This window comes from Elgaria multicarinata, chromosome 11 (assembly GCF_023053635.1).
Source record: "Elgaria multicarinata webbii isolate HBS135686 ecotype San Diego chromosome 11, rElgMul1.1.pri, whole genome shotgun sequence".
Lineage (NCBI taxonomy): Eukaryota > Metazoa > Chordata > Lepidosauria > Squamata > Anguidae > Elgaria > Elgaria multicarinata.
Window position 1 is genome coordinate 16,471,867 of NC_086181.1, and position 112,194 is coordinate 16,584,060.

A 112,194-nucleotide genomic window follows, 5' to 3' on the forward strand; every position below is an offset into this window, starting at 1 on the left:
GCAGAAATAGTTGAACAGAGTTGTCACTTGAAAGGCAGGATAATTCAGCCTCCCTTACTTATTTTTTAAATTTACTCTTTCAGATTATGTACTTGTTTTATTGTTTTAGATTTGTTAATGTTCTTTTGTTAAGTTGTTGTTGTTTTAAAATGTTATTCACACACACACAAAAAGCAGAAGGGAAACACCAAAGCATCACAGAAAGCAAAAAAGAGAACATATTCTCAAAAGTGCCAATGAAAAACTCTTATACTGAACCCAACACATTTCAAAACCAAGAGCACCTTCATCAGGGTAAATCTACAAAAAAAATCACCTTTATTTTAGCAAATAAGAGGGCATACAAGTGCTAAAAATAATTAATTAATTTTACAGGGTTATTGGATGACCATTGTTTTTCTTCTTAGCTTGGGAACAAATCTGAAAGGAACAACCAAAGTTACTCTTCACTGAAGTAGAATTGCAGATATGCAGAAGTGAAGTACGTTACTGCTGAAGTGAGCGACTGCTGCCTGAAAAGGCAGGTGCAAAAACCCGCACTAGAAAAGATAATCAAGGGTAGGAGTATGCAGGAAAGAGCTGCTTCAGTCCTTAGTGGCTCCCACTGAGCTTTATGAGACAAAATAAATGCAAAATCTGTTCCTGATTTTTATGGGAAAGAATTAGCCCCCAACCCAATAGAGACCCAGGAGATATGTTTTTATTGTCTACCTTATGGAAATTAATGCCAGATAGTCTCCTTTGGAGAAAGGCGATGCACTTGGGAATTGCTGGGCAGCTCAGCTCTTATTGATAAGAATGCCTTGGAGAAGGAGGGTAGGCAATATATAGACAAATTCCCTTCTTCTGGTCCTTCCTGAAGGCAGCTCCTAGGCTGCAGGGGAAGTTGAAAATGCGTTAGTGACATGCACAAAAAGCAACAGCAGCAATGTTTGCCCATAAGAACAAAATCCAAAATCCACAGAAGGGCAGTACTGTCATTATGACCAACCAAAATGCCACAAAATAGTAACCAAGTCTTGGGGTTCTACAGAACTCTTAATCAAGCAGGATGTTATGCAAAAGGGGTGAAGGAGCTGGCTTAGTGTTAAATCCATACAGCTACATTGGTCATAGTCTAAAGATGGTGTATAGGAAGAGGTGATAGACTTGTCAGATTAGACTCTCCTAAGGGATATGCAGTTTCAGGTTGCCCCATAGGTTGCTCTAACATAGAGACACATACCACAGCTGATTCCCCATTTTTGAGAATATTAAATCCAACCACTACTCAGATCTGCTTTCAGCATTTCTCCTAATGCCCAAACATAGAACTGCCTTCAGGAGAGAGGAAAGAGGAGAAGGGGAAGGAGGGCCATGTCAAGGGTTGAGGGGGCATCTGGCAAAAAAAGTGTCCCCTGCTATATCGGCATCTCTCGACTCCCTGCACCGGGAGGAGGAGCAGTACTATGATCTGCACTGGCCACACAGCAACACTATACTAGGGCACTGTGGGCAATTAAAATGGCAGGGTTCTTGCATTCCCAGTCACCCAGTGGTGGTGGTGGGCACGGCTGCAATCAGTGGAGGGCCCTGGCAGGATGTAGAGGCCCCAGCAGCTGCATGTGGCTACAATAAAGTGTCCCTTTCCTCCTTATCAAGGTGTCAAGAAACACTCACTTTTGCATGGAGGCGGGGCTGGGTGGAGAAGACCCTTCTTCCATCCTCAAGCAATAGATTCACTCGGAAGCAGGTGCATAGAGAAAGGGGCTTGGCCAAGCCTGCTTCTCCATTTGGATAATGAGAGACCTTGAGAGGATGGGCAAGAAGCTGGGCATTGCAAGCGGTTGAGTGGGGCTGATGAAAGGACTGGAGCACTCCATCATTCTCTCCCCCATCAAACATAAACAAGCCATAAGCTAACAAATACCTAAGATAGCAGCGTTTAGTGGGTCCAACTGTCCCATTTATTTTAACTTTTCTGGGAATTATACAGCAAAGAAGCCCTCTCTACAGGAAGGTGAAGCTCCCACACTTCCACCAGCCACTCCAAGCATCCATCCAACACACAGTTACAAAACCCCAGCCAGAAAGTTTCATGTCCCTCTGGTCCAAAGCCAAGAACGTAGTAGCACTGCCGGCCCCACTCCTCCCATCATCCCTTGCCTCACCTACCCGACTCATTCTTAGAGTTCATGTTGTCCTTGGTAGGTGGCTGCTCGATGAACGATCAGGAAGTGGGAGAAGGCAGCTGTTTGTGGAGCTAGGCCTATGGCGACGTTCGCGTAGGGAGCGAGGGCTGACTGCGGAGATGGTCAGATGCCGTTCTGCCAACGCTGCTGGGGCATCCCTTGTGGCAAAAGGAGCAAGTCCTTCTATGGAATCCTAGGGCAACAAGACAAACAACAACACATCAGTAAAACTCTCCCCTTACATGAGCAGCCAGCTGGCCATGATCAAGGTGTTCCGAAAAAGGACAGGACTATGAAGATCACAGAGGGTCAGCCCACTACAATAGCCAATTGCCGTCCAGAACATCAGGTTTGAAAGCTCTGAGAAAAAAGTTGGGGTTGTCCCACCTCCAAAGCTCTTCTCACTGCTCTCTTCACACTCCTCTTTCCCCTGCAGGCACTGTAATCACACTGTCTGATAGGGCTCCTCCATCACACCCCATTTGTCCGAAGGACAACCAGTTGATTAATCATTTGGATATATACTACATGTATATGACATAGCTAGAGCAAGCGTGGGAAACCTTTGGCCCTACAGGTATTTTGGTCTACAACTTTCATCATTCCTCTCCATTGGCTATGCTGCTAGGGCTGCTGGGACTTTAGGGCAAAGCATCTGGAGGGTCACACATTGGCTACCCCTAGCCATATGTTTGAGCTCTCTGCTACAGGTTCACTAATCAGGAAAGGCCAGTCCCTAGGGCAATGAGTGAACCCATGGCAGAAAATTCTTATCACATGCAGAGCAGAGAGTTCAAGAAAGTCAGCCAAGCCACAGACACTAGGGTCAGATCACACACCTGTATATGGTCAAGAGATTATATAGAAAACATTTATCCACACATGGCCCAACAGAGACAGGAAACATACAGTGATGTACAGAAACTTTCACTCTCTCAGTTTCTAACATGATCATTGCACTGACCATTGAGATATCCAAATGAAAGTTTAGTATGCCATGTTCAAGAGCTATTCCATATTTCAGGTTCAAATACCAACCCAACTCTTACACCCATTTGCAGTGAGAAATGCAAAATTCAGCCGAATGTAGAAGACTGAGACATCAAAAGGAAAACTGGCGTCCACATTTAGGACAAACATTCACTGTGTTGATCTCTTTACCAAGGAGGAAAAATAAAACAAATGATTCAATGTGGTATTTATGTTTAGGATGGGAGCATTGTGGTGAAATATGAATGTGATGCATCTTTTATCAGTTTAGTCTGATATACCAGCAGCGATCCTATCCAGACGAAGATAGCCTTGCTACAGTTATCCATACTAATCCACCTGTTTAGATTACTGCAATGCATGCCTTTGAAAATGGTCCAGAAACTTCAACTGGTCCAAAACAGGATGGAAAATTTGTCAGCTGGTACTGGCTGTTCTAATCATATCACGCCTGTGTTTTTTCAACTATGCTAGCTGCCCATCCATTTCTGAGCCCAATTCAAAATGCTAGTTTTAACCTGTAAAATCCTGCACAGCTTGGGACCAGGCTATTACCTACCCAGACCCTAAAATCACCTTCAGAGCCCCTTCTAAGGGCACCTGTGCAAAGTGAAGTTTGGCAGGTGGCTACAAGAGAAAGGACCTTTTTAGTGCTGGTGCACCGATTGTTGAATGCCCTCCTCAAAGAGGTTTGCCTGGTGCCTACACGGCGGTCCTAAAGACTGTAGACCTTTTAATTCTCTCAGGCATTTTAAGAGTTTTTAAAAGCTATTTTAATATTGTTTTAAGACCTTTCAAGTTCAACACTGTTTGCGATTATTGTTTTAATGTTGCTGGCTGGTTTTTATGAAATCTTCCATTTACTGTGTATTGTAGTGTGTGTATGGGAGGGGGGGTTAACTTACTTAATGATTAGATTTTAGTGCTTTATGATTTAAAGTTTTGTAAACTGTCCAGAGGACTGTACTGAGTAAGTGGTATCAAAGTTTTGAAAATAAAAAACATAAATAATTTAAAAAAAATCTTATTTCTCTTTCAAAAATCTAACATGTCAGATAAAGGTTGCCCCTCTGCAGAAATATATATTGCCCCTTCTGCTTGTTGCACCCCCTAATATATTTTTCTAGGGCCACTAACGATTCAACCTCTGCACCAGATTTCCAAGGGAAGAGGAAAAATGAAAATATATTATAATGCAATGTCTCCCTTGGAAACTGAAATTGGGGCAGGGGGAAGTATATTAGAGTACATGTTTAGGACATAATGCTACATTTCATGTTCAAACACAAACTCAACTCTCTTACACATTTTTGAGAGGGTCAGGAGCAAGTGAAGCCTCTTGAATGCTGTGATTTACCGGTCCAGATATTTTGTCAATAGAAGTTTTATCTTTACCTAATCGCTAACAAAAGTGGAACCTTTGATTTAACCCAGCCTTCCTCAACCTGGGGCGCTCCAGATGTGTTGGACTGCATCTCCCAGAATGCCCCAGCCAGCTGGCTGGGGCATTCTAGGAGTTGTAGTCCAACACATCTGGAGCGCCCCAGATTGAGGAAGGCTGATTTAACCCAACCCTTTGGCATTCCATTTGTTGGTATGCTCATAACATGAAATCTATTACTGAACACTCAGATGTTGGGAAGGAAATTTAATGGACACAATTCTACACTTTAAGTTTGAAGCCCAGCTTGGCTCCCCCCACTTGGTTTCAAAGGGAAAGAGTAAAGGTGCAAAATGCATTGTAAAGTGTTATCAGCTCTGAAGGCTGATACAGCGCAATCAAAGTTCATGAGCACATTTCAAGACAGGCAGTATTTTCGATCCAAACCCCCACTCAGCTTCCACGCTTGTTTATAAAACGGTTTAAAAAACACAGAAATATGTTCAACATAATTGAACATAATTAAAATGAAATCAGTAAGTTCATTGCATATCTTTGTTTCTCAAGTAGGCCAGGAAAGATGTAAGTAACAGTATAATGCAGACTTTTGTAAGGCGGGGAATAGTAGAATTGGAGGAACAAAGGTCACTAGCAGGGAGGTATCAGTAAATAAGTGCATAAAGATAGAATGGAGGCAAGGCTGTAGAAAGCTTTAAAGCTAAGGATAGGTGTTTTGTGCTGTACACAGACTAGGATGGGGAGTCATGATAGGAATTTGAGATGGGGGCCACATATGCAGATTTGAGCAGATTTTTTAGAAGGGATGAAGAGGCCAGTACTGCCTTGAGCAGAATCATCCAAATCGTCTGGTTTTGAGAAATGAAATAAAGCACCCACACACATTCCTGCTAGGACTGGAGAGTAGCTGAAATCCTTATCAGCCAAGTGGAGGAGAAAGTAGCTGCTATTTTTTTCTTACGCTGGCTGCGTTCAGGCAACACGATAGTCAATGGAGGGGTAATAATCAACTCAACAGTTGTTTATCTAGGGGGTACTCCCCACACAACATGGAAATAATGATGTGGATTAGGATCAGCATTCAGTTAACTATTAGTGCGTGCTGAGTTGACACACTCCTCTCCCACCCTCTCTCCCCGTCAGTCCTCCTGCTAGTATCCCATCAGCCATTGCTGCCGAAAATCTATCCTGCCAGCTGGACGAGTGTGGCAGCCACCGCTTTGACAGCTCTTGCCTTGCGAATCTGCGGCTGACTAAATAACCAACGGCACCCTCACCGCAACATGATAACAGCGTTGGTTATTTCGGCCAAATAATAAATTGTTGGTTAATAAACTCCCCACATACAACACGATAACCCACGGTGGGTTAAATAACCAACCATCGACTATTTAAACCACCATTGGTTATCATGTTGTCCGAACGCAGTCACTGTGTTCTCCCTTACGTATTGTTCCAGAGGCTATTATTTATCAATCAATCAATCAATAAATAATAAATATCAAGCGTGCACTGGTGGAACATGCCATCTCTGCCATTCCATTCCATTTAGCCTTTGTCTAGTTAATGAAGGTCCAGCTCTGAGAATTTGCAGCTGCCACCTCTGTCTTCAGCACATTTTCCCAAATGCAGATCATCAGTACCCAAACCTGGGTGTCTTCCCCCACCCACCCCATGAACCAGAGGTTCAAAGTATAACAAGAAAAAGCTGAAGAGAATCAGCTTGCAGAAACCAATGTGGGAAGGGTCCAAAGGTATCATAAAGCCAAAGCTTTGCATCTTGTCAATAGGGTGAATAATGATGTTATCAATAGATGTAGGGTAATTGAGGGCAGGAAGCCTTGTGAAGGAAGATAAGCACTACAATCAATACATCAAAGCTATTTAGTCTTTGCCATAATCAAAACTGGACATACGCTAAGTCTGAGGTGGCAATTAAGTAAAAATAGCAGGCAGGCAGGCACTGCATGAATGAATGGAAGTTAGGGATATATGCTTTACTATCATCAGCATACAGGAGGAACTGAAAGCCATAAGACTTGATGAGGTCACCTAGTGACAACATATAAAGAATAGCAGTGGACTAGGAATTACACCTTGAGGAACCATGCAAGTCTAGCTATCCCTGGAAGCTATAAACCCATGTCTGAGTTGTACCACTTCGGATTGCACATAGAAAGCTAGCATGTCAGGGAGAAACATTCAAGACTATCCTGCTTTCCAACATGCTCATTTTCCAAGATCAGGGAAAGGTTTTGTACAGACAGACATTAAATCGTGTGGAACCCACACCTGCAGTCTGAAGTGGTACAGCTCAGACATGGCTCTGCCATCTCAATGTGGACTAACAATGAGGAAAGGTTTCCTAACCTGAAAAGATAAATCAACAACTTGACAGGAAGGATTAAAGGAGGTTTTTTGGTTTCTTTTTAAGAATGAGAGATGTTTGAATATGGGAAAGGAACTGGAGAAGAGGGACAAGCTGTTGATGTGTCCTATTTATGGGCTTCCCACAAGCACTCTGGTGAACCACTCTGGTTGGCCGCTCTGTGAACGGAATGCTAGACTAGACGAACTCTTGATCTGATTCAGCAGGGCTCTTTTTTACATTCTTATGTGGTAGGTCAATAACAGGGAAGATGACAACCAGCTTTAGGAGGCAATAGAATCAATAAGGCATAGATGAAGTTAACAGGGTGACCATCCCTTCAGGGGACACTGCGGAAGGGAAGGATCGTGGAAGTAGAGAAGAGCAGATTATATCGTACCTCAGAAATTAAGGAGCTAAGCATTTCCTGCATTGCATTTAAACAGAAGTGGCTTTTACAGAGCTATCTTGCCTCTAGTTCTTCCAAGTTCTGGTTCCTAAAACAAGCAGTCAGGATCTGCTCCTGTTAGCAACGGCAGAGGCCTTTTCCATTTTGGCCAGGCAAAGAAGAGGTGTGCATTGTTGTAGACATGGGCTTTGGAGTTGCTGCATGCAATGAAAAGCACTGGAGAGGCAAAGGAAAGCTCTGGCTTCCCTACCCATAAACCACGGGCTACCACTTTCCTTCAACACTAGGATAAATATAAAATCAGGCCTGAAGGTGAGCTTGGTTTTGCACACTGATGTGAATTCTGATGGGTTCTTCTTGGGGCTCAAAACTTAAAGAATTCCACATCACGCCAGCTATGCAAAGAATCCACCCTAATTGAGCAGTTCTCATTCTTGCATATACCACGTTAAGCACTTTATAATCAGCAAAAAGATAACAAGGGTGATATAATATATGGAGTGGCTCTTCACACCTCTGATCCTCAAAATCTCTACATGCATGCATTTCAACAAGGGTGTATGTTAGGCCAGTACTCTTGTGTTTGGGAATCCAGGCCAAACACCTGCAAAGGGGTGAGAAGTGATTAATGCCTTCCTTGACTGTTATCATCTTCTTAACCACTTTCTGCTGTGGAGCAATGCATGTTGAGAACCTCAGCTAGGGGAAGGGGCCTGGGGACAGAAGAGGGTTGCAGAGGGAAGTGGCAAGTTGAGTCAGGGTTAAGTGCTTCCCCTCCCCGCTTCTTTGCTGCAAAATGGTGGTTTGTAGCTGTTCAGTAGCAACCTAGATTCCAGACATTTGGTGAGAGGATGGAGCCCTTTTTCTCAACCGTTTCCTGCTCTGCTCAGTCTTCCTCTTCCCAAAGCAGGGAGGGACCATAGCATGGCAGTAGAGCATGCCCTTTGCAATCCTTGGGTCTGATAGCAGGTGACAGGAAAGACTGGAGACCTTGGACAATCACTGCCAATCAGAGAAGATATCATTGGTCTAGATCAGAAGGTGTTGAAACTCTTTCAGCCCAAGGACCAAATTACAATTCAGAAAAGCTTGGGGGGGCGGCATGTATTCTAGTGGTGGCCAAGGCCAAAGGAATGTGACCAAAATACCAGCATTTTTTAGCTTAAAGTTCTTACTCACAGTAACTATTGAGTGGTATAGAAGTGTAGTAAATAAATACAACAAAGCTTTAGGAAATCCATTTCAACCTTTTAGAATGGGGAAAAACAGCACAAAAGCTGGGAAACCACTAAATCATCAGTGGCTGGGGAAAGGGGGCATGGCCTTCTGGAGGACCCCTGAGAACTCGATTGGGATCCCAGATGGGCTGGATTTGCCCTCTGGGCCTGAGGTTCTATACCCCTGGGCTAGATGGTGAATAATCTGCCTTGATGTAAGACAGTTTCTTGCATTCCATAAAACAGCCTTTAATTGGGAAAAGGAGAACTACCATGCTACTATTACATGTATTTCCATGTATTTCCATGTAATGTGCAGCTTGGCTCTGAGGTACTCTCCAGCAGCCACCTAATGACGAATTTAGCTGGAGAGAATATAGCAGTTGTTTCTTTTTCCATAGGAATTTACAGTTTCATAGCTTAGCTCTGATTTATGTTCTTCCTGGAGGGAACACTGGGATTTATACCTCACTTCTTGCTTTCACCAATTCAAATGGAGTTGGGACTCTGGGCTCCAAATTTAATCTCAGATTTCTCTGTTGGGAGTAACAGAATTGCATCATGATCTGTTACGATCCATATCCCATCCAGTTGGTGGGTTTTCTGGAACATTTAACAATTAGCATAGTCACAGTGCCAGGGTGTGTAGTGTTGGTGTGGGTATTCCCAATTACAATTGCTCTGCATTGAACTGTGTGATGGTTTCAAGTAAGCTGCTGGCCTGATTTGTTGGTGCTTGTTTGGCAGAATAGAGACCACACATGTTTACCAATGACCACCATGTCTGTTGATCTGGGAAGAAAGCACATAGTCCTCAGAAAGGCTCCTGCCACAACTGCCCAAGTGGCTCTGAGCTCAGCCCGATGCCAAAAACACAACCTCACCCTTCCCTTTACTCAAGGAGCAAGGCCTTGATACTGGCAACTGACTAGCTCTCATAAAGAAACAAGATCTGTGGATTCCTTCCAGATAAATGGATTGGAGATGTATTAGTGCTACAATTAAAGTGATAACGGTAACAGTCAGTTACCCTCACTCATTCTTTCTCCTAGCACATGTACATAAAGCATAACTGATCAATGGGTATATCATTTTCCAGAAATCAAGGAAGCAGCAAACTATGGTTAATGCTCATGCTGCATTCTTTTATCTTTACACTGCCATTTTCACAGAAATATCATGATCAATTAACAATATATCCAGGTTTCTTTTAATTGACATCTTCATTTCAGATCTTCTAATAAAAGCGGTCTTAAACACTGCCTTAGAGAAACAAGAACAGAACGTTTGAACCTATGCACCAAGCGGGTCTTAAATCAGACAATTTGGCTGGCAGAAGTGCATGGATTTAATTATTGTTTTTAGTTAGTAGTGTGTTACACCTCATACTAAAATATATACCTCACCCGTACCCCAAACATCAGGAAAAAAGGAAAGGAGAATGCCTTGTAGCTCCTCAAAAGAGAAGGAGCAGATAATATGGGAATAGTTCATAGTTCAGAAGTAGAGCACACACTTTTCACGTAGAATGTTCTAGGTTTGATCCCTGACATCTCCAGATAGGACTGAGAAAGACCCTGTCTGAAATCCTGAACAGCTGCGGCCAATAAGCCAATAGACAATGCTGAGTTAGATGACCTAATGGTCTGGCTTTGTATAAGGCAGATTTCTCAGTTCCAGTTTTGGTTATCCTGCAGTGAAGCAAAAGCACTCTACATTTGTTCAGAGACACTCTATTATTTCCAAAGTTCAATGCTGAAATCTGAACTTATCAAACAGTTTCTGGGGATAAGTACCAGTAATGCGAAGATCAGCTTTCATTGGGATATATGCCTCCTGGCCAAATCAAGACACCCCTCAAATCTGGATTGAGAGTGTCAGGGAAGAGAGTTTTAGGTAAGAGTTCACATCTCTCCTAGTAACCATGCACACCTCTGTAGGCAAGAGTACTTGCTTCCGAACACTGGGTTCTTGTGTTTTGGCCGTTCTCAACCTCATCTTTGCCAACTATAAGGATTAGACATGTATTCTTTTGCGGAGGTAGGGGGACAGTGGACAACGAAGAGGAGATTCTAACAAGAGGCTAAGATCACAGGACTATGGGATCACAGACATGGAAAAAAACAAAATACCATACAGTTTAAGTCTCAAAGCGCTTCACACATTGTCTCAGTAATCCTGTTCAACGGCTTTGTAACAGCCAGTATTGTTTTCTCTGTATTACAGATGGCCGGCGGGGTGGGGGGATGGGGAGAAGTGGTTAAAAAATAGTGATTTGCCTAAGGTTACCCAGCGATCGGGTATTTCCTGCGCAACAGCACATACACTTAATTACTACACAAAAGACAAAGCAAGTTAAACACACAAAACTGCAACAGAAACACACTAATGTAATCTAGACCACTGTGTGCCACACAGAACAAGCAAATGCACTGGATCAAAGGAGCTCTGGACACCTCAAGCAAGAAGGCAAGCGACTTATTAGAGTAGAAAATCAAGAAGACCCACACAACCCACAAAGTCAGGTTGCAATTGCACCATTAAAACCAGATTCCAAGTGAGGTAGTCCAGAGGTAGAGACAGCCTGCACAGAACTGAGGTAAGTCTCATTCATCCATCTGTTACGTTGTGCAGGCAACTTACGCCTGTCAGTGCCATACTAAACAAAACAGCCCTAATACCTGAAAGAACCACATGGGATGAAGCCAAATAGGAATTTGGCCTTAGGAATTAAATCCAGCTTGGTCTTTCTCAACATGAAAACCCCAGTGCTACTTCCTGCACACACACATTTTTTATAATGAGTTTCAAGAAGTAGCCAGAATATGCATGGATGGAAAACAACTATATCAGCGTAAGCATGATGTTAAATAGAGTTCAGAAAATAATATGCAAAACTGTCTTCAGAACTTTTTAATCGCATGGATCTGAAGACCATGCGATTAAAGGGTGGATTCCTGCATTGAGCAGGGGGTTGGACTCGATGGCCTTGTAGGCCCCTTCCAAATCTGCTATTCTATGATTCTATGACCATGTGACTGAAGCTTGCAAATGTCACTTTTGAAAGGTTAAGGAGAGTCCAGCTGCTTCTAAGGGCAGTCATTCATGCAGACTCCAGAGTCATTTTAAGATGCTTTTCCATAGTATGATACCCAGCTCACACGTAAGGAGGGCAATGACTAGAAGTGCATCTTTGAACAATAAACTGATCAAAAGGTCTGCGCTTGTTGACTGCCCCGAAATTCAGCAGTCCAGAATTGTGGATGCTCCTTCAGTTTATGCAGCTCCATACCCCCACCCAAAATTCTGCTTGTACTGCATATACCATCAGAGAGTGAGAATCAGCTTTCCATACATTTCTTCAGTTTCAGTCAGGAAACATGCAGACTTTCTGGAACTAGCTTCCATTAAAAACAAAAAACATGTTCAAGCATTTTTGGAATGAAGCCATCATAAAACTAGCATGCACCTAACCATTAAAAAGTTACCTGGATCCTTGTCAAAACTGAAGGAATCATCAGCTACATTATCCATGCAAAACATGTCCATTTCCATTCCAGGTAGGTAAGTTGTAGGCTATCTGACCCCATTCTGTTATCATCACTTAGTACAAAATACAGGTATTATATACCTGCAAACTTGATCATGCATCTGATCAAATGGACTCTAATCCACCAAAAACTATGCCCAAAAAACTCTTAATCTTTAAGGTACCACAAGACTCTGTTTTGCTGCAGCAGTCTAACCTAGCTCCCTTCCTAGAAGCTGCCTGTACCCCATTCATCAAGTTCCACTGACTGACAGTGTACTTTCCAGAGAATGCTGCAGATGAAACCAGAGCCCAGATTCCATATTCTAGAGAAGCTTCGTCAAGATGATGTCAAGTAAGGAAAAACTCATTGTTAAAAACAGTAAATGCTACTATGGAGATCTTTGTCTCGTTCTTTGCCCAAATCCCCCCCCCCACACACACTTTCTCTCATTCTCACATCTCTCCTGCCTAACATTTCTAGCATGCTATAAGCAGAAATCTGTGCGTCAATAAGCATTTTTTTTCTTTGCACGTTCAGTCTCCACACCACAAAATCCTTTTAGTTCCCATAAGTAGCAGAGAAATGGCAGCGAAAAATACCCTATCCCCCCCTCAATAGAGAGTGGTTGTGGTTTAAGATAATAAATGAGTATGCCACAAGATTTAGCGAGGGGGGCTTGAAGGGGGGGTGTTACAGTTGCTTTGGCAACCAAACATACAGTCTTGGGGTAGAATTCCCCACTCACACACAGAGCAACATGAGGAGCAGGGTGTTGAAACCTGGGGGGGGGGGGGAAGCATTGGGAAAATGCATACGGCTGGGGAAGGAGGGAGAAGATTACGTAAAGAAACGTTCCCCTCAAGAAGGGAAATACTGAAATGATTATACACGATCAACAAACACACACACACACCATTCATCTGTGCTCTGAATGAGGACGACTCTGGAGTGGGCTTTGCTTTCCACCCCCTGCTCTGGCACCGGGGCTGAGAAGTTCGGCTTTGAGGCTTCTCGCCCGATGCTGCTGCGGGCTGGCCTCGCTCACCCCCACATAGAGGAGCCACAGTTTTCAATGACAGAGCGGAGGCGGCGGGAGGAGTGGCCAGCCGTGCAACACCCCAACTCCACCCTGGACCGGGTGCCACACGCATTTGGCATGGCTGCCCTGCCAGCGGGCCGTTAGCCCTTCCGCCTCACGCTCTCTCTCACACACACACACACAAATACCACCAGCCTTTTTATGCCCGGGCGCTTCCCGTCGGGCTCAGCTGCCTTCCCTCAGGCAAAACTTTCGCGCGCCTGGAGAGCAGCCCTTCGAGCCGCGGCTCCTCGCACCGCCAAGCCCGGCGCCTGCCCCAAGATTGCAGCGCTGCTCCGTGCAGCGTCTCTCTCGCGCCTGCTTCCCCGCTTGCTCCGCTGCAGCTCCACAGAGCCGTCCTTCGGCCAGCGCCCGTCAAACCGACAAGCCGGCACAGGGGAAGACGACGACGACGAAGGAAAAACGGCTTGCACCAGGACGACCACCTTCAGCCATCCCGGTCCTTTTTTTATTTTAATTTATTTTTTTACCTGCCAGAAGATCGGGAAAAATGGCGCGTTCCTGCTGCTGCTTTTCTTGCAGATGTTCGTGCAGGATGGAAAGCTTGCAATTTATTGGGCCCGGCTTGTCCCAGATGTCTCTCTTCTTCTTCCTCCCCACCACCACCAAGGGGGAAAACAAGGAAAACTATAACCGGCTGTCCCTGCCACGGCAGCCCTTCATAACCACAACCACCTCCTCCTTTTCCTCTTCTCCTCCATCTTTGCAGCTGGTTTTGCTCGCCCGCCGCCGCCACCAAACACTAACAACAACATTCAGTGACGTCATTGGCCGTCACGTGACGGGCCCCTTGCTCTATAAATAGGCCTGCTCCCTCTCTCGCTTGGTCGGTGAGGGGGTATGGCTGGAGGAGGAGGAAGGAGGAGGGCGGGGGGACGCGTCCTGGCTGGTGTTAAAGGGCCCGCCGGAAACTAACTCGCTAAAACACACACACAAACGGAACGAGAAGTTTTCTCCTTGTGCTGCATGCATCCTGGGAATACCAACTCTATCCTCCAACATTTGTCGAATGAGAAAGGGAGAGAGAGGGACATTTACTTTATTCTGTGATTTTATTTAAAGTCTATTTCTAGGCTGCCTTGTTTAAAATAGATATTTCTGGTAGAAGCCCTCCCAAGGTGCTTACAACAAAACAATTCAAATAAAAAGAGCAAACACTCCAAAAAGTATTTTTTTAAAAAATCCCACTACAACCCAGAACAGTCCCATTCCAGGCTGCTAACAAGAATAAGGCCAAGATTAAAATAAAAAACTTAAAACAATCATAAAACCAAATAGATTAAATGAACAATTAAATATAACAATAAAAGAAATGAACTCCATGTTGTTGTTTATTCGTTCAGTCGTTTCCAACTCTTTGTGACTTCATGGACCAGTCCACACCAGAGCTTTCTGTAGGCTGTCGCCACCCCTAGCTCCCCCAAGGTCAAGTCCTGCTTTCAGAATAAGGATTACTTCAAGTGACCCCCTCCTCCCTATTTGTCAGAGCCTCAGGGGTCCTGAGAAAATGGAGGCATTCATACACTCCCATTTAAAAAACATCCTCAATGTGCAGAGCAGAGCACTGGGGGAAATTTTAATTGGCTGGTAGCTCAAAGGAGTAATGTGACCATATGAAAAGGAGAACAGGGCAGGATCTACACTACTGCTTTAAAACAGTTTATAATGATTTTGACAACTGTTGGAGCCCAGGACGCTCTCCATATACAGTTTTCAAACCATTATCAAAGTGTTATGTTCTTCTTGGTGAGATCTGGCCCAGGGCTCCTGTATCTTTAACAGTTGTGTAGAAAAGGGAATTTCAGCAGGTGTTATTTGTATGCATGCAGCACCTGGTAAAATCCCCTCTTCATCACAACAATTCAAGCTGCAGGAGCTATCCTAGAGTGACTAGAACAACAGAGGTAGGGGCCTCCTTTTCATATGGTTACCCTACCCAGGAGCCCACTTCTGATCAGTGGTGTGCACAGGGCAGAAGTGCACAAGAATGAGCAAGACAGGGCGGGGTCAAAGGCAGCAGGTCTAGCTTACCGCATTTTGAAGAAAGTGAAGTAATACATATTACCAGAGCCGGCTCTGCCATTAGACAGAGTGAAGCAGCCACCTCAGGTAACAGTTGCTGGGGGGCAGCAAGTGGTGGTGAGGTGTTGGAGCTGTATGTGCTACACAGCCTGCCCTGCACTCCCTAAACCAGCATGCTTTCCTCAGGTATGCTGTCCCATCACCAGTGTTGAGCTACGAATCAGTTGCCAGGTTGGCTTCAAAATGCACCATACTCCAACTTATTATACAAGGGAAAATTGAAGGGGAAAGATCAGTGGGAAGAAGATGAACATAAAAGCTAAAGAACTTGAGAGAATGGAATAGCTGTAGTTCTATACAATTATTTAGAGCAGTGGCATCAAAAACAAAAATAGATCTAATGATAGCTAATCTCCAATAGAAGAAGGCACAAGAAGAAGAAGAAGAAGAAGAAGAAGAAGAAGAAGAAGAAGAAGAAGAAGAAGAAGAAGAAGAAGAAGAAGAAGAAGATTTTCCTTTGCCTCAGGCAGCAAAATGTCTTGGACCAGCACTGTACATTACTGTCTAAAAACAGGATGCAGTAATACCACGAACCCCACAGTCTAAATTGCCGAGCTGCTACACCACTGCCATAAAGGTGCTCAGGGCTGGTGTTCCTGTCTTTGGTCAAGGTTCCCAGATTCCAACATCAGCCCTGCCATTACTACAAGTTCCTGAAGGCTTTTACCCTGCCTCCTGTGCATTCCTGTACTCTGGTATATCAAGAATTTCAGAGACTTAAATGCCCAGATAGTGTTTATGTTTTCCTACTCTGTTTTTATCTAAAAGAACAATTGTTCTTCAATGACCTTACCTAGTCATTGTAGAAGGTTGTGACAGCAATATGCGAGTAGGGCCACACAGAGTAGTACTGTCCATGGCCACATGTGCTGAGTGGGCCTTCCCCTGATGTCCAAACATACACAGCTTGAACGTTCACAGAGAGAATGAACGTTCTTCATTCACACAACTGCACCCACAAAGGTTTCCATGCAACCGCGTTCCAGGTCACATGGAAGCATCCACACATAAGCTGTGCATATGAAACCTCTCTGCAGATACTCACATTGTGTTTTAGTGTGGACACTACAGAGAGAGCCTACTCAGTGCATGTGATGGTGGGGGCAGAGCTACTCAGAATGGTCCTACTTACACATTGCTGTAACCACTTTCTATAATGACTGAACAGGGCTAATGTCAACAATATCAACAATCACATCCACAGGGTGTCAAACGATAGCAGTATAGTGCCTTGGTGTTCATGTACATGACGAGACATATTTTCTAACACCCCCAACTCAAGAGATTCAAGTCTGGAAAGCTCTAAAGAGGGAGGTGAGCCCTGAAAAATGACAACTTTAAGCATTTCACCATAACATAATTTAAACAAGGTGTTGTTGGAGCAAAAAATGAAGACAGTAATGTGTCAGGAACTGGTCCAAGAAAAATAGGGACAGTTGGATCATATGGGATGCTTGCAGTTATATTGTATTTAAATGCAAAAGAGGGGAAAGCCCAGAGTTGTAGAAGCTATTATTAATTCAACAACATTCATTTACTTAGAAAGTTATGTAGCCAAATGCTAACAGTCCCTTCCCTCAAGGAGCTTGCAATCTAAAACAACAAGGAAAACAAGAGAGGACAGAAAGGAAAAAATTGTGCACATCTGTGTGGGTTCAACATTAACAGGAGGTGGTAAACCAATAGGAATGGTCTAAGAGCTTTTCATGTATCGCATTTTACAGCCCACAAACTGGTTTTAAAAAAAGTGCAGTGAGCTAAAATACTTGAAGTCTGCAACCCTACTTCATTCAAAAGGACTTGACCAAAGTGGGATATTTCTGTATAAACATGCATAGGATCAGATTGTAAAGCAGCTTTGGCCAGAAGATTATCTAAATTTCCAAAAACAACTACAGAGCCAACCAAGACATCCTTGCAAAACATAATCTTTAGAACATACCGTACTCCAGCTAAACCATTTACTGGTCAAAAGAGCTACTGCAGATGCAATCAAGATAAATAAGTAATCATGATCACTTAAAACACAGGCTGTCCAAATGTTAGATCCCTGTTTTCAGGTACACATTTTGAAAGTAAAACAACAACACACAACTTATACTGTTGTTATATACTTTGAATGGTTTTAATTTTTGTGAACCGCCCAGAGAGCTTTGACTACTGGGCGGTATAGAAATGCAATAATAAATAAATAAATAAATAAACTGTATTAACACTATTCTAAAGTCAGCAGTGATCAGCACAGGGGTGTGGATAAATGTGTATCGGTATGTTTTACAACTACATGAGTGTGGGTGTGTGGGAGAAAGAGTCTTAACTAAAGGGAAAACTAAATACAACCATTGGGCATGAAACAACTAGGCAATTGTAAGTCATCACAAATGAGCTGATTAATAAACCCTCTGTAGACATGTACATGCCTAATACACAATGATGTCTAAAGAATAGAAAGATCACTGCAAAACTACAGAGCACTGCACAACTACAAAGGTTTACTCACTACGCCTGAAAAAAAGGACAATGTACAGATGTAATGCAAGATGAACTGTGAACTGTATCAAGGGTTACAAAAGGAAAATTTGATAAGGTTGCTGTGTCTTCTGTTTGTCTTGTTCTGTTTAGGAAATCAAGGAAAATATAGGAGGGGAAAATGTAAATAATGAACATGCACACACAAATATTTAAAGGTCTGCTTCCAAATTCACAGGTATGCGCCCAGTTCTGTCCTGTTGTTTTTTTCCATGCATATTGCAAGGAACCTCAGCTGTCCAAGCACATGTGCACTACTAACAACTGACACTTGCCTTATGTGTATTTTGCCAATTAGATATGGGCTTTGTTTGTGCTCAAATTCACTGTGAATTGGCCTCAAGTGGAGATTCAAAACTTGGGATTCTCACAACCTTAAGACCCAAACGCCAGTGGTCAATGCACCCTTCTGCTCTGTTACATAAGAACAGGGTTTAGTTTGAGTGGATCCTGCCTTAGAAATGGATTAAGGCAGAATAAAGATAAAATAAAAAAGAAGCAGGGAACAAGTGAAACAGGCAGGGAATACCATTTTTTAATTGAGACCATGGTTCCCATTTATCTCCTGTGTGGAATTCCTACAAGTTCCTGATCACCTTCCAATCAAATATAGATGCATATATTTTTTTCCTATCATTCAGATACTCATCCAAACTCACACAGGAAATAGTGATCTTCTCCTTAGCGTCTTTTACATTAATAGTCCCACAAGCTTACCCACAATATATATATTAAGAATGGTAATATATTTTCCCCTTCTTAAATGATCTTGCTGTATTGTTATGTGTATTCTTCCTTATTCTTGGTTGTATTTTTAACATTATTTCAAAATAAAATTTCATGCAAAAGAAATAAAAGAAAATGGACAGAATGTCCAAGTCCATACTGAGTTCATCCATTCACCACTGAGCAACAGCTTATGATGGTCACTGCACTGACTTGCATATATGGCTTTGCAGGATGCTTTAAAAGTCAACACTTCATTAATCACTTTCTGAGAACACAATTTTGCATCTCCACTTGCAATAGAATGTGATAGAATGGACTGCATGATTCAGAACAGTTGTGTGTGTGTGTGTGTGCATGCACATAACACTTTTTTAAAAAATTAAATTTTAAAATGTTTTAAAAAATAGAAAACACACTAAAATTCATTTTTTAAAGTTAAAAAACAACACATTAAAATTCATTGCAAATAAAAATAACTTGCACACTAGGAAAAGGGTTGGGCTGGAAGAATCTTTCTTCCTGATATGTTAGAGTTCTTCTTGCAAAGAGATTATTATAAGGGGACCATTAAAAATGTGAATTTACCACCACCACCTGCAACCTGAAGTGGCACAGTCCGCTCTAGTACCCAGTTCTGCTGCATAGGTAGACTGGGCCTAGAGGTTGAGCGGGAGAAGGAGATGCGCTATGGCTGCTCCCTTCTAGGAACACTGTAAGGTCCGCATTTTCCAGTAACCCCCACTGTGGGAGGGGGCGATAGAGAGTGGGTTTCAATAGCATGGAGAAGACTGGTGTACTGCTGACTGGGGTTAGCTTGCCCCATGGAGGTATCTACCACATGGCAGCAGTTTCCAATGGCAGCACCGGGGGCGGGAGAATGGGGGAGAAGGAGACAAAGCATTTATGAGGAGCAAGTTTGCCTCCCCCATCCTTTTGGTGCCACACATAGCTCATTCATTTACTATCATATTTGTATTTTACTGACAACAAGGATGACTCAACCCCCCCTCTCTAGAAGCTTGGGCATGTAGATAACACATCTAGGTGTCCAGAAAGGCAATTCTGGACTAGATGTTAAGGAGGAGGTGCATGTTTATTTGGAAATAAACAGTGTGGAAGAGTGGGGAAAGATGTTGTCACTGAGCTCACCACTCACCAAGTAACCACCTTATGCACCCGCATCCCCATGACTTGATTGCAGCCATACCTTCCAAAGTATCAATTCAAGCAACTTACCCACAATGCATCAGGAATCCTTAGAAGGTTCCTTTCTTAGCACCTGGTGGCAAAGTTCAGCAGAAATCCAATATCCTTTTCTTTGCCCAACTCACCTTTGATTTAATATAATAAAGTATGGCACAACTAAGGAGTGAAAAAAGCCAAGGAGAGCTGGTAAACAGGGGGTGCAGTGCAATTCTCTATAGAAGACATTCCTAGTCAAATTCTTCCGAGGCATCCCCAAAGGCTCTGAATTTGGGGTAAGTATCACTATGGTTCTCTATGGCAAGAGTGGACAACCTGCAAGGAGTGGACAACTCAAAACCTCCCTGCCCAAGTGGTTAAGGCAGTGGTCCCCTTCCAGCCCAGTCTATCTTCATTCATTCAGTAGACATATATCCCACTTTTTGACTAGAGTCCTCAAAGTGGCTAACAATATTTATAAAACACAACAGATACAACAAGTACATGCTAAAAAATACAAAAAAGCTGAACACAACCAGCACCAATTGAGCAGGACCCAGCATCTGATGTCCATTAATCTTGTGTGGGCCCATTCTAACTGGAGCAGAACTAGAAGTTCTCTTTGCCTGCTTCTGTCTCCCTCACTCCCTAACAGGAAGAGAAGACCCTAGGGCAGGGATTGGGAACTGGTGGCCCTCCAGATGTTACAGGCCTATGACTCCCATCATCCCTGTCCATTGGCCATGCTGGCTGAGGTTCATGGAATGTTGAGTCCAGCAACATCTGGAAGGCCACCGCTTCCTCACCCAGGGTGTAGACAAGAAAGACCAGGCTGGTAAAGGCCTCAGAGGAGCTTGCTCCTACTGGGTGAGGGTTGCCAACTCGTTCATGTCAGCTTGGAGACAGCAGGGCTGACCTGGACTTGAGAGCTGAATGGACACATAATATTCACACAGCACCTGCTATGCACAATGAAAACTATATCCAAGGCGGTCCCTAGCTGTTGTATAGGGGAGCAGAACCTTGGGTCTGGGAGCCAATTCCATCCCACTCAGGGTTCTCCAGATGGCCATGTCCTTTACCCCAAACCATAATTGTTTGTGGGTTTCCCAACTTTTGTGCATTTCCCCCACCCCCATTCTAAAAAGTTGAAATCCCTCTATTAAGGCTTAGTTACTAGCAGTAAGAGCTTTAAGCCACAATATGCCGGTACTTTGGCCTCACCACTTTGCCTTCAGCCCTGCAAAATTGAATTTGGCCCTTTGGCTGAAAAAGGTCCTACATCCCTGCTGTGGTAGGTAGGACAGTAGAAAATGATGATTTGGAAGCCATACATCACCTTTCATTACAACAAACAGCAAGGGTAAGTTTGGCAGAGTGCTATTCAAGTGCTCATTGGCCAACATATCCCACCCTTCATCTCTGTTTTAAAGTTTTCCACTCTACGTTAAACCACAGTGTTCATGTCCTTTTGAGGAGCTGGTGGACATTAGCTGCCTTGCACAGAGCGATGTCTGCTTTGCCTAACCATATAGGTAGCTTGCTCGTCATCACCTCAGTCATTTGCTGTGAACAGAAACTGCCTTTGCTTTTTGCATGAATCCACAGACCTTGTCCGTGGTGGCGAGTCAAGTGGCAAACGGGTTACCTGCATGCCCACTTCTCTTTAAGAAGAGATGAGGCCTCCTGACCTGGGCTGTGAAAAGCAGTGTTGAAGACCACCCCTGGCTATGTGCAGAGTACATTGCTCGCACCACTAAGTAACCACAAGTATCGCACACAGAAGTGTGCACGCACATGGAAGCAGCACTTTCCACATATAGCTTCTAGGTAGGTTCCAGTGCTTCAAGTTCATGGTTGAGAAGAGGATTTCGGGCGAGGGCTTTCAGGTTATGTGACTTCCAGGGTGATCCCCGGTACCTTTCATTTCAGAAATTTGTTCAGTTGTTTAAGCACTAGTCCATGTTCACTCCACAGTGTTCTCCTAATACAAAACAACACCATTGCAGTCAACCCTTCTCTTTGCCAGGGTCTTTGCAAATGAAACCCAAAGAAGTTGAAGTGACTATCACCTGGAACAGGGCTCTCCTCCCCTTTTTGTATTGTTTTGTTCTCCCACTCTTCCTCCAAAGAGTTCAGGGCAGGATAAATATCTCTCCCCATCCCCATTTTATCCTTACAACAATGCTGAGAGGGAGATTAGGCTAAGACAGTGAACAGATGAAAAGTCACCCAGTGAGGTTCATGTCTGAGTGGAGATTTAAAACCAGGTCCCCCCAGTCCTGGTCAGACACTCTAACCACATCTCATGCCATTTCCTAGTTTCAGCGAGGGAGAATTCACTCTGACAAAACCCATGACCTCCCTTCCCATCCTTAATTAAGGGAAAAGGCGTCTCAATCTCATCCCTTATCTATTTGCTCTCCTCTCTCCCTTCTAAATATACACACAATTTGCTACAAGAGGCACCACCTTCTGAAACAGTTGTATGAGTAATAGTTCTTCAAAAGTAGAAAGGTAGGGGTGTGTGAGCATGCATTACTATACTATACCTCTAGTAATCCCCACCCCAATGCTACTTTGAACTATGGAAAAGGATAACTGCCTGACATGATTCACCCCTACTCTCCAACATCTGTCCACTCTGGTCCTTCTTCATAGAGAAAGGACTATCCATGAATTAACTCTGGAATGAAACCAAGGATCATTTCCAGTAATAAAGCAAATTAAGCAAAAAAGAAACAAAAAGAGTTCATTTGTGCTTAAACTTACATCTTTTCTTTCTTAGGTTGTTCTTATAAATGGTTCTTTTTCAAAACTTAACTTCTATTGCCCTGCGTTTGATAAGAATTTAATAATATCCCCCCCATTTAACTAAACTAATACATAACAAACAACTTCTACATTTTCTTTAAAAGACCTCTGTGAAACAATTCTTTATTCAATTTTACTTTCTACATCTAGTGACAAAATAGTTTGAACCCCACATAGGATTGCCATTTCTGCTGTAAAGTACCATAAATGATAGTTATATAAAAATTACTAAATTCAAATGTCTTTTCAGAGTGCAGGGTTTTGCATTCAGAAAGAACCTGTGCATTTGCATGCTCTGACAAATAGGTTTTAGCACATGCCATTTTAAAGAGCAGCTTAATGTTATTGCATCAGAGATATCTGCAGATAAAAGCATCATCAAGAAAATACATTAAGAAAGAAATTTAACCCTCAAGTTTCTTCCCATTAAATCCACTGCAGAAAGTGTCCATTATACACAAATGATCAAATGCCATCTGGATGAGCATTTATAAAATGCAGCAATTCCTAAAGACTGCAAAGTGGGAGAAGTTCCGGTTCCCAGTTTCCCCAGCACACACAAACTCCTTAGTAAATAACTTTAAGCAGATACAAAAAGATATACTCCTCTAGAAATTCTTCTACTTTGCTGGGGGAATAATTCCAGAGTTATTTTAGACTCTAGCTCCTTGTTAATGGTTATATAGTCAGCAGCCACAGAAACAGATAGAGAAAGATGATTTAAGTAAGGGAACACATTGAAATTTAGAGAAAGCTGCTAAGAACACATAGGCATTTGTCTGAAGAAGAAAAGAAATCCAACATATGCACCTACCCAGAACCAGCAAACACCATCTACATGGGGAAAGGGATACAGCAAACCTATACGCATAAACCAAGTACACACAAGCCCGCTGTGTGGGGAATAATTAGAGGACTTTCAGCAATGGGGTGATACATGAGGAACCACATGTCTGATCCAACAGAGATCTTCATGCATCAGCCTATACACACACACACACACACACACACACACACACACACACAAATGCACTGAAAATTTTATGTCAGGGCAACCTAACAGATAGGGTTTACATTGTTTTAAACTAGCATTATTATTATTATTATTATTATTATTATTATTATTATTATTATTATTAATCCATCAGCACGCAAACTCATTTGCATCTGCCATTTTTCCAATTGCTTGCTTATACATCTACATCCTCCTCCTCCTCCATATGTTTGCAAGTTCAGATCCTGTGAAGATTTAACAGAAACACTTATCTGTATGCAGGCTTACCATAGCCTTTGCAATTAGTAGCCCATAGATTGATTTCCAATCCATTTGCCCCAAATTACTCAGCAGCCCCTTGTCCCAGAATAATACTAGACTAAGTGGTTTAAAGAACTCTATGTTTTTAAATAACACTGGCTTAGCACCCTTCTGTTGCAAAAACGGTGAATAAAACTTCCCACCCTCCAAGCTTCAAGTAATTTAAAACCTAAATTATCTAGAGCATATGTATTTTGTGTTTGGTTTTTTGTTTGTCTGTTGTTGTTTTATGTCTAGCTATGCTGGTTGCACGAATCATGAAAGGAGAGAGATTCGTACTGTGCAGGTTTGGTGGCAGCGGCGGTTTTAATTTTTTGGCCAATGTAATTATTTTATCCACATTCCCAAAATAGAATCAAAGTGCTTATGCATTGCTGGCACGTTCTAAGACGTTATATAATTTTTAAAAACAAACAAACCAGAAGTTAAAAGATGCCAAGGAGTATTGCAAATTTCTACAATACTAACCAAAGCAAGCGAGGGGGGACGGGGGGACGGGGACCGATCCAACAACATAGAAGACAATTGCAAAGCTCTCTCTATACATATCTGCATGTTACATAAAACCAGAACATAGATGCAACCTTGAAAATATTTATTAACAGTCCCATTGACCAAAGGGGACTGAAATGGTTTCAGGATTGCAGCCCACCTATTGGGAGTGCCTATGCAAAGAATCTGTCTCTCGATGCTGGCTGAAGTATAATTTTGGTGCTCATGAGATCATTTTTGAAGCATTCCAATGCATGCATAAATGTGAAAGAGTTATATCAGAACTGATTACCCCTGTAACCTTTCCAGGAACATTTCCTTGGTGTTCTAACAACCTTACCACAGGTACACATGCAAAGAAACACTTCAAACCTAATCCCGTGAGCAACAAAGGTTAGTGTCAAAAGTAGTTATTAATGGGCAATGATTAAGGTCAGGAATATAATTAGTTCATTGTAGACAGCAAATCGCAATTCTGTGGTTGGCACCAAGGAAGGTTTCTTGCAACTTGGTTTTTCACATGGCTTTCACTTTGATTTGTTTCATTTTCATTTGCTTCTTCTCAAGTTTCTTCTGTTCACGCCTCAAAGCAGCCTCCTGTTGGAAAGAGGACAAGTTGTGTGTGATTATCGGATACTGTGTTTGTTTACAGAGCAAAACAAAGACACCAAGGAAATTAAGTTAGCTGTACAGACTAATGGCTCTTCCAGATAATCATTTTGTTGTGCAACAAATATGCAATTGTTACTTCATTGTTGTGGGTGTTCCAAACATCTCTCCCTCCACTACTGTTCTTGTTGCAGGGAAAAATTACATGGCTGCTAGTGAATTTCTGGTTTTGTAGATAGGAAAGCATTCTCCATTGGGCTCGATCCCACTACCTGGGATCAGGAAAGAAGGGCTAAACCATAACTTCCTAAGGAAGTGGGACTTCCCACTGAACCTCCAGGTTGGCTGAAAGTTACAAATAGGACTACCTTGTAATTAGTAAAACACTGCAACAACCAATCAGATAATATGACTAGGTAACCCATGTGACAGCTGAAGTTGTAGGAGTGTGAGTTGCAAAAAACAGTTAACAAAAGCAAACTGAGAACTGAATTCTCTTGACCTTGGAAGGGGTTTGGCACAATGTCCTCCTCTCTACAAAACAACAACAACCCTACCATGTAAGAATATCCTTTTCTTAGACAAGAAATACCCAGATTTCCAAGGCAGCCATTCAATAGTGATGCCCACGACAGTTTCTCAAACATCAGAATGGACCCACGCAGGGTCGGTGCTACCATAGAGGCCACTCAGGCAGCCGCCTAGAGTGCCAAGGTAAGGGGGGCACTGAACGCCGCACCTGGAAGCCGCTCTCCCACAGTGACTCTGAGAGGGCAGCTTCCAGGTATGCCGTTCCAAAGCCGCCCGCCTGCCCCAGCGTCTTGGCTTCGCTTCGGCTGGGCGTCCACACAGCCGAAGCGAAGCCACACCTGCCCCCCCACTCCAGCGTCCTGGCTTTGCTTCGGTTGGGTGGGCGCCCAGCTGAAGCGAAGCCAGGACACTGGGGTGGGGTGGGTGGGCGGGCGGCTTCCGGCCAGGTGCACCGTTCCGAAGCCACCCCACCCCCACTCCAGCGTCCTGGCTTCGCTTCGGCTGGGCAGGCGAGATGGCACCCTGCGCCTAGGTACGCTGGGGTGGGGGTGGGGGTGGGTGAAAGCAGCTCAACTGCCTAGGGCGCAAAATAGTCTGGCACCGGCCCTGGACCCACGGGCCCAAAATGGCTCGGGATCTCTGCCCTAGTGCCCTAACACACTGAGCTCATTTCAAAAGGTTACTTTACCTCGAGACGGCGCTGCTTCTCTGGATCTTCCTCATTCATGATCCTCTCTTTCTCTGCCCGTTTCTTCTCTTCCCGGCGGGACTGAGCAGCCTCTTGTCTTTGCACATGAGTCAATTTCAGAAAATTCTCCTCTACCCGTGCCCTATTCTTATCTGCTTTTTGTTTGCCCTTTGTCCCGAGGCAAGGAGAGATGCAAGGAAGTCAGAGTTAGTAAGGGTAAATGTTTCGTACAGTGCTGCAAATGAGCTAAACACAGAGATAAAATCTTTGAATATCGTGTGCGGCAAAACTTGGACTTGAACTGGTCCCAAACTGGCTGGATTACTGTAATGCACCAGTCTACTCTAACATGCTCATGTGAGCTGCCCCTGCATGACTTTGAAAGTGTCAGCAGGTTTAGTGCACAATGGCTCCCTTCTGCCTAACAAGATTAGGAGACTCACAGGCCATGACTACCATACTCCAATTTCCAAGCACTGGAAGTGGTCTTCTGTGGTCTTCCAGGCACAAATCATGATCCTGGTTGAGTTTCTAAACCTATATGTGGCTTAAATGCTGAACATCTAAAAACTGCAATCTCACTTGCCTCCTTGCCTACATCATGTCTTGTTGCAAATAATGCTAGTTATCCAAGAGCACTCTCTTGGATATGCCACAGTTTGCACAGAGCAGGCGAGGTGGTGTCTGTGAGAAAAGGGGACATAGTACAGAATTGCCATGGATTTTTAGAACAGCCCTTTAATATGAGGAACGCTTACTTCTCTATTCAGACGGAACTTCTTTGCTTTGTCAATGGAGTAAATAACCATGTTCATCAGAGGCAGCAGAGCTTCCATGTCTTTGGGGGACGTGTTGCCTGATCCAGGCACTGTAAAGCAAAATTACACTTTCCTCAGATTAAGGGACACGAAGGCTGAAATCCTAAACCTACTAAGCACCGCTGAACTCAATGAGACTTACACCTGTATAGGCTTGTGCTGTTAAAGACGATAGCTGAATGAAGTTTTTCTGTGACACTCAACTTTTGGGACAGAAATTTTAATTGGCATTTAATAGTAACCCTGTCACTTGATAAAGGAAATCTTTAAACTGAACATACGAATTTTAACTAATTAATTGATAAAATTTCTATCCCAGGGGGAAAAAAAAAGCACATACTACTTCTTTATTTTTAGATGGTGCAAATGCATGTTGTTGCAGGCACCATGTCAGAAACGCATTCCCTCCTGTGTGAGAAAAGGAGGAGGACTGCCTCTTTAAAAATGTGCTTAACATCTACAGCTTTTAAAAGTCTATATGTTTAAAAATCTACTTCCTGAATAATAAGGAAATCCATATGAAAAACTTTTGATTAATCTAACCAACGAATAGAGCACTACAGCTCTAAATAATAACAAGCCAGAAACACATCACGGGCTAACCTGAGATAGATAAAAACATCAGAGTTCATGCAATGGTTCTCTAAGACCACATCTGCATGATTAAATTCACCATGGTTTGTTGAATCATTATGTGTGAACACAGAACTATGGATTAACTATGGGTTATTAGCCATGAACAACCCATGAAGAGAACCAGTGGATTTGATTTGCGCATAATGACAAGCCATGGTTTAATTAACCTTGGTTTGTTGAATCATGGGTTATCTTTAGTGGTAGTTTCACCATAGTCTTTACACACCTGATTTTCCTGCACCATTCTATAATGATAGCAACTTTGGATTTTTCCAATATTTAACAATCAACATTCATCCCCCTGCTGAGAGGTTCTCTAAGCACAACCTATCAGAAGGCAGTGTGCAGCTTTTCTATCTTCTCTTTCCTAACAGATTTTCTGCATTAAAAGAAAAGACAGAAGAAACAGTGGGAAAATATGAGAGGGCTATGAGAGGAAGACAATGAACTTTGGACCCCCTATAAAATTCCGTGAATGAGGCAAGGCAGCGGCACAATAAAAGCCTCATCTGGAAGCATCCCCCACCTTATCTTTCTTGCTTTATCTGCATTTGTTTGCAAGGGCAAAAATATGAGTGTGATTCTGGGAACTGCACAATCGCAACCCACCCACCCACCCCCGGATGACAATGACAATTTGGAGAAAAACTACTACTGAAAAGAGAACAAATTCTTACCCAAAAGGTATTAACAAGTTACACTCTAGTTGTAGGACAGGCTCTCATGTGGAGGATTTTACATCCCCAAGAAAAGCTGTTTGTAATCAGGAACACACACTTACCATTAAAAGTAAACAATAGTGTCTTTTTAGTTTCAGGCAGTTTCAAAGGCTGACCCTCTCTAGCAGGGAACAAAAAGACGCATTGGTAGAAGGATATTAAAAATGCAACAAATCATGATAACGATAACAGTATTTAGGTAGCATGACAAACTATCACATGACAGGCTCCTATTTTGGGTTAATTTGCATGTGTTCTATAGAAAAGGTCAGCTTGCAGTATTTTAAACTCTTGCAGAAACTTCCTGAAAATGTTTAGAGTGCTCTGGGAGAACATTCCAGCAGGATGTTTGTAAAAATACTTCCCACAATAAACTCCACTGTAAAAGCTGGTGTGAGAAATCTGATCTGCCAAATATGATCCCTTGCCTCCACTGCAAAGTGTTGAGGCTTCCAGAAGGAACCATCCTCCTATATGTCCCCACGTTGTACAAAGAGCAATAGGGATTACTTGAGCTGCCCTGTACCAGCAATAGGGGACCTGTCACAGCAATCTGCTCCTTCCACTAAGGGAGTGTGGGGTGGTGGTGTAGGGGAAGCTGTGACAGATCCTTACCACTGCCTTGCTGCAACACAGACCATTTAGCACAGGGCTGTTTAAAGCATGATGGCATCTGGGCAATTACTACCGTAAGACAACATTTCTGTCCATCCTTCTTCCAGCAGTCTGGACAGGCAGCAGCAGTACAACTAGCAACTGTTGGATCATAACTGCTGCAGCAGGACTTGAAATAGTTGCTAGAGGGGCAAAGACATTGTGCTTTTATGGGATACCTTTATGTAAATATATTAAACACTCAAAAAGGGGGAAGGCAGTAGTATAAGAAAGGAAGGGAGGCAGGTGGCTACCAGGAGGAGAGCCTTCTCTGCTGTGGCACCCCGGCTGTGGAATGAGCTCCCTAAGGAGGTTCGCTTGGCACCTACGTTATATGCTTTTAGACGCCAGGTGAAGACCTTTTGATTCTCCCAGCATTTTAACAGTCTATAAATAAATTTTAACTTGGTGTTTTAAATTTGTAATTTTGCATTGCTGCTGTTTTGATCTGGTTGAGCTTTTATATTGTATTTTATAGTAGGGTTTTATACTGTTGTTTTATACTTTGAATGTTTTTAATTTTTGTGAACCGCCCAGAGAGCTCCGGCTATTGGGCGGTATAGAAATGTAATAAATAAATAAATAAATAAAATATACGAAATGCCCAAGGCACGCAACTACGCGATATACATATAGTGATAGACAGTAGTAATAAACCTTATTTATTTACAAATATATAATTGGTGCATAACACCTGCACTGTCATCATTGGCCAATGATGACAGTGCAGGTGTTATGCACCAATTATATATTTGTATATTTGTAAATAAATAAGGTTTATTACTACTGTCTATCACTATATGTATATTGCGTAGTTGCGTGCCTTGGGCACTTTGTACATATTAGATATATTAAACACTCCCACTCCACATGTTGTAGAGTGAGTTCTGGTGCTGAAAAAAATCCAAAGCCAAACACTGTCATAAACTAAAAATCAGGGGTACCCAACCTGGTGCCCTCCAGATGTTTTGCTCATAAGCTCAGCCAGCATGGCCAATGGTCAGGAATTATGGAAGCTGTAACCCAAATCATCTGGAGAGCACCACGTTTCCTATGCCTAAACTAAATAAACAATGTGACCTGCATCGTTGGAATTCCCAGGTCATGGCCATCATGAACAGAGGGACAGCATACTATAGACACCTCACTCTTTTCTTTGGATAAAAAGGGAATTTGCCCACTATTTCTCCCTCCTCCTCCTCCTATTTCCCCTTCAGAAACTTCAGTGCAACATTAATTTGGAAGCGTAATTATTTCTTGTGCCATACTCACTCTTGCATAAGTTTTGGACCAGAAAACTGGTCCGAGAAATGGACGGACTCAATCTTGTCAGCATAATGTGTGAGGAAATGGATCATCTGTAAGGGGAAAAGAGGGTTAGGGTCCTGAGGGGGTCGTAATTTCTTATGAAGTTGTATACACCAGCTGAAGAGGCTAGAAGCTATTCCCTCCTGTCACATTAATTGTATGATAAATGACATGATAAATATGACAAGAGTAGCCCTTCAACAATCAGGTTGAAGGTCCAGCATTTGGTTACCAGCAATGGCCAACCAGATACCTCAGGGCTCCTTGCAAGGACGTCATGAGGGAAGCATGGATCTTGCCTCCACGAATATGTCTAGCCCTTTAAAAAAAAAAGGACCAATGCTGTTGGCCACCAGTGGCACTGAACTCCATGAACCAATTAATAAAACCTCCAAGGTATGTCAACACTCTCTCTCTCTATAGATGGGGCAGGGCGCTAGAGAGACAACACCCATGATTCAATGTCATTATCATTCAAAAAGCAAGACACTATAAAAAAAAAAAAAAAAGCAAGATGGTGAAGATAAACCAGAGGTGATGACTATCTCAATCCTGTTCTGCTCATGAGCTTCCCTCAGAACATTTGGCTGGCTACCAATTCAAGAGTGTGCTAGGCTAGATAGACTTTTCACCTGACCTAAAATGCCACATCTTGAGTTTTATTTGATGAGCATTATTGTTGAGTAATGTGAAATCCCAGGTCTCCTTACTTAAAGTCCGCTGTTTAAAATGCCAAGTTACTAGCAATTATTTATAATTATTATTATTATTATTATTATTATTATTATTATTATTATTATTATTTATTTATTTATTTATATAGCACCATCAATGCACATGGTGCTGTACAGATAACACAGTAAATAGCAAGACCCTGCCGCATAGGCTTACAATCTAATATTTCAGTGTGAAATGGGTTTATGATTCTTCTTTGTCACAATAAAGCAAGGCACACTGGATTGAGAGCTACCCCATTTGCTCAGAATGAAAGGATAGGATTTGGGCTGACCCATGTCTAAAACTCTTATCCACTGTACCACATCGACCCTCAAATTAACAAGAACGGCAAGATGTCAATTTTATTTCACCCAGCACCGTTAGTGTGCCTCCAAAGCTGAATGTCTTATTTTTCAGAGATGTCATTTAAAGTAACACAAAACACACACACAAGTGACAAGACCATTCCAAGAGGCAGCATTACAAAAGGAACCTCAGAAGGCAAAGGAAAGTTTAGATATTTGGGTGCCCTCTTCATACAGCCCTAGCTACTATATAGAAGATTGTGCACTAGTTACAATGTGAATGTTCTTACCAATTGCTTTACTTACTTTGGTATCCATCATTCCCTCTGTGACCTCACCCATCTCAGATAGGATAGCCAATGACTCGGGGAGCCCATACTTCGCCCCAGTCTTGGGTTTATCGCTGCAGAACTCACTCTATCGAAAGGAAATGGAGACATTACAAGTGTGCCCGGTGTATCTGTTGCTACTTACTTAAACAGGTCCCACTCAATCTAATCAAAAACAGGTTCTCAAGAGCTGGAATTAATGCCCTGCTCAAAGTGAAAGACTGCAATAATAATAATAATAATAATAATAATAATAATAATAATAATAATTTTATTTTTTCCCCGCCTCTCCGTTTGGATCGAGGCGGGGAACAACAGTAAGTATAAATACATAAAATTGATTAAAAACATAGTACATATTATTAAAACATCCTAAAACATCCTAAAATTCTACTGGGTAGGCCTGCCGGAAGAGATCAGACTTAATAGATTTCTTAAATGCTAAAAGACTTTTAAGTTGACGAGTCTCCTCTGGCAGGCCACTCCACAGTCTGGGAGCAGCAGAAGAGAAGGCCCTCTGGGTAATACTTGTCAGCCTAATTTTGGCTAACTGAAGTAGATTCTTCCCAGAGGAACTGAGTGTGCAGGGCAGATTGTACAGGAGAAGGCGATCCCACAGGTAGCCTGGACCCAAACCATGTAGGGCTTTAAAGGTATGGATCCCAGTGGACTTTTTGTGACGCTGACTGTACAACCAGATGTCTGCTGTCTCTGGCATTGGAATTTTTGATAAGTAGTTGTGCTATATTCACTTTACACCACCTTACCATAATTTCAAACCACCAACATCATACAGAGGCAAGTGGCTTATAACCTGCTCATCATCATGATGTTTGTATTATATTATTATTATTATTTATTTGCAATTGTAACAAAAACAAAAAGGAGAAAGAGGAAAACAAAGAAACTAACATAGCAGTGGAAAACCTGATCTTGCCTGAACAAACCCTTCTCAGCCACAAAATCCAGCTTTAGTGGGAAAGAGAGAGCATGTACACCAATTTCATTTTGACTTAAATTAGGTATTTTTATGTTAATATCCCGGAAGCTTCAGGGTAGCTGATCGCATTTTAAGGCACAAGTACAATATTTAGGTAAACTACAGAAACAAATATGTTTCAAATCATGTTATTATTCTCCCAGACTTTCCAACAATTGTTAAAAATCAACCCCATCTCTGGTTTCCTCCAGATGGGGAGCTCCTAGCCCTCCAATCAAGAAACACTGACCCAATTCACATGGAACAGCAACCCATGGGTTGTTTAAACGATGGATTGTTGGGGATGGATGCCAGAGAACCAGTGTGCCGTCTCCTGCACGCTGGTTGCTTCCACTTTCAATTAACAACCAGTAGTTTGTTGTTGGGTTAATTCTGAGTTGTTTAACTTCTGGCTTCGAATATCATAATAACAAACCAGAAATGGGGTGTTGTTGTATTAATTGAAAGCAGTCACGATGTTCACACTGGTGGCAGATTGCTCACTCTCACTAGATATTGGTAATTCCTTGCTTAAACATCCTGTCAGGGATAGAAAGCAGGGTCGTAGGGGCTTGTAGTTTAACTAAGATTTAATTAGAAGTAGTCTGGAAGGCTTTGGGCCTCATCGGCCTTTGGAATATTACAATCTGTGTGAATTGATCTCCATCAGTGTTCTCAGAGCAAAGTGCGGGAGTGCCTCTGTTCCCCGCAAGCCACCTGCTTGCCTCGGCCTTGGCAGAGAAACTGCCTGTGAGAAATTGATAAAGAAAGGGAAGCCGTTTGCAGAAGTGTCGCTGAGATTGAAGCATCATCTTGATGGGCTGAGCAGTGCCACCCTGACTGGACAATGGCATTGCTTAAAGGCCAAAGCCCCTGTCTGCCAAGTGGTCTGGAAGAAGCCTACACCTCCCTTTTTAAGCTGGTGCAAAGGCGATGAGCCTTGGCTAGGAACATCTGCTCTGCATTCCCGGAAAACCTCCCTGTTTGGATCCATCATCGTCTGAGACTCTGGGAGCACTCTGCACATGCTCTCTCCTAAGTGGAACTTTAGATTACTAAGAACTTGCCATGAAAAGTACTGTGAAGCTTTTCATAGTCTTGAACTCTCGTTTGTTGTGGATCATGCGTCTACATTTGTCAGCTCAGTGCACCGGCAGAGTGGGCTGGCACATTGACTGTTGGACCTCTTCTCTCCTCTGCCTGGACTCATGTGGCGAGGAGTTGGCCGTGCTAAAGGTGTGGCACGGAACTTCTCACATTTGAGGGTTTACCTTCCCTGTGATCTTGTTGAAGCCTTGACCATGTTTTCTTTGAGATACCAACGTATGATCCGAGGTTCGACTAGCTCTTTTTGAGTAGTTTGTTTGGCCTTTCAAGAATTTGATTGCCTGAGGGATCATGTCAGGAATCACCCCCCTCCCTTGTCTGGGTTTGGAACCCATGTATGGATTTGAGTTTGCCTTGTGTTCAGAACCGGGGAAATGGCAACAGGGAAACCACGCTGATGGGGATCTTGTCATGGTAGTAGTGATTTTCTTTTGACTGTTCTGGAATTTCTTGGAGCCTATAGCTACTGACCATCAGCTATATGATTTCTAAAGTGTGCAACCATTAAGCTTTCCCATGGGATTTCCTGAAATAAAGAAATCTCACAGATTTGGGTGTCCTCCTGTGTCAGTTTGCCAGAATGTATGCTGGCCTGAGGGACCGGGAGACCCGACACATCCCAGGAATTGCAGCATGACATGTGAATTGGGTCACTGTGCGACTACTACATCTTTTCCTCCTTAATATATTTTTTGGGGTCGGTGGTGGTGGGAAGTTAGAAGAAGCTGTGGGAAAACAGAAGAGGGCTAAAAAGGGAAGACAACATTGTGACTGCTCCCTCTCCACAGACTGTAAAATTCCATGAATGAGGCAGGACAATTGCGTAATAAAAGCCTCTACTGGAAATGTACTCTATATTCCTCCACCCTCCCCATCCAGAGGGATGATGTCTGAACCAACTCAAACACTCAGTTTAAATTTCCCCTTATGGGAGAAATTCTCAATTCATACATCAAAATGGAATGAAACATAAACCGCTAGTGCCAGTGCATCCCTCCCTCTGCACCAAAGCAAGCAAAGGAAAAACTAGCCTAACTTGCCAAACTTCATCCAAACCTCCCTCACAACTAGCACAGATGGAAAATATACTTGGCACATGCAACCTGAAGGCAATTAAAATGACAACGTTCTCAGTATTCTTTTACTGAACATTTCTTAAAAACACCTGCTTTACAGCATAGCCGACTCCTTTAAAAATTGCAATTTGCTGAATGCATTTTGTCATCAGGAGCTCTCTACGTATTGGAAATATTTATGAGGTGGTGTAATGTATGTGTTTTTTATAATTGGTGGAGGGAGCAATCCTATGGGCCCTAGAAAGCTTCTAAGGGGCCGTATAATACTTTGGATTCCCAGCTCCAAAGTATGAGACAGTGCTCTGACCTTGGAGAGGGGAATTGTAGCTCTGTCCCCCTTCCCCTTTGCAACCAGTGCAGAAATAACCTTGCCAGGAACATGACCTTGGAGCAGAGAAGGGGGTGTTCTGGTTGGCAAGGAGAGGAGGAGACTGAAGAAGCCAGGATACGAGCTATCCTATGGCCTCCTCAGCCTCCTTCCCTCCCTCTCCGAAGTGCCCCAACAACCTGGGCAAAAAAGCCCATCTAGTGCAAAATGCAAGGTGGAAGGACAAGGATGCTCTGCATAGAATGTCTGTAAGCCTCCAAGTTTCGAAGCTTATGATCAACACAATAAGAATGCACTCTTAGAAGTTGAATCCTGAAAGGTTTTATAGACACTAGAGGCTTTTTTTGGGGGGGGGGGGAATCCTCTATAGACAACAGACTGAGGTAAGTCTCCAAATACTCATTAAGTATGTATATGGTTTATATTTATGAGAAAAGATTCAATAATGGAGAGGGAATTAAAATGTTTTAATTATAAAGGAGACTATGATTCCTCCCCTTCCTGATTTGAAATGGTGGATTTCAATCCTGGTTTGCAGGGCAAGCACAAACCATAGAGTGTCAGTTCAGATGACACACCAAACTATGGTCACCACAAATCAGGGAGAGAAGCAGGGAATCAGAGTGCATGTGGAGAGTGCAAAGTGCATGAGACAGAGGGTCCTGTCAAGCTTGTTCATATGTCACCAAACCATGGTTTGGCAGTACATCTGAACCATCCCAGTGGCCCAGTTTGCAGGTCACAAAAAACCAGAATTTAAAAATGAATAATCGAAGTTATTGTGAACGTGGCAGCATGCTGGTGCACACTACCTGAATATTCCTGCTGCAAGCAGGATGTAGGGATTGGGTCCAGCACTTGTGCAGAGGCACCCTAAGAAGACATGGGAACTGATTCGTAGTCAGATGGGAGGTGGAAGAAGTCAAGGTTAAAGGGAACTGAGGGATAGAAGAGGAGGATTCTCAGTTGCTGGCTAATCATGTGGCTGACAGCCAAGGCGAGCCTTCTGAAGCTGTGGGGAAGCAGAGCCCTACTGAAGGGGAGGAAAGGCAGAAATGAGAGATGCACACGTTTATCTTCAATTGAAAAGGGAGGAGCAACACAGGGTCCTAAGGTGCTCTAAGAGACTGGCAAACAGGAAGGTGACCATGGAGGAAGAACTGCCTTGAGGGCGGGACCTGATAGCCAACTCAGCTTGGGAGGAAGGGTCTGTAGCAACCAGTGGCATTCTCATGGAAACTTCCTTGTATGTATGCTGCTCTTTCCCAGGGGGCTTACTTGGAGTTTATGTAGGTCTGTATTGTGCAAAATCTGTCTGTAGCCCGAGGCAGCATTGGTTTGTTTGTAATTTGCATAACCAAGGCAACTGACTAGAAATATGATTTGGCAGCTTGAATACACGGGAACCTGACACAGGAGCACTTAAACAACCCAGGATACTGTCCCTGGGTTGTTTGCTGTGATGCGCAAACCATGACAAGCCAGAGTTGGATGAGACAAGGCAAATCCTGGTTTGCATGTCAAGGCAAACAAACCAGGCATACTTTGTCCCTGGCTTGTTTAGCCACTCCTGCTTGCAGCGGGAAGGTTTGGTAGTGTGCATCAGCACATTGCCAAGTTCCCACTGGGCTGGTTCGCATGTAATGGTTAATTTTGGGTTGTTTTATCCACGAACAATCCGCAGTGTCCAGGTCTGCACATTACACAACCATCTATGATTGGGCCAATGAGAGGATGCATATTTTAAAAGACAGCGCTGTGCATGGGGCACACAACCTGGCAAACTGTAGGTTAATTTATCCATAATTTGTTGCCATTTCAGGCAAACTGAGAATTTTTTAAACTTCTGAGTAATTGTAACATACAAACATACAAACTGGAGTGCTCTTTTGAAATGTGCTCAGTAAGCAAACTGAGCCCAGTTTGGGTCCTTGGGGGTAAGCAATGCTGTAAAACAGACAGTTTAAAGAAATTTACATTTAAGACAAAATTGGGCATTTTGCTATGTTTATTGTTCCATATTATTGTTTCAAAACACTTTATTAGCTGTTTCAAAACACATTTTACATGTGTTAGCCTAACCCAGGGTGGGGGTGGTTCTAGATCCCTCCCATTGCCCCCCGTACGTACCAGGTCCTGCATTTCCTTCTGCAGCCGCACCAAGGCTTTTCTTGTCCCAACAGCAAACACGTAGGTATCCATATCATCATCATTCATCGTCACTTTTATTTGCTAAGCAACAGATAAAATTCTAGTCACACCTGGGTTTGTACAAGGAGATCCATTTATACAAGAAACAGGAAAGAATTAATGGAGGCCAGAACTCCATGTCACTGCCAAGAGTGTAAACAGGCTCAGGCACCATGAGCCCCCTAAAACGTAATCACTGGAGGGGCATAAAATAAATGACCACATCCCTTGCAAAGTATAATGCCAACTGAGCAAATATGAAGCCCCCTTTAGCAGCAAACTATACCACTGCTCAAACTATTTAATACATATCTCGTCACCCTAGCAGATTCAAATGGGTTTGTTCAAGCCACATCAGAATTAACTGAGCTGCACAGAAATGCAGAGTCATTTCTTTAACCCATCGTAACAGTAAAGTATTGCTTCACTTAGTTCTGCTGTATAGGGTATTCCCAGGAAAGGGACAGCAATCCCGAAGGAGTTCTCTGCAATGGCAGGGCAACGGGAGGTATTGGCAGGGCAACCTCTCATTGCACGCCTACAGTTATTCCTATTTTGGACAGTAATTGGAAGATGCATCTTAAATCACTCTATATGATTTTGGGCTAAGAATGAATGACAACGAGTATTATTAGTGTCTCACATTGCTACATGCTCTCATCTTAACATGCCATAAGAACAACTCTTGGTAATTTTATACAAAGAAAAGCAGAATTCTGCAACTTAAATAAATCACAAAGTGTGTGTATAATTATTGTTGCTTAACTTATTCTGGTTCTGATTGCTATGGAGACAGGAAACTGTGTATACAGAGCAATAAAACCCCAAGCTCTGATGTGCCGTCCCCTGAAATCATGCTCAGAATCCCTCTGGCTTCAATACATGCCACCACCACAGAATTAGAAGTCTAGCTTTACAGCCAGAAGGGCTAGAAACTTGTGAGAGGCTTTAAATCAAAGAAAGCTGAGATTTTCAGTGGGACAGTGGAAGCTTCAAACACACACAGAGCTCTGAGTTTAATAAGCACAGTTTCATTAACTTAACCCCCTAAAGCTGCTCTTAGGTTGCAGAACTAAATACATACCACTTGGTCACAGGCCGGCCTCATCATACGAGCAAGAACATTCAGCAAATCTTGTCTCTTGAGAAACTGAAAGACAGCATTGTGACCATGGTGAATCCCTGCTTCATTTGCCACGTCCTTGAAGGTTCAAGGACTCCTCATCTCTCCAGAACCAGTTATAACGAACTTGCTCAAGCAGCACCATGAAATTTCCTGAGTTACAAATGTCAATCGCATGCAGAAGACGCACCCCAGTAATGCAAGAAAGCTACTATACCTCCCAGCTACAATATATGAGCGTTTTTTGTTGTATGTTTATTTTATAACAGTTAGATCCTGCTTTTCATCCATCACAGAATTCAAGGTGACACACATAACGTTCCCAGGAGGTAAAAGTTACATCTAATGTCTCCAGTCTAGGCGATAACCAGGCCTAGACATATTTAGCTTCAGCCACATTCCTGCAACATGTACCTTCATACCATATTCTAGGAGCATTTGCACTTCCACACATGCGTGAGGCTTGAAACAATAAACTGACTGCAAACCCTTGCTTGAGGATTTTGGCACCATTCTTTTTTCTCTCTTTTCTCTTTCTCTCTATATCTAGTTCTACTTCCCTCTCTCATTCTGGATCCTCTTCCTTTCCTCTTTTCTCTCTGCCTCCCCCTCAGCTCCTCTTTGGCCTCCCTCCCTTCCTTTTTTTCTTTCTTTTCCTTCCTTCCCTTCCTCGAGGTGCTCTCTCTCTCTCTCTCTCCTTCTTTCTTTTCTTCTCTCTCTGGCTCTCCTTTCCTTCCATCCATCCATATCTTTGGCTCTTCCCTCCCTATTAAAGCCAATGGAGCAATTTGTACATTGATGTTGGTAGGGAGAGGAAAAGCCCCTGTCGAAAAATGGCCAGGGGGGTGGGCAGGGACATGAAGGCCACCCCTTGCCAAGGACCTTGATGCCTTGAGGGTCCTCGGTGGGGGATGGAGTTCAACCCCCCCCCCCCCGCTCCATCCATTTTTCACCAGGGGAGCTTTTAACAGGGTAGGAGAAATAGCTTGGCGGGTGTCTTAGCTTGGCCTTGCAGGTGAACTGGAGCACGTGGATACCAGGATGGAGAACCCTGATGTGATGCATTATATGTGGGCTGCCTCTGAAAACAGTTTATTTATTTATTTATTTATTTATTTATTTATTGCATTTTTACAATGCCCAATAGCCAAAGCTCCCTGGGTGGTTCACAAAAATTTAAACCATTCAAAGTATAAAACAAACAGTATAAAAACATGATATAAAATACAATATAAAAGCGCAACCAGGATAAAATCAGCAGCAGTGCAGAAATACAAATTTAAAATAGCAAAGTTAAAATGAAATTTATAAACTGTTAAAATGCTGAGAGAATAAAAAGGTCATCACCTGGCGTCTGAAAGACTATAGTGTAGAGGCCAGGCAAACCTCCTTAGGGACCTCATTCCACAGCCGGGGTGCCACAGCAGAGAAGGCCCTCCTCCTGGTAGCCCTTTGGCAGGGGCTCACGGAGAAGGACCCATGAAGATGACCTTAGGGTCCGGGCAGGTACATATGGGAGGAAGCGTTCCTTCAGATAGCCTGGCCCCAAGCTGTTTAGTTCAGAAATGGCAGTTAGTTCAGAATACAGCTGCTCACTGAGCCCAGACATTATGAGTCTATTACAGCAGTACTGCACCAACTGCACTGGCTCCCACACTGTTTCCAGGACCAACTTAGATTGCTGGTCTTGAATTTAAAGCCTTCCGCAGCTTGAAACCAGGGTGCTTGAAGGATCATCCCTTACTTGATGGGCCTACATGCACTCTGAGATGCTCAACAGAGCCCTGCCATCTGGGGTAGAGAGGTATGCCTGGTGCACACCTTGATGCTTTTTCAATCCTAGGAAAAAACCTATTTAGTTGCTGCTTTTATTCAGTTGTTTTTAGCTTATTTGAATGTATTAGTTATTTTATGGTGTTTTTAATATTTCATTGTAAGTCACCCTGATAATGTATTTGGAGGGTGGGGATATAAACCTAATATAGACATCTCTCTTAGTTCCAGGAGAACAAGACAAAGAGGGACCAAGTGAAACACTTCTTCTGTATTGGGGTTCTGTCATTTTAGAAAGAGAGCCCGTGGCCGAAGTCTTCAACTTTCAGATATTTAAAAGCATACGACGCTCCAAGTTAAACTTTCTCATACCTTGAGCTGGATAAGCATGCCCTCACAACACACCCTTCCGGAGCACCAGAGGTTATAAATATGTTCATTCTCTTGGTTCAGCTTGCCTGTACTTATGGGTTCTTTATTTGTGCCATCATCCCCTTGAAAGAAAGCACATGCGAATTAACAAAAGCCTATTATCATATACCTTTCTTGGGGTAGCTGGTGCGGATAATTTAAGGATTTCTACATTCTCACTGTAATGCACGTTATACCTTTGGTGACAGCTCAGAGGCTTCGGTTTGTGCGAAATGCTACAGCCTGTCTTTCAATGGGAGGGAGTTGTCTGCAACCTATTACACCAATACTCCATCGTCTACAGTGCCTTTCAGCCTCTTCTAGGTGCTTGTGAGAACCTAGAAAGTCTTAAAATACCCGCACCAGCCAACCCAAGAAATCACCTTCACTACTACATTCTACCATGTCCTTAAGATTTGATCTGGTCAAATTTTAAAGTATACTATCTATGTTCTAAATCAAATCCACAAGGGCATGCAAAGAGGCATCCACTTGCCCACCCCTCAGATTTGGAAAGCCTGAGCCTTTTATATCTTCTAGAAGTGGCAGAAGGTGTTATGTTAACTGACTTATGGTGGACAAGAAAAGGAGAGAATATTTAATAATAATAATTTATTTCTTACCCGCCTCTCCGATTGGATCGAGGCGGGGAACAACAAGCAAAAAATACATAAAATACTGATTAAAAACATGGTATATACTGTTTAAAAACATCCTAAAAGCATTCTAAAAACATACTAAAAATTCCAAAAATTCTACTGGATAGTCCTGCCGGAAGAGCTCAGTCTTGTAAGCTTTCTTGAATGCATATTATGACACACTGAGTCCTTGGGATGGGGTGGGCTATGTCCAATAAAATAAAATAAACATTTCCAGTGAGTTTTTACACTGTTGTTGCCCTTTGCCTAGGTGGTCTCTCCTCTTACACACCCTGAAGACCACAGTGGTGATGACAACCTCCTCGCAGAATTCCGCCACTCTCAACCCAAACCCCATCCCTTGGCCTCCTATGTTCAAACAACATCCAAAGTTCATTTTGTACAACTCCCCTTCTCTCTGCACCTGCAGGCTATATCATGCTACCCCATTGCAATTCTTGGTCAACCTTCAAGCTCTTTGACATTGCCACCTTGTTGGCTTCAACGTTTATGATGATACTCTTGTTGACCCAGCTGCTGCCTTCTACTCTCTCCCCCTAACATCCTCCTTTGGACCGATTCCCCAACTCACTGAGTATTGGGCACTCTTGTGATCTTGTCTAATTTGTCTCCTTTAAATTAATTCTCTGCTTCCCCTCTGCCACCTTTCTAGCTAAGCTATACTACTACCCCACTTTGATCCACACTAACTCCAAGGATCTTCAGCATTTCTTCCTTAACTTTGATCCTGTGGACAAGGAGTGAGGAAGTGGAGGGCGGGCAGGCTTTAGCAAGTCATAAAGCAACTTACCAACGAGGGCAAAGTTACTTTCCAACAGCTCCCGATGACTATTGAACCAGGCCTGAGCCAGACGGTTGTTCTTATTCTTCCCAATGATGTAGTTCATGATGTAAGCAAGCAGACCCGTCACCATTAAAATTTCCATGTAGTAACTCTCCCAACTGTTTTGGAGGTGGGCAGGGACCTGTTGAGTATGCACTTTGTTAAACTGTTTCATTTGAGGGGAAACGGTTTCCAAACACAAACTCTGGCTCCCAGTTATAATTCACCTTAATTTTTCATTCATTTAGTGGGTACCAATTACTAAATTCCTGGCACAGAGAGAATATGAAATCACCACACTCCTTCCTTCTCATAGCACTTCATACAGCTTCGTTGAACAAGTAAAATATAACTTTGGATAGGAGATGAACCTCACACAGGACCTAACGCCAGGAAGATCTATATGTTTTGGTGGAAACTAGGGTGGAGTGGAGGGGCATAGCAATAGCAGGGAAGCTTAACACACCGAACGACTAACAGTGCAATCCTATACATGTCTACTGAGAAGTAATCCCCATTAAGTTAACTGGGACTTACTGCCTGATAAATGTGTATAGTTTTCCAGCCTTAATGATATTAGTTTAGGGTAGGAATTACTACAAGTGAATGTAATTAAGGGCTACATGTAAAACTCTCATAACATGCACTTACATCAACAATGGTTATAGGATCCTTATTTTTGCCAGGAGATGCATCCGATTTCTCATAATAACCTTCAAACTCTTCATCATCATATGGCTCACTCTCTGTATCACTTTCCTATAATAAGAAAACAAGTTGAAAGCAAGGAAACAAACTTATTGAAAGTTGTTTCAATAAAACAGGCTTCTGTTCTGAGAACATCCTATTTGCTGCTTGAACTACCACTGGCCATGGCATTAAACCTCGGGAATCACACTGGAATGTGTCATTTATTACTCAGCTTATAAATTACTGTTCCTTTTGAAAAGTCAGCGTGGCTTATGGAAGGGTCCAGAGTAGCCTCCCACCCAGGAAGTGAGCAACCTGAGATTTAGATTTAAACAATACTATGTGGCTTCAGAGCATTCCCTGGGTTTTCCATTGATACTTGATAATGACAATGTGGCTGGTTCTGGAATAAAGTCCAACTATGGCTGTCCAGCTGGACAAAGGAAGGCTGAATCTTTCATAGCCCCTTTCAAAATGCAAAGGAATATGGGATAGTCAGCTACTTTTCTTCCCAGCACAGTGACAATGCTAAAAGGAAGTGACATTAATCCACACTCAATGGCTGTACAAACAATTCAGGGACTAAGTACTTTACTGCTGAAGTTAATGTAAGAGCACTTCTACAGTATGAAAAGGAGAAATTATGCCTTCGACTTCCTGCCTAATGACTCCAACTCTTCAGATATCTGAAGCTTATAATGTTTGTGTAGTTGCTCCTCTTTTTAAAAAACTCAGTCCTACTGCCTCTGCACTTTTAAAAATAGTCCAGAGGCCTGTGGTAACCTATGCTTACGAAAGACAAAGCCCTGTAACACCTTCAACTAGTTGATTGTGGTATGAACTTTCAAAAGCAGCCACCTACTCCATCAGGTGGATGAAACAGTCCAAGGACGATGCAATCCTGTACCCATTTACCTAGGAGTAAGCCTGATTGAATTCAACAGGGCTTACTTCTGAGTAGACATGTATGGGATTGCTCTGAAAGGAGTGAAAAATTCCACTGCAAAACCACATTAAATGATGGTAGGGCGGGAATGCTTGCCAAGTCTCACGCCTTATCCCAGACATAATTGAAATCTATGTACTACACCTTGTTTGTTTACAAGTTCATGCCTGTGTGTTTTAGTCCTTGGTGCTCCAGTAGTTCCTCAGAGTACAGTTGTAATCTAAACTTCACCATGTATTCTAGATAGCCTCCATAAAAAGCAAGACCATTTCCACTGGGGGCCCAGTGTTTAGAATGTCTTCCCTTAAAACATTGGTGTGGTCTCCTCCGTGCTGCCTTTTTTTAGGACAATTCAAGTCTTCAGAAACTTCTAAGTTGACTGGCTAATTAATTCTGCAGCTGTTTGTTTTCTACAATGATCATTTTTGTTTATCTGCCTGCCTGAATTGGTCTTATGTGCTTTATCTTTGTATACCACTTTGGATTTTCCCCCCCTGAAAAAAACAGTACAGAAATGTAACAATAAATAAGTGTATACTATATACACTAAATAATATGTCATCTAGGTTTACCAGTGGAAAAGGCTGGTCAGCCCTATAACTTCTCCATCAGCATCCCCCTCATACATACACACATCAAAAACAACAAGCCAGCCCTTTCATGCGACATCACCTGTGCATCGGCATCTTCAAAGTCAAGACCTTCATCTTGCCCTTCAAGCTCGACAGTGGCCTCCTCCTCGTCATCTTCTGTTGTAACGATCCGCTGGGGAGATTCTGTGGCAGGATCTTCAATCACATCTTCAAACTCAGCAAAGTCATTATCATCATACTCCACAATGTCATCTCCATCGTCAAATTCATCAAACTTCGCCGAAGACAGACCCCACGGGATGAAGAGAGCAGCTAGGAAGAAGCACAGACTTCTCATGGTTGCTGGGGAAAGCAAGAGATAAAGACATCAAAATCTTCAGTCTTGAAATGCTTTAATTTCTCCTATGATTGCAATGCAGAATTAGGCAACACGCTATCAACTATAGGCACACATACTTGAAATATGTAGCACAATCTGCAGGCTGCTGTTGCGTGTTATTTTGCAATTCGCTTTCATAAATAGGAGTTGTGGTCACGTTGCAACACTTGTACAATTTGCTTCTTTAGAATGTAAGACATGCCCATATGCCAGAAGAACACTCCCAGATCAGAAAACCACTTCCAAGGTTTCATATAGACAACACAGGAGTGTTCTTGCACCACACTTCTACGTTACTTAAATGTACAAAGGGAAGCAGCCATCAGAGGCCACCAGAAATGGAGGAAGCAGCAGCCAGGCACCTCTCCACTGTGCCTGGGTCCAGCTCCAGCTGAGAGCCCCCTCCCTCCTGCTGCCAACTGTCTCTGCAGAGGCCACCAGTGAGGGAGGAAGCAGCAGCCAGGCACCTCTCCACCGTGCCTGGGTCCAGCTCCAGCTGAGAGCCCCCTCCCTCCTGCTGTCAACTGTAACTGCTGAACTTTGCAACTAAGATTGTAGTGCCTGAATTTGCTTTCCTTTTCCCCCTCCTCCTCCTCCTCCTCCCTCCCAATCCCCTTTCCTTTTGTGTCATGTCTTTTAGATTGTAAGCCTGTGGGCAGGGACTGTCAAGAAATACTTTTGTAAGCCGCCGTGAGAGCCTTTTTTGGCTGAATGGCGGCATAAAAATCCTTAAATAAATAAATAAATAAATTATTGGGGAGGGGAGGGATGAAATCCTCTTCCTGAGCCTAATAGGACTTGAGTTTTTCTCCCTATCTTTCTGTCAACATAGAGAGTCCAGTCCGCCAGAAACACTGTCTGCCAATAATTCCTTTGGACTACCTGCCTTTTAGCCATGAAGGGCAGCCTTGCTTGATCAGACAGATAGTTCAGCATTATTTTTCCATCCATGGGCCAGAGGATCAGGGCCCACTGGGAGGCTAGGTGCAATCCCTGCCTCCCAGGACAAACATCATACTGAAAGGGAAACCAACCTGGCCCAGAAGGAATAATTGCATGGAGCTTGCTTCATCCATCTCTACCAGAAAGAATGCTTATAAAGAACTTTATCACTAGGACGTAGTATCAGAGTTTGATTTTTGCCTTACTCCTCCCAAAACCTTTTCCTTTGGTATTGAGTCTTTTAGACTGCAAGTCTGAGGGGAGGGATTGTCATGTTACTGATCTTTGTAAGCCTTTCTGGGAGTTTTTTTCAGCTGAATAAAAAAGCTTTAAATATTTCAGAGTGTCCGAAACTTTCAAAATGACTTCAGTAACAGAATAATCTTTTTTGGACATCCCTTTCTGCATTTAGTGTAATTGTAGGCAAATTTAGCCCTGCACAATCTTAGGCAGCTGAGTATTCCCCCCCCCCCCCGCATAAATTATACTCAGCACACAAGGTTTTCCACTCATTCATTTTCTCTGCATATTTTAATTTAATCAGAAGAAAAGTAAACATACAGGTAATGGAACCACCTTGTGCAGTAAAAGAATCATTGTGCAGTGCCATTATTAACAGTTCGATCCTATGCATGTCTACTCAGAAACAAGTCCCATTGAGTTCAGTTAGGCTTGTTCCCACGTTAGTGTGTAGAGGACTGAAGCCTAGTTATACTTCCAAGTAGTGCTATTGTAGCTCAATGCAGAATACTGGCTAACGTCTTGTGGTCAAATGTGGGAGACCTACCACTTTGTGTTGGGCGGCACATGAACCAAGATCAAGTCAACTTGAGAATGATTCTTTTACTGAGTTGCAGTGATTTTGCTACCATGGAAAAATATTTCATTAAAATCTATTTTGGAGAGAAGTTTAAAAAAAATAAGTGTAACTATTGTGGCAAGTTCGGTCATGAAAATTCTGTTTACAATGACTTGGAGTTTTATTTGCACTGGTTATTGTTTTTAAAAACTTTTAGGCAATGTTTTAAGATAATGGAATCACCATTGATTATTTACAGTGTATGTAGTGCTCACCTCTCCTTGTTCATTTTTTTTTTTAAAAAGTGTTAATTGGACAGAAAGCCCTAATGCCCTCTTTATTCATTTATTACATTTCTATACCGCCCAATAGCCGGAGCTCTCTGGGCGGTTCACAAAAATTAAAAACATTCAAAGTATAAAACAACAGTATAAAACCATAATATAAAATACAATATAAAAGCTCAACCAGATAAAAACAGCAGCAATGCAAAATTACAAATTTAAAACATCAAGTTAAAATTTATTTATAGAGTGTTAAAATGCTGGGAGAATAAAAAGGTCTTCACCTGCATAAATATCATTATGCATATTTATACTGTATTCTCTTTACTATACGTATTTTAATAGGTTAATTCTCTTTTGTCCATGAATACTGATTTGTTAAATGTTTCAGACTTTCTGATTTCTGGTCAGAGCACAGGCTGAACGTGCATATATTACTGATCTTCAAATATTTCTCTACAAGAAATTATACCCACATTAGTCAGCTTGCACCATTTTAATTTTTGATTCAATTTCAATTTAATTTTTGGTGTTCCTATTGTCATGGAACGTGGTCAATACATACCCTATAACAACCGTCATTTTATCAGTCTATATCTTATTTTCCTTTTTTACCCTCTCAACTAAAAAGCCACAACATTGTAGCCTCTCTTCATACAACAGATGCTCCAACTACTTAAATGTTTGGGTTGCCCTTTCCCAGTTCTACAGTATCCTTTTTCAGAACGGGGACCAAAACTAGACCCAGTATTCCAAAAATGGCCACAGTTTAGATTTATACAGTAGCATGATGACACCTCCTTTGCTAATTACTCCAGTGTGGAATCTGGATTTTTCTCTCTGCCACTGCACAGTGCAGAGACAGCTCACTGAAAATATCCATGATTAATAAATATCACCCTTCCTACCCCTCACATACATACAGGAAAAAAGTTTATTTAGGATGCAATCCTATGCATATTTAGGCAGAAAAAGTGCTGGAAAAAGCATTTCCCAGCCAGTGTGGTTAGCTGAGTTTAACTGGGAGTTGTAGGATGTTTTCTGTCTAAATATACATAGGATTGCGCCCTTAGGAGCCTTTGATAATGGACCTTGTTGAACATTTTTTGAAACCCTAAGTTTAAAACATCTGCCAGCATGTTTGTTGACACCCTCAAATAATTCTAAAAGGTTGCAGAAGCCATGCCTAGGTCACAATACAGCACACCTGCTACACAAGCACTTCATCATGTGTATAACACTTTTTACTGTCACTATTACTATGTGGCACTGGGAAATTCTTTACATTGTTGCTGAAGCAAGACTGATGTCCCAGGCAGTAATTTCTGTATTTATACTACTTTTATACCACTTAATATAAGATTTTTAAGCGGTTCACAATATATTACAATACAAAATATAAAAACAGTGACAGAACAATGCAAACAATAAATACTTAAAAACATTACAACAAGACAAATGGAGCAGTTGTCATAATCCATTACAGGTCACAGAAAACGTGTCTAAACAAATATGTCTTGAAGAGGCGTTGAAAGCTCAACACACTTTTTGCTTCTTGAACAACCTCTGGGTGTTCTAGAGGGAGGGTGCCACAACCGAAAAGGCCTACTTACGTGCTTTTACTCAGCAACAGTCTATTGTAATACATAAGGTGTTCCACCCATCTGCAATTCCCAACATCACAATGCCAAAGGAAAGTCAAGCCCCCTTGTTAGAGTTACATTATGCACTGACATTGGTTGTTACCTGTTGTCAGTACCTGCCACTTGCAACACTGAACCTTTTCCTATTCCGTTACAAGGAGCTCCTTAAAAGGTATGTGATATAAGTCAGGCAATCTAAAATTAGCAGTAGCAACCAGAGCACTTCCCTCCATCCCACCAGCCAGCTACGTTTTTATAGACAGGCAAGCCTGGGAAATATACAAGGATGCCCGAAGGAAGACAAGGCTATTTAATTTTTGGCACACCCAGCCTGAATGCCAAATTAGCCCAAGTACACAGAGCAGCAATTGCCTTAAAAATCAAAAATCTGACCAAAACCCAGTCTCTATATTTTCCTCACAATTGCTCTATGAAGAAAGTTAGGTGGAAAGAGTAACTAGACCAAGGGGGAACAAAATGAACTTCACAGTTGATCAGGAATTTGAATTAGGTCTGCTGTATATATCTTTCTACCTCCAAGCTGCCTTGCAGCACAGTCATCAATAAAATAAATTTTTAAGACAGCAGCCGTAGTAATAAAACATAATAATGACTATCTTTCAATCAGTTAAGGACCAGAATGATAGTATATTTAAGCCTTTGGCATATGTAGGATACAGACACACAAATGTGTGTATTTGTGTGTGTACATGCATGCACGCACATATATACATGTATATATAAAAACATAATGTGGATGTGATGAAGAAGTAACACAGCTTTTGCCCATCAGGGCTGTCTGTAACTGTCATGTATGGCCCAGTTTCCAAGAATTGGAATTTATTTATTTATTACATTTTTATACTGCCCAATAGCCGAAGCTCTCTGGGCGGTGTACTGGAACTGAAACATTAGGGTTCAACATGCAAATTCTAACACTGGAGCAACATGGGGGTATTAATCTCCCCTCCAGTCAGAAAACGGAATGAGATGAAGACACATTGCCACTATTAGCCTTAGAATAAGAAGGTCTATACACAAAAATTAAAATTTAGGCAGGGAAGAAACTAACAAGGGTTACTTTAGAGAACACACACTGTATCGTATCCTTTTATTCTAGTCATCTGAGTAACCTATCCCCTGCCTCAGCAACGTGGTTCCATCCTCAAATTTACAGATCAGATGCCTCACTCCAGCTCTAAGCATGCATTAGGAAATTATCCACATTTCTGTTGCTCTTTAATTCCAAGTCTGAATACAACCAGTGGTTAAAGAGCTGTGGCAGGTAATTAATCCATATTAAGTGATCTTAGACAAAGAATGTCAGTTGAAACATAAACCTAACCCAAGGCTGGGGGAAAACACCAATGTCAAATTCCAAGAAGCCAGCATTAAACTTCTATGTCCAAAGAGATTTGGCATTTAAAATGTTTCTAGTTCTATTGTCAGCCAGATAAATATCCCACACGCTTAGTTTGCAGGACTCCTAGAGCTCCGATATAAGAGACAAGAATTTCATCTATTTTCTTCAGCCCTGACACTCAACATCAAACAGTATTTCCCCACCTCCCGATATTATATAGATTATATACAAACACATTCCCCCATCTATATAAAATAGCCATACCTCAGTCTTAGATAGTAAACACTTTCCCTTTTTATTATTTTCAATACTGTTCCTGGAAATGAAAAGGGTAATTGGGAGGGGAGGGGGGATTTGGAGCAAAAATCAGAGTTCGTAGGATACACATTCAAAGGAGGACTACAATAAAAGTGGCCATTCATTGCCATCTGGCCTCAAGCCTAGGGTGGACAAAGTCCATCCCTCTTGGAGTGAATCTGTGGGGTCCCCTCTATTGGCTTGAGGCCCCCAACCAGGACTGGCAGGACAAGGGATGAAGCAGTCAGTTGTATCCCTTAAGACAGGGGTGGGAAACCTGTGGCTCTCCAGATGCCACTGGACTACAAGTCCCAACATCTCTGACTGCTGGCCAGAGGCTGATAGGAGTTGGAGTTCCAGAACATAAGAAGAGTCATACTAGATCAGAACATTATTATTATTATTTATTTATATAGCACCATCAATGTAGCACAACATCTGGAGGGCCACAGGTTTCCCACCCCTGCGGGCTCTCATTGGCCCCCCACCCACTATAATGACCATAAATTAAGAGTAGTACACAAAGACGTGGGTCTGTCTACCTTTTTGTAACAAAATGGGGGGGGGTACTTCAATCTGCATGACACACACACACACACACACCCTGCTTCGTGGGGTGGGGGACATAATTACTACCTATACTTCAACGGAGAAGTCCCCCAAGCGGCGGTTCACCCACTCTCCGTATGTCTGCACCGCTCAGACCCCCTACCCCAAGCCCACTACCTCAGACTAGCGTTGTTGCTACGACGTTCACGAGGCCCACCTCGTTTCTCTGCTGAGCTTAACGCTCGTGGGTTTTTTCCCTTCTTCCTTCCGTCCTTCCTCCCGCCCCGTAAGGTACGTGAATTGCGTAAGTCTGCGCAGGCGCCTTGCATCTGAAGGCCAAAGAAAGGTGAGAGGCGGGAGGCAGAGCGAGAGACCGAAAGGGGACGGACCTTGTGGAGCTTTAGCTCCGCCTCCAACTTGAGTTTCTTTCGGGGAAGAAGAACTTTCGCGCCTCTGTCTCTCAAACAGGTGGCAGGGCTGCGATGCTGACTAAATCTTTTCCATGCGATGCTTATGAAAAATATGAAAAGTGGGTCGGGGGCAAGTGCTGAGGCTCAGGTTGGCCTGGGAAGTTGCGCACCTCATTTCCCCCAGAAACAGGTCTGAGAGAGAGAATGACTGTGGCAGTTCCTCAGTGTGGGAAAAGTACTCTGCACATGTTCAGAGGAACGTTTGTAAGTAATACATGGTATGTCTCATGACTGAGTTGGTTCTACCACTGAAAACAGGGACAGGATCAAATAACCCCCTTCTCCCAACCATGGGTTGTGGGGGAAGAAGGGACCTGTATCTTTTATTGTCTTGTAAAATAAGGGAGGACCGCATGCCATCAACAGGTCCCTGGAATATAGTGAGTTTCCTTAATGCTATGCAGATACATTTCAGAGGGGTAGCCTTAATTGTCTGCTACAGAAAACATAAACAGATTAAGGGTGCAATCCTATGCATGTTTTAACACAGAAAAACCCTATGACTCCATGCAATCCCCAGCCAGCATGCATAGGATGGTGCCTTTAAGCATAAGCTTTTGTGGAATGAGGCTCGAACCAGGCCATGAAGACACATGCCACAATAATTATTTTAAGATGAAATCCTTGCCCTACTTATCTGCTTTGAACTCAATGGGACTTACTTCTGAGTAGATATGAAAAGCTTGCACTAAGACTCCTTAAAATACTAGGTTCATTTGTGCATCCAAATTATCCTGGATGTGCTTATATATTGTATTTTATATCATGTTTTATACTGTTAGTTTTATACTTTGAATGGTTTTAATTTTTGTGAACCGCCCAGGGAACTTCGGCTATTGGGCGGTATAAAAATGCAATCAGCAAATAAATACAGAGCTCTTCTTAAGGCATGGACAAATAAAAAAGAACAAATGGACAAATAAAAAGAAAAATGTTGCATAGACAGATTGTTGTCAGTTTGACAAATTTATTCGTAAAAAATGTAAATATATAAATTAGGGTGACCATAATTCATAACAACAGTTAAAGCTGCAGGTGCCCTGCCCGCTTTTAAATCTGGTCACTCTAGTATAGCTCCTGCAGCTTTAACTGTTGTGATGAAGTGCTGAAATGGAGTCAGGAAGGCTAAAGCCGAGAATGAGCTGAGATTAGCAAGGGATGCTAAAAGCAATAAAATGCAATTTGAGATTGATAAGCAAATGGTCAAGGAACACCTAATTTCTTTGAATGAGTTCAAATCTCCAGGGCTCAATGAACTGCATCCTAGAGTAATGAAGGAGCTAGTGGAAGAACTCTCAGAACCGCTGTCTGTTATCTTTGCAAAATCATTGAAGACGGGTGAGGTGTCCGATGACTGGAGGAGGGTTAATGTTGTCCCTATCTTCAAAAAGGGCAAAAAGGAGGAACCTGGGAACTACAGACCAGTCAGTCTGACATCCATCCCTGGGAAAATTCTGGAGCAGATTATAAAGAAGTCCGTCTGTAAGCATCTTGAAAACAATGCAGCATCAGCGATTACTAGAAGCCAACATGGATTTGCAGGAACAAATCCTGTAAGACTAATTTGATCTCATTTTTTGATCGGGTAACCTCCCTTGTGGACTGTGGGAATGCTGTGGATGTAATATATCTTGACTTCAGCAAAGCTTTTGACAAAGTGCCCCATGATATTCTGATTATCAAACTTGCTAAAAGTGGGCTAGATGGAACACAACTATTAGGTGGATTCACAGTTGGCTACAGAATAGGACTCAAAGAGTGCTTATCAGCGGAACCTTCTCAAACTGGGGGGAGGTAATGAGTGGGGTACCGCAGGGCTTAGTCCTGGGCCCAGTGCTCTTCAACATTTTTATTAATGATTTGGACGAAGGAGGTGCAGGGAACGCTTATCAAATTTGCAGATGACACAAAATTGGGTGGAATAGCTAATACCCTGGAAGACAGAAACAAACTTCAAAGTGATCTTGATAGGCTGGAGTGCTGGGCTGAAAACAACAGAATGGAATTTAATAGAGATAACTGCCAAGTTCTACACCAAGGAAATAGAAACCAAATGCACAGTTACAAGATGGGGAATACTTGGCTCAGCAATACTACAAATGAGAAGGATCTTAGAGTTGTTGTAGATCACAAGCTGAATATGAGCCAACAGTGCGATATGGCTGCAAGAAAGGCAAATGCTATTTTGGGCTGCATTAATAGAAGTATTTATTTTATTTATTTATTTATTTATTACATTTCTATACCGCCCAATAGCCGGAGCTCTCTGGGCGGTTCACAAAATATAGCTTCCAAATTGTGTGAGGTACTGGTTTCTCTCTATTCGGCTCTCTATTAGGCCTCATCTAGAGTATTGCATCCAGTTCTGGGCTCCACAATTCAAGAAGGATGCAGACAAGCTGGAACATGTTCAGAGAAGGGCAATCAGGATGATCAGGGGTCTGGAAACAAAGCCCTATGAAGAGAGACTGAAATAACTGGGCATGTTTAGCCTGGAGAAGAGAAGGGAGACATGATAGCACTCTTCAAATACTTAAACGTTGTCACAAAGAGGAGGCCCAGGATCTCTTTTCAATCATCTCAGAGTGCAGGACATGGAATAATGGGCTCAAGTTACAGGAAGTCAGATTCCGGCTGGACATCAGGAAAAACTTCCTGACTCTTAGAGCAGTACAACAATGGAACCAGTTATCTAGGGAGGTTGTGGGCTCTCCCACACTAGAGGCATTAAAGAGGCAGCTGGACAACCATCTGTCAGGTATGCTTTAGGGTGGATTCCTGCATTGAGCAGGGGGTTGGATTGGATGGCCAACTCTAGTATTCTATGATTCTATGAGAGGGAATTTCACCAAGTTCTCCATATATACAAATGACACCTGCTGAAATTCACTTTTCTATACAACTGTTAAAGATACAGGAGCCCTGTCCTCCTTTTCATAGGGTCACCCTAAATAAATGGCATGCATTCAAATAAATCCAGTGGCCTGGAATGTATGCATGCATATGTTTTTTTTCCTAAATCCCTGAGAATCATAGTTCCACTATAGCTGATTCCATTCTTCTGCTTTTCCCCTCTGAAATGCTCGGATCAGAACAATTGCAAGCTAGCTTTACCGCCGAATCTGTACCACTGTTATCCTGTCATAACTTAAGAGGAAAACCTCATCTGTTTTTCTATAGCTTCACATCTACGCATACCCAAAGCGGAAGGCCCATCATAGACGTGATATTTTCTCTTTGCTCCTCTAGTTTCTAGAGTCTAGGACGTCACCGCAGCACCCGGGAATCTATAGGCATACAAATTATAACATCGGCAGGTCCTATTTCTGGAGATTGGAGTTCCATTAGTTTTGATGCCATTTTTTTCTTCCTGGCGGGATATAAGAAACAATAGAGAAATAGCAGTATTTGTGTGTGTGCGTGTGCAAGAATTCGTGCTTTTTCTCAGTAAGTAGTGGAGGGAAGTAGTTCATTGAGAGAGTGGCTTATGATAGCCTGCAGTGCAATGTAGTGGTATATCCATATTGCAAGAGTCCAAGGCTGAGAAAGTAGATTACAACAAGTGGAAGCTGGTAGCCCCTATTTCAGTGGGGCTGTGAATTCGCCTGGATTTCAGTCAGAACTCTAAAGGAACCATCCAAGGTGCTGAACCCATTTGCGGGATGGGGTTCAGCACCTTGGATAGTTCCTTTAGAGGTCTGACTGAAGCCCAGAGCCGATTCATTGCCCCATTGAAAAGGAGCCACCAGCCTCAACTGACAATACCCCTGCTGTAACGTTCAATGTTATATTGCAGGACTGAGCCTGACTAGATTGCAACAACTCTGCATTTTAGTTTCATGTGCTTTTATGGTACTTAGAAAAATCTACTACAACGTGGCTGCCTTTATGCGCAACAAGCAGGTGGTTCAGTAGCGCTTTAAAAGGATGCATTGAAACCACACAAGCAGAACTTTATGTAAGTCTCTATTTTTCAGGTAAAAAAACCCTCCCAAATAATTCACACCACAGATCGCATAAAAGGCAAATCGAATTACGCTCCCGCCTTCTTCGCTCCCTCAGACCCCTGCCAGGCCAGTGTCCAACTGAATGCAGCCGTGGTTGTGCTGCATTCACTTTCATGCTGTGCTGTTTACACTTCTATATGAAAAGGAGATCCAAATCAAACAGGAAATGACACAGACTTCCATCATATTAAACAACATTCCTTGGGAGATATGGAGGGAGGTGTCATGTGTTACTCTATGGCTTTTCAAGCTCTATGATCTGCGCCTTCCTCAAGCGCAGCTGTTCGCGGCGCTCTAGGACGTCAGCGCGGAGGAGCAAAAGACCCTTCGTGCACAGAGAGGCCGCCTTGCTGCTGTACGCGGTGACGTCAGCGCGTCACGGTCGCCTCAGCCGCCAACGTCGCGACCCCGTTTCTTCTCCGTAGTAACCGGGTAGTGGGCCCGCCAAAAAACACCTCTAAAGCCAAGTGCCTGAAAAAGTGGTGGGTAAGTAGAGAGAAAATAATGGCAGCCAGAAGGAAAAGAAAAGGGAAGAGACCTTAGGCCGTTCGCCCTCACGGGCGTTGGATAAGAAGGGGGCGGGGCTGAGGCCTAGCGGGGCTGTAGAAGCCTTTGGACCTGATTTTTCTTTCTCTCTCTGCTAGGCGACCCGGTCGCTGTCTCCTGCCTCATCCATTGGCCACTATCAAGAGTTAGTAGGTAGGTGGGTGTGCTCGGAAGACTGAAATTCACTTATATTTTTTGTGAACCGCCCAGAGAGCTTCGGCTATTGGGCGGTATAAAAATGTAATAAATAAATAAGGGGAGGAGGAGGAGGAGGAGGAGGAATGGGAATGGGAATGGGAATGGGAATGGGAATAGAGTGCCTGGAAGGCCCCAATCCTGGCGACCACCGTTTCCTTTTTTATGTTGTCACTGTAGCTTTCTGTATTGGTTTTAAAAAGCAAATACTGAAAACGGACTACTATCATTTCCATTTTATTTCATTTGTTCTGTTATTTCATTTATATCCCGCCTTTTTTCCTCCAAGGAACCCAAAGCGGCATATATGATGCTTCTCCTCTCCATTTTTATGCTGTTTTTATAGTTTTAAATTTTGTATATTAGTTTTTAAATGTTCAGTGTTTTTAATCTTTGTAAACGGCCCAGAGAGTTTTGGCTTTGGGGCGGTATATAAATGTAATAAATAAATAAAAATCTCCCCGAGTGGGGATGTGGACCCAGGTCTCCTGAGTCCCAGTCTGACACTCTAACCATAGGACAGGAGGTAGTTGAGAGAGATGGCAGCAAGATTAAGTCCATATGCGATTTCTAGTTTTAGAGTTACATTTTTAACAGTGTTCTTGTGTTGTATTGTCTTTATATGGGTTGTTGGCAGCCCTGGGTGCTTTGTGAGTAAGGGTGGGATGTAATTATATTTACTTACTTATGAGGCCATGACTCTAGCTTTGTGCACACTTTCTTGGAAGTAATCCCATTGAACACAGTAGGATTCACTTCTGAGTTAACATACATGCTATAATTTGCTGTTGTAATCTGTTTTTCTGCTCAGGTACCCCGTATATTGGCTTCTGTGGCTGAAGCAGGACCTAAATGCAGAGTTCCAAGATGTAATGTTTTTGTTTTGTTTCCTTTCCCCAGCCACACTGGTTGCATTTGTAAAATTGAGAATGGTATTTATTGAAATGTAGGGAATGAAGGCACCAAAGAAACCTTCTGGCCTAAACACACATACACCTCAAGCAAGGTGTAACAATCCCCAACAATCCCCACAAAAAACCCTACACAGTTCAGGCCACAGAATGCAATTATACTAGGTGCACTATGCAGTGGTTTCAGATGTTCCTGCAAGTAAACCAACCAATAGCCTATTTAAAAACAAAAGAACATATACACACAAGATTTCTAGGTAGAGATCTTGGATATAGCAGACTCAAATTTAGTCTCTGCTGAGCTACAAAAAATACTGCTCATCTTTGAAAAAGTCATCATCTGTTCCATGTATGCCGTCCTGATCTCTTTGGAGAAATGATAATCATATATATTTACATAATAAGGTGTCATGCTGCTTTTCTTCACCATTTTACTACATCATCTCTCAATAGAGCTGCTGTTCCCTGTTTTCATATTTGCAAAATACAGGGCATTTGGTTCTTTCCTTCATAATATTCTCCCTCTTCCAGGCCCTCTTTCAACTTTCTTGGAAGGATTGTATGATTGGTACTCTTATACACCAATGTTTTTCACAAATGCATGTGTCAACATGATTAAAATCGCCACTGAAAATATATATCTAAAATAATTGTGTGCACACACTGTAGAACTTAAGAGCAAAAGTAAATATTAACCATGCTGGGAAATGAGCAGGAGTAAAGGGTCATAATAATAAACTTAGGAATAACCAAAATAGAGGATCTTCCTCACTCTTCGCCCACAGCCTTTAAGGAAAACTGATCTTGCTGACAAGTTAAAGAAAAACTCTTTTTCCAGAAGATATGTTTTGCTTTTTAATAATTTGGCAAACAAATTTTATTAACTAGAATGTAATTGATTATATCACAGATACTTGAATTTATTTAAGGTTATTGAGGCAACATTCCTAAACTGTTGGATTGCTCTCTCTTTACTATTAGAAGCCTCCTCATTGCAGAGCTTTGTGCCACCATCAGTGCTCTGATGGCCTTAAGTGGGAGGAAAGAGCAGATCAGGGCAGCCATGAAATCACTGGGTCTGAAAACTTTCTCCTGACTCCCTAGAAAGAGTACCTCTGAAGTTTGCATTCTTATTTTCCCTACCATTTTAACCAATGGGAGGGAAAATAAAAATAAAGGAACAACCAGGAGAGGGACAGAAAAACCTTCTGCCCTGGCTAATGCCTGGCAGGGCTTAAGTAGTAGCTCCTCCAACACAGACACCTGCAGTCTTGTAATTCTCTTTTCCTGGTGATTTCTAATGACTGAACAGTAAAACAAATCACTGAGCAGGACAGTAAGCCCTTAACAGGCAATCTTTCTATATATTAGTAAACAAATATTTGCCTTGAACTTGGGTTTTACTCCTTTATTAGCAAATTGTTAGCAGTTTCCATCTTTTAAAAGTAGGTTCCTCTATGAAATAATGTAATGTCTTTCATTTGCTCTGATGAACATTTCAAATGGCTTCTTTTAATGGCGATGTATTTGTCTTTCTAATTCCATGCTGGCTACATATGAAGCTTTGTTCATATGAGCACTACTTTGGCTGTCTTTGAAATGGGGAAGAGGTTTATACTTAGCACATCATTTCATCTTTATCAGACCCGCCATTGACACCATGAATTGGAACAAAGGTGGCCCCGGCACCAAGAGGGGCTTTGGTTTTGGTGGCTTTTCGATATCAACCGGAAAGAAGGAAGAGCCCAAACTCCCTCAGCAGTCCCATAGTGCTTTTGGAGCCCCTGGTTCTTCAGCTGGGTTTGGGAAGACACCACCACCTCAGCTGCCTTCTTTTTACAAGATTGGATCAAAGCGAGCAAACTTTGATGAGGAGAATGCGTAAGCTGCCCACTTTTTGCACATGTATCCCAGTTAGATGTACTTCTCAAAGTTTCTGTGATGGTTTATTTTATTAAGACAGACATTGTAGTGTTAACTGACCATTTGTGAAAAGAAGGGCACCATTGGGTTGCATAGTCATTATCTATAGCCAATGGAACCAGTAGGGCCTTAATTTGTACCCTTGCAACAAGTGATCAAAACATCTTCATTTTTTCTTATTTCCTTTTTTAGACCAGCCTGTGCAGAAAGATCTTTAGTTCCACCTTAGCTGCACCTAGTTCATGCAAACATGTCCATAGGCTATACTTCAAATCACAACTCTTGAGCATATAAAACTTTATGGATTCAGCAAACTGGAGACCAGCTTGTTATCTGTTGTAGCACATAGTCAATATGGCAACTGAACATAATGAGCAGAGCTTGAGTATCTTGCACTTTGATAAATCCTGAAAGTTCTATATGCATTATGCATACTTTTGATTGCCAGACTAAGAAGAATGGCATTAAACCTTTTCTGGAGACTTAGACAATTGACTACACTTGTTAAGAAAGATTGTGAAGTATGCACTGTATGTTGCAGCTGATCTAATGCATAGAAGTAGATAGATATAACTTGCATTGAAACATGTAAAGCAGTAGGTTATAATATATAGTAATATAACGAGCCTGCAGCATGCCCGACACGTCTGCTTTTACTCAACAACCTACAATCGTCTCCTTTGTAGGTTGCTGAGCGTGATGCCAAATCTGGACCAATGGGTTGTATAGGGACTAAACCCAATTAACTCAAGGGCTGTTTATCCCCTAAACAACCCATTGGTCTGGGTTCAGATGTCATGCTCAAGAACCTACGAAGGAGCCAATTGTGGTTTGTGGCATAAAAGCGTAAGTGGTAGGCACTCGGGAGGCAGCATGTTCACTCTCTCTCTCTCTCTCTTGTACTCAACAATCCATGGGTTCTTTAACCAATGGGTTGTTTTTACATGGAAGCCAGACCAATGTTGGACTCATTGCTATCTTATTGCTTTAATATTATTTGTGTTTTATATATTTTGCATGTTTTCTAATTTTGAGGTTCCTTGGATACAAGATTTTGGGGTGGGGGGGGGCTAGTGGTCCTTTTGTGTGTTTGTTGATGAGTTTTCAGTATAATTCCCAGCTTGGGAATTCTAGAAAGTTCATCATTTCCCAAATTTAGCAGATGGTTTCCGGAGTTTTCCTTGCTCCACTTCCTGACTTTTGCAGGTAGCAAGCCTGTATGCTTGCCAAATCAGAAACCTCCTCTCCCTATACGTATAGGTAGCGTATTTATCGCCAGTGCCTAGAATGGCTTCATGTCAGTTGCCACTCCTGTTGCCCTTGGCTTTCCCCTCTATTTCCCCAGCAAGCATTTTTGTCAGTTCCTACCCCTGATGCATTGTATATTTTCCTGTCTGTATCTCTGGGATCTTACATTGTCCCACTCAATGCTTCACACCACAGGGGCACTTTGTTACACCCTGGGTTTCAGAAAGAACTGTCCCTGACCCTTGGATTTTCTTGTGGATGCCACATCGCCTATGCTGCAGTTTCTCAAAAGGAAAACTACTTTTTTAAAAAAATCTTAAGATGTCTAGAAGAAGTACTGGAAGATGCTCTGTAATCGATATTAACAATCTGCTATATGGTCACAACCATGTGGTAAACTGTTTCTCTTCTTATAAGCCTGGTTGTATGTTGTCTTGGTTCTTCACTGTGTCAGCTTCTCTTTCTCTGTCTCAATTGTCAGCTACTTTGAGGATGAGGAGGAAGATTCCAATAACGTTGACTTGCCGTACATTCCTGCAGAGAACTCTCCTACTCGGCAGCAATTCCATTCCAAGCCACCTGACTCAGACAGTGAGGATGACCCTTTGGAGGCATTCATGGCGGAAGTGGAGGTGAGCTACCATTTCCTTATGTTTTACAGAGATTATGTAGCTTTGTGATGCACCAGGAATAGCCACAGAGGAGAGTAGGTTGCAACTTTAGTCAGCACCTCTGAAGAGAAGAGGCAGAAATTTTAAACTTATTTATTTTAAATATATTTAATTTGTCTTATATGTTAGGGTATCTGAAGTCGTTAGCAGCAAAACAATAAAATAATCTATACAGTCCAGCTTTTACCATTCAAAGCAACAACAAAAGTGGGAATAAACATTTGGAAAAGAATAAAGCAGCAACAGCAATTAGCACCTTTCAGACTACAAAGGTCTTCCTGGTCCTCCCAAAAAACTAGTAGAGAAGTGAAGCTAAGCAAGTCTCTTTCAGGAGGGAATTCAATAATACTGATGCCACTGTGGAAAAGCCCCAGCTTGATGTGCTTGTAATTAAGTTTGAGAAATCAACAAATAGGGAGAAAGGCCTCCTGGGGGCTCGAACTACTGTTGCTACTGCTGAATTGGTTTATTTATTTTTTACTGAGAAGTAAAGATTTGCACTGAAGACCTTCTCAAATAATGTGACATCTAATGGTTGCTGTATCCATTTCCATGTAACACCATGAGCTTCAGTGTAATAGGAATTTGTGGGGGAAATATGCTGTATTGTAAAGTTATGTTTCTTTTGTAACCAATTAGGATCAAGCTGCTAGAGACATGAAGAGACTAGAAGATAAAGATAAAGAAAGAAAGAATACAAAGTAAGTTCTTTCATATATTACAGCCCCATTAGAATAAACAATAGATTAACAAGAACATGTAAGCATGGGATCATCTTATATTATTTCTCTTGGGATAATATTTGAAGATTTTACCATGCCAAGTTATGTAAGCTTCTCTGAACTTTCCTAAAGGCTATGATCTGAATTATGAGGGTTGATTTGTATGGGGCTGGTGTATGGATGACTTTGCCTTTCAACAGGGAGCTAAACTCAACTGTAAAGTTCTTTGAATAGCTCTCACACTTGTTAGATCTGAAATGAATTCAATCAAGGTTATTCATCAAAATTTGGCAAGTCCTGGTGGGTTGGAATGGATGTGTATGTTTTTTGTTGCTGCTTAATAATGTCAGTGTTGAGTTACATTGGCACAAATCAGACTGAATGTACGGAGCTGGGTATGTGGAACATTTGCAGGGAAGTTTTGTTTCTCTGCTTATTTTTCCAGGGGTATACGCGATGATATTGAAGAAGAAGATGATCAAGTGAGTTTCCTACACAATCTTTCTATCTATTACAATAAAGTAATCAATGAGTGCAAATGCACATTTCTGATATCCTTTGAAAGAAACTGGAACCATTTTTGTTTGCTGAGGGGACTTTACCGGGCGGGCAGGATGTGTCTGTCTTATCTAAATATATTGGACCATTGGCCCAGCAGGTGAATTGGGACCCAAAACTTTTTCACAGGCCAACATAAGTTGGGTTATATCAAGGGCACAATAAGTCTTTTTAATTATTATTTTTAGGAGAAGGTAAAGTAGAAAGATGGAAGGGGGACATGGAGAATGATATGGAAAAGGGGGAGGAGAGGCGGAAAAGAAGCAGAAAGACAAACATTTGTAGTAAAAGGAAAAGTAGAGTCCCATGTACAGGTTGGAGTTATAAAGGTGGGTCTTGGGCTGAAAAGGATGAAGGCTACTGCTTATTAAAAGCAGTTGAAAAAGAATAAGAAACTATTCTAGAGTTGACTTAATGTTTCTTGCACATATTTTTGTCACATCACACAGATTTCTATTTGTGGTTCTTTAAGTCTCGCAGTATTTAACTCTGGTGATGTTAAATAGCTTTATTATGATTGTAATGTAATAACTTTTATCCAAACTCTGGAACTTCTAGCTCATTTCCCAAACTCTGTGCTGTAGCACACTAGTGTTCCCCAAGAGAACAGGTAGTGTGCCTTGAAAGAGAGTTAGTATGTCCTGGGGTTCCAAAATATCTGCCCACTGCATTTCTGCATGAGTCATTGCTTTGGCCTTGCTACCTCCTAATAAGCCGCCACAATGGATGGGCGATTCTTCCCATCTCTGCATCAAGCATAATAGAAGTATTTAAACCTTTGTAATGTAGTGACACAGCATTATTACCCACTCCCAGTGGAGGCTGACTATTGCATATCTTCAAGAGTCACTGCTCTGGGCTTGCTTCCACTCAGGGCTCATCTACACCAAGAAGGATATTCCACTATGAAAGCGGTATGAAAGCAGTATATAAAAGGCAGGAGCCACGCTAGTGCTTTATAGTGATATTGAAGTGCACTGCAGAATCTACACTACTGCTTTATAGTGGTAATTAAGTACACTGACAACTGCTGGGGCCCATGACACATCTACATCAAGTAGGATATAGCGCTATGAAAGTGGTATGAAAGCAGTATATGGTGGTATGAAAGCAGTATATGGTATGTGTCAATGGGCCCCAACAGTTGCCAGTGCACTTCAGTACCACTATAAAGCAGCAGTGTGGCTCCTGCCTTTTATATACCGCTTTCATACCACTTTCATAGTGGAATATCTGCTTGGTGTAGATGTGCCCTCAGAAGCTTATCCAAAATTAGCACAGGTCGTGAGTGAGGCTTCTCTAAGTGTGGATATTTCTTACACATTTGAAAAATAAGCTTTTGGTCAGAACTTAGGAAACACTGTTCTAACATACCTAGAGTACATGGTTAAAGGGGAACATTTTTCATGGCTTACTGTAACATCGAAGTTGCCATTTTGGGATCCCTTCAGCAAGGAGTTTAAATGCACTGCACTGTTGCTTTAGCAAGCTTTAATCTTAACTTTGAGGACGTAATGTGCTTCTTAACATGCAGAATATGCATGAGGCATAGCTGAGAAACAGTGTTTAACACCTGAGTGTATCTCCCTGGATGGGTGAGATAGTTTGCTTAATTTTACAATGCAAATAATGTCTTTCATTTATGGATGGAATTATGTCCTATTGCCCTCCCTCACCTTTCTTTTTTCTCCACTTCTCCCCCTCCCTTCCCCTATTGTTGCAGGAGATAATGAATCTACCAAATTAATACTTCTTTCTCTCTTTTCCTACTTAAAGCTTCTTGCTAAATTGTCCATCACACTGTTTTAGTATTATGGAAGCAGGGATGCCAGCCGTTTATGAGCCAGTGTGGGGTAGTGGGTAGACTGTCAGAATGGGACTGGAAAGATCTGAGTTCAAGCCTAACTTGGCTATGAAGCTCTCAGGGTGACCTTGGCCGGTCGTGCACTCTCAACCTAACTTGTCTGACTTGGAAGAAAACATGTAGTGGTAAAAATATAGTGGTAATGTTATATTAGTAATTTAAAATAAATAAATAAATCAGTTGTGTGCCTTTTTAGCTAGTTAAGTTTGCATATTGAAAATCTTAGTGTGCCCCCTTCTTTCTTTTTTTAAGGATCTTTAAGTGCACAGATTATTTCTCTTGAATGTGAATTAAAATTGGCTTTTAAAAAGTAAAGTTTTCTTTTATTTTTTTCTATCTTCAAATATATGAATATGGAATATTTCCTGTTGTAGTAATATTTCAAAATGGTTTCAAAAAGTTTGTCCTGTCCTGTAAAGCAGAATATAATTGTTAGAAGAACTTTATTTTAGAACAGCTTTTCTCAGCCTGGTGCCCTCCAGATGTTTTGGACTAAAACTCCTAGCATTCCTGACCATTAGCCATGGTGGCTGGGACTTATGGGAGTTGAACTCCAAACCATTTGGATGACACCAGGTTAGAGAAGGCTATTTTAGAGTGTTCTTGTCCTAGAAAGTAAATACTTCCCAACTCTCTCTTAAGAATATCTTTCGTTTACATTGGCGACAAAGTAAATAATATGTAGTTCATCAGTTTTGTATAAAGCTACTGAGTTTCATGGAATTCTTCACAAGGCAGAATAATTTTAGAACTCAGAAATAATGGGAACATTCAGTTTCAGCTCCTATTTTGTTCCCTGGATGACGTTTGCTTGCAGATTTCATCTTGCTTCTTGATAAAACTCCCCATTAAGAATAGCCTTCCTTTTAAAACACATACATCATAAATAGTGAGGTTTGTAACTTGAAGATATAAGAATCTTTGGGAGAAAGTAGCAACTTGGTAGGAGAAAGTGTGATAGCAGGTAAGTCCACAAAAGCTACCCACATATCTGCATTAGTTACTTGTGGCACATTGGCAGCCAAAAAACCCCCCCTGCCTACTATCTTCCAGTTTGGAAAACTTTGCCTGCTTCACTGCCTAGAGTCTTCTGACCAAGAATTGATTTACAAATTTGCCTTAAGATCAGCAGGGCTAAATAAGAAGTAGAACAAGTAAGAAAAAAATGTGGGCATGTGCAAAGAACTTCACTCTCACTTCTGAACACCTTCAGTTACTGCTCACCTGCATGCACACCTGTGGTTAGAGAAAAGGGGTTTGAGGAGAATGGTTTGAGGAAATTGTCCAAGCAAATTTTTAGACATTGAGTACTGAAGGCTGGTCATCTCAGCATTGGTGAAAATATTTTTCTGGTATTACTTGAACTTTTGGATTGTTCTGCTCAGTTCTTCTGACCGTCGTATTCTTAACTTTGCATTCTGCTAGAAGAGCCAAGATATAGCAACCAATTTGTCAGGTGTTTTTTTTTTACAGTCTAACCAAATAATTATTGTGATAAGAGCACTATTAAAATAGACTCTGTCCTTTGTGGGTAGGTGTTAAAGTAAGCGTCTTTAATATGGTTAGCTATTCATGAAAAACTGCAGTAGCATTTCAACCCTTTTGGCGCTTGTATACAGTTACACTTCTCTGTTTTACTGCAGGAAGCTTACTTCCGCTACATGGCAGAAAACCCCAATGCTGGAGTGGTTCCAGAAGAGGAGGAGGATAACCTGGAGTATGACAGTGATGGCAATCCAATAGCGCCATCCAAAAGAATAATTGACCCTCTTCCTCCTATTGATCATTCAGAGGTGAGGGAATTCCTTCCATTGCTAGTATAGCATCAGTATGAAGTTCAGCTGAAGGTCAACAGTAATACATTGAATAAAGCAAAGTTAGAAAGAAGTCACCCTCATCATATGTGCTCTGGCAATCATTTTTCCCATTGAATTGAGCCTCCAAGTTAGGATGCTAGAAGCCCAAACAAAAAATGTACAGGATTTTTATGTACAGAGCCCAAAGAGCACCCAACTGCATACACTGACTACAGTTAAACACTTAACAAAAGACCATGAAATGTCTGCATAGGCTTCTACAAATATAAATTATTACACCCAATACAAATTCTTAAAGACAAGTTGCAAAAGTGTTTAAAGCAAAAAGTGTTTAAAGCAGAATAGCCAGTTTCTCCTGTCATAACAAGAACATATAACAAGAACGCAACTTCTTTTGCAGATCAAAAAAATATATGAACCCAACATTTGTGGTATAGGAATTCTGCTATATGTAAATGTATTTGTTATGCTTATGATATATAACCTTGAGTGTTAAGATAACTGGCTATTCTGCTTTAAACACTTTTGCAACTTGCCTTTAAGAATTCGTATTGGGTGTAATAATTTATCTATCCAAAGGGAGAAGCAGGTAAGAAATAAATATATTATTATTATTATTATTAGTGTCGGAGCGTATACAGACATCTCATGGTCTTTTGTTAAGTGTTTAATTACTCCGTGTATGCAGTTGGGTACTCTTTGGGCTCTGTTCATTTTCATATTTTTCCAACTGCAGCCCATTTTTCTGTTTTTGGTTACTGCAGGATTTTTATGTCACATCATGGGCAACAGGAGCTTGCTGTAGTGTGTTTTATTCCAAAATGAACTGCTGCTTCAATTCTGCACAGAAGCTGCATGTTTGTCAGATCCCATGCTGACAGCTATTGACTGCGATGATAACACAGCAGCTCAGGCAGAGGGGACAGACAGTTTCTAACTGATTTGGTGAGATCCGTGACTAACTGTGAGCACTTGGTCTGCAGATTGAATATCCACCATTTGAGAAAAACTTCTATGAAGAGCATGAAGAAATCACCAGCCTCACTCCACAACAAGTGGTGGAGCTACGCCATAAGCTAAATCTCCGGGTAAGATGGAAACAAGACTCTTCCTTCAAACGTTGCACTAGCCGCTAAACAGGCACCTCTGTGTAAGGTTCAGGGACATGGTTCCCGCTGAGTATACTTATGATCCATGTAAGATGAAGAGTGCAGAAAAGAAGGGGAGAGAGCAGGTATGCTAAGATTTTTAGGACGGTGATGCAGAGGAGAGTTAAATAGTAATTGGAATGACTACACTGAAGTGGCACAGAGAATATTTTCTAGAAGTGGACCTTGAAGAAGGTTTGGAAGAAGAATGTGGCTTGACAGAGAGGCTGTTCAGGTATTGAGAGAAGTGGAAAAAGTTGAGGCATTGCTAAAAGACGTGATGGTTAACAGATAAACTGTTACTTGGTTCTGGCAGTTCGTCGCCCAGTTCATATTCAGTACCTGTTACCTGGTGTGACACTTCTCCCTTCCGCCTATCCTGTTGAAGTTTGGCTTTATTTGTGGTTTGGAGCTTCTGGCCCTCTTCCGGATTCTCTCCCTCTCCTCCCTCCTGGGATTCTCCTTTCTCCACTGGCAATTACCTGTGGTTGTTCCAGCTTCTAGGGAGATGGTGGCCAGTAGTCCTCACGTTTGATTTCTGACTTGCATATGGAAAGGCCTAACAGGTAGGGAGAGAGGTTTCATGTGGTGATTGGTCCGTTTGCAAAACCTCTCTGTGCATTTCTGGGTTCTCTTGGTGATGCGCATTTCAAGCACTTCCATGATTACCTCTTTGCTATGTCTATATGGGGCTTCTGATGACATGGATATTCCCCTCATCATTCAGGTGCATCTGCCACCACTGGGCATTGAAAGGAAAGTTCAGTTCGTTATGAGGAAAGTTAATCTGTAGTGGGTGGGCGGATGATAATTGGCTCCCTTCTCATACATGCGCTACATCAGTATTTACATTAAATAATTATTTCTCTCAAAATGTGTAACTTTGTCTGAAGTGTTGCCATGGTGTATATAATTAATACATCTTTTCCTAGGTCTCTGGTGCTGCTCCTCCAAGGCCAGGAAGTAGTTTTGCTCATTTTGGCTTTGATGAGCAGCTTATGCACCAGATTAGGAAATCGGAATATACTCAACCCACCCCTATACAATGCCAGGTGAGTCTACATTCCAATTTTGGCAGAAATCCTGCCAAGTATAAACTGCATTCTGTCTCTCATCTGCTTTCAGAGGAAAATGTCACACTGTTACCTGTTTGAAAATTGGTTAACAAATTAGGGTGAAATCCTATGGAGATAGTTGTCAGCCTCCAAACTGGGAGGCTGATGACTACCCAATGTAAGGCGGCCAGAGCATCGAGGTGATCCTCGCCTTGGTGTTCTGGGCACCCTGTATTTTTGGCTAGACAGGCGGTTTTGTCTGTCTAGGCAGGGCACTTCAGAGCAGGAGGGCAAGGAGGACATGTGGCGCCTAGGAAGCTGCATAATACAGCTGCTGTGGTCTTCTCCCCACCCCGAGGACCCCCACTGTATACAATCTCTGCGCTCTGTTTCTGGACGCAGCAAGGACTGCACCCACTGCAAGGGAGTGACGAGAACAGTTTCTAGGCTTCCTGCCCTCCCACTCTGTTGAATGCCTTCTCATATGTAAAACTCCTAAACTAAACTTATACTATACAAAATGCTTGGAAAACAAAGCCTGTCCATCTGAGATAGTTAATATCTCCTTATGTATAAATAAAATCCAAGCATCGCAACCAATTTCTTTTGATTTCTACACACACGTTGTGGGTTGTCTGGAAAATTTAGTATGAGGGTACTTTGCATAGCAAGATTTTCTGACGCATGGTTATTTTCCTTGCATTTAGTAAAGAAAATTTAAAAAGTAGCAGATATTATTTTTTTGTCCCAATATTTGATCTGAAATATTTGTGGGGGAAAGTTAAAGCACAGCTAATGTGATTTAAATGTTATGTAGACATTTTTATTGGAATACTTTTTTAAAAAAGAAAATAACATGTACTTCCTTTTCATTGTTTTCTTTATTGTTTTAAATTTAAACAAAGGTATTGAAAACTGTTGACACATTAATACATTTTAGCAACACTTAGAACTGTGTATTTATGCTGACAGCCACTCTATTTCAGCAGGTTGTTGAGGCATGTTCTGTTTTGCTGTCAGTACCTGTTAGTTGTTTCACACTGAGACGTATATGTATTTCAGTGATATATGTGTATTCTCTCACATACTTGCTAGGGATAATCATCTGAAAAAAATACTAATTACAACTTTGAAACTGCCAAGCTTGCTAAATGTTGTATTTGCAATTTGCATCCATGCATTGTTACTAAGGAAGAAATGAGAAAATTTCTGTGCAAAAATAAGCACTGGAAAATTCTCTGCCACACAGCACTGCACACACTCTTGAATGCAGAATTCCTACCAATAGAATCACTTCCAAATAATAATAATAAAAAGATAAAGACACATTGCAATTTTTGACTTGAAATTCAGATATCCATTTTGTCCCAACAACTATAAAACCTGTGCTCTAGCAAGCAGAGTTATAAGATCTTGGCTTACCTTTTTGTATTTCGCTATTTTGCTTCCAGAATACTGATGGAAAAACTGCAAAACCAGTGTGCTGTCATCTCTTTCAAAATCCTTATATGCTACTGTAGGCAGATACATTTCATATTAAATGCCTTTTTTCAGTAGTGGGGTACTATGCTGTCATTTTAATATTTTCAGATTCCATTCTCTGAGCTGAGATTTGCCTGCTGTGTTGAATTTAAAATGTGTGGTGGGCTTCTTCTCTTCCTTCAGGGTGTCCCGGTGGCGCTGAGTGGCAGGGATATGATTGGTATTGCAAAGACTGGCAGTGGGAAAACTGCAGCTTTCATTTGGCCCATCATGGTTCATATCATGGATCAGAAGGAGCTGGAGCCAGGAGATGGTCCCATCGCAGTGATTGTGTGTCCAACTAGAGAGCTGTGCCAGCAGGTAGACATATTTGGTGCTTCATGAAAGGAAATGGGAGAGAAAGTAAACACTGACCTGGAACAGACTGTTCAAGTCATGCCATGTGGAGTGCCATCCTTTATTTAAACACCCAGGTCCTGTTCAGACATCACAGTGTCATCTGGTGGCATGTTGTGGGTTAATTAACCCATGAATTGTAGGGACCTGCACCGTGTGCGAGCCGCTTCTTGTTTGCATCAGCAACCCTCGAATGTGGCATTCAAGGGTTATTTGCATAATGTCCGAACAGAGTCACTTGGGATCGTTTGTGGGTTAAACAACCCCTAGGGCTCAGTGTACCTCACCACAAATTGTGAGCTAAGTAACCCACTACTTGGTGCCAGACGCCATCGTGGCATCCAAATAGGGGCCCAATTAAAGTTCAGTCTGTGAGAATGATAATTCATAGAAATGTTTTTTTGAAAAATCTTATCTTGCATAGCTGTTCAGACAGAAAGCCTCTGAAACTTATTTGGTGAATCTCCAGGGCAATAGAGTCCCAGAATCATGTCACAAAGATCACCTCAGTGTGAGAGCATGACTTTTTCCAGCTTGCTGCACTGCTGAGAGCGCCCATGGTTTTATCTAAGAAGTTGGTGATAAGATAGAATGGTGCTGTGGTCCTTTGTATACGCAGGTCTTCAAGTGCTTGGTCTTCCTTAAACCCCAGAGACTTATGTTGGGGACCATATGTATTGAAAATAGGAATATCGGAGGAATCCATTTGGGGCGGGTGGTGGAGTTTGGCAGGTTTTCGTCAGCATGGGCCCCTGGGCTCCGGCCCAATCATCCACAAGTTTTCCAACGTGTGGATTTTTGGGGAGGGGTTTGTGCAAATCGTATTGTGCACAAAATTGCGGCCATTAATAGTGCAATTTGCACAAAATTGCAGCCTTAAATGGTTTAACTTGTGCGAATTATGGCCGCGATTTTGCCTGCCCGCCCCCTTCATGCCTTGGTACCATGGACTCACCATAAAAACAGGGAAATGTACCCTGAACACTTCATCACCAGAAAATTTGAATTCTTCAGTTTCTATTTTCAAAATGGATTATTTTAGCAATCCCTTTTGGAATAGATAGAAGTGGAGAGAGGCGACAGGACAGAAAGCCAGCAAAGAGGACCCTGATGCGGTCTAGATATGAACGGCAGGTGTAAAGATGGGTGGCTGTAGAAAAAGCAAAAGAGAAATTAGTCACTAGAAAGAAGTGGTGCTCAAAACAGACATGAAAAGAACTGTTCTCTACGCCCCATTGTCATTCTTTTAGATCCATGCTGAATGCAAGCGCTTTGGGAAGGCCTACAACTTGCGCTCTGTAGCAGTGTATGGTGGAGGAAGCATGTGGGAGCAAGCCAAGGCTCTGCAGGAAGGGGCAGAGATCGTCGTCTGCACCCCAGTGAGTATTTCAAAAAGGTGGTTGTGCTGCCATGGGAGATACTATTTATTTATCATAATTTCAGTCCACCCAATAACCAGTGTTCTACGGGCAGCTTGCAAACAGTTAAAAGAATAAAATACAATACAAAATGACAAACAGCACAGGAATAGATAAATATAAAGATATATAATGAAAAACTTAAAACGAAGTCTCTAAAATGCCTGAAAGAAAAGAAAGGTCTTTGCCTTGCGCCTGAAGGAAAGCAGTGTTGGTGCCAGACGAATCTCCTTGGGGTGACCATAAATGGGGTGCTACATCCCAGAAGGCCACCTCTCTTGTAGACACTCATCTAACTTCCTTGAGGGGTGCCCGGAGGACCTAAGGGTTCCAGCAGGTACATATCAGGGGAGATGTTCCTTTAGATATCTTAGTCCCAAGTCCCACACTCCGAGAAAAGGTATTGGCTCATTCTCAGAAAGGGGAAGAATAGTCACAGGAAAAGTAGGACTAGTGGAGCCTGCTGAGACTTTTCCAGGTTAAATATTGTGCCCTAGAAATTACTGTGACAGGTGGTTTGAATGATGTTGATACCGGCTTTGCTGACAAGGTCACTGGTGTGTTAAATATTTCCATTCAGGGCCGCTTGATTGATCATGTGAAGAAGAAAGCCACCAACCTTCAGAGAGTCACTTACCTTGTGTTTGATGAAGCTGACAGGATGTTTGACATGGGTTTTGGTATGTACCCAGTCAGAGTGGCCATATGGATGCATCACAGAGGCAGTCAAGGTTCCCCATCTTCATGTTGTCCTCTAACAGTGCCGTGTGCCTTGAGAATCCATTAGAGAGGGAATGTAAAGACAGATGTCTTTCTTAGCTATGTACTCAACTGTGACTTATTGTAGTCACAGAAAAGTACAGAACATTTTAGGTAATAGATGAGATTGGTGGTGCAAAATGAAAGCCTTTGCATGGGAATATAACAAGTGGGGGGCGGGGGGAAGAAAGTGGTTTGACCCAGTGAAGGGTAGGGAAAGTTTGGGAAAACACAAACATGTCTGTTTTGACTGTTAACGCTAGTATCGAGCTGTGATATGTGTCCTGTCATGATCTCTGTGGTTAGCTGGGAATGACTTCTTAGTGGTGTTGTTAGTGCTCCAGATGGCTCTGTGAAAGCACATACGAGGATAGGTTTTGGTGACCACTCCCAACCATTGGAACTTCCCTTTCTTCAGAAGTCTGTCGCAGCCTAGGCAGAAATAGCTTCCCAAATACCCTTTTGTTCAAGCAAGCATTTTGTGGCCAGAAGGAGATTTTTTTTTAGTGTCCAGCTCTCTCTAATTTACTGAATACCCATCATATGAAATGTAGCATGGCTTATGGTGGCAGCAGCATTGAAGGTGGCATGTAGTGCCTAGCTATGCAGTTACATCTTTTGCTCACGATGAATGGGAGGCGGACAGGACAGGACTGGAAAAATGAGTCTCTTCTAGGGAAGTTGCATTCTCCATCTCTTGGTTATGCTGAGATAAGACAAGAGTCCCTGGTGTGTGTGTATGTGTAGAGAGAGGGGGGGAAGTTGTATGAAGTCCATATTGAGTCATGATTTTTTTAGTTAATTAATCATTGGACTCTTTAAAGATTTATTTGAATGTAAATATGTTACATGCCTATGAAGGAAAACCCACTTTCATTTCAATACTCTCCACCTCTGGAGTATAAAATATTTCTCATAGCAGTAATAAATAAGAGCCAAAATGGCTACAAAAACCCATTCTGCTGAAAATCTGTATTTAAAGAACATAAGTGACCTGGTTCATACATAATGCTAATCCATGTTGCCGTACTCAGAATTTCTCTGGCAGACGACTGAACAAACAGTGGTTTGTTTTTTCAATCCCTAGATTGTTTCCCTCCTCTTTCACCTGCTTCCACCCTGTATCCCAAATGCCTTTGCAGTGCTGTACTACTGGCATGTAGAATGGCTGAGATATTTTACCATACTTGCCTGCTCCCTCTGTAGCCTGGCAAAACAACTGATGGTTCTGTGTTCAACGTAACAACAACCCATGGCTTAAACAGTCCAGACTTCACAGCCCAACAACAAACCATGGGTTCTCTTCCTGGGTTGTTTGTGGTTAACAACGCATTGTTTGTTAGCATGGCCGGGTTCACACATCCCAGCAAATCAAAATTCACCAATGCATGGGTTAAATAAACTATGGATTAGTGTTATGTGCAAGTCTGGCTGTGTTCACATGTAATATTAAACCATAATTTAGCACTGTGTATGAGCAGAAAGGAGTACGCACGCCTTGCCCCCACTAGCCAAGAGGAAGAATAAGCTAGAATTCAGTTTCACTTCAGTAGATTCCCAGCTTATTGTTACCTGTGAACCAGGAATGGTGGTTTGAAGTAAACTAGTTTGTTAAAGAAGCCAGCAAAACAACCCTGGGTTTGTTTTGGCTTGTTTAGCAATTGAATAGAGTTTATTTTAAAACTTATGATTCCTGGTTCACATATAGTGGCATGCCAGGATCCTGCTAAAGTGAAACTGAATTCTGGTTTATTCTTCCTCCTCATCACACAGGGGGAGGAATGGGGGAATGCAGGAGCCCCAAACTTCACACAGGCGCCTCTTTGCTTATGCACGTTAGTGCTAAACCATTAACACTGATATGTGATTTCAGTTGAAGGCTGTCAGCTTCAGCTGTCTGTGGTTCTTGCTGTTCGAAAAGACATGATAACTTCAGATATGAACTGAAAGAAAATCTTATTTTAAGTTTCAGTGAATTTGGCATATGGAAAATTGAGCTGTTGAGTCTATGTTGCCTGTATGGTGGTTGCCATTACTTTTAGGCACACTGTTTCTATTGCACTGCTTTTGCTTTTTCTGTATATATGATCATCTTTTTTTAAAGAAAAAAACCTAATTCAGGTCTGCTGAATTGCATGCTCTATCAATTATAAAGCCCCTTTTCTTTGACCTTTTAAAACGTGTGCATGCTTCTTTTAAAGAGCACCCTGAGCCTAATCTCCAAATATATCAACATCAGATTCAAGAGGTACTGCCATTGAGCTTGTGGGTGAGTCTGCATTTCACGAAATAATTAAAAAAAAAAAGATTCATCCTACAATATAATGATCCAGCACATTTCGACTGTGTACCATACTTTATTCATCCATTTGGGTGTTTAGAAATCTCTGTGGGACTGCTTTTCAGCATATGCCATCACAAACGGGGCTTTCACTAGAACTCTTTTCTTTTCTTCATTCAGAATACCAAGTCCGATCGATTGCCAGCCATGTGCGCCCAGAGAGGCAGAGTGAGTGTGGGCTTTCCTAATATGAGATTTCTTGAAATGAGTCTTCTATAAGATGGAATAGTTCTTGTTTTATCCTTGTAATGATGCTGTTAGTCTTTCCTGTGGGAGTTAGTTTGAGTTCCAGAAATTGTTTTTGATGTCTAGATTTACCTCTGGAAGAAATCAAGTGGTATGTGCCTTTGCACCCTTCTTTTTCTAATTAAATAAAGATACCCTCCAACTTTCCTTCTCCCCCTGCAGATTTCACCTTTCTCAGACATTGCTGCATTCTAAAGCTTTGTTCATCTAGAGCAGGGATGGGCAGCATGTGGCCCTCCAGATGTTTCAGCTTACAACTTCCATTAGTCCTAACCAGCCTAGCCAATAGTGAAGCATGATGAAAGTTGTAGGCTAAAACATCCGAAGGGCAAGAAGTTTCCCACCCCTGACATAGAGGTAGTTTTCAGGCAGGCCAAGCTACGACCTCTTCATCTTCCTTTGCCCTCTCGTTACCTTGAAACGCTTTTCTGCTGCATGACAAGTGGGGAGCCAACTGCTACCTTGAACCGCAAGATCTTGGGACAGGTGACCGTTGCCAGGTGCTGGGCCAAGCAGGTTATAAACAGGCTAACCTACCCTGAATGTCCTGCTGCGATAGGAAGGAATGTAGGAGAAAATCTACCTGTAATTCAAGCTGATTCCAACGTAAGAGAAAATCTCCATTTGTAACTTAGTCAGAAACAAACAACTTTGCTGCTTAATTTGACCCAGGACTTTCTGGTAAGCCATGCTGCAAGGTATTTCAGAAGTCATTGCCCAGCTTTAGACTGTGTCATGCATTAACTGGAATATGTTCTTCTGTAACTGCATTCTGATTGGAGAGGATAAAGCCTCTGAACATGTGCAGAGTGTCCTGAGTCATTGCTGGCAGCTCTCAAGTGTCTAGATTCTGGGGGCATTGCTTCTGGATCACAGTGAATGGCGTGGCTTCCTTGTGAGCTTGCATTCCAGCATCCCTCTGTGTGTGTATATATAAATTAAGCACTACTTTCCTGGCTTAACAGCTCTACTGTTCAGTGCGACTTTTCGGAAGAAGATTGAGAAACTGGCCAGAGACATTCTGATTGACCCAATTCGAGTGGTGCAAGGAGACATTGGAGAGGTAATATTGGAAGTTTTTAAAAAAGCTTGTTTGAAAGGATTTGGGCAGAGTGAGAAGTCCTGGGTGTGCACAATATGATTGTTCTCTTCTTCCCTGCTTCTGCTCTTGTATTAAAACATTTACTTTACTATTGCCAAATTCTGACGTTCTCGTTTTGCCACTCTTCACCCCTCCCCCCGCAACAGGCAAATGAAGATATCACTCAAATTGTGGAGATCTTCTCCTCTGGCCCCAACAAGTGGAACTGGGTGACTGGCCGCCTAGTGGAATTCACCTCTTCAGGGAGTGTCCTCCTCTTCGTCACTAAGAAGGCAAATGCAGAGGAACTGGCCAATAACCTTAAGCAGGAAGGGCACAGTCTGGGGCTGCTGCATGGTGACATGGACCAGAGTGAAAGGAACAAGGTCATCTCGGATTTCAAGAAGGGGACCTTCCCAGTCCTAGTTGCTACTGATGTGGCAGGTAGGCCTGGGAGCCATTTCTTAAACCATACCCTTGACCCCTCCCTCCCTCCAAGCCATGATATCCCTTAAGACTGGTTAATCAGGCGCACCTTTTTAGTCATTAAAAAGTTTTCAATTTGATTAATTACTTGATTTACTTTATTTGATTAATCACTTCCAGCCCTGATGTAAATGGGTTAAAACGGGTTAAACTGTCTCATTGTGGGAGACCCTGCAAAAGGTCTTCATAAGTGAAGATTTGCGAAGGGACTCAGAATTGGTTGTTGAAGATCACTCATGTTGTCGGAGGTTCCACAATTATATTTTTCCTAGGCTGCATTGCTTGAGATTATAACAAATATATTTAAAATTAATCAGTTTCACCTGTTGATCACATTTGTATCCTCTCTTCCTCCAATTTGTAATACCTTTAATTTGGCTCTGTTCAGGAAAATGACATTGCTTCCATGCCCTGTTTCGTTATCTAAATTCCCACCAGATGTTTCTCTATTCTGCCCCCACCCCCCAGTCTCTCAAAACCTAAGCCAATACACAGAAAATGTATGGGATAACATGATTGCTTTGAAGTGTTAACTGGAGCTTTTCTAAAATTGAAGATGATGGAACAGAAAAAAACTTCTTTGAACAGAAAGGAGTTCTTTAAACAGACCAAACCGGGTTGCCCTCAAAGGACAAATATTTATAGCGAATCAGAATTGCAATGAACCAGTGTTGAAACTCCCCACCCCAAACATGACTCCTAATGTTCTGTGCCTAGCTCGTGGTCTGGATATCCCTTCCATTAAGACTGTGATCAATTATGACGTGGCTCGCGATATTGACACCCATACCCACCGAATTGGTCGTACTGGAAGAGCAGGGGAGAAGGGCGTGGCCTACACTTTGCTGACTCACAAGGACAGTAACTTTGCTGGAGATCTTGTTCGGAATTTGGAAGGCGCCAATCAGCACGTCACAAAAGAACTCATGGACTTGGCCATGCAGGTAACTTTGGCAGATGTTAAGAAGCCCTGACATCTTTTTATTTGCCTGAAACATGCATGATGGATTGTGTATGTGTGTTTTTATTATAAGCTACCTCAAATTGCATGGGATATATGTTTTTAGAAGACATTTAACTTGACATTTGAAATAGGTTTTGTTACTGTTCTCACTGCATTCTTTCATCTCTTTGAGCCAGGCAGAAGTTTAGTAAAGAAGATCTGGACGTTAGCCTGTAATGTCCAATAGACAGAATTGCATTTGAATCTGAGTTCTGGGTTCAGGTTTTATTTCTGCCATGGATTTGCTTTGTGGCCTCGAGCAAGTTGGAAAATGGAACTTTATCTGTAAAATGGAAATAATAATGAATTATTATTCATTAATAATATTAATGAACACATATTAATGTAGTAAAGCACTTTGCTGACTAACAGAGCTGTGTAAATGATAAATAGTTGTTTGGGGCAAAGTTTTTGGACTGATTCTGAGAATTCAAAGTTGGAGGCCTATGCAAAGAAACAACATTACAAAGGGATTATGTTTTTCCAGAAATGCATTAGATTTTCTCTCCCCTGTGGCTGTTTAGCAAACAGTATAGGATTATAATGATGCTTCCATTCTTGCCTACTTGTACACTTTATTTTTTGGCATTCCTTTTACACTTTTGGCTCTAGTCTGGAGTATCTAAACCAAGCCACAACTGAGTGCACACATATAGCAGGCCTACTCCTCCTGTACATGCTTCTATCATCTCTCTCTCTCTCTTTTTCAGAATGCTTGGTTCCGGAAATCACGTTTCAAGGGAGGAAAGGGCAAGAAACTAAACATTGGCGGTGGCGGCTTGGGGTACCGTGAGCGCCCCGGTCTAGGATCAGAGAGTGCGGTAAGCACTGAGATTCAGAGAACTAACGTATAGATTAGCTCTCTGATTTAAATGGGATTTATTCTCAGGCAAGTGTGTATAGGATTTCAGCTTAAGTTGAACACTGCTAACTGCCAGCCTCTTTGTATCACAGGACCGTGGGAGTAACAGTATAATGATCAACTATGAGGCATATAAACCATCTTCGGGAGCAATGGGGGACAGGTTGTCTGCAATGAAGGCAGCATTCCAGGTTGGTATGACAAACTGCCTTGTTCTGGATTCTTCTGGGCACTTGTGCTGCTGCTACTTTTCCTCCAAGGCTTCTAGCCTAGTATGACCCACTGTGTCCATGAAGATCTGTTCTCCCTCTTTGTTCCCAATCATATCAGGAGAAAGAACATTGCAAAAACTGGAGCCCACCGAGGATTGCCCTGCCAAGCCTTTTTCTTCTAAGCCCCCCCTCCCCTGCACATACACCCCAGACCTTACTTAAGATGAGCTTCTCCATAGGTCAGCCCATGTCCACGTTACTGTGATCATTACTGGAAAGAAGCACTTGGGGAGGTGATGCATCCATTCCCTCTCTGCCCTCCAATCTACTTCTTAACTCACCATGATCTCATTGAACCAACTTTGGTGGGAAAGAAGCTGTTGGTTCCCTGTAGATTTTCTTCAGGATGGTGGTTATTCAGCCTCTAACTGCAGCCTGCAAAGCAAGTTTCCCTTATTCAGTAAGCAGGATTTTTATTGGCTAAGGATGGAACCATCGACTTCCACTCATCATTTAGCCCAGAGTTGCTCCTTTGCAGGTCAACCTTCCACTACACCAACAAATGTGCAGAGAGAGCAGGAGGGAGTGTGTATTTCATGCCAGAGATTCCTGCCAGCAAGAATGAGTTCAGTAAAATAAGCTTGATGGCTGCAGCAAGTAAGCCAAGCCATACGTTAATGTAGAGGGCCAAAGAGAAAAAGCCTGTAATGGCTCTGCCAGTCGGTTGTAGGAGAGATCCCTTTCCCATGTATAAAATGGCAAGTAGGTACCACTTTAACAATAAGCTATTGCTCCTGAGCAATAGCTTAAGCCCAATGAGGAAAAGCCTATTCCATCCAGCCCCCAGTCCCCGATCTTTGACAGCGCCTGACGCCCCTGAAAAAGCGAAAGCAGGAAAAGAGTCACGTAATTCTTGGGGATCCTTGTGAAAGTGAAACTATATATATTGGTGAGGGTTTTTCTCTCTCTCTTGCAGTCCCAATATAAGAGCCATTTCGTTGCTGCCAGCTTTAGCAACCAGAAGACAGGCAGCTCTTCAGCAGGTGCCAGTGGTTGGACCAGTGCTGGCAGTTTAAACTCCGTGCCAACAGGTTCAGCACAACAGAACTCGGCAAAGCCCGACAGTCCCACGGGTGCAGCAGGTATATCGAAAGGTATCCCAGGCTTCACGAGCGCTGGGAATTTAAACAGCGTCCCCAGCTTCCCAAGCACTGGAATTCAGGGATTCAACAGTGCGAATGCCAGCAATAGCAGCAGAGAAGGCACCAGAGAAGGTAGTAGAGAAAGGTACAGCGACAACCGGGGCAGCGGTCGCCACAGTGATGGCCAGCGCCATGGAGACGGCAGCGGTCGCCACAGCGACAGTCAGCGACATGGGGAAGGCTACCGCCATGGGGAAAACCGCCATGGGGACAGCCATCGTCACAATGAAAGCCGACATTCTGGTGGTGGTGGTGGGAGCAGCAGCAGTAGTAGCCGCCATGGTGACAGCCGAAACAATGGGGACAGCCGAAACAGCAGCGAAAGCAGAAATAGTGAAAATAGGAATGAGAGCAAGAAAGATGGTAACGGCAAGACAGATGGTTTTGCTGTTCCCGAACCCCCAAAACGCAAGAAGAGCCGATGGGACAGCTAAGAGCCTAGGCTCCCTACAAAGTGGCACGGTGCCTCTCCCTCCCTCCCTCTCTTTCTCTCTCTCTCTCTTTCTCCAAGGAGGGTCTCTCTGCCAATACGTGGCTACTGAGAAGGCTAACAGTGGACAGCAATGATTCCCAACCAAATCTTGGCTGGAGCATCTGCAGACAGCTTCACTTTACTGGCACGTCAGTGTTGTGCTTTGGTCCAAAGGAAAGCGTTCCCTTTTATGGAATTTCTCTATGCTCTGCCTTCTGAAAATCCGTCCACCCTGAGAGACTTCAAAAGACTGATCCTCCTTAGCAAAAACAAAACATTTTTGTGTGTTTCTTTTTTTAACTGAATGTGTCCAGAAAGGGGCTTGAACTGGGTAGGTTTTGTTTTATTCCAATCGATGTGGATTTGAAGTAAACTAGCCCTTGTTTTCCAGTAGGAGACCTGGCTGCCCCATGAGACCTCTCAAGACTCCTTTTCATCCCCCATCACCAATATTTTTCTACACCATCTTCATCCAGACCTGGTTTCCATGTTCCTGTTTATTGTGACATGCACAGTGTCATAAGAGAACATGTTAAGTCAGGACTGGGGTGTTCATGACCATTGCAAGCAAGAGATGTGGAAGGAGTCATGGTTCCTGGGGCAGAAGGGCGGGTGGGCAACTCACGATTGAACTAGCCCATCTAATGTAGAATCTCGGGCCTTGCATGGAAAATGTTTCCTTATGGCTTACGTCAGTTCTTTTCTTAATCCCTTTACCCTTCTCGTCTACTGCGTCAGCACTGAGTAGCTCTTATGTTTGGATTTGTGAGCAGGTGCTCAGTCTTGATTCCTGCTTTTTTTATCAGTTGCCCACAGTAAAGGCAGAGAAGAGAGGCAAAAGGTCAGCTCACTCCCTTCTACTCACTTGATAGTGTCAGCATGCTAGTAGCTAACAGAGAGAGATTGAGATTCTTATTCCTAGGAGTGCGAAGGAGATGGCAGCAAACATGCAAGCAGTGCAGCCTGCAGATTTGTCACTTTTCTCTCCCTATGTAACCCAGCTATGATGAGTTTGGCTGGAGCGCAAAGGCTCCTTTTACTCAGTATAATGACATATGTGAATAGTGTGGGGCACACATTTGCAGGGGCAGGATGGGTAACCTTCCTCACTCCAGTTTATGTTTTTACACAATATGCCGTCTCCTGTGTTCTGAATACCTCCTTGCGGGAGCAAAGACTTCAGAAAACAGTGGGAAAACTTCTCAGCGGAGACCAGCAGAATCTCAGTTTGCTTTGAGCAAAGCTGCTCTGTCTCCAGGGATGGCCCGGTTTCTGCTCAAGTTGGTCCTGGATGTGTCTATGGGCAAAAAGAGCTGCATCAAGCCCGAAGAAGATAGGAAAGACAGGCCATGCAATGCCAGGGGGATAGCGCTCCCGCAGGATTCCCTAGGAAGCAAGTAAGATGAAAATCTCAACAACGTCCGTTTAGGTGGGGTCTTGTGTAGATTGCTTTGTGAATGTTCCAGAAGTTATTCTCTCCCCGTCCCACTTTCAAAAAATAAAATAAAAGGGTAAAACAGGTTCGGGGAGGGAGACTTTTCATATATAGTATCAAGTTATTGTGATTTTGGGCTGACCCAGAAAGCTTTCAGACTTTTAGGAAGTTTGAGAATGGGCTGCTGAAGATGCGCGTGTGTGTGCACAGAGATGCTAAAAGTGGGACCTGTGTGAAACAGTGTGCTGCTCTTTCCAAAATGCCTGTTGCATACACTTCTGGAAAGAAGAAGCAAATGTAAAAATATTTTGCTTGGTGTGGTGTTTTTTTTAACTGTATATTCTTGGGCTTTTTAATCTGATTTTTTCTCTTTTTTGCCAGAGTGGTAGAAAAATCTTGTTTGCTGAAAATAGTTCTGTTCCTGCTTCTCATTTTTATGAAGAAATATCTGAAGCTGTGTCAGGATTCTGTGACATGCCATGCTCTTTACTTTCCACTTTCTCTTCTAGTAAATGTTTTCTTACTAGAACAATTGCCTGGGATGTGCCTGTTTATTTTGGCTCCCCCCCCCTTTTACTCGTAATTGGTTTTGCAGATAAAAAAGATCTGACTGTTCTAATTGAGGTCAGGACAGAATTCCCCCCCCCCCCCCAGATCAAACTGGTCATCAAGGACCTTCAGAGTTTTTTGTCGCCTTCTGCAATTTACTCCTTGCCACATTTGTTCAGGTTACTTACTCTGCAGAGTTATGTGCATCCTTTCCTAAACAGCTGCTTATTCCCTGCAAATCACTCCTTCCTAGCACCATTTTGTGTCAGCAAAGCAGCAGCTATGTGTTGGCTGGCAGTGTATAATTGCAGTTTTAAAGAGAAAGGGATTCCATATTCTCTAAGACATTGAACCAAAGTCTGCCTTATTTGTAGTTCTAAATGGGTCACTTCTTGTACCATTATCAGTGAATAGACAGAGGAAACAATTTTCTCCAAGAATGGTTACTTTGGGTTTGAGATAGCAAAGCATTTCTTTCCTTTTGGAAAGGATGGTTTGCAGAGGGGTGGCAGCAGGTTGGTTTGAGGTTTTTGAGTTCAGTTTTTTGTTTTGAAACCTAGATACTAAGAAATTCCTCTTTGGATACCACAGTTAAGAGAAATGTACAAACGTATCTTGGTTTCGCAGTGCTTTTGGAAAGATGGCAATGTGTCCTAGCTAAAAGAGAGGTGTCCCTCTCCCCATGTATAGCCATGTTTTCTTTCTTACTGCGAGAACTGCAGGTATCTTTCCCCATGCTTTTTAATAGCTTAAAACAGGGGTGGGCAACTTGTGGCCCTCCATATATTTTTGCCTACAACTCCCATGATCCCATACCAATGGATATGCTGGCTATGTCTGATGAAAGGGTCACAAGTTGCCCATCCCTGGTTTAAATCAAAATATAATTTACACTTGAATACATTCTGTAAAACTATAGAATTGGGGATGTCAACTATTTTTTATTTTTTAATTATTAAATAACTGCATGTTACCAGTCTCAATATTAGTGGCTTTTTGAGAAATTGAAAGAGAATTGAGTAGCCTGAACAATTAATAAACACAAGCTACCACTCATTGTTAGAACAAAACAATCTTTTATATTTTATTTCTTCCACAAGTAATACATCAGAATCACAATAGCCTTTAAAAATAAACAAGTTTGCCCTTAACTCTTAGTGCCTACTGACTGTTTGGTGTGGTGTGGGGATTGCAATTTCAGTCAATTAAAATATTGTCTGATTACTCTGTCCATTTAATCCTGCAGCCCTAAAATGAATTCTCTTCAACTCTAGCTTTACACAAATGAAACATTATAGCATAAGGCAATGGAGTGAGTAAGAGAGTAATCTTATTGTTTCTCAGAAGTGGAAACTGGTGAAAGAGGGGGCTGGATTGGAACATGGTATGTGCTGCACAAGCCAAACCAGCCAAAACAGTGCAATCTAGCTAAACACTACCTACCTTTCTGAGCACTTTTCTGGATCCAGGACCACACTTAATCCTAGAACAGACTAATTTGAAATGACCAATACCGTGGGCTCTTTTTTTCCATACTGACATAGGTTGCTGAATGAACACTTCCTAATTGCTACAATGGTAATGGGCTCAGGTTTGATACTAGCAATTCACTTGCCTAAGTTGCTCTGAAGCCTGATCCTGGTCCAGCTGATAATGACATTTGCCCCACGCGTGTTCTTCCTTTTCTATAGCATGGTCTCCAGCTCTTTTTTCAAACTGGACTGTTTCCCTTCTAGATCAGGGGAGTCCACTAAAGCCTTGATGCTCTCCCCAAAGGCCTTCTGCGTTATCTCTTGGGTTGGAGAACTATCCAGAGTGGAGGAGCCAGGAATGTATTCTGGTGCAGTGGCATTGGGAGCAAGATGCAGCAGCCAGTTTTTGCCACCCAGAGGCATGGCTACAGCTGCTGCAGACGCTGCCCCCCAGCTGGCCATGCTCAGACTGATGCTGTTGGTGGCATGGGACACAAGCCCACCATAGTAGTAGCTCCCTCCTGTGCTGGTGACTCGGCTCTTCTGCTTTATGTCCAGTACCAGGCTTCTCCGGAAACGAGCTTTTTTAATTTCTGCCTGTACCTGGGGATAGAGGTATAACATCAGTGGAATGCAACTTAGATAATACCATCACTCACATGACTATTCTCAGCCTTCAACAGCTGGTAGAGACAGCAGTAACTGCTCCCAAACAGTTTTCTTGTGTCCAATGTCCTCTTCTCCCCCACCCTTTTTCCTTTTTCCAATACCTTAAATGCTCTGCCTACCTAAATCCCCACTAGAAAATTGCCCCCAAATTCTATCCAGGGTATGGGAGAAGTATGAAGAGTGGGACGCTACCTATACCCCTGAGCTGTATACAGGATTTGTCATTAAGAATGAATGGTGTGAACTGAAAAATATATGTGTGGTTTCCTTCCTTTGGGAAAAGATAAAAACAGGACTGAATTTGAGCCAGAGTTGAGGAGGCCTGCTGGGTACAACTGGTAATTTAAGAGTACCCCTTAACCTTGAGTAGCTCCAGACAATAACCCCTATACAAAAGCAATTAAGGGGAGTAGATGTTAGGTCAACGGACATGTGTTCTGGGAAAGTTTTCCATTTTGGAACTTTAATATTTGTATGGGTACTTATATGTATACAATTAAGTACCCATTCACATGCCCAGGAAAGGTAATGGACTTCCATGCATTGGCAGAGAACAAAATGCATGGGGACTCACAACATGATAGATATGTAGCAATATATATTACATTACACTCATGCATACACATTACCTTGAAAGATGTCTCTTACCTCACCATTGCAAAAGCAGTAAATTAAAGCCACAAAGAAACCCTGTCCGGAGAAACAGACAACCATAGATGAAAAACAGTTGTGATGAAGCGGATCTGACACACGATTTTGCTGCCCCAAAGACTCACCTGTAAAGAATTGAAGAGCATTTCGTAGTGCATCTGTATTTGCCAGAGGATGCTGGAAACTGCTGTATAGGGCATGGCCATGAACACCACATAATGGACGCCAAAGAGGGGCATCAGGACTAACGTTGATTTCAGTAGCTTCCTGAAAGGAAAATACTTCCCACATCATCAAGCCACCTGTTTGCCCAGGAGTGCTGAAGTGACGCCTCAGCTGTGCCTTCTTAAGGAACAGAGGCTGTAATGGGGAGGAAGGGAATGGATATAATGGGCCTTTAAAAGGACTAGAGGCTTGAAGAGGGCACAGGCAGTGTATGATGGATAGGATAACGTCCATAGCTCAGTGTCGAGAGTTCCTGCTTTGCATGCAAAAAGCCCTGTGTTCGATCCCTAGCATCTCCAGGTAAGGTTGAGAAAGATGGACCCGGTCTGAAACACTGGCGAACCACTGCCAGTTGGTCTAGACAAATCCTGAACTAGCTGAAGCAAGAGTCTGACCTGGAATAAGGCAGCTTCCTGATAGCTGCCACAATGACGTCAACATAAAGGTGTGATCTCTTTACACCTACAACGGGCTTTTGAGTCATGGAAGGGGAGAAAATACAGCACAACAGAGGTCTAGCAGAGAGGAAGTTGCAATACAGAAGAACTTAAGTGCCATACTGGATCAGACTGAGGGTCCATCTAGTCCAGCACTCTGTTCACACAGTAGCCAACCAGCTGTCTACCAGGGACCAACTGGTGCACACAGACTTGCTGCCTTGGATACTGGAGGTAGCACAGAACCATCAGGGCTAGTAGCCATTGATAGCCTTCTTCAGGAATTTATCCAACCCCCCTTTTAAAGCCATCCAAATTGGTGGCCATCACTACATCTTGTGGTAGCGAGTTCCATAATTTAACTATGCACTGTGTGAAGACTTCCTTTTATTTGTCCTGAATATCATAGAATCATAGAATAGCAGAGTTGGAAGGGGCCTACAAGGCCATCGAGTCCAACCCCCTGCTCAATGCAGGAATCCACCCTAAAGCATCCCTGACAGAGGGTTGTCCAGCTGCCTCTTGAATGCCTCTAGTGTGGGAGAGCCCACCACCTCCCTAGGTAACTGATTCCATTGTCGTACTGCTCTAACACAGGAAGTTTTTCCTGATGTCCAGCCAGAATCTGGCTTCCTTTAACTTGAGCCCGTTATTCCATGTCCTGCACTCTGGGAGGATCGAGAAGAGATCCTGGCCCTCCTCTGTGGGACCACCTTTTAAGTATTTGAAGAGTGCTATCCTGTCTCCCCTCCATCTTCTCTTCTCCAGGCTAAACATGCCCAGTTCTTTCAGTCTTTCTTCATAACGTCCCACCAACCAGCTTCATGGGTTGACCCCGGTTCTAGTATTTCAAGAGAGGGAGAAAAATGTCTCCACATTCTCCACTCCATCCATAATTTTGTACACCTCTAGCATGTCTCCCCTTAGCCTTTCCCCCCAAACTAAAGAATCCCAGCTGTTGTAACCTTTCCTCATAGGGAAGATGCTCCAGCCCCTTAATTGTTTTAGTTGCCCTTTTCTGCACTCTTGGAAATGAGAGATGGACAGTGTGTGTGACATATGGAGGGGAGGGGACATCCCCTTTCAATGAGGAGATATAATTTTATTGTCGTGCTAAAAGAAGAAGGCCTCAGTGGCCCCAAGCTGCCTACCTGTACTGTTGGCGGGGATCTAATTTCCCTGCATTTGTCTCCCATAGTTTTGATGCAAGGACTCTCACAATGTTGAGGAACAGGAAAAAGTTCACCTGTCAGCAATAAAAATACAATGAGGCAGTCATTCGCCATGCCAGAACCAAGAAAAAAAAAAGAGTTCCACTCAATACAGAAAAAGAGAGAGGTCATTTAACCAGAACAAAACAATCAAATGATACATGAAAAAAAACACTGTTGTGGTAAGTGACAACTATTTATGACACACCGAACAATTACTGTGAACATATAGATACAATAATGAATGCCAAACAGTCCAAGTGATGTACACAACAGCATAAGAGAACAGTTACTCCGGATATTTATAGCTGTTTCGTTTCTTCATCAGATCACTCTTTAATTTTATTTATTTATTTATTTATTACATTTCTATACCGCCCAATAGCCAGAGCTCTCTGGGCGGTTTACAAAAATTAAAAACATTCGAAGTGTAAAAGAACATCTTAATCTTAACTCATTAATTGCAGGCAGCTGGGTGATAAACTTCCTTACAATGGGAAGAAGTGATGTAGTATCAATGTGTTAAACAAATTGTTTTATGTCATTTTATAGAACTAAAATTCTATAAGAGTTCAGAGTGATCTGATGAAGAAACGAAACATCTATAAATTTCCGGAGTAACTATTCTCCATGCCAGTGCAATTAGCATTGTTTTTCATTTGCTTAGAGAATTTATCTACCCCTTTTCAGTGGCTGAAAACTATTTTATTGCATTTCTATACCGCCCAATAGCCAAAGTTCTCTGGGCGGTTCACAAAAATTAAAACCATTCAAAGTACAAAACAGTATAAAACCATAATATAAAATACAATATAAAAGCACAACCAGGATAACATAACCCAGTAATCGACAAAAACAAAAATAAAAAATTAACAAAAACAAAATAATAAAATCAGTAATAGTCAACCCAAAGAGCAGCAGGATTAAATAAATTTGATCCTCAGCCTCTGACCATCTGCCTCAGTTGTTGAGGACATGATTCTCAAAATCCCAGTGGAATAAGAATGTTTTTCCCTCCTATCTCTGGAAAGAGGTAGGGCTAAGAGCTTCCTCAGGGAGGGACATTCCATAACAAAGGGGCAATTATTGAAAAGGCCCTGCTACAACTTGCATCCACAAAGGTTGGTACCCCTTAGCAGGGCCATGTGGGCAAATCTTAAAACCCAGAAGGAGGAATTTATATGGGAAAAGATGTTCCCTGGTATATTTTAAAATGATTTTGAAGAATTACCAAAGTAGCTCAGTAACTGACCCACAGGAAATGTTTATTGCCTCCTCCCCCAGCCTACCCTTAACCCATTTGTTGTGTCCTTACCACAATTGCTGCTAAGATAGGAACTTGGTAGATCCATTTCATGTTTCCAGCGCTAAGGTCCCAGCACCTGATTAAGAGAGGCTGCAATCAGCCCAAAAGAGGTATGGCGATATGGTGTCCCTCACCTGATGATACCTTTGAAACTCGCTTTGGGGTCCCAAGTCCTTTTATTAGTTTGTGATTTGCAAATAGCTTGGGCTATTGAAGAGAAGAGTTGGTCGGTTGGCATTGCTGGTTTTGGGGACATTTTAGTTGTTCCAGCCTTAATCTGTTTAAAGTGCTGTAATCCAGCCTTCCCCAAACTGGTATCTTTCAGAAGTGTTGGACTGCAATGGGCTGCTGGGAGTTGATGTCCAAGCTGTTGTAATCCACAGAATAACCCTGCATGGTAGGTCAGTATTATTATCATCCCATTATTACAGATCAGTGTGTAAGGCTGAGAGAGTGTGGCTTACCTAAGGCCTCCTAGTGGACCCATGGGAAAGGCAAGATTCAAACCAGAGAGGTCCCAGTTCATAGCACAGACTCTTAATCACACCATCTCCCAGGGAAGGCCTTCTGTTTGAATTTATCACTCTACAGGGCAACCTTAGGTGGGCTTGAGGTTTGTGTTAACTAAACTTGGTTTTGCTTGCAGAACTGAAGACAGCTTTAGCACAGATTTCACCAGTGCCTGGATGTTTAAAACTCTGAGAAGTTACCATGATGATGGGCAGTGGGGTGGTATTTGTTAATCTAGAATAAGGGGGAGGAATCTCAGCCTGAGGGCTGAATTCAATTTGGGAGAAACTCGGAGCCTGCATTCCAATGGTGGTCAGGGCTGAAAGCTAAAAGGCTGGTGCCAAAATACTCAAATACCAGCATCTTTTAGCTTAAAGGGGAAATGCACAAAAGCTAGGTAACCACCAAACGATCAGTTGTTGGGGGGGAAAGGGTGGGTCAGGGGAAGGGGCCTCAGCCATTTGGGGAAGCCTGGAGGGCAGGATTTGAGATTCCCCAAGACTGACCTAGAACAAAGAGCTGCCCATAATATGAGGATGTTTTCACTGTTTACCTTCTGTCAGTACAAGGTAATGGGGCTAGGCCAACCATATATTTATTTATTTATTTATTTATTATTTAAAGCATTTTTATAGCCCCGCCTCACCATTTCTGGTATTGAGGCGCTTTACAATAACATATAAAACAATTCCAACCCTTTCACTGGTAAATTTCAAGTTATCTGTGTAATTTTGAGGTATTTGTATTACTGTATATATGTATGGATGCTTTCTTTTGATGTATTTGTCATGGCCTTTGGCTAGTACAATAAACTTTTGATTGATTGATTGATTGGTTGGTTGGTTGAAAAACTAACAGTCCTGCCAATTTGCAGTCTTGTTCTGAATCTACCAAAATAGTGTTTTAAGAGAAATAGAAACCACCTACTGTGTATCAGCCAGAGACGCTCTTACGCTGGCCCAAATAGACACAAAGACAGCAGGTACCCCTCGAAGGAAGAAGAAAAACAAAAGCAAGCAGAAAGATATCTGGGTTTTCAGTAAGATCTTAAAGCAAGGGTGGGCAACCTTTTTTTTCCTATTGAGGGCCACATACTCTCCTGGATAACCTGTTGGGGGCTACATGGTGGGTAGGGGGAGTCAGAGCCACCCATTTTCTCTTTCTGCCACCCCCTTCTCTCTCTCTCTCTCTGTCTCTCTCTTCCTTACTGCCCAGTGAGTTTCTAGGGAAGGGCTAGATCAATCTTGCCAGAGCTCTGAAATCATAGAATCATAGAATAGTAGAGTTGGAAGGTGCCTGTAAGGCCATCAAGTCCAACCCCCTGCTCAATGCATGCAGAAGGCTGCAGAAGGCCCCATCCTGAAGGGACAGTAGTGGTAATTGTGAGGTTGGTGGTGGACGCTGACTTCATTTGTGTTGTATTCTTCCCTTCAGTCTCTGTACTAGAAGAGGGTCCAGGGTCGGGTGAGGTGGCAGAAGCAGAGTTAGACATGGGAGAGGGGAAGAGAGTGGCTGTGCTAACGAGGCCATTCAAAGATGTGGGTTGGGCCCCCATCCCTCAGTGACTCCCCAAAGGGGCCTTCACATTAAGTTTCTCATCCTCTCTCTGGATTCCTGTGTAAGAGGATTGTAAGAGCAGGAGGCAGGGAGTGAACTGGACTGTGCTTACCCCACCCAATAAGCGTGAGGGCCCACAAGTAGCTTTTGTTGGAGAGGAAAGCCATGAAGATCAAGCTGTGGAGGTACAGGCCTTCTACTAAGATCCAATAGTGGTTGGTAGCCAGGAAATAGAGGAAGACGGTCACAGCTACTTTGCAGCCTGCCTGAAGAAATGGAGAAAAACGCACAAAGGTTCCTTTTAGTGAACTGAGGGCCACATTAGAGTTTCTGGATGCCTTGCGGTAGTAACACTTCTGCCTCTTGTCTGTATATCCGTCTCTCGCTCTGTTTTTTGTTTCTTGCATCCCAAGTATACTTTGTTATTTAAACATTTTCCCCTTCTCCACCAACCGACAATAAGATTTCCAAGATGGCTTAAAAATAAACAATTACAATAATGTCCCCAAATCTCTCACACACAAACTCCCCTGCACACACAACTTTGTTAAAAAAAAAATCACACAGCCTTAATACACAGTTTAGCAACAAACATACAATTAAATGCTTGAGAGGAAACTAACTGTATACTCAAGCTAGGAAATTTCTCTGTAGGGCAGGGCCTACACTACTGCTTTTAAATGGTTTATAACAGTAGTGACAGCTGTTAGGGCCCAGGACACACTGCAGATACAGTTTTCAACCCGTTTTCAAAGTGCCATTTCCTGCTTGGTGTAGATCTGGCCCAAGAGTCTTACAGCTAAGGAACTACTACACTACCTTGGTAGCCATCAACCTCAGCTCCAAAGCTGGGTGGACCTGAATAGGGCAAATTTCACGTTCCTATTCCTTCACCAGAATAAATCTGACATAATCTCCCACGTAATCAGATAATTCAGGATTATCAAAGTAAAACTCCTTGAGCCAACATCCTAATTCTAATCACTTCCTATTATTATTATTATTATTATTATTATTATTATTATTAATTATGGGTTGGATCCAGACTTAATCATGCTTTGAGTACACCCAATGGGTTTAAGTTCCCATTGATTTTCGTGGGTCTACTCTAAGTATGACAGAGTCTGGGTCTAATCCACGATGTCTGGATCTTTTACAAGATTTTGGTTCTAGCTTTTGGGATGGATGCAGACTCAGTCACGTGCTCTCCGCAATTGGGGCTTACCAGCTGGGTCCTGGATCCCAAGGAGAGGCTCAGCTCTTCAGCATCCCAGTCATCATCTTGCGCTTTCTGCAGCCCCTCAGATTGCGCGGCAGAGTACAGCACTACATCCTTCACAAAGATACTCACGGCTCGGCAGATGAAAGAGGCAAAGAGGTGAAGGTGGATGTAATTCCGTGTGCAGTGAAGTCGCCTTAAAACACACGTTGCCCATGCAGGCATGGATGAACTTTAGTTATTAATTACACTTTTATCCCACCTTTCCTTCAAGGTGGTGTGGGTTGTTCTCTCCCCATCCTGCCCCCATTTCCCCCCACAACAAGCCTGTGAAGTAGGTTAAGCTAAGAGGGAGTGAATGACTTGGTCAAGTTCACCCAGATGAAATTCATGGGTGAGCCCGTGGAGATTTGAACCTGGGTCCTTGTCTCTTACACACCAAAGGAGCGAAGCAGCAGAGGACAACGTGAGAGGGGAACTGAACATGTCTCCCCCTCTGGCTGCCTGTTCCCCGCTCTTTGTTTTAATTGGTGGGAAATCGGCCAATCACTTTGTCCTGCCCTCAAAGCTCCGCCCACATATCAAAATCCAATTTAACTCCCCCATAACGTAGTGCAAACTCAGACGTGATCTAAAAGTCGTGGTAAATTGTGAATGCGAAGATGCACATTATCACGGTTAAAACCCAGCGCTGCGGTGAATGGACGGCTGCATCATGTAACCTAAAACGCGAATATGCACATTTAGGTCGGGGTAAACAAGCCGTATAGACAAGCCCCCAGTACTCTATCCACTAAACCAGGTTGGCAGGAGAAAGGGCAGCCGACAGCCACACAACCGCACTCGCTCCAAGTCATCAAATCCCAGGATCCCAACTTCTGTTAAAGATGTTCCTTCTGGGATCTACACCACCTCACCACCTGTCCTTCTCTGCAGTGTAAGCAAAGTTTATATGCACAGAGCTAACTGATGGTTTCTCCCCCTGCTTTGCTGGTCGTGAAGGTTTAATTTGAGCCACAGCCCTTTTTATTAATTACTACATTTCTATCCTGCCTCTTTTCCTCTTGCGAGGAACTCAAGGCAGCTTACATGTCTTCCTCCTCCTCTCCATTTTATCCACCCAACAACCCTGTGAGGCAGGCTAGGCTGAGAGTCAGTGACTGACCCAGAGTCACCCAGTGAGCTTCATGGCTAAGTGGGGCATCTCTCTTCAGTGCCACAGCTCATAAGCAATTATAAAAGATCCCCTCAGCATGTGCCAAGTAGCTTTAAAAACAAAAAGCCCTGACAACGTTTCTACTGGGCAGCAGGATAAGGCTAAGGTTTGGGGATGACGGTGGGGGTGGGGACAAAAAAATCAATAAGGTATCTTCTCCTTACTTGAAGTAGCAAAGGATGCACATGGCCACCAGGAGGGAGGCGAGGGAGATGGAGTAGCCAACAGTGTAGATGACGTGCAGGCGGTCAAACACCTCCTAGGTGGGGCAGGGGGAAAGAGATGCATAGATAGTCTCTTTTGGGGCATCATCCTAGCTGAGAATATCAGTTCAAGGACCCCACCTAGATCACCACCACCCCTTCCCAAAACAGACTATCCTCTACCCATGTGAATCTCCAACACGTGAAATGATGCCCCTAGAGCAGCTTTCCCCAGGCTGTGGCCTCCGGGTGTTCTGGACTACAACTCCCAGCATTCTTGACCATTGGCTGGGGCAGATGGGAGTTGAAGTCCACACCCTCTGGAGGGCACCAGGTTGGGGGAATGCACCCTAACACCGCCATCTGTGATACATGCACAGTCCACTGCAACCTGGCTGGTTTTGTGCAGGAGGCTAGGTCACAGCCAGGCTTTCTGGTACCTGCCCAGGAGTGTCACCTGCTCCCACGGCCCATGCCTCTTATGTCTCAGGAAGTCACATTGTCTGACTGGCCTGCTGTAAGGCAGTGCCAATTTGCCCGTCTGACCCAGCACTGCCTGCTCAGACTGCTCTCCAGAGTCTCAGGAGGCATGCAGGACCTTTCCCATCACATGCCACCTGATCTTTCTAGCTGAAAATGTTGGGGGTGGAACCTAGGACCTTTTGCCCTGAAAAGAAGACTGCCTGGCTCCTCCTGGAATGATCTTCCATAGGCTTGTGAAAACCCACAAAACAATCTTAGGATGCTTTAACTAGTGTAACCATATGGAAAGGAGGACAGGGCTCCTGTATCTTTAACAGTTGTATTGAAAAGGGAATTTCAGCAGGTGTCATTTGTACATATGGGTACATAAATCTGGTCACTCTAGTATAGCTCCTGCAGCTTTAACTGTTGTGATGAAGAGGGAATTTCACCAGGTTCCCCATATATACAAATGACACCTGCTGAAATTCCCTTTTCTATGCAGCTGTTAAAGATACAGGAGACCTGTCCTCCTTTTCATATGGTCACCCTAGCTTTAACTGTTTTTGAAGTGGTGTATAGATGCTTTAAAATGTAAAGCAAATACACCACTTCAAATTCTGATTAGAGTAGAGCAGGGGTAGGGACCTGGCTGGCCCCGGACTGCCTCCCAGGACCGATCTGGAGGTTTGGCTGATATCAGGGTGCTGGTGGGCCAGCCTGGCAGGCCAAATTCAGCCCACAGACACAGAGTTTCCCATCCCTGGGGGAGGGAATTACATCTTAGAACGTTATGCAGCAATACAGGAAAACCTCCTTGGCAAATGGAGTGATCAATTGTCGCCTCCCACTTCTTCTGGAGGTTCTTTTAAAATATTTGGAAACAGTGATCGTATCTTCTCCCCACACTTCCATTGGCCTTTAGAAAGTCAGGTCGATTGCCTTTATCTACCCTGCTGGGGTAGGTGGAGGCACTTCTAATACCACAAGCTGTTTCTTCTCTGTCCCCACATCTCCCTCTGCCCCCATTTAGGGTGCAATCTTATGCATATTTAGACAGAAAAACGTCCTACAGCTCCCAACATTCCCCGCCCACCTGGACTCCCCACTTCCCCCGTCTGAACCCGCATAAGATTGCACCTTAGCTGTATTAAGGCATTTAACCTTTTCTTGGTTCTGCCGTTCCGGGGCAAAGAATATGGCACATTCCGTGTAATTGGCCCAAGTCTTGTTCATGTTGGGCACCAATTCCCAGTTCCCATAGACATCGCAGTGTCTGTAGGCATGACCTGAAATAAAGGAGAGGCAGAGTTCATAGAGAAAAGAAAATCGTCATACTAAATAAAATAAATGCTTCTCTGATCATCCATCAACTGGCTTTCTCTGAACACGGACACAAACTGTAGTCAGCTGTCACACAGTGGGATTAAGGGGCTGTTTCCTGGGGAAAGTGTAAGGCTTCTGAGCAGGGCCGGCCCTACCATTAGGCAGAGTGAGGTGGCTGCCTCAGGCGTTGTATGCTGGAGGGCAGGCCAGCAGTGATGCTGTCTCCTCTGACCTCCCCACACCCTAAGCTAGCCTGCAGGAGCAGTGGAAGGTGCTGTTCTGTTGCCAGTGTTGAAGTAAGACAGAAGTGCCTGTCCTGTCAACCTGTGTACGTGGAATTGGGGAGGGGAGTGCCATTTTTGTTATTTGCTTTTTTGTTCTCAGCAAATTGTCTTGGGGGGCCTCCTGTTTCCAAGACAGGCTTGTCTCCCAATATGTCCTGTTTTAGAAACGTCCCCCTTGGCTTCCCAATAAGCAAGTCCAACTTCCTCCACCCACCTCCCCACAGCTTCATTTGACACATCAAGCGTAGTAGCCCAGCTTCAAACCTATTTAATTGCTTGATAGTTCCCAACGGTTCTCAACCTGTGGGTCGCGACCCCTTTGGGGGTCGAACGACCCTTTCACAGGGGTCGCCTAAGACCACCGGAAAACACATATTTCCGATGGTCTTAGGAACCGAGCTACATAATTTTGCTACATAACAGTAGCAAAATTACAGTTAGGAAGTAGCAACGAAAATAATTTTATGGTTGGGGGTCACCACAACATGAGGAACTGTATTAAAGGGTCGCGGCATTAGGAAGGTTGAGAACCACTGAGCTAGCCTGTTCGCCAGGCTCCTGACATTAAGAGCCAAACGACACATGAGGTGTGACAAATGCATCTTTGCATTTAACATGCAGGTTTTTACAAAATGCAAACAGCATCAATTGTGAGGGGGCTGGTAACTATCGGGATCGCATCTGGTATGGAGGGTGGAATCTAACCTTTTGTGGAATCTAACCTGCAGTCCTGAGGAAAATGTGAGATTGCCTGTGCAAATATCTGCACTTATATGAGTCTGCCAGGCCCTGCTTAGGGCTCATCATGCTGGGAGACACGAGGTGGGGCCTTCTCAGTGGTGGCCCCATTACTGTAGAATTTCCTCCCCCAAGAAGTGGTTTTGGGTTCCTCACTGGCTGATTTTAAACAGGTTCTAAAGTCCTGGATGATTACATCAACTTTTAATTGATAATGAATGTGGTTTATGATCTAAAGTTGTAATTATGATTGTTGTTGCTATTTTGCTGCTAATTGCAGAAAAGCTGAATGAATTCTTTTCATCTTTCTTCACTGCAGAAGATGAAGAGCAGATATCCATGCCTGACCTGATATTTTCAGGAATGGAATCTGAGGAACTGATGCAAATAGTGGTGACAAATGAAGTTATTGATAAACAGGCCTTTGGTCTGATACAGCACAGCTCATCTTCTGTTCTTAAGGTGATACATTTTGAAAACCCCCAGACAACTAACTTCCATGGAGGCATATTCCATAGGACTGCAGGAGGGAAGGGAACAGTTAAATCTCCCCTCCACGTCTACTGCAATCCCAATCATTGTTATATTCACCCCCAAACTGCATTTTTTTAAAAATCTGCACATTAGATGCAATGGTGTATTTCATATCTAGTTTGGCCCTAAACAACTAAAGTGTATCTGAGGCTTTTGGTGGGGGCTGAGAAAGTATACATACCGTTATGGTTGAAGTCATAGACGTAGTCAGGACAGAGGACTGCCACTTTTTCATTCGGGAAACTTTCCGGCCAGCAAATAATTCCATCCCACTCAGGTAAGCAATGGCCATCTAAGAAGGAAATGGCACATTTTCACTGCTTGGCATGGCAGAGGCAAGGTAAGGAGATGAGGAGGGTGGATGGTCAACATCCTTATGTTAAAAAAAAGAGATTTCAGAGTAGATACAGGCCTATTTGCAGTGTGTAGTGATTTATTTATTTTTAATGCTTAACTATATGCACAGGCCTAGTTGCAATGTGGTATGATATATGTTTTATATCATGTGTATTATTATTATTATTATTATTATTATTATTATTATTATTAATTTTATTTTGCCGCCTGAAAATAAAAGAAGGCTGAAAGATATTGGGCTTTTCACATTATATAATCTTTGTTCCATGAGTCACTGTTCTGGATATGCTTCTTCTAAGGACTGGTATTTCTGATGCTTCTCTGCACTGGAAGTGATTTAATGATCTAGTCACACCTGATGCAGAAGTGGCAGAATTAGTCAATGCTAATTGGAACAGCACTCAGTGACTCATTCAGAGATGCAACAGTAATCTCCTCTGTGGATAAATATTTTGGGCTGCAAAGAACTTTTAATTAAGATATTATATTTTATCCCACCTTTCTTCCATGATGGTGTATATGGGGTTCCCAACCAGGCAGTGACCAGGCACTGGCTTGGCTACAGCAAGATAACTGCACCATTTGCCTTCAGGCCAAGGCCTAGGACCTAGATTTATTTCTTTATTGTGCCACATCGTTTGAGGATTATTGGCCTAATGGCATAGCAAACTAGAAAGTGGAGGAGGAGGAGGAGGAGAAATAGCTAAACCAGATGACCCAATTCAGTTTTCTTCTCCGGTAGGGGGCGGTGTTTAATAAGTGCCATAGTTTTCTTAGATGTTCAGTGTCAACAATATGCCTCAATATTTGGCAGAAAGGTGACTCATTTACTTTTTTAACTGGGGCTTCAACCCAGAGTTAACAATGCAGAAAGAGCAAGTACCTTGAATTCTCTCCTCCTGGGCATTTATCTCTTTGTGACATTTTGCTTTAGCTTGGTTCAGTAAATAAATCTGTTCTTCTTTGGTTAGAACATCGTCAGTGTCCACCTGCCAAAGAGAGGAAAAAGGAGGAGTGAGACAGCGAGCCCTCCTCCACCAGCTCAGCTGGGACCAGCTACCATTTGGCTCCTCCCATCCCAGAACTGCCCTGATACCTAAATTTGCTTATACAGTGTCCCCTGATACCTACATTTATCTCCCCTTTGTGTCCCTTTTCCCTTTTATATCTTGTCTATTCAGGTGTAAGCCATTTTTGGGTTTTGTTTGTTTGTTTACACTATGAAACGCCTTAAGCAGGGATTCCCCAACCTTTTTGGACCCGTGGGCACATTTTAAAGTTTGAGAAACTGCTGTGGGCGCTACCACAAAATGGCTCATACGGAGGATGTGGCTAGTCACGCGTAATGGCTGCCTTGGGGGCCTGGCTAGTCAAAGGTGAGCAAAACAGGTGGTATGAGAGAGAAATAGTGATGCTAGAGGCTGGGAGGGAATAGCAAGGCTAGAGGGGAGAGAAAAAAGAAAGCTAGGTATTAGGAAGGGAGATAAATAGGGAGGAAAGGGGTTGTGGGGAGGGAAATAGCAAGGCTAGAGACTGGGAGTGGGGAGAGAGCGTGAGCAAAGGGCAAAGGCCTGTGTGTGGGGTGGGGCAAGAAAGCAACTATTTTCTTTGCCTGCCTGACAAGTTCAGGAACAGGTAGGAGAACTTGATGCCCTAATGTTTTTCAAGGTTTGTATTAAAAATATTTTCTTTTTTTATTGTGAATAATAACAAAACAGAACAAAAAAGAAGAGTCGTAAAAAGAGAAAGAATGAAAACACACACACACACACACATATAATGAATGGTACACTTGATGGGGGGGGGAAATGACGATATTCCTATGTATGTAATTTTTTCTTTCTCTTTTCATGACTCTTCTTTTTTATTCTGTTTTGTTATTAAAAATATTTTTTTGAAGTGGGCAGGGATGGGAGAGCTTTGTGGGTGCCGTTGAAGGGCCATGTGGGTGCCATGGTGCCCACGGGTGCTGGGATGGGAGCCCCTGGCCTTGAGTGCATTGGTAGACAAACAGTATATTGAATATAGTAAATAACATACATAATATAAATCTTTATACGTTGATACACAGTATGAAATCTTTTTATGTTCATAGAATGTGTCACACAGGACAGCACAGCTGCTCCCAATCTGGTACCCTCCAGATGTGTTGGACTACAAATCCAATCATACCCACTGGGCCATGCTGGCTGAGGCTGCTGACAGTTGTAATCCAACACATCTGGAGGGCACCAGGTTTAGGACAGCTGCTATAATGATGTAGTAATTTTATAATATGGTTTTAATGTATTAAATTTTTAAAATTGAAGACCGAAATGTGTCAGGAGACACAGATAACATCCAAGCAATCTGAGAGGAAATGGAGATGAAATGGCAACTCAAGAGATGGGCCCTTAATGGCAACCTATAATGGATGTTCCAGGCGTACAAGGCCTTTTGGGGGCATCAGACGCACTAAAATCAATGTCCAGGGGCAAGGAGATTGCTTTGCATTTGCCAGTGACTGGCTCATTTCCCGTGCAAAATTGTCAGGAAATGAAGGAGCTATGCGAGATAAAAGAAGCCGGCAAGAGAGACAATGCAAGCAGGCCTCAGTGGCAACAACCGCAATTAATTTGCCCCATCTGCACAGGACATTTTGAGAAGACTGATAAAGGCTTATCGATAATGAAATTTCCATTACTGTGGGAGTTGCCTGGGAAAGACTGTGGCAGCATCCTGCTAAAACCCCAGCTACTAAAGCAAAGATACAATCAGAGCCACACAGATAAATGTTTAGAATCAGAAAATGATTTTTTTTTAAAAAAAAAAAATGTACAGTATAATGGAATAAAGGCTAGGCTTTTCAGATCTGAACTGATCAAAATTTGGAGACTGATAAAAATGTGCTGCTGCAGAATATACTAGCACGATGGAAAGATGGACATAAAATCTTGCTCTTTGTGCTCACACAACTATGAAATCATATTCTAATACAGGGATGGGCAATCCTCAGCCTAATTGTCATGGCCCTTAGCCTAATTACAAAAGCTCCTGCAAGCTACCAGTTCAGACCTCCGGTAAGAGCAACTTGACTCCTAGCAGCATGCTTGGCAGGAAAGAAGTGGGGAGAGAGAGAAGGGAGTGGCAGAAAGAGAGAGAGAGAGAAGGGGTGGCAGAGAGAGAGAGAGAGAGAGAAGGGGTGGCAGTAAGAGAGAAAGAGGTGGCAAAAAGAGGGGAGAAGGCAGTGGAAAAGAGAAGGGGGTCGCAGAAAAAGGGAGCAGAGAGGCAGCAAAAAGAGGGAGGGTGGGCGGTGGGAAAGAGAGAAAAGGGGTGGCAGAAAGAGAGAGAGAGAAGGGGTTTGTGAGAGAGAGGTAGAGAGAGAGAGATAAAGGGATGGTAGAAACAGCAAGACAGAAAAGAGGTTGTACCCACTTTTGATTCTGGCCCTGACCACTGCCAGTTACTGCCCCAAAACAACTCCTGAGTGAAAGCAACTATTGACATAAAAAGGTCCTCATTGATGAATGAATGCACACACACACACCGGCCGGCTTCTGAAGATGGTGCTTAAACTGGAACAGTAGATAACATGTCTGGTATAGAATAGGGTGACCCTATGAAAAGGAGGACAGGGTTCCTGTATCTTTAACAGTTGCATAGAAAAGGGAATTTCAGCAGGTGTCATTTGTACATATGGAGAACCTGGTGAAATTCCCTGTTCATCCCAACAGTTAAAGCTGCAGGAGCTATACTAGAGTGACCAGATTTAAAAGAGGGCAGGGCACCTGCAGCTTTAACTGTTGTGATGAAGAGGGAATTTCACCAGGTTCTCCATATGTTCAAATGACATCTGCTGAAATTCCCTTTTCAATACAACTGTTAAAGATACAGGAGCCCTGTCCTCCTTTTCATATGGTCACCCTAGTATAGAATTTGGTTTTGTGAAGTGTTTTTTTTTTAATTGTGAGCTCCAGCTTTTGTGGGACCCTTGGACAATGAGCCGTCTTCACTTAGGCCCTTTCTACACCTAAGGATTATCCCAGGAAAGTGGAGGGGTCGTCCCTGCCTGCTCCTGGGATCCCCTGTGTGTCATTTGGATGCACAGGGATTATCCCAGGATGATCCTGGGGGGGAAAGGCGAGTGTAGAAAGGGCCTCAGTCGGCCTATGCCCTCACTACCCCTGTGACCAGCTGCTGCACCTCTTCCTCATCCTTTCTGCTTGCTTGTCAAGAGAGCCAGTGAACAAGCAGGCTGTGGTAGTTACCACTACTATTTCTCACCATTGCAGCTTGCTTGCTTGCTTCCTCCCTCCCTCTGGGTCAGTCTGAGAGTGGGGTAGTCAAGTGGTTGCAAGTTAAGGAGGCTCTTACCAGAGGGCTATGGGACTCTCAGCAGGTGCCCAGCCGTGCCAAACCTTGATGCCTGCCCTGTTTACCATTAAAGGCTAGCACAGGCATAATTGTCCAGCCTGAAAAGCCTGGATTGGAAGAAAGAGCATTGGTCTATAAAGAGATGCCTTTTTAACCTCTGAAATATTTCTAATGCAGACCCCTGGCATTCTTACACTAGCTTGTTACATCCGTCACCCTGTTAACAAACTGTCATCCCTCGTTCTCGGCCTTGGACTGTAGTGCCACAGCCTACCCAAGAAAGAACAAGGCACCTCTTGTTTCACTCAGCTTTTGACAGCACTGTGCTGAAGTTAGCAAACAAGAACTCTGCAGTCTGTTGACATGCAAAGCAAGCAGACGGGGGAAACCGCTACAACCAGAAAAAAAATGCTAGCTGTGCATTCAGGTCTGCCAGGGAACATAAGACTGTTGCTGATGACACCTTCCCCATTTTCACAACTTCCTTTCTCATGTGCTTATTTGTAACCCATTCTGACGTGGGACGGCACAGTGACATTCTTCCTGGCTTCAAAGGTGTGTGTGTATGTTTAACCTATGCTTTCAATCAGCAGTAAGCTTAGTGATTGAGCACACACTTTGCATCTAGAATATCCCGGGTTCAATCTTTGTTGCTCAAAGTGGTTGAAATGGCAAAATAAATAAATAAATCATAAAACCAAAATTATAAATCCCCAAATATTCTAGGCACGCCCTCCACAGTTTCAATTTAAGCAGTGAGGGCTGGTGGCTCCGATGTCAGTGGGACATTGAATCCGCTCCAGGTTTCAGTCAGAACCAGTCAAAACTCTAAAATAGCTATCTTAGCTACTTTAGAGTTCTGACTGAAACCCGGAGTGAATTTACTGCCCTGCTGATATCAGAGCCACCTGCCCCAATGAAGTTAGGCCCAGCTTTCAGAAACCAGGTCGAACTGAGAAAGATTCCTATCTGAAATCCCTGAGGGCCACTGCCAAACAGTGTAGATCAGGGTGGGCAGATTACAGGCTTGCATGGTAGGATCTACTTGTTATTTTTTGTTTGTTACCAGAATGCTGAGCTCCACCAACCAAAACCAGGTGCAAAATATCAGGGGGATATAGACTTAAAGAACAGAGAGCCTCTGAGCACATGTTCTGTGCAGGGATTTGTTTTCAGTACCTGATCTGACTTCACTGTCTTTCCACACATCAATCCACTCCTGCTTTTCCTTCCCCCCCACTTCCCAAGTTTTCTTTATTTGAGCAGCCTAATAATTCAACAACTTAATATCTCAGCATTTTAGAGAGAGAAATGCTTTGTTGCTGCTGCTCTCGCTGCTAATCTACCACAAAATGCCTGTCCCAGTCTTTATTTTATTTATTTATTTATTACATTTATATACCGCCCCATAGCTGAAACTCTCTGGGCGGTTTACAAAAGTTAAAAAACAGTAAACATTAAAAAGTATACCAAATTTAAAACCATCAAAAAATATCAAAACAACAGTATACAGTATACAATCTTCCTTCTGCCTGCCGCTGGTGTAGACAGGGGTGGGCAAAAGATACACTGGGGATTTCTGGTTCCCAATTGTTTAACAATGGCAACGACAAAACGATACACACTGTCCAAAATTATACTGCTAAAATGATGAAAGTTTTGGGTAACCAGGAGTGGATTTTTGAGTATGGCAGGATTGTGAGATTTGCTCAGTTCTGCTACTCAAGGGAAATTCCTGGCCTCAGCATTTTTCTAGGTCACACGAGAAGCAAAGGTACTAGTGTTGGTCACAAATCCATATCAGTGTAACAAGGCCAACCAAAAGAACTCTTTGACCCCGTCAGAGAAGGGGATTGCTTACTTGTCTTAGGTCAGTGCTCAGTCATTAGACTCAAGTATCTCACTCCATCATTGGGCAATACCTTTTTTAGGAACAACCAAAATTCCACACAAATATGCAAGCTTTTGAGTTCTCCAGAACTCTTCACCAGGACTACAACTCCCATCATCCACCACAGACGTGTCAGCTGGGGATGATCAGAGTGTAATCCTCTGCTTCTAGAGGGCACCAGATTGGGGAAGGCTGCTCTAAAATAAGCTAATAGGCTCAATCCATTAGGAACATGCAAGTTGAAATGAAATCAATGGGACTTGCTTAAGAGCATGGAAGCATCTCTTGCATAATCTATTCCTAACCCTGAAATAAATAGTTCTTGCATAAGATGACAAAGCCCCATTTAAATGTTCCCAGTCAATTGTGCCTAATGTTTGCCAGTTGGGTCACAAGCTGAGCAGTGCAAGTAATACAAACGGGATGAAGGAAGACAACTTGAAATGGACTTACCAATGCATAAATGCAATTCAGAAGTGAGAAACAAAGGGTGGCTGTCATGAACCTCCCTATGTGGACCGATTCCTCCATGGTGTTCTGAACTTCCGTGCCATCCAAAGCGGAAGAAGGTTTTGATGATGCTGTGCTGAATCGTTCCCAAAGAAATTATTCTAAGCTCCTAAATCCAAACTGTGTAGGCTGGAGAAGCTGGTATCCATGTTCATCTCTACTTTTCCAAACTAAGCTTTCTGATCTGCTTCCTTCAAGAGCCTGGTCTTAAAACATCTAAGGGAAATCACCCTGAAGACTCACCAGTGTTGAGCATTCATTTAGCTAGTAGATGGTTCTTGAGACTGATGCTTATTTATGTACAGCATCCTCACCGTTTGGTCCTTTTGTCTCTGTGCGCAGCCTGTTCAGGGAGCATTTGTGGTTTCTCTCCTGGCACTCCTTGTTCCCCTCCAGAGCTGAAGGGCAGGGTCTCTTTAGCTCATCCCTAAGTGCTAATTTTTTCCTTTGCAAAATCTCCTCGCAAGTGCTTTTGGGTTTTTTGTTTTGTTTATTCCCCCCCCCTTGCCAATCTTAAAACGGCAAAACTAACTTCCCAGATCACACACAAAAAATAAAATTCATTGCATGGTCAAGATCTCAGGGCCAATTTAAATCAGGCTCCTTCAGCATGGTCCCCTTCAGAGGTGTTGCACTACAACTCCTATCAACCTCAGCCAGCATGGCTAATGGCCATGATAGTTGGAGCCAATGGGTGTTGTAGTCCAACACATGTAGAGAGCACTAGGTTGTGGAAAGCTGTTCTAAATGTAGAGACCCTTGATACTTAATTAAAGAAAATGGCTCTACTTGTTAATAAATGAAATGTAATGAAGACATTAGCCAGCCTTTCTGTTGTTGCTGTTTTGTTATTATCATCATCGTCATCGTCATCAGTTTATATATGGCTTACCTTATCAAAAGATATCTCTAATGTGATGAAGACATTAGCCAGCCTTTAGTATTTTTAAAATCATCACCATTATTATCATCATCATTAATTTATATATTGCTTACCATATCAATGGAAACAAAGGTATTTTCACCCATTTCTTGGCCAGTTTCATCCTCTGTTTCTGAATCATGAAGTCTTCTGGTTGTAAGAAGTTTAAAATATGTCTTCACAATCCAACTATGAACATTAGAACTCCCTTGCCTGATATGCTTTATCAGTGAGCTTCTGCGTCACGACCCCCATAAACTGCCTCTAGTGGAACTTCTTCTACCACAATTTCAATATGTATTTTTCACTTTGTGCATAGTTGTGCTGGGTGCTAGCAATCAGTGAGTGTAACTGGGGTGTGTATGTGTGTGTGACTATACAATGTCATTTTGCAGCCCCTTCTCCACAAAACCCTGCCAATCTGGTCCCTCAACCAGCTTGTCCTATGTGTCTGTCTTGGTTGGTTCCTTACAGAACACAATCATCCTAGGGAGGAAGATAATTCAACTGTCTAGGAAGAAAAACACAACTATAAGTACATCTCTCTTTCAGGTACATGCTGCACAGACCAACATTGTAACTTTCACTTCACCACACAAGGATAAACACATGCATCCTTACCGGGGCTTCTGCTTCTGGATTCTTTGTGGGATTAAGATCAGCTCCTTTACACAGGCCGACACGTGCTTTTAATTTTTATTTTTTATTGGCAAGTTCTAGGTTTCATTTTACAGCCACTAGATGGCACTGCTGTTATAGTGCCATTACAGAAGTATAAAGAGGTAGTAAAGTGCTTCAGTAGCCCTTCCTAGAGAAAAAAATAGGCTTTACAATGGCGGGATAAAGGTAATAAACAGTGGGAAGGTCCTTAGAGGTTGATGATGTCGTGTAAAGACCTGCAAACTTCTGTGAATGACCAATCTTGATCGCACAATATAAGACCGGGTGGAGAAGCCCTGAGTGAACACTTGCTAGTAGTGTAGAGATGTAATCAGTTTGGAATTACATATTACATCTCTCAACAGCTCCTGTTCAAGATGTGACACTCAGGCCTGCTGTTAGAATTATTCATCAAGATCCTTCCACATTGAGGAAGTCTGCCCTTGACCAATCCGGGCAAAGACTCACACTGAATAGGAAGCCTTGACAGCCCTTTCTTTTGAGGAGAGCAAATAGCCATCCTGGATGGGTGGAGGGATGGGGAATAGGTCACACTCCAGATGTTGTTGGATTGAAACTCCCTGTAGCACACACAGCTGCTGGCATCTCCAGAATATGCAGTATGAAGAATTTTGCTTATGCTCGCCTCCTAAATTAGCTTGTTGCCCTCAGGCGCAATGAATGCTGCCCCATCCGCAGTATTGACATCAGATTCACTTGCCAGTCTGGTCACCTTCTGTTTGTGGAATGGCAGGTGTGTGACATGCTGTCCTTTGCCTCAGGCAGCAAAACATCTATGGCCAGCTCTGAGATTCACGAATAACTGGTTTTGAGTCTGGTTTCAACTTTACTTGGCGCTGGCTTGATACATAACCTGGGTCTGCAATCCTTGCACACTTGTTTAAAAGAAAGCATGAATGAGTACAATGGGACTACAGCGGAGGTTGATGGCACTGATTTCAATGGGGCTGGGAATCCATTCTGGGTTTCAGAAAGGAGCTATCCAAGGTGCTATACCCATGTTGGGCATAGGATTCAGGACTTTGGCGAGCTCCTTTAGTGTTCTGACTGGTTCTGAAGGAAGCCCAGAATTAATGTACAGCCCCACCAAACTTTGAGCCACCAGCCTCGATTTACACCAGCCTACGCATGCATTGGATTGCATTGTATACCTGCAAAGGATTATTTCACAATTTGTTTTGTGAACTCATTTCTGGGCTCACCTGCCTGTCTCACAGTCTAAATCCCCCTTCTCCCTGCCTGATTAAATTGGCAGCCCCTTGCAGCTGCATTTTAGGATCAAACTAAAGCAGCCTATTTGTGGGGACAGGGTTCAGCCCCTGGGGTAGCTCCTTTAGAGTACTGGCTGGCTCTGACTGAAACCCAGAATGGATTCACTGCCCCACTGAAATAGGAGCCACCAGCCTGCATTGCTCCTAATTTAGCCCTTAGAACGCAATCCTATACACCAGGGTTGGAGAACCTGTGGGGGGTCCCAGATGTTGCCACAGGTTTGCTGTCATGAACATTTACCTAGAACTTTTTTTCTGCCTAAACATTGAACTCAAGGAGGCTTACTTCTGAGTAGACATTTATAGGATTGCAGTTTAGACAGAAAAAGCCCTACAACCCCCAGCATTCCCCGTGAGCCATGTTGGGAGTGGTATGACTTTTTTCTGTCTAAACGTGCATAGGATTGCCCTGTTGTTGTTGTTGTTGTTGATGTTGTTATTATTATTATTATTATTATTATTATTATTATTATTATTATTATTAAAAAAAGCCTAGAAATCCGATCACAAATCTCCCGCATATGGTATAGTAGTTTGCCCCGGATGGCCCTACTAAAGCACATGCTAGTAATTGCTTTAATGACCTTTTAAAAGTAAATTGCAAATGCGGCGATGCAATCCGGGACTCTGGGGTTGGAAGGAGGTAAGTTTTATCCCTCATCCCACCCCTGTCTCCATTGAGGTCGAAGCGAGGAAGCTACGCCTGATCGTTGCATCGCGAAGAAGCGATCTGGTGACAGCTCCTCTTGAGATCTTGGAACTTGATTCCTTTACTTCAGAGTTCCGCGTTCTCTCCAGTCTGGAGTAAACTATCGCCCCCTCTGGCAGGCTGAAAGAATGCACCCTTTGACACACCCACCCACCAGTGTTTTATTTATTTATTTTATTTATTTATTTATTTATTACATTTTTATACCGCCCAATATCCGAAGCTCTCTTTTAGGATTTGCATCCGGCCAGTCTCAAACACTATTTAGTTTCCACCTGTTTCCGATTGATTGATTGATTGTTGTTTTATAGCAGGATTTTATGTTTGGGATTATTATGGCCTCTTATGAACCATTGAAGCGAAGTAAATCATTAATCCAAATGGATTAAATCCGGATTCAGAGTTTTTTCTTTTGCCTTTTCCGTAAATCGAAGCCCCCTACCCCACCCCGAACGACCCTCTTATTATCTATCCGTTTGCCCTAACACACACTTTAAACGTCGTTATCAGCAATATCGTGAAAATGCAACGGTCGCAGACCCGCCCGCTCCAATACCCATCCCAATTGCTGAAAAACCCTACAACTGCTGTGATCAACCACCATAGGGGCAATGCACGTGCGGCGTAAATTGTGTAATGCAATCGTGTTCTCAGCCATACCAGGCAGAAATTAAGCAGTGACAGTGGCAACGCTTCTAAAAGCAGGACGAAGGGTTATATGCGATATTATTTGTTAAAAGCTTCAACTCCCCTTTTGGTGTGCTAAATATCGGATTACATTCTTTAATCATCAGAATGCGTTTGGGGAAAAAATATCTTGAGGGGGCACCCGGATTTGAACCAGGGACCTCTTGATCTGCAGTCAAATGCTCTACCACTGAGCTATACCCCCTCTGCTGGTTTCTACAGTCGGTAAAGAATCTTTTGTGGCTGTGATGACACAGATCCGCCTTCGTGAGCAAGGAACGTTTCTAAGGCAGAGGCTTTCGATGGGCGGAGGCTCTTCAAACAGGAAGGGCTAATTGAACACAGCAGCTAACTGATCCGGTAAATAAAAGGACTGCTAGTATTGGGCTGAAGGCTAAAGGAAGCAAGAAAAACGGGTTAAGGCCATCCGGTTTATATTCCAAGCAGGTTCTGCTGATGTTCACTAGCACTTCTTCACAGTTGACACCAAAAGCTCTCTTGATTCTCGTGTGTGCACATATGAATATTGTTAACGTAGGATGGAAAGAGCCATTTTAAAACAGATTGTACGTTCTAAGGTTTCGTTTTGTTTTAATGGGCAGTTTTAAATTTGAGCAAATAGGCCCAAAAAGTTTTTGATCAGTCACAGATCTAGGGTAAAAGTGATCAATATTACAATGGCTTTGTCTTCCCTGCAATAAAGTAAAAAAAAAAAAACTAATCTAATAAAGAATAATCCCCCTGAACATGTGCAGAGTACTTTTCTTTCACCACTGAGGAACCACAGCCGACCACCAAAGCTGGAACAAGGGTCATAGGTGTGGCTTCCAGGCAACTGTCGTCTGCTGATTTGCCTACCTCTGAATTGCCTAGAATGCATAATATAACCTTTACTTAGAGATTTATCAAGAATAGGGGTAACCGACAGACGCCGTATTACATGGGGTAGGCAGGTTGGAAAACTCACTTTTAAAACCAGCATTGCCCAACCTGGCACCCTCCGGAAGCGTTGGACAGCAACTACCATCTTCCCCAGCTGGCATGGGGATGATGGGACTTGTAGATCAGCACTTCTGGAGGGTGCCAGGTTGGAGAAGGCTACTTTCCACCATCTAGACTGTGAGCAGAGAAAAGTGCTTAAGCAGTAATTAATTCCTCTTTGACCCTTGGTAAGGATCTCTCATAATCTTTGCTTGGTTTCTTAGCTAAGAGGTGCTGGAGCCTAGGACTGCCTGGAATTTACACCCTCTGACATGAATGTCCTGCCCCGTAATCACCAATGATTTTGCTTTGTAATAATTATGAGGCTTTCTGCACATGTTCAGAAGCTCTCTCACTTCCTAGGCAAAGCCTTGGCCTTGGTACCCAATGAACTGCTATTGCTCAGGGCTGCCCTGCCCGCAATTCTAGGCTCCCCATGGGATCTCTCCGCTACTTTTTTCCATTGTTGCTCTGCCCCTTTGCCTGTTGCATGTCCGTTTTTTGCTCTTCTACTGCATGCCTCCTTTCCGCCCCCACTCCTTATTCCATTGCCCTCCAGTGTTCCTGAGCAGCAGAAGTACATGCTTTTCCTCTGCTACTGCAGCAAAAATCCTGTTTTTTCTAGATAAGACGGTCAACTGGCCTTTTACACACACATACATACACAGAGAGAGAGAGAGAAGTTGGCGATCTCCTGTGCCTTTTAACAGCCACTAGATCTGCAGAAAACAGGTTTCTTCTTCTTAGTGTAGAGACAAGCACGATCTCCTCCTAATAAATGTTTAAGGGAAGCTCGGAGGATGGCAACAAGGGAGAGGGCCTTTTCAGTGGTGGCCCCGCAATTATGGAATGATCTCCCCGACAAGGCTCAGCTGGTGCGAACACTGTTATCTTTCCGGCGCCAGGTCAAGACTTTTCTCTTCTCCCAGGCAGTTAACAACATATGCTGAGCTTTTAACTGACCCCGGAATAGTTTGTTTTAAATGGATATTGTTGTTTTTATGCTTTTGGTGATTTAATTTTTAAATATTTGTTTTTTAATGTTCACTGTTTTTAGCTGTTGTAAACTGCCCAGAGAGCTTCGGCTATGGGGCGGTATATAAATGTAATAATAAATAAACAAATAAGGCATGGGAGGAGAAGCCAGTGAAAAAGTTAGCAAGCCCACTTCCAAAATGCAGCTGCAGACAGCCATCTAGAGTTGACAGATGGTAAACACTGGCTCTGGCTTGGAGAGGATGCAGCAGTGCAGAGCCAATGTCCAACAGGAGCTTGAAGTACATGACAAGCAGCAGTGGACAGAAGGGAGACCTCCAGATGTTTTGGACTTCAGTTCCCAGAAGCTCCTGCCAGCATGGTCATGAACGCTGGGAGCTGAAGTCCCAAGACATCTGGAGATCCCCATTATGTCCGTCCCTGCAATAGAGCTCATCAGCCTTCCTATTCTATAAAGAGATGCCAGGCAGCTTCACGTCTTCTCTTGGACCCACTCTACTCCTTTCCCTTCCCAAAATAACTATTTATTTATGCATTTATTTATCTATTATATTTTCATACCGCCCAACAGCCAAAGTTTTCTGGGTGTTTCACGCTAATTAAAACCATACAATACAAGACTATAAAACACAAATGATAAACTACAATATAAAAGTTTAAAACTACAATATAGAAACAAAAACAACAACCAAACAGAAGATAGCAGCAATGGAAAAATTTAAAATACAATACCAGATATAAAACACACTGAAAAACTGAAATGACTGGGGCTTAGTAGCAGTATTTTAAATCACTAGCTAACATGCCATCCAATCAGTTGTTCAATAGGTGTTTCGAAATAATCCCGCTGATACTAAAGTCTGATTCCTCTCTCCTGATACGTAGTAAACACTCCATGACTTTGGGTGGCTACTTGTGAGTTGGCTTTTATTTTACAGCGGCCCCCAAACTGTGGAATGACCCCACCCCAGAGAGGTCTGCCTGGAGCCTACTTTGTTGACTTTTTGATGCCAGGCAAATATCTGTTTATTCTCCTAGGCCTTTAAAAAAAGAAAAAGAAACTTTATATTTACTTTATTTTCAGTGATGGGTTGGATCCAGGATTTGCCTTCTCGGAGAGGAAGGGACTTTCAGAGAGAGGAAGAACTCCACCCTATTTTTATGGATCCCACTGTCCCAAACACACACACCACAACTCATCCCATTCTTCAGGATCTTCAGACTCTCTGGGCAGCATTTCCAGGGACGGAGAAGCTGCTATGGGACAGAGAGGATAGGGAAGTCCACTTCTGCCACCAACAGTTGGTGGTGTTACCATTTCTAATGTCAGACTGTCAATTCATCTACAGTGAGCGCATTTTTATATCTTCCGACTTTTATAGATTTGGTACCACAACTTGCTCTTTTTATGTTGGTGCAGGAATGTTTATTTAAACAGCTCTCTTCCTGCAACTCGTTAAGTGATACATTTTAACTTGGCCTTCCCCAACCCAGTGCTCTCCAGAGGTTTTGGACTACAACATCCACCATCCCTGACCCTGACCCTTTGCCATGCTGGCAGGGGCTGATGGGCATTGTAGTCCAAAACATCTGGAGGGCACCAGGTTGAGGGAAGGCTGGTGTAACTGCTCTAATACCCATTGGTTTTCCAGTGGAAACAAAATTGTGTTTAATATGAAAATCTCTCTCAGAACACAAGACACATCCATTTCCAGCAGCCAAGGAACGGTATCATACAGTTGTGACTACAAATACAACTTGGATTGTCTCCAGTGTTAATGACTTGGTTTGCACATTGCAACAGCAGCTACTATTTTGAATATGTGTGGCATGGCAGGGCATGCTGTAACTTCTCATTACGTGCAAACCCATCAAGGGTGGGTTGTTGACAAGCCACCTGCAACCCTAAAACGGCCTATGGGTTCTATGTGGCTTGTCAATTACCCCAACAACTCACCCTTGCCAGGTTCGCACTTAACGAGAAGTTAGGGTGCTTCCCCACCCTGACCCAAATATTTAAAATGGCAGTCACTGCTGTAACAAAAATCCCCACGGGGTAATTCAACCATGCATGGTGGCATCTTCATATGTACAAACGGGACCTAACTTAAGTTCCATTCATTTTAATAGGTCTACTCTAAGTAGGACTAACATTGGATCCAAGCCTCTGAGTTTTTCCCTTGCTTTTCTGTTTGCTAAAGTGTCTGCGCACTCTCTCTCTGTGTGTGTGTGTTTACGCACTGTGTTGTGTATCTGTATCTATATTAAAAAATCTTCTTACTGAATATATCCAAGGGATCACTGAGGAATCCACTCTGAGCAGCCCAAAGCAACTGGAAGCTACTATGTTTGCTTGTTTGTCTCAAGATCTAGTAATTCCCTTCCCAGCTGGGCCAATCTGTCCAGGAGAGAAGGTGCTAAAGACATCAGAAAAGTAAACATGTCATTTGCAACCCCATTAAGGAAGGTGCTAAAACCATCACTGAAAGGAGATAAGGAGCAGCAGCAGGAGGTGTGTGTGTGTTGGGGGAGAGATCTATTTAGATAAACATTCACACACCCAAACACAAAAACACACACACATCATGCCTCTCATGAAGTGAATGCCATGAATGTCCCATCTTCCCTTGCCAGAATTATCATATGGCTGGGGTTGGTGGACCTTGTAGTCCACACCCATCTGAAGCGCACCCAGTTGGGTAATGCTGGCCTATGCCATAATAAATCTGCTAGTCTTTAAGGTGACACCAAATTCTTTGTTGTTTCTTTTACCATGAAAGCAGCTACCGATGTATACCTTGAAACATGAATATTGGATTGTTTAATGGACAAACATGGGGGTGGGGTGAGGGGTGTCTGAGCAAATTGTTTTCTTTTTTTATTTAAAATATTTCTTTGCTGCCTTTCAGGGCAGAAGCCCTCCCAAGGCGACATATTTATTTATTTATTTATTTAAGGATTTTTATGCCGCCATTCAGCCAAAAAAGGCTCTCATGGCGGCTTACAAAAGTATTTCTTGACATATAGTGATACAACACATGAATTGAGCAGGGGGTTGGACTCGATGGCCTTTTAGGCCCCTTCCAACTCTACTATTCTATGATTCTATGATTCTAAATCAGTATGATAGTAAGAGTGAT

The 112,194-nt window shown here is 42.8% G+C and overlaps 3 protein-coding genes, 1 long non-coding RNA gene and 1 other non-coding gene across 10 annotated transcripts; 1 reads left to right on the plus strand and 4 right to left on the minus strand.

The window, feature by feature from the left end:
• Positions 1-602: 602 nt before the first annotated feature.
• On the minus strand, positions 603-13,940 carry LOC134406991 (uncharacterized). The gene is made up of 3 exons (XR_010025997.1): positions 13,657-13,940; positions 2,155-2,364; positions 603-874 (listed from the first exon to the last, which is right to left on the minus strand). It is a non-coding gene; the product is annotated as an uncharacterized LOC134406991 (long non-coding RNA).
• An 8,619-nt stretch (positions 13,941-22,559) lies between these two features.
• Positions 22,560-50,889, minus strand: CCDC47 (coiled-coil domain containing 47). Of its 3 annotated transcripts, none has more exons than XM_063138690.1 (13): positions 50,815-50,889; positions 44,421-44,683; positions 42,764-42,871; positions 42,080-42,254; positions 40,592-40,713; positions 38,408-38,473; positions 37,264-37,365; positions 31,621-31,731; positions 30,257-30,342; positions 28,393-28,451; positions 26,916-27,025; positions 26,158-26,325; positions 22,560-24,926 (listed from the first exon to the last, which is right to left on the minus strand). In XM_063138690.1, exons 2-13 carry the CDS (start codon positions 44,676-44,678, stop codon positions 24,846-24,848), a joined length of 1,446 nt encoding a protein of 481 aa, XP_062994760.1. In that variant the 5' UTR covers positions 44,679-44,683; positions 50,815-50,889; the 3' UTR covers positions 22,560-24,845. The 3 variants fall into 3 exon arrangements, with proteins under 3 accessions (XP_062994760.1, XP_062994759.1, XP_062994761.1); XM_063138689.1 differs by having other exon boundaries at positions 50,775-50,882; XM_063138691.1 differs by lacking the exon at positions 50,815-50,889 and adding an exon at positions 48,492-48,512.
• Positions 50,890-55,426: 4,537 nt separating this feature from the next.
• DDX42 (DEAD-box helicase 42) lies at positions 55,427-82,827 on the plus strand. 4 transcript variants are annotated; one of them, XM_063138682.1, is made up of 20 exons: positions 55,427-55,560; positions 55,719-55,773; positions 56,627-56,684; positions 58,371-58,607; positions 60,379-60,529; positions 61,208-61,269; positions 61,736-61,772; positions 65,356-65,505; positions 66,513-66,617; positions 67,610-67,729; positions 69,398-69,574; positions 70,861-70,989; positions 71,609-71,708; positions 74,249-74,296; positions 75,340-75,437; positions 75,623-75,899; positions 76,659-76,885; positions 77,655-77,765; positions 77,899-77,997; positions 78,995-82,827. In XM_063138682.1, exons 3-20 carry the CDS (start codon positions 56,668-56,670, stop codon positions 79,652-79,654), a joined length of 2,805 nt encoding a protein of 934 aa, XP_062994752.1. In that variant the 5' UTR covers positions 55,427-55,560; positions 55,719-55,773; positions 56,627-56,667; the 3' UTR covers positions 79,655-82,827. The 4 variants fall into 4 exon arrangements, with proteins under 4 accessions (XP_062994752.1, XP_062994753.1, XP_062994755.1 ...); XM_063138683.1 differs by lacking the exon at positions 56,627-56,684; XM_063138685.1 differs by lacking the exons at positions 55,427-55,560; positions 55,719-55,773; positions 56,627-56,684 and adding an exon at positions 57,680-57,802.
• Positions 82,828-83,358: 531 nt separating this feature from the next.
• On the minus strand, positions 83,359-102,828 carry LOC134406650 (parathyroid hormone/parathyroid hormone-related peptide receptor-like). Its single transcript, XM_063138168.1, has 13 exons — positions 102,751-102,828; positions 96,937-97,042; positions 95,878-95,988; positions 93,979-94,103; positions 92,314-92,408; positions 90,940-91,129; positions 89,827-89,980; positions 89,085-89,145; positions 87,657-87,723; positions 86,282-86,376; positions 84,594-84,735; positions 84,466-84,507; positions 83,359-83,751 (listed from the first exon to the last, which is right to left on the minus strand). The coding sequence occupies exons 1-13, from the start codon at positions 102,826-102,828 to the stop codon at positions 83,362-83,364; spliced, it is 1,656 nt and encodes a 551-aa protein (XP_062994238.1). The 3' UTR covers positions 83,359-83,361.
• Positions 102,829-107,210: 4,382 nt separating this feature from the next.
• TRNAC-GCA (transfer RNA cysteine (anticodon GCA)) lies at positions 107,211-107,282 on the minus strand. The gene has a single exon. It is a non-coding gene; the product is annotated as a tRNA-Cys (tRNA).
• Between the last annotated feature and the right edge of the window lie 4,912 nt (positions 107,283-112,194).

Excerpts from the sequence above, each read along its gene's own strand:
- DDX42 (XM_063138682.1), top strand. Across the intron at positions 60,530-61,207 it reads CATTCATGGCGGAAGTGGAG|GATCAAGCTGCTAGAGACAT; the intron begins GTGAGCTACCAT and ends GTAACCAATTAG. Across the intron at positions 76,886-77,654 it reads TCATGGACTTGGCCATGCAG|AATGCTTGGTTCCGGAAATC; the intron begins GTAACTTTGGCA and ends TCTCTTTTTCAG.
- CCDC47 (XM_063138690.1), bottom strand. The coding sequence starts at position 44,678 with ATGAGAAGTCTGTGCTTCTTCCTAGCTGCTCTCTTCATCCCGTGGGGT. Across the intron at positions 31,732-37,263 it reads AGAAGGAAATGCAGGACCTG|AGTGAGTTCTGCAGCGATAA; the intron begins GTACGTACGGGG and ends TCCTTTCGATAG. Across the intron at positions 24,927-26,157 it reads AGAAGCAGCGCCGTCTCGAG|GAGGCTGCTTTGAGGCGTGA; the intron begins GTAAAGTAACCT and ends TCTTTCCAACAG.
- LOC134406650 (XM_063138168.1), bottom strand. The coding sequence starts at position 102,828 with ATGGAGGAATCGGTCCACATAGGGAGGTTCATGACAGCCACCCTTTGT. Across the intron at positions 94,104-95,877 it reads CTATGACTTCAACCATAACG|GTCATGCCTACAGACACTGC; the intron begins GTATGTATACTT and ends CCTTTATTTCAG. Across the intron at positions 92,409-93,978 it reads AACGGCAGAACCAAGAAAAG|GAGGTGTTTGACCGCCTGCA; the intron begins GTTAAATGCCTT and ends TGCCCCACCTAG.